This window comes from Balaenoptera acutorostrata, chromosome 2 (assembly GCF_949987535.1).
Source record: "Balaenoptera acutorostrata chromosome 2, mBalAcu1.1, whole genome shotgun sequence".
NCBI lineage: Eukaryota > Metazoa > Chordata > Mammalia > Artiodactyla > Balaenopteridae > Balaenoptera > Balaenoptera acutorostrata.
Window position 1 is genome coordinate 173,153,621 of NC_080065.1, and position 137,242 is coordinate 173,290,862.

At 56.1% G+C, this 137,242-nt stretch overlaps 6 protein-coding genes and 1 non-coding gene across 20 annotated transcripts in view; 4 read left to right on the forward strand and 3 right to left on the reverse strand.

Moving 5' to 3' along the window:
* The window catches only part of FKBP8 (FKBP prolyl isomerase 8), a 9,404-nt gene extending 8,762 nt beyond the window's left edge, over positions 1–642 (forward strand). For all 5 annotated transcript variants that reach the window (XM_057541621.1, XM_057541619.1, XM_057541620.1 and 2 more), the window contains exon 9: positions 103–642. In XM_057541621.1, the coding sequence (XP_057397604.1) occupies positions 103–189 (87 nt within the window). In that variant the 3' untranslated portion in view covers positions 190–642. The remainder of the gene's footprint in view (positions 1–102) is intronic.
* Positions 643–8,219: 7,577 nt separating this feature from the next.
* On the forward strand, positions 8,220–90,845 carry ELL (elongation factor for RNA polymerase II). Its single transcript, XM_007195460.2, has 12 exons — positions 8,220–8,392; positions 61,030–61,077; positions 67,790–67,911; positions 68,288–68,451; positions 70,597–70,871; positions 74,418–74,542; positions 80,314–80,410; positions 81,711–82,182; positions 86,321–86,387; positions 86,609–86,780; positions 87,877–87,921; positions 88,636–90,845. Exons 1-12 carry the CDS (start codon positions 8,258–8,260, stop codon positions 88,750–88,752), a joined length of 1,839 nt encoding a protein of 612 aa, XP_007195522.2. The 5' UTR covers positions 8,220–8,257; the 3' UTR covers positions 88,753–90,845.
* On the reverse strand, positions 21,221–21,293 carry TRNAG-CCC (transfer RNA glycine (anticodon CCC)). Its single transcript has one exon. It is a non-coding gene; the product is annotated as a tRNA-Gly (tRNA).
* Positions 90,846–94,138: 3,293 nt separating the features above from the next.
* ISYNA1 (inositol-3-phosphate synthase 1) lies at positions 94,139–97,542 on the forward strand. Its single transcript, XM_057540695.1, has 11 exons — positions 94,139–94,346; positions 94,453–94,581; positions 94,732–94,893; positions 95,261–95,393; positions 95,489–95,682; positions 95,879–96,028; positions 96,111–96,326; positions 96,437–96,601; positions 96,706–96,819; positions 96,893–97,110; positions 97,236–97,542. Exons 2-11 carry the CDS (start codon positions 94,462–94,464, stop codon positions 97,435–97,437), a joined length of 1,674 nt encoding a protein of 557 aa, XP_057396678.1. The 5' UTR covers positions 94,139–94,346; positions 94,453–94,461; the 3' UTR covers positions 97,438–97,542.
* A 231-nt stretch (positions 97,543–97,773) lies between these two features.
* SSBP4 (single stranded DNA binding protein 4) lies at positions 97,774–114,084 on the reverse strand. 9 transcript variants are annotated; one of them, XM_057540704.1, is made up of 17 exons: positions 113,676–114,058; positions 105,579–105,651; positions 105,153–105,214; positions 104,981–105,065; positions 101,478–101,567; positions 100,687–100,746; positions 100,533–100,602; positions 100,306–100,373; positions 100,154–100,221; positions 99,779–99,824; positions 99,646–99,681; positions 99,495–99,549; positions 99,341–99,411; positions 99,184–99,262; positions 98,777–98,805; positions 98,516–98,623; positions 97,774–98,144 (listed from the first exon to the last, which is right to left on the reverse strand). In XM_057540704.1, the coding sequence occupies exons 1-17, from the start codon at positions 113,732–113,734 to the stop codon at positions 98,115–98,117; spliced, it is 1,089 nt and encodes a 362-aa protein (XP_057396687.1). In that variant the 5' UTR covers positions 113,735–114,058; the 3' UTR covers positions 97,774–98,114. The 9 variants fall into 9 exon arrangements, with proteins under 9 accessions (XP_057396687.1, XP_057396680.1, XP_057396683.1 ...); XM_057540697.1 differs by having other exon boundaries at positions 98,400–98,623; positions 99,495–99,681; positions 113,676–114,070; XM_057540700.1 differs by having other exon boundaries at positions 99,495–99,681; positions 113,676–114,065.
* Positions 114,085–126,988: 12,904 nt separating this feature from the next.
* LRRC25 (leucine rich repeat containing 25) lies at positions 126,989–131,327 on the forward strand. 2 transcript variants are annotated; one of them, XM_057540938.1, is made up of 4 exons: positions 126,989–127,173; positions 127,696–128,495; positions 130,366–130,542; positions 130,672–131,327. In XM_057540938.1, exons 2-3 carry the CDS (start codon positions 127,705–127,707, stop codon positions 130,502–130,504), a joined length of 930 nt encoding a protein of 309 aa, XP_057396921.1. In that variant the 5' UTR covers positions 126,989–127,173; positions 127,696–127,704; the 3' UTR covers positions 130,505–130,542; positions 130,672–131,327. The 2 variants fall into 2 exon arrangements, with proteins under 2 accessions (XP_057396921.1, XP_057396922.1); XM_057540939.1 differs by having other exon boundaries at positions 126,989–127,095.
* A 1,987-nt stretch (positions 131,328–133,314) lies between these two features.
* GDF15 (growth differentiation factor 15) lies at positions 133,315–135,863 on the reverse strand. Its single transcript, XM_007195463.2, has 2 exons — positions 135,536–135,863; positions 133,315–134,227 (listed from the first exon to the last, which is right to left on the reverse strand). Exons 1-2 carry the CDS (start codon positions 135,813–135,815, stop codon positions 133,584–133,586), a joined length of 924 nt encoding a protein of 307 aa, XP_007195525.1. The 5' UTR covers positions 135,816–135,863; the 3' UTR covers positions 133,315–133,583.
* Between the last annotated feature and the right edge of the window lie 1,379 nt (positions 135,864–137,242).

A 137,242-nucleotide genomic window follows, 5' to 3' on the forward strand; every position in this document is an offset into this window, starting at 1 on the left:
GTGGTTTCCTGGGAGGCCTGTTTGGGGCCTGTTGATAGCTGAAGTGCAAGACATCTGTCTTGACCGCTGTCTAGCCTCCTCTTCCCTCTCCTTTATCCACAGTCCATCCCATGGAAGTGGCTGTTTGGGGCAACTGCTGTCGCCCTTGGGGGTGTGGCGCTCTCTGTGGTCATCGCTGCCAGGAACTGACTGCCCAGGTGGCCGCCATCCCCTCCACTCACCGTGGACCCCACCCTGCGCTCCCTAACTCCCCCAGGCTCCCTGTCCACTGCCCTAACTGGCCTAGCCCCCTCCTCTGGGGCGGGGGCAGTGAGGTTTGGGGGTCACGTGGCCCAGTGAGCAGGAGGGACTGAGCCCTATAGGAGGAAAGTGAGGCAGGGCCCGGGCCCCACGTCCAGCCCGGAGCAAGGGGGCCCTCATCCCTCCACACCCAATTCCCACCCCTAACCCCACCCCCTGGGTTAGGTCCCAACAGTGGCCAGCCTCAGCTTCTCCTTCCCAACAGGCCTGGGGGCAGCCCTTCTCCCACCCGTTCCCTGTCCAAGCGCCAACTCCTCCTGCCCCGCCTGCTGCCCTCCTTCCAGGTACCCCCCACCCCACCCCCCAACACACACACAGTGAAATAAAGCCTCCCACCCCGCACCCTGCTGGCTCTGGAGCCTTCTTCCACCATCACTTGGGGCTGAGCCAGAGACAGCCTGTGCCATGTCCAGGGTCACACAGGACCGTGGATGTGGCCGAGCTAGGACTAGAGTGGGGGTTGTCTGCTCTCAGGCCACAGCAGACCGTCTTTACCAAGGGGGAAACTGAGACCTGGAATAGCGGGGCGTTATGCTCAGGGTCCCTGGTCAGACTCTGCGGCAGTTTACAGCTAGCTATGCTCCTTACCCCACCTCTCTTGACTCTGTTGCCTCATCTGAAATTGGGGACCCTGATGGGACCTAACTGGGGACTGTGCTGAGCCCTCAATGACCACAGGAGTCTGGCTGTGCAGCAAGCGGACAGCCCCATGTCTGGGCAGCAACATAGCCAGTGCAAAGGCCTTGGAGCAGCATGGAACCTGGTCTGTTCAAAGTTGATAAAGGTGGGTGGTCAGCAGAGCTGGACCCTGCAGGGCCTTGGGGGCTATAGGGAGGGGTTGGGTTTGATTCCAGGAGCTCCATCCCATCTTTTCCCTACAACCCAGGGCTGTCGGAGCTTCTTCCCAAAATGTTGCCCACCGTCACAACCAGGACAGCCAGAGCCAGTGTTTGGGCCTGTATTAACCTGAGTTCCTCTCGCTGCTGCTGTCTCCAGGATAGACCACACAAGCGTTTGGCCTGCTCCCATCCCTTACAGTCCAGGAGTAGAAGCAACTGGCCACAGCCACCCAGCAGAAGGTGGCCATGAGGCCTTAAAACTAGATCTTTGCCCTGCCTGCTCCAGGCCGTTGCTGAGCCACCTGGATTACTCTCAGGGCACAAATCGGGGTGGCTTGGACCTGCTTCTCCTCTCCACCATTCAGCCCCCTTAGGTTTCTACCTTGTCCTCAGACAGGAAGGGGGCTCCATGGGAGGTGCTGGGGCGGGGACCATGGGTTGGCCAGGCTCGGGAGACCTGCATCTCAGGCAGGATACCCCCTCTTTCCTCAGTCTCCTTGACTTCAGGCTGGGAAGCTGGCCTGAAGTTTGGCCAGCGGGACTGTGGGGCCGGCTGGGGTGACTTCCTGGCCCGGGTGTGAGAGTCAGCACCGCTGACATTCCTGAGCACTGATTGTGCGCTGGCAATGGCGTTAGTCCACTGTTTACCCACAGCAGCCTTGTTCTGTGCCCGTTTTTCATATATTCTGGGGACAAGTCCTTTGTCGTACAGGTATATTGTGAATATAGTTCCCACTCTGTGGCTCACTTTTCATTTTCTTAATGATGTCTTTCAAAGAGCAGACATTTAAAATTTGATGCAGTCCAATTTGTCAGTTTTTTTTCTTCCATTCCATGTGCTTTTTGTCAATATTTGCTGAGCCCAGCTTGTAGAGATTTTCTAGGTTTTCTTTTAAACGTCCTGTGGCTTTAGCTTTTGCATTGAGATCTATGAGCCACTTTGAGTTAATTTTTGTATGTGGTGTGAGGTTGGGGTTGAGGTTCATTTTTTTCTTTTTTTAAAATATTAATTAATTAATTAATTTGGCTGTGCTGGGTCTTAATTGCAGCACATGGGATCTTCGTTGCCACGTGTGGGACCTTTAGTTGCAGCACGCAAACTCTTAGTTGCGGCGTGTGGGATCTAGTTCCGTGACCAGGGATCGAACCCAGGCCCCCTGCATTGGGAGCTCAGAGCCGTAGCCGCTGGAGCACCAGGGAAGTCCCCATTTTTTTTCCATGTAACCATCCAGTTGTTGCAGAAACATCTGTGGGGAAGACTTACTTTTCCCTAGTGAGTTACTGTGGCAGCTTTGTCAAAAGCAACTGACCACACATGTGTGTCTTTTCTGGACTCTGCTCCATGGTGAGGGTCTCTGTGTCCCCTTGGCAGGTTCCACACTGTCCTGAAGACTGTAGCTTTTTAGTAATGATGGAGTCAGTCTGGGTGTGCCTTCCACTTTTGCCCCTTTTCTCCATGGTTGCTTTGGTTGTGTGCCATTATTAGCTGAGCGGACCGAGGCCCAGAGAGGAGACAGCTCCTGCCCAGGGTCCCACTACCTGGAAGCAACAGGCAGGGTTTGGCCCAGGTCAGCCTGCCTCCAGAGCACATGCTCCACCCACCAGCTGGTTCTGCATCTTACTGTAAGTTAAGGCCAGGAGATGAGAAAGGCCTTGAATGCCACGGCCAGATGTGTGACTTTAATGTGTTCACCCCCTTGGTCATTCCATCCTCAGTAGTCTGAACAGGGTTGGGGTGGGGAGCCAGGGCATCCAGGACGAGGGGCATCGAAGTTGCCCTAAAGGCACAAAGAGGCCTTTGGCGGGTTGCAGACGGTGCTTGCTCCTGGTTCAGGCATAGCATGTGCAAAGGTGTGCTGGCTGGATGGTGTGTGGTATGTTCAGAGGACAACTAGGATGGATTTTTCTTTCACATCAAAACGTATACCATTGCCTTCTGTGTACCCTGTCTTGGGTGATGACTCAGCCTGAACTTGCCCTCAAGGGGCGTGACTCTCAGTGGGCTGTAAGTTGGAAGTGAACATGGTAGAATGAGCTTTGCATGTGAGAACTCATGTCTCCTGAGCACTTCAGTGGGATGACCTTTGCATACTTCCATCTCATGTCATCCTTAAAGGACAACTTCCTGGTGGTGGGTGTTGGCTGGGGTCACCCAGTGTGGAATCATCAGTGTCTCTGAATGCCTGTGCTCTATTTCTCCTCCTGGTGGAACTCACCTTTACTCCTCATCATGCAGATGGAGCGGGTTCCCCACCAGCCTTCAGGGGTGGATATGCAACCCAGGCCTGACCAATCAGAGCATTCTAGCCCCCTGGCCGCAGTGATTGGCTCCTGGGTGGTCACGTGACACACAGTGAACTATTAAAGCCTTCTGTGGTACTTCTGCTGGAGCCATGAGGGCACCTGGAGCCTCACCTGCTTTAGAGTGGTAAAGAAATAGCTCATCAGGCCTGGGTTGTCCATACCATGCACATTTAAAGGACTGGCCCTTGACTGGCACCTGGGAGGTCACCTCTAGGCTCTTGGAACGTCCTGACTAGTATAAGTGTTTACCTGAGGTCGTGGGCCACACCAGATAGTCCATGCTAACAATATGATTTAGGGTGGGGGCTTTTGGCCACATGGTATCAGTTCAACGTCTGGATGGGCTGGAGACTGAATTTCATCACATGGGTGGTCAGCCATATCTGCATGACTGACCTTTCCTCCTCAACAAAAACCCTGGACAAGGCTCAGGTGAGCTTCTCTGGATGGCAATATTCCATGTGTGTTGTCACAGTCATTGCTGGGAAAATTCAGTGCTGTCTGCAACCAGAAGCTTGTGCCTGGTTTCTCCTGGTTTCTGCCTTATGTACCCTTTTCCTTTGCCGATCCTTATCCTTTTGCTGTGATCAACCATAGTCACGAATGTAACAGCTTTTCTGAGTTCTGAGTCCTCCTAGTGAGGAGGGTGGTCTTGGGGTGGTCTTGGGGATCCCTGACAACAGATGTCTTTACCCCCATCCCGAGAAGAGCTGTGAGTGCCCCCCTACCCATTGCACAAATGAGTCCTGAGGCCCCCAAAGGTAGACTTGCTGGCTCTGAGGTGCCCAGCTAAGGGAGCACCGGAGCAGGCTGCTTGCTGGCCACCCCACCATGCAAAGGGGCCAGCTCCAAACAGTGTTCTCACGGATCATCACGTTCCCTTTGCTGCAAAACTGTTTGCTTCAAAATCCCAAAGGTCCATTTGCTCTGACCTAGCATCTCAAGTTTCAGGAAGTTCTGGGACAGATGTGCAGAGATGTGTCTCTAAGGGCTGTGTGTTGCCGAAGTTTTAAGGCGTTTCTAAGATTTCTCATCCTGTGTCATCCCAGGACTGGGAATGTGGTAGACCTCACTCCCATGATTGTGTTGTTATTGGGCACAGTTTACCTTAAGATAATCTGGGTGGGCCTGACCGTGCTGGTTGTAGAAGAGGAAGTCAGAGAGATTCAGTATGAGGGAGGTCTCTATTGCTGAGATGGAGGGGGCCATGTGGCCAGCGCCTGAGAGTGGCCCCCAGATGACAGCAAGGAAGTGGGGACCTCAGTCCTACAACCACCAAAAAATGAGTTCTGCCAACAACCTGAAGGAGTTTGAACACAGATCCTTCTCCAGTTGAGCCTCTGGATGAGGACACAGCCAAGCCAATACCTTGATTACAGCCTCATGAGACCCTGAGCAGAGAACCAGTTAAAACATACTAGACTTATGACTCACAGAAACTGTGAGATAATAAATGTTCCTTATATTGAGTCACTAAGTTTGAGATACTTTGTTACACAGCAATAGGCAGCAATAGCAAACTAATACATATATTAGCGATAGCCAACTAATGAATAGTGGGTGTTCATCCCAGTGTGGTTTAAAAACCCACAAACTGCAAACAACATAAATGTCTAACGGAAAGAGATTATGTACATAAACTCTTGTAAACCCATTAATAATAATAACAATTTCCATGATGATGCCATTTGCCTTTGGTCTAGGGCCAGGCCCTTGGGTAAATGCTGTTATTATCCCTATTTTATGGATGAGCAAAATGAGGAACAGAGAGGGTGAGACACATCCAAGGCTACAAGGGGTGAGGGTCAGGCTAGGGTCACTGTTCCCATCACAGAGCTAGACCTTTTTCAATGGGCTTGCTAGGTGGAATATATGTTGAGAGGCTACCCAAGGTGATCAACTGGCTTCCAATTTCTTGGGTGACCTAGTTCTTAAAGGCTTTTGGAGAGCATGCCAATGCCTGATGATTTCCTCCATTATCGTTTCAGGGGTCCTGTTGGGAGCTACTGGGGCATTAAGGGTAAAGTGGAGAAAAATCAATACTTGTTACCAAGCACTACAGCCCATGGTTGCAGTGTTCCTAAGTCTTTTAACTTCTCTGAGTGCTCAGTTTCCTCATCTGGCAGATGGGACCAAGCCACTGTATCCACCCCAAAAGGCAGTCGTGGGTGCCAAACACTGAGCACAGAGCCTTGTCTGTTTTAAACACTCTATGTGGGGTGACTGTTACTAGTACTGTTGTCTGTTTCTCAGATGAATCCACTTACACTCAGGGGAAGTGCCTTTCCCAATGTCACACAGCAAGCTGGTCAGCACTTAGAGCTGGCTCCTCCCACGTTCTACTCCATTCAGCAGTCTGGCTGTCTCTCCCCATCCTCTAACTCCAGACTGCCTGCTCCACAGCTACCCTTCTTGCCCTTCTGTGGCCCTTCTAGGGGCAATGCAGCCTTGGCCTGCTCCAATATTTTCCTGGCCCAGCCTCCGGATACACAGTTGGGCACAGCAGTGGGTAAATGGGTCAGCGTGTCTGAGCAAGTGCCGGCATCTTGGTGGTAGGATGGACTGATCCCAGGTGAAGGGTGGATGATTCCAGAGCTTTGGCCCTGAGCTCAGACAGGCTGGAGTTGGAATCTCTGCAGCAGTACGTAAGACCTTCCAGATTCTCCGAGCCTCGCTCTTCTCATCCCTGAAATGGGCTGATAGCTGTGTTGTGAGGATTAAATGAGATCATTTATTAATTCAACACATATTTCCTGAGCACCTACTCTGCGCTAGGCCCTGTGCTGGGGTTGTTCAATGAGGAAATACAGAAAGGGACCCAGGTACCAGAGGCAGGATGAAGGGTAATCAGGAGGGCTCTGGATCAGAAAGATCCAAGTTCAAAGTTCCAAGCGGCCCATTCACTGGTAGGGTGAATACCGTAACATGCTGCCTAACCCTTTTGAGCCTCAGTTTCTCCATTTGTAAATGGAGATATTAATGACAGGTATGGAAAAAGGTTTCACAGAATCTAGCATTGCCTTTAGGGTCAGCAGTTCATGATCGGGGGTAAAGAGATGGTAGTGCCAGCCTGGCACTGGTGGGCAGAACTAATGAGACCACCTGGGTAGAGACGTACACCTTCACCTTCCTCTCTTGCCTCAAAATATTCATTCTATGACCACCGTAAATTAGATTCAAGCGAGAAGGAAAACGACTCAGGAACTTTTTGCAGGTCAGAAGACCCAGGAGCCCAGGAGGAGCTTTCCTGGGCAAGCCAGAGCTGGTCTTCCGCTTTAGTTTCCCCATATGTAAAACAAGAAATTGATAAAATGGCGCAGTTCCTGTGAAAAGCAGTTTGGCAGTTTTTCAGAAGGTTAAACATAGAATTACCATATGATTTAGCAATTTCATTCCCAGGTATAGACCCAAGAGAAGGGAAAACATCTGTCCACACAAAACCATGTACATGAATGTTCACAGCAGCACTATTCATAATAGTGAAAAAGTGGAAACAACCCGCATGTCCATCAATGGATGAATGGATAAACAAAATGTGGTTTATCCACACAATGGAATATTATTCAGTCATAAAAAGGGATGAAGCATTGATACAGGTAACAGCATGGACTAACCTTGAAGCCATCATGCTGAGTGAAAGAAGCCAGTCACAGGAGGTCACATATTGTATGATTCCATTAATATGAAATGTCCAGAAAAAGCAAATTCATAGATAGAGAAAGTAGCTTAGTGGTTGCTAGGGGCTAGGGAGGGGGGTGAGGAATAACCTGCTTAGTGGGTATGGGGTTTCCTTTAGGGGTGATGAAAATGTTCTGGAACTAGATAGTGGTAGTGACTGCACAGCAGTGTGAAAGTACTAAATGCCACAGTATTGTACACTTTAAATGGGTTAATTTTATATGTGAAACGTTTTTTTTTAATAGGAGAACTGGACAACCACCATCTCTCAGGGCCCGTGGGGATGTAGGATTTTATTCTATTAAAAGGCTACTCTTGGGACTTCCATGGTGGTCCAGTGGGTAAGACTCCGTGCTCCCAATGCAGGGGGCCCGGGTTCGATCCCTGATGGGGGAACTAGATCCCACACGCATGCCGCAACTAAGACCCGGCGCAGCCTAAATAAATAAATAAATATTAAAAAAAGAAAAAGTCTAGTCTTATTGCGAGCAAAGTTTACCAGCCCCCACAATTCCCCAACAACCTTAGGGAAGCCCCACCAGCCCAACCCATCGTCCAACGCGCGCTCGATTTGTATAGTCACGCCCACCCAGCCTGCTGCTGGTTCCGCCCGCCCCCCACGTGCTTTGCGCCGGCCTGGCCCCCTCCGCGCCCTCGTTGGGGCTCTCAACAGAAGCCAAAGGCGGAAGACTTGGAGAGACCGCGTAAGTAATACATCAGCGGCTGGTGGGGCGGGGCTTCGACGGGCCTGGCTGTCAGCGTCATGAATAATACACATTGAGGCGGGGCCTGAAGGTGGGCGCGTGTCGGGGCGGAGTCCGGGCACGAAAGTGGACACCTCTAGAGTCTTGAGAGGTGGGGCCATCCGCGCCTTATGAATATGCAGGAAGTCGGGGCGGTGACTGTGGGCCTCACTAGGCCCGCAGGGTGGCGTGGCCAGCCGCGTCTCACGAATAATGCAGCACGTCGGCGGCGGTTGCGGCGGCGATTGTGGTTCGCGTTGGATCCAGAGGGGGCGTGGCCAGTCGCGTCTCATGAATAATGCAGCACGTCAGCGGGCGGCGGGGTGGGGCGTGGCCGGCCCGCCTCCGGCCCTGGAGCCGGGAAGGGGGAGGCGGGGGAGCGATGGTCGCAAGATGGCGGCGCTGAAGGAGGCTCGGAGCTACGGGCTGTCGTGCGGGCGAGTGAGCGACGGCAGCAAGGTGTCCGTATTCCACGTGAAGCTCACCGACAGTGCCCTGAGGGCCTTCGAGAGCTACCGCGCCAGCCAGGTGAGCGGCACGGGGCTTGGCGCGGCCGTCGGGGACGTCGGGGCGCAGGTCGGCCTCGCGCGCCCCTCTCCGTGGCGTCCTTGCCTGGGGGCTCGGGGTCCGGCGTCTGAGGTGCTGCTCGCGGGTTCCTGGGCCGGTGGGGCGCGGGGTGGGCGCCTGTTCGGCTCGGAGCGCGGGGAGCCTCGGCGCGGGGAGACGACCCTGGCGGGCGGCCCAGGGCGGCCGAGGGGCCCGAACTCGCGCGCCTGGTCCGGGGGACGTCTGTGTCGGCACCTGGAGGCGTTCGGGGCCTTTCCCGACTTACCAGGCACCTGGGCAGGAACTGGTTTTTTCACCTGACCAGGGGAGGGGGTGGAGGCAGCGCCGTCCGAGCACGGGAGGTGGGGGTTTGGGACTTCTTAGTCTGGCTCCTTGCAGGGTGGCTGGTAGGGATGGCTGACTGCACTCCTGGGGAGCAGCTTTTCCGTCTAGGACGCTGGCAGGGTGGGTCAGTGGGGCACCGCTGTCGGGGCATCTGTGGGTCCTGTTCCGTTTGTTTGCGGAGGTTGTGTCTACACTTGGGGGCTGTCTTTGATGCTTTCCATTGAGGCCCCTGGAGTTGGGTTCACCCTTGGTTCTTGTGAAGGGGAGTTTGGGCAGAACCTGACAGCTTGTCCCCAGCTCCCTAGGTGAACCTGAATCACTGGACACCTTTAGAAAGTGGGAGTGTTTTGGGGGGGGGATTGCTGGCATGGTGCCTCTCCCAAGCTGGGAGCCTGTTGTGGGCACCTGGGAAGGAGCTCTGGCCACTGCACCTGGCTGCTGACTCTCAAACTTCTCAGGGGCTGATTTGGGCCCATCTCGGGAAGTTCGAGGCGTTTCAGTTTTGCCACCTGGCCCGGGGGGTTGGGGAGAGGCGTCTTTGTACCTTCTTTCAGGCCTGACTTCGGGGCACATCTGGGGCCGTGGTCAGAAACTGCTTCTTCCCATTTCTGTTTGTGTCATGGCGCCCTCCTCCTGTGTTGGGACAGAAGTTGCAGGTGCCCAGTGGTCAGGTCCTGAGGGGAAGTGGTTTGGGAGCCCTTTTCTTCCTTTCCTGGAAAGTGGGGGCTTCATAGTCAGTGGCTCTAGGGGGAGGGGTCTGGCGTCAGGTTCAGGGAGGCCCTGCCGTGTGCGTGTGTGTGCGCGTGTGTACTGGGGATGGGGGGGCCTCGGGCGGGTGAGGAGAGAGACTAACTAGGAAGGAATGTGGCTTTCTTCCTGCCCTGGACTTGTTCGGCACCATTAGCTAAGCTGGGAATTTCTTCCCCTGTTTTGTTCCCAGTGCCCACCCTTCCCGCTCTTCTTCCCACTTTTTTGGACAATTTCCTTCCTGTCCTCGTGTCTCAGTTTCCCCTTCATAGAACCGGGATTTCATCTTTCTGGAAGAGTGAGATCTCACCTTGTCAAAAGGGATTCCCCAAGGTGAGGCTGGGGTGCCACTGCAGGTGAGGAGGAGGGGGCACGGTGGCCAGCTTGAACCTCCCTTCCTTGAGGAATTCCAGCCGGGAGTCTTTTTCCCTGGGCAATTCTGACTTGTTCCCCTGGAAGGCAGGCTTTCCTAGAAACAGCTGGGGGAGAGCTTATGCGTCATGTAAATAAGGTGAGCTTGGTACCTGGTCACTGTGAGTTCGGAGCCCCGCCTTCCCTGCCATGCTGCCCTCCCTTGATCTAGTCGTCCGGAAGGCCCGCCTGTGCGTCCACCTCATGCTGTCACGCTGCTATTTTTAATTTAGGGTGTTGGTTACATCCCCTAAGCTGGATCTTCCTCCTGTGAGGGTGAAGGTATAACTGTAGACTCAAGTTCGTCCCACGGAGAGCCCAGCTGTGTATGTCTGTGTTGATCAGCCAGAAGGGGCTCCCTCGAAGAGCTTCTCCTTCTCAAGCTACTCGTGTTAACTTGGCTGGCTGGGCTAAATTTTGGGGGTGACTCAAACTTTCATTTTTCTCAGAGGCTGACTTGTGATTTAAGTTACTTGGCAGTTTTGTATTTAATCTTATCCAGTGGGCAATGTAGGGGACCGAAATAAAATCAGGGCAGCTTGGGCACACTCAGTGTTCTTGGATGGTAGGCATGGGGACGGTGACTTGAAGAACTTGTTGTGTGACTAGTGAAGTGTATTGGTTATTAACAAAACTTCATATGTTTGACTGTTGGTAGCGTCTAGAGTTTTCTGTTCTCTAGCGCTGTGGTTATATGGTTTGCCAGTGGCAACTTGTGGGGAGGGTTTTTACTTTTACTTTTTACAGTTGCCCCTTGAACAACACAGGTTTGAACTGCCCGGGTCCACTTGTATGTGGATTTTTTTTCGCTGAACACATACTACAGTACTAGGGGACCCACGGTTGGTTGAATCTGCAGATTCAGCATTCAGGATATGGAGGGCCGACTGTAAAGTTTATAAGGGATTTTTGACTGCTCGGGGATTGGTGCCCCTAACCCCCGTGTTGTTCAAGGGGCAACTGTAATTGCAGAGAGGTTTTTACAGACTCAGATGTGGCAGGGGACTGGAGAGGAGCATCCTTCAAAACTTTCTCTGTGGCTCCTGGGAGCCTAGCTGTTGGAGTAGCCGGAGAAGTCCCTGACAGCTTCCCTCTCCAGAGAGGTCTGGAGTCTGAGCTGCCTTTGTACAGACCTAGTGACCAGCCTGGAACATGGTGGAAGGTAAAGATGTAGTCATATGTGCAGCTGCCACCGTCCAGACTTGGTCTTCACGCAGTCTTGAGTGCATCCCAAGGCACTCCCATGGATCTCCCTTTTCACTGTGATGGGTTACTTCCGGGAGAGAAGAGAGGAGAAGCATAAACACAACCCATCTTTCCAAGACAGCATCATGCGCCTGTTCAGAGAAGTGTCCCTGACAGTGATTCTACGGAAGTGACCTTCCCTGGGGGACCTCCCTCGACCACCTGAGTATTTCATCGTCGGATTTGGTGGGCTCTGTTACCGAGTGATCCTCCCCTCTCCCAGATTAAAAGGTCTTTGATGAAGAGTAGCATGTTGTTGTTCAGCAAAAATAGAGGGCCCAGGGAGGGGCCCAAGCAACCTGGGAATTGGAGCCTATCTGGGTTTGAATCTCTGAATCTCAGCTCTACCTGCATGAGGCCTTGGGTCAGTGCCTGACCCCTCCCAGTCCAGCCCCTCCTCCTCAGAGCTATGAGGATCCCAGTGGCTGCTCTGGATCCTTCTTCTCTTTAGGATTATGAGTGTCCCAGTACCTGAGCCCTCTCAGCTCCTAATCCTTCCTCTCTCAGGGTTGTGGGTGTCCCAGTGCCCAACCCTCTCTGAGCTCTGGATTCTTCTCTCAGGGCTCTGAGGGTCCCAGTACCTGACCCCTCCCAGCTCCAGATCCTTCTCTCCAGACTCTGAGGGTCCCAGGCCCTGCCCTCTCTGAGCTCTGGCTCCTTCTCTCAGGGCTGTCGGGATTCCTTCGGCACATGTGCGGCTCTCAGTGCAGCCCTGACCCCTCCCAGGTTCTCAGCACTTGGTGTCGGTACCCAGGGCTGGTTCCCACCTGGAGGTTTGAGCAGAGACTATGGGAGAGCCTGGGCTCCTACATTTTCCCAAATCTGATTGAGTGCCTGGTCTGTACAGGGACACTGCCCAGGGGCTGGACATTTATAAGTGACCAAATGGGTCCCCAGTCTCTCGAGCTGGTATTCTAGAGGCAGGAGACAGATGATGAACAGGGTGGCACAGAAATCAGCATGAAGAGCTTGTCAGCAGTCATTGTCAGGAAGGAAATAAAATGGGGCGATGTGAAAGGGCGCTGCCTAGCAGATGCCAGAGCTGGGGTCTGCTGGGCGAGGGGTCCCCTGGGGGGAAGGGGTATGGGTTCCAGGCATGGCACATGCATAGGCCTTGAGACATGAGGGGCTGGGGAGGGGTGTTTGGGCAGGGGGCAAGGCCCAGGTAAAGACGTGGAGGCAGCTGCAGGGCTGTCTCCTGGGACGGGCTTAGGAAGAGGAGGTCTGCAACAAATACTCTGTGACTGTTCTGGACCCACGCTAGGGGCTGCTTGCCTGCTGCTAAGGGGCTAGCTGCGTGGGTGTCAGCCTGGCCACCGGTGGCAGGAGGAACCTTAATTTAGCCTCTACTCCCCTCCCACTGTGAGGCCCCAGGAGGTGGGTTCGTCTCTCCTTCCTGGGGGGCCGCCCCACTCGGCCCTAGCTAGGTCGCTTCTTGCCAGCCCTGTCTGTTTTTCACGTGAGCTGTCTTTATTTTTTTAATGTTTTTGGCTGCGTTGGGTCTTCGTTGCTGCACACAGGCTTTCTCTAGTTGCGGCGAGCAGGACCTACTCTTCGTTGCGGTGCACGGGCTTCTCATTGCAGTGACTTCTCTTGTTGCCGAGCACGGTGTCTAGAGCGCAGGCTCAGTACTTGTGGCGCACGGGCTTAGTTGCTCCGCGGCATGTGGGATCTTCCCGGGCAAGGGCTCGAACCCGTGTTCCCTGCATTGGCAGGCGGATTCTTAACCACTGTGCCACCAGGGAAGTCCCCGAGCTGTCTTCAGGAATAGCCAAATTCGCTGCCCCTCCTGGCCTCTGGCCAGGCCCCTGTAAGCCCTTTGTCCAGGCACGTGTCATCTTCTTGACAGTCTTGGCAGGAAGGCTAGCTTATTGTTCCCACTGTTCATTAGGGGCAGTTGAGGCTCTGAGGGGCAGCGTTGACTGCCTGAGGTCACGCTGACTGTCCTCACTGGCCCAGGCTGCCTCTCCGGTTGGGCTGGAGTTTGAGCCACACCTATGAAAGGGAGTCCCACTGTGGTCTCAAGTCCTCATGACATGCCAGCATCCCAGGGTCCCGGGAGCATTGGTGACATGAGTGGCCATGCAAATTCCTGAAGTTGCCAGCTTTGACTGTACCGTGCCCTCTCCCCTGAGAAAGCCTGCAGGTGATAACCAGTGCCTGTGGATTGTGCCCTGCATGCCAGCGCTGGCCTGAGCTGTACATGTTACTTCATCTTGTTCCCTGGCTGTCAGCCCTGTGGTGGGGAGGGGTTCTTATTTCTCAGGTGAGGAAACAGGTAAAGTCTCTGGGAGGCCGAGTCACCAGAAGGAGTCTCCCAGCTGGGATGGGGCTGAGAACTGGGCATCTGGCTGGAATGCAGTGTGTGTGGCCTTGAGCTTTGCCTCCTCTGAAGGGTGGTGGCCGAGTGGACTGGGCTGGCCCATTGGTGTCAGGAGCATGACGTAGGGGTTCGGTTTGCCTGTGTGTTTCAAGGTGGGCACTCAGTAGGTCTGGGTGGGGTGAGTCCCTCCCAGAGGCGCGTGTCTCATAGGTACTGAGGGAAAGCAAGCAACCTGGGGTAGGGAGTAAGTGCTGGTCATTTCTGCAGATGGCCTATGAGGCTGTGTGAGGGGCCAAGCCCCGCATCTGCCACTGTGACCCTTGACTAGGCTTCCGGCAGCCATTCACCATGGTGACTGTGTGTAAACAGCCGGTGGCTCTCGGAAACCCACCCTCTGTTGACTCATCGGCAAGGCCAGAGTTCATCACCCTTGAAGTAGTTTTGACATCACACCCGGATTGTGACATCTCTGGGGAGTCCTTGAAAAACAGGACTGTTTCTCCTGTTCCGTGCATCTCTCGTCCCGGAGCAGACCGTGGTTTTGGGAAATCTGCTTCTTCATGGCAACAGCCCTGCTCAACATGCCTGGCTGGAAATCCATCCTGTGCCTTTGGGTTTTGCCCCCCCTGGGTCCTTCACTTGTAGGGCCTTGCTCCCTTGCTCTCTGCCTTTATGACTTTCTCCTTGGTCTGTGACTCGCATGGCCTGAAGTTGTCTGAGATCTCATCTCTAGCGATACGTGGCCACTCTGCAGTCACCCAGAGACCACAGGGATGCTTTCTGGAACAATCCCTGCAAACATCCTCTGATCTGCAGTGCAGTAAGTGACACAGACAGCCACCATGTGCAGTTTTATCACTTTGCTTTTTAATAAAGAAGCTGGTGTCCAAGTGAACCATTCAGAGGGAGACCTCCTGTTCCCACACTAAGTGGCTGCACTGGAGTCTGATGCTAATTATATCCTCCTAGCTGGGTCCCTCCCTGGCCACGTTGAGATGCGGCTCCTGGCTGAGTCACCAGGTCCAAGGGGTGCGTTGGTGACTCGCCACAACCCCTCCAGAGGGGAGGGGGCCTCGCATGTCTGTGAAGTTTGTGGGGTCACCGAACTCCTGTTTAAAAGCGACACATGTCAAAAGTTTCTTTCTTTTTCCCACTAAAGCTATAGAGTTCAGTGAAGAACACTAGCAATTCCCTGTTCCAGGGGCTGTTGTTGGCACCTCAGCACCTTCCTCTGTCTTGCATCCAGAGGAAATGGACATCACAGTGGTGTTCTCATATAATCTTAGGTCTTGATTCTTTTTTTTTTTTTTTTTTTTTTTTAAATTAATTTATTTTTATATTTTTATTCTTGGCTGTGTTGGGTCTTCGTTTCTGTGCGAGGGCTTTCTCTAGTTACGGCAAGCGGGGGCCACTCTTCATCACGGTGCGCGGGCCTCTCACTATCGCGGCCTCTCTTGCTGCGGAGCACAGGCTCCAGACGCGCAGGCTCAGTAACTGTGGCTCGCGGGCCTAGTTGCTCCGCGGCATGTGGGATCTTCCCAGACCAGGGCTCGAACCCGTGTCCCCTGCATTGGCAGGCAGATTCTCAACCACTGCACCACCAGGGAAGTCCTTGATTCTTTTTTATTGCAGTGCTAAACTTTGTTTTTTAGTGGCTTTAGTCCTAGTCTGCTGTCCGGTACTGAGGGCTGTGCAGAGATGCTGAATTGCAGTGAGAGGCACCCCTGGTGTACCTGTGCATTTGCGAGTGGAGCTGGAGGTTGCAGGTGCTGAACGGTACAACTGTTGTATGTTGAAATCGAGGCCCAGGAGGGATATGGTCTGGTTTGTGGTGTTGGGTGCTCAGGGAGGTCAGGCCTAGAGGTGGGGAGGCTGGGGGTGGAGACTTTGATGGCCTGAGCTGGGGTCCACTGGGGTTCGGCAAGGGGACAGATGTAGAAGTATTTGGGCTGCCACCTGTACCTGGTTGGGGGAGGTGGACATTTCTAACCTTTCCTGATTCTGGCCATAGGACGGAAGTGTCTTTGCACACTCGGCTTATTGTCATGCCTGAGCTGGGTTTGTGAGAGTCGGGTCATGCAGGGCTTGATGAGACGCTAATGGTCACCTCTGGAGTGACTCTTGGCTGGAGGAAAGGCGACTGTGGCTGATCAGAGAGCTGCTGCAGGTCTGTGGTGGGTGAACAACATCAGCATCATCGTCATTGATGTGGGGTGAGGTGGAAGACGTGCGTGTGCAGCCGTGGTGATGCTCCTTCAGGGCCCGTGTCTTTCTGGGTTGCTGCCTTTGTCTCAGGGTGTGGATGTCATGAGTTTCTTGCCAGTGTCCTAACCAGTGCAATTTGAAGGTGGTTTAGAACGGATGTGGCGGCTGTGGAAGCCAGCAGCCTTTCTTCTTCTGGTTCTTGGATTGTGTTCGTTGCTCAGGGGCAGTTGGATAGCAGGTTTCCTTTATTGTGCTGGCATTGACCAATTTCTGGACAGTGGGTGTTCTGGACACTGGGGGAGCCAAGGCTGGGCCTGGACGTAGGGGCTGCACCCTGAGACAGCATTTGGGTGTCAGTGTCAGCCCAAGTCAGCCTCATGGGCAGGCGAGCAGGTGGGCTACGCCGTCCAAGTGCAGATAACGTTGTGTCGAGGGCCCAAGGCTTGCTTAGCACTTCCCAGGGTTCCCAGGCACACTCCATAACAGGAGGTCCTGGAGAAGTTCAGCCCGCCTTGGAGTGCTCTGCTTTCAAGAAATTAATGAGCCGCCTATGATCAGGGGCTGTGGTTAATGCTCCACATCATTGCTCCATCATCAGTGTTCTCCTGGTAGACCTTCAGAAAGGGAGACTGAGGCTTGGCACAGGACACCTTTCCCGAGTACGTGCCCTTCCACCTACCCCGGTTCCTAACCCAGGCGTACTGGGAGGGTGTCAGCTCCTCACTGTTTGCCTTGCTGCCCCTGTGTCTGTCTTAGATTCTAAGGGAGGGTGTCCTAACAAGGGAGTGCCTTCCTCAAAAGATGCTACACGTTGGGGTCAGGTAGCCTGGCTCCAGCCAGGTCCTGCTGACAGCCTGGGGGCCCCGGGCTGCTGGCTCTCTCCCAAGCCTCAGTTTCCTGGGTTGAAGCAACACCTGCAGTTGTAGTGGCCTCCCAGGTCAGATGGGCGAAATGTATGGATGCTGACCACTCCTGCCCCCGTGTGTGTGTGCATGTGCGGGCATACTCTACAGATGATCTGAGAAAGTGAAGCCCTTCAGAGTTTAAAATATCCATTTCTTTACCTCTACTGTCAAGGATTTTTTTGTAAAATAAAGAATGGCTAGATTAAATGGATTTCCCCAGTCTTTTTTAGCTACTTTCCTGCCTGGAAGTCCACCACACTGTGTCGGAGGGAGCTGGGCCCTCTCATGCATCCCCCTTCTTGATCCCTCGAGTGGCCTCAGTGGGCAGTGCTGGTGGAGCAGGCAGTGAGCAGAGGCCAGATGGAGCTGAGGAGGGACAGGAGGTCGTGGCCGGGTTTCTGGAGACGTGTCCGGCTGGGCCTGGGGATGACTGCTGAGCCCGCTGGGTTGGTGGCCGCTGCCGGCAGAGTGTGAGGAATCAGCCCCAGAGCCCAGGGTGTGGTGGCTCCACCTTTGCCTTCAGGTTGTGCTCAAGCTTGTGAGTGTTGGGGAGTCACACAAGGGCAGTCTTGAGGGGCCAAACCTTCTCTCCATTCGAGAATGCTGTTCCCTAGGTATGTGAGGAGGGGTTCCTGGCCCTTCCATCATCCAGCTTGGCTGAGTGTGGCCCTGGCAAAGGTGTGCAAAAGCCGAGTAACGAGGGGCCATCCCGTCCGCCCCTTCCCTTTCCTGGGCCCCTCGGCTTCTTTTTGGACAGGAGTGGCAGGACACGGGCATGAGAGGCCTGAGGAGTCCCTGGCCTACCTCTCTCCCCATCTGGATGTGTGCCTGTGGCCTTCGTGTCCTGTTTATTAGACTGACTGACTTGGTCTCACGCTGCAGTCCCCACATCCCTATGGGGGAGGCCAGCCGAGGGCATGGTGATGATGGCTGCCAGGTGGGAGAAATGTAGCGGCGATGGGGAGGGAGGTGCCCTCGGGAAGCAGGGCAAGTGAAACCATCCGGGAAAGGCCTAGAATGTCAGCGTGAGATCTGAGAGAGCGGCTGAAGGAGGGAGGCTGGGGGGAGGCTGGGAGGGTGGAGCAGCCAGAGGAAGTTGGGGGTAAGGGGTGCCTGAGCCGGAAGTTGGGGTTAATTTCATCATCCAGGGAAGCCCTGAGTGAGTAGCTGTGGCTCCTCTGCTTTGTGTGGGTGTAGACGGCTGCAGCCCCTTCCTGGGGGCTCCCTGTGGAAGGCTCGACCCCATGGCTGATTTCACTCTCTGCATGAACATTTTCCCTTGGGGGCTTCCTCCTGTGACAGGCAGGACTGGGGGCAGGGTTGTGGTCAGGGAGGCCTTGGGAGTGCTAAGACCAGCCAACCCCAGTCTTTACCTGGGATCTCTCAGAGCCTTTTTACAAAAAATTTTTTATTATTGTTATTTTTTATCTTTTTTTTTTTTTTTAAGAGTGAAACCATATATAGCTGAGACCACTCCTATTTATTTATAGCTGTGTTGGGTCTTCATTGTTGTGCACGGGCTTTCTCTAGTTGTGTGGAGCGGGGGCTACTCTTCGTTGCAGTGTATGGGCTTCTCATTGCAGTGTCTTCTCTTGTGGAGCACGGGCTCTAGGCGTGTGGGCTTCCGTAGTTGTGGCACACGGGCTCAGTAGTTGTGGCTTGTGGGCTCTAGAGCACAGGCTCAGTAGTTGTGGCCCACGAGCTTAGTTGCTCCGCGGCACGTGGGATCTTCCCGGACCAGGGATCAAACCCGTGTCCCCTGCATTGGCAGGCGGATTCTTAACCACTGCGCCACTAGGGAAGTGCTGTTATTTTTTATCTTTAATTGTAAAATTCACATAACATACATTTGCCATCTTAACCATTGTTAAGTGCACAGTTCAGTGGCATCAAGTACATTCACATTGCTGTGCAGCCATCACCACCATCCATCTCCAGAACTTGTTCATCTTCCCAAACTGAAACTCTGTCCCCATTAAACACTAACTGCCCATTCCCCTCCCCCAGCCTCTGGCAACCGCAATTCTGTTTTCCGTCTCTATGAATTTGATGGCTCTAGGGACCTCTTAAAAGTGGAATCATACAGTATTTGTCCTTTTGTGATTGGCTTATTTCACTTAGCATAATGACCTCAGGGTTTGTCCATGGTGTAGTATGTGTCAGTATTTTCTTCCTTTTTAGGGCTGAATAACATTCCATCGTTTTGATCTACCACTTTTTGCTTATCCATTCATCTGTCATTGGCCATTTGGGTTGTTTCCACCTCTTGACTGCTGTGAATGATGCTGCTATGAACATAGGTGAACAGTTATCTGAGTCCCAGCTTGCAGTTCTTCTGGATATACACCCAGAAGTGGGATTGCTGGATCATATGGATCATATTCTATGTTTAACTTCTTTTTTTTTTTAATAAATTATTTACTTATTTATTTTTGGCTGCTTTGGGTCTTCGTTGCTGTGCGCAGGCTTTCTCTAGTTGCGGCCAGCTGGGGCTACTGTTCGTTGCAGTGCGCGGGCTTCTCGTTGCAGTGGCTTCTCTTGTTGCCAAGCACAGGCTCTAGGTGCACGGGCTTCAGTAGTTGTGATGCCAGGGCTCAGTAGTTGTGGCGCACGGGCTTAGTTGGTCTGTGGCATGTGGGATCTTCCCGGACCAGGGCTCCAACCCATGTCCCCTGCATTGGCAGGCGGATTCTTAACCACTGTGCCACCAGGGAAGTCCTATGTTTAAATTCTCGAGGAACTTCCATACTGTTTTCCATAGCGGCTGCACCATTTTGCATTCCCACCAACAGTGCACAAGGGTTCCAGTTTCTCGACATCCTCACCAACACTTGTTATTTTCTTCTTTTTTGATAGTAACCATCCTGACGGGTGAGAAGTGATCTTGGAGCCTTTAAAATGTACTAAGATGCTTGTGACTCTCTGGTGAGAGTTAAGGTCTGAAGGGCGTCTGGCACTTGTTGGACCATTGATAGGCTCAGGAGTTCCCTGTGAAGGTGACAGAGAGCCTGACCCCAGCAGAACGGAGGCATGTTGGCACCCACACTTGAGGTGGGCTTGGGCTGGCTTCAGGTCCTGCCTGAGGGAAGATTTTGAGAGGGTCACCTGGGAGCAGATACAGGAAGGGCAGGGAGAGCAGGTGTGGCCCCACCCTGAATGAGAAGCTGTGGTCCAGTGGAGATGACAGTGACAAGGGGAGGATAACAGTGATGAGTTGAGATAGCAGTGATGGTGTAGGAGCCTGGGCCCAGCCAAGACCCGCGTCTCTAAGTTGGGAGAGTTAGTACATACCTTGGGTGGTCTGGAGAACCTGTTGAGGGGGGCAAGCAGTGGGGGCTGAGGGCCAGGGAAAAGTGGGAGTGTGTGTGACATGGGGTCAGCTCAGGTAGCTCAGCTCTCTGCCACCCTCACCACTTCCTGCCCTTCCAAAGGCAAGCCTTCTGTGCTCCCCACTCCCCCTAAAACCAAACAGAGGCCCTGAGGTCATGTGACAGGGAGGGGCTGGGCTCGGGCACCTGAGGCTGCTGGGCCCTACCCTGGTCATGAGCTCCGATTGTGCAGAATCTACCCAACTTTTGTGAGTTTAGCAGTTTGTGTCCCATGTTGAATCACAAGGGGACTGTTTCGAAAAATGGGCTTTCTTCCAGGTGGGAAGCGGCCTGGAGACCCCAAGGGTCAGGCACTGCTCTATGTGGGTCACTGGGCAGGTGAAGGCTGAGCCTCAGCCTTCAAGACCACCAGTACCGTTGAGCCCGCTCCTGCCCTTGACCTGGCCTCAGGGCCTGTGTGAAGGTGCATGAGGGGGAGGAGGAGCAGTGTTTTTTTCTGGACCCTGTGGGCAAATGCAGCCCACTTGCCCTCGGGGGGGACTCCAGCAGGTGGGCTCCCTGTCCAGTCCTGCTTCTGCCTCCCCTCCTCTTGCATGGTGTGTGTGCATGTGTGCGCGCACACAGCGCGCACCCTGGCCCCCATGCTTTTGGTTCCCTCTATCCAGGGGAGGCTGATCGGAGAGGGCCCGAGGGCCCTGGTTGGGGTGACCACCCTGTTATGCTGCCCTGGGCTCAGGGTGACCTTGCCTTCTCTTACTAACCTGAAGAGAGTAAGTGGGCCGGGAGGTTCCTTTTTCCTTTTAAAGTTTTATTTATTTATGTATTTATGTATTTATTTAGGCTGCACCAGGTCTTAGTTGCAGCATGTTTTCGTTGCGGCATGCAGGATCTTTTCTTTTTTTTTTTTTTTTTTGGCTGTGTTGGGTCATCGTTACTGTGCGCGGGCTTTCTCCAATTGCGGTGAGCGGGGGCTACTCTTCGTTGAGGTGCTCAGGCTTCTCATTACGGTGGTTTCTCTTGTTGCGGAACACGGGCTCTAGGCGCGCAGGCTTCAGTAGTTGTGGCACATGGGCTCAGTAGTTGTGGCTCATAGGCTCTAGAGTGAAGGCTCAGTAGTTGTGGTGCATGGGCTTAGTTGCTCCGTGGCATGTGGGATCTTCCCGGACCAGGGCTCAAACCCGTGTCTCCTGCATTGGCAGGCGGATTCTTAACCACTGCGCCACCAGGGAAGCCCATGCAGGATCTTTTTTGTTTTTAGTTGTGGCGGGCGGGCTTCTTAGTTGTGGCATGTGGGATCTAGTTCCCTGACCAGGGATCGAACCTGGGTCCCCTGCATTGGGAGTGCAGAGTCTTACCCACTGGACCACCAGGGAAGTCCCCTTCTTTTTTTTTTTTTTTTTACATGGTGACTTTTTGGGGAAATTCAGCTTCCTGCTGTGGACCTTGTGGTTCTCCCCACATCTGGAGGGAGTGATTTAACGGTCCCAGTGCAACACTTCCAACAAGGGGAAAACCCACTGAATTGAGTCAGGACAGCCTAGCTCACAGGGGCTAGAGTGGGGGCAAGCTCAGCTTGGCCTCGCCCTTGATGGTGGGTCCCTCCCTGCCACATTCTCAAGGTCCTGACGGTGAGCCAGTGCCACATCGCCCTTCTGACTGCTCCCTTTACGTGTGGGATTAGTGCTGGAACTGATGGGCCCTCTTTCTGGCCCTGAAGAATCCGAGGTCTCTTGTGCCCAGTGCTGCTGCTGTAGCTGTTGACCCCCAAGACCAGGCCTCGGTAGTTTGCCACCATGTTAGGTGAACAGAATCGGATAAGGACGCTGATGAAGTGCACTGTTACGGCGTGTTCCTTTTTTCAGTGTCAGCCTTAGAGTCTAAAATGAGGGCCAAATCTGGCCCCCACCTGTGTTTGTAAATAAAGTTTTATTGGGACACAGTGGTGTTGTCTGTGGCTGCTTTCGCACTGCAACGGTGGCAGAGTTTTTGCAACAGGGACTATTTGGCCCTCAAAGCCTGAGACATTAACTCTCTGGCTCTTTACAGAAGAAGCCTGCAGTTGCTGGTCGGGAGTGTTGGAATGGGTGTGTTTAGCAGACTGTTGCTGTCCTGGGGGAAAGCTCAGGCCTCGGACCCTTGGTCCCTGGGCTGTTGCCTGCAGCCTTGTGAGCCCTGGCAGACAGCTTGCCATTGCATCTCAGGGCTAGACCGATGCTTCAGAGGGTCATTTTTGTCCAGCCTCTTCATTTCATGGATGGGATATCTAGAGAATGGTGGTTGGCCCACGGTCACATCAGCATAGATTAAATCGAGCCTCAAACCCAAGGGTGTCCACTCTGGTACTGCCTGCCCTCCCAATTTCATGGAGACTCCGAGTGCTTCCTGCCCCTCTTGTGAGTCACTGGGTTTCCTGGGAACAGCTTTTCTCAGGCACAGTGACAGGCTTGGCACAGCTTTCAGTGGGCCTGGCCTTTTTATTTGTGACCTTCTGGTGAACTCTGGAAACATAACTGTGCAGCCTGGGTGGGAAGGGCTGTGTGCGCGTCCCTGGTCGAGCTGGGAGGGTGGGCGTCTGCCTCTGATTCCAGTCAGGCTCTGGCTGAAGTCCTCCTCGTCCCACAGCCTCAGCTCCATGGGTGTACAGTGGGGCTGGTGTCACCTTCCGAGGGGGAATTGTGCCCAGTAAGGGGTCAGTTCCCACGGTGTTTTCGAATGTGTGTTTCATAACATGAGGAACAGTCAGATGACGGTGGTTTCAGATGGGTCCCTTGTGTGGAGACGGCGGGCAGCAGGCCTCTCCTGCTCCCCAGGAGTGAGCTGTCCTCGGGGGGCCCGGGGGTTGGCGTTTGGTGAACCTTTGGAGCTTTCTCAGCTCTGGACGAGTGCCACCTGTGGTTAGATTCTGACAAGTGCCATCTGTAGATGATTCTGAGTTGGACACTAGAGAAGGCCTTCTTGGGCAGGCCTCTGCCAAGGGTCTGCGGTTTCTGGGTTCTGTTCGCAGAAATGGCATGATTTTGCTGTTATCTGGTGTCGTTTCTCCCTTTGTAGAATCGGATGGGACTGTTGAGCTGTGGCAGGGTGGGCAGGGGGACCGTGTAGGGGGAAGTTTGAGGGAAGGGGGAGGTCCAAAGGGGGATCATACTGGGGACGTCCCAGGGTGGAGAGACTGCTGGGAGATGTCTGGGGCAGGGGCAGGCCACAGCTAGAAAAACGTGTTCCTTCCTCCTCTGGTTGTACTATTTTTGGTATTGGATGCTCACAGATGTCTGCTGGTTCCAGCAAAATATGCTCAGCTCACAGTGGATCTGGCTAGTGGGACGAGGACAACCAGCTCTGGTTGCCTATGTCCAGCTTGTCTCCTGCCTGCTCTGGGGAGGGCACCAGGCCCATGCTTGCTCCCTTACCTGTGCACAGGGTCCCACTAGTCGAGAGCCTTGTTTGTAGAGCCACATGACATGGTGATCCGTGCCAGCTTCCCCTGACAGGAAGCGGAGCTGTGTTAAGAAGGATTCTGAGGTGGTGTTTGGCCTGGAGTGTAGGATTAATGGTATGTGGCCCCTGGCCCTCCCTGGTCTTAGCCCTGCCATCTAGCATCTCTGTGGGGAGGGTCCCTTCTTGTCATTGAGCAGGTGAGGTTAGTGACCCCCCAGGTGAGCCTGGGCTGTGAGAGTGGGGCCAGTGAATGGGGTCTGCCAGTGAATGGGTGTACAGGGCGAGGCTCACAGGTTGTCAGTGGAAGGTGGACTGATGCCATGCCACAAATGCACAAGGCTTTGGACCTCTTTTCCCGCAGGGCTTGAAGGTGACTCACCAGGGTCTGTGCCCCAGAACTGTGGCTCTGATTGCACTTTGTCCTGGGATCTTCACACACATCCTGCCACCTGCCTCTCCTCCTCCTGGATTTGGTCTCTCATGTAAGAATTCACTGAGGCCTGGATGCTTTCGTGTGACAGGAATTGCCAAGTGTGTGATCTGCTGGGCACAGCTTAGCTTTGGTGAGTGGCTGGTCTGAGCGGATGTGGCTTCTGCCTCCACGCCCTCTTCTTGGAGCTCCTGGTGCTGTTCCTGGGGCTCAGCCATTCAAGAGCGAGCACACAGAGTGGGTGTTCCCCTGCTGTTGCTTAGCTCAGGGGGCGGGCGAACTTGGAGGTGTTGAAGCAGGTCACTGGAGGACACAGGGCCCAGGCCTGGGGCAGTGAAGCAGGATACCTCGAATTGGCTGAGCTGGGGCTGGTTTTGAGCCAGCCTGCAGACCTGGGGAGGCTGCCCACTGCCCCGTGTTCATGTGGGCACCCAGCAGGCCTAGGTACAGAGGTTCCGGGTGTCTGAGCTCTGTCCCTCAGGCAGCTGAGGGCTGGGGTAGGGAGGCAGGCCGTATTGTTTCTGAACTCTCACTGGTATTGGCCATGCACGGGCTGGGTGGCTGCAGAGTGCAGCGCAGGACACGGGTTGGGGAGAGGGGACTGGCTGGACAGTGGCACCACCCTCTGGACCGCAGTTTACCCCCCTGCGGGATGGGGGTCATTTGTGGGGTCTGTGCCTTCCTTCCATGCTGCAGCCCTAGCTGTCTAGCAGAAGAGTCAAGGCCTGGGGTGTCTCTGAAAGGTAGGCATTTGCTCCTCTGTTGGAGCCATAGGCCAGGGATCTCCTGGGTGCAGGCATCATAGACCTCAGGCTAGCCAGCTCCTCTGCTGCTCAAGGTTACGGGGTCTTTGCAGGCCCTCAGAGCCTGTTGCCTGGACAGGTTGGTGGCCGGACTCGGTGGTGGCTGTACAGGGCTTAGCAGAGTGGGCATGTTCCATTGTAAATAGCATTTCCCATGACAGCCCTTAGAGCACGTTAGAGGTGGTGAGTGGGGACACAGCTCATGCACAGACGCTGCCAGGTCTTAGGCAGGATGCAGGCTGGGGAGCTCTGTTTGTTTAAAGTTGGGCCTTGTGTTCTTTGTTGTTACTTATTAAGCCATTGATTAACCTTGTGGGTGGTACTGAGCTGGCCTTAGGCCTGGCAGGTGGGGTCTGAGCTCTGCAAGCTGGCCAATTCTGGACGGAAGAGCATTGTTGCTTTGAAAACCGGGTCCTGGGATTGAGGATTCTGGAGCCTGTAGTTGCTTCCCCTTCTGGCCCAGCCATAGATGAACGTGACTGAAATCAGATGTGCACGGCAGTTTCACATAGGCGTCCAGGAGAAATCCTGAAGTCTGCGGAAAATTTAGGGGAAATTTAGAACAGTGATCCCCACGTCATCGTTTTCACTCAGGATGTGCATTGAGATTTTGGTAACTCAGAGAGTCACACGACTGCATTTAAAAAACAGAACAAGAGTGGCGTTAGTCAGCCCACGCGGGCAGATCCCTCAACAGGGTGGCTGGCCTCCTGCCTCTCTTCAGTCCCCTCCACCGCCCCAGCCTGTCTGCATAGTGGCTGAGCACCCGTTGCCCAGAGCCTGAAATGAAGCAATGTTTGTGTGTGTCCTCTGCACACTGCAGCCACCTGGTGAGTCCTCCCCAGGCTGTGAGGCCCAAGCGAGGCCCTGGCTGCAGGGAGTAAGCAAGTGGGATGCTGACATGTGGGGTCCTGGTCAGCCCCAGGCATCTGGCCCAGAGCACCTGTCCTTAGGTGGACAGCCCGGGCTGCAGCCAGGCCCCAGCTGTGACATCCCAGTTTTGGAGTGCCTGGCCCAGTGCCGGGCGGTGTGGGTCCTGAGTGAAGAGCGACAGTCCCCTGGGCTCTAATTCCACCTACAGGTCAGGAGGGCTTGCTGGAGAAGGAACATTTGCTGAGACCTGTTGGAAAAGTGGAGTTCCTGGGGCCAGAGCCGGTGGTGGGGAAGAGCCTACACCCCAGGAGGCCCAGGAGGCCCAGGAGGCTGTGCTGAGGAAGAAGCCCGGCCCTCTCCCAAGAGTGCCGAGATTAGACAAACAGGTCAGAGTGCTGGGGAGGATGGCCAGCACACGGCACCGCAGGGCACAAGCTTCAGGAAACAGCGTGTGTGCCTGTGCCTCAAACACTTTTCCTCTAGGTCTCTGTGGGCCTCTCCCTCCCCCATCTTTGTAGTCTCTGCTCAGAGGGCTCCTCCGTGTGCCCCCCGCACTCGGCGTGTCCCCTGAGGTGTGTGTGCTCCTGTCCCAGCGTCTGGAGCCACGTCGGCACGCTGCAGCAGCAGGGTGAACCCTACCTTACGAACGTGTGGTGGGACCGTGTCCAGGAGGGGCGCAGGCCCTGTGTAGTTGCCTTGTCCAGCTCACTCTGCCAGCTCACTGTTGCCTTGTCCTGTCACTCCAAGGGCCAGCATCCTGCTCCAGATTCAGGATGCCGTCAGCTCAGCTCCCTCAGCAGACCCCTGCCCTGGAGGCCGTGACTGTTCTCAGTGGGGGGACTCTCCTCAGTCACATGTGTCTGATTCTCTTCCTTCCTCATTCTCCAGCTCTGCCAGATTGCTTTTCCAAAAATAAAAGCTCTGCCACCTCCTTCTCACCAGCTTTATCTCAGTTCTCACCCCAGGGTGGTGGTATTCCCTCCCAGAGCACGACAAAATCCCCTCTGGAGTTGCTTGGGGCAGCAGCGCAGGCCCCAGGGTGGACAGTGCCGCCAGAGCGCTCTCCAGACCAGCGGTTCACAGCACCTCCTCTGCGGCGGGCCTGGGCCTGGTGTGTTATGCTAATTTTAACATTTTTCTTTTTGAGCGGGGTTCCCTTTTTACCAAGTAAAACCAGCTTTAAAGGCCACTTTATAAAGCAGGTGACAGGGGTGACTCCGGTGGGGGCCGGGGAGTCCTACTGGGTGGCCCATGCCATGGGGGTTGGGCCCCGGCTCTGCCCAGGAACCCTTGGTGAGATTCTGGCCTCATCCCGGGCAGTGTCCTCCCACTCCCAGGGTGTTCCGAGCCTCCACGAGCCTCCACAGCCTGCCTGGGTTGGGGGCACCCCAGATGGCAGCATTGGGGCATTTGCTTGGAGCCCCGTATTGTTACCAGTGACCAGACTCCTTCCTGGGCATTGGCAAACCTTGCTAGGCTGCTGAATGCTTTCCTCAGGTAGGGGCTTTTGGATTCTGCATTTATGGGCCCAGAACTTCTTCCCTAAGTTGGCTCAGAAGCAAAAAGAGGAAGGTCACTGAGTTTCCTCGCAGAACACTCATGCTGTACGCCCGCGTTCCTGCTCCTCTGTCCTGGAGATCTGGGCTGCGGCAGGTGGTGTTGCGGCTGTTTGTCTTCTTTCATGGATAGGGTTTTGGGAAACCTAAAAAGCCGCTGTTTGGGGTCCTGGAATGTCCTTGGTGGGATATTTGACCTTTTGACTCTAAAGGTTTCCTCCTAATTTGGCTGGTTGCAGGGTTTTCTGTGGTGGTGTGGTCCCCATTTGCAGAATTGACAAAGGCCAGCTCACCCTGGGTTCTGGCTGCCCCAGCGGTCTGCAGCACCTGGAGCAGTTGGTGCAGGCCTGCACCCCTCCCTCCCTAGGGGTCTGTGCCCCTTGCCCCCCTCACCTGGGATGCCCTCTGTCCCCTCCTGACTCACTCCTGTCACACCCACGACTCACGGAAAGCACTCTGTCAGCATAGATAGCTCTGTGGTCATGGCTCCCGGAAGCCTCTCTGTACCCACAGACACGAGGCCTGCCGTGTGTTCTTGTGCCGTCACCCCAGGGTCGCCGTGTCCCTTCTCTGGGTCCACTGCTTTCCTGGAGCCCTCATTCATCTCTGGCTGGGAGTGTGGGTCCTTAACGGGATATCCAGCCACAGTGATAGGGGCCACTCCTGTCCTACAGAACTCTGGGACATTTGGTGGCCTAACATGGAGTTTCTGCCACCTGTTACAAACCCCTCATTTGTAACAGCCGGGTGGTGTTGCCACTCACTGCTGCTGGGGGCCACCTGTGGGTGGCGATGTGTGATTCACAGGGCTCCCAGGGACCCCGCTGCCCAGGCCCCAGCGTTCTCTCCTTGCCAGCCAAAGGCCTTTCTTTGAAAGTCTCCTCGGGAATTCCCCGGTGGTCCAGTGGTTAGGACTCCTCGCTCTCACTGCCTAGGGTCCAGGTTTGATCCCTGGTCGGGGAAATAAGATCCCACAAGCCGTGCAGCGTGGCCAAAAAAAGAAAGGTCTCCTCTTTAGGGTCGGTGCTCTTGCTACCTCCCCTCCTTCCTGCCCACCAAGAAGCACACTCCTGGAGTCCAGAATGCTCCCCAAGGACAGAGTGTGCATGAGAGGGCCTGCCACACACCAGGCCTTTGCTGTGAGCCTGTGAATTTGATTGGGCCTTCTTTTTCTGGATCAGTGGTTTCCGACTTTGTTTTGCTCTTACGTGGTGCAGCCAGCTCTTAGGCACTAGCCAGGTGTGTCAGACAGACCAGTGGGAAGTGCCTCACTCCCGCAGAGCACACCCTGCTGAATGCTGAGGCCCCTCAGGTCCTGCCCCGTGACTCCAGTGCATCCTCATCTGCTCCCCTGAGCAACTGGCACCTGGCTCAAGATACTTGGCCAGCCCGACCGCAGACTCGAGGGAGGGCCAGGCTCTGCTGTCCTGTGGGTTGTGCCTTGTTCCCCACTGCCCCCAACAGCTGACCTTTCATGCCACCTCTGCGAGCGTGTCCCAGGACGTTTCCCACTTCTTTTTGCATACCAGATTGTCTCATTCTTCCTAATTTTGTGGTAGTGCTGGGCAAAAATGGTATCTCTCATTTGTGTTTTCTTGGTGGCTTCTCATGTATTTTAGCCACTTGTACCGTCTTCTCAGTCTGTGCCACTCATCACCTTTTCCTCTTGGTGTGTGTGTGTCTTTGAATGGGGCTCACTCCCGTGCCAGTTAACCCCCTCAGCTCTCTCACTGGGTGCCACCTGAGTGCTGTCTGCTTTCCAGAACGGCATTGCGGCGTGGTCATTTCTTCTCCCAGGTGTGACCCACCACACACTTCTTTTTAAAATAAATTTATTCATTTATTTATTTATTTTTGGTTGTGTTGGGTCTTCATTGCTGCGCATGGGCTTTCTCTAGTTATGGCGAGCGGGGGCTACTCTTCATTGTGGTGCGTGGGCTTCTCACTCCGGTGGCTTCTCTTGTTGCGGAGCACGGGCTCTAGGCGTGCGAGCTTCAGTAGTTGTGGCGCACGGGCTCAGTATTTGTGGCTCGTGGGCTTAGTTGCTCCAGGGCATGTGGGATCTTCCCAGACCAGGGCTCGAACCCATGTCCCCTGCATTGGCAGGTGGATTCTTGACCAGTACACCACCAGGGAAGTCCGTGACCCACCACACTCTTTTTTTTTTTTTTTTTTAAAGGATTTTCTTATTTATTTATTTATTTATTTATTTATTTTTTGGCTGTGTTGGGTCTTCGGTTCGTGCGAGGGCTTTCTCCAGTTGCGGCAAGCGGGGGCCACTCTTCATCGCGGTGCGGGGACCGCTCTTCATCGCGGTGCGCGGGCCTTTCTCTATCGCGGCCCCTCCCGTCGCGGGGCACAGGCTCCAGACGCGCAGGCTCAGCAATTGTGGCTCACGGGCCCAGCTGCTCCGTGGCATGTGGGATCTTCCCAGACCAGGGCTCGAACCCGTGTCCCCTGCATTAGCAGGCAGATTCTCAACCACTGCGCCACCAGGGAAGCCCCCACCACACTCTTGACCAAACAAGATCACCTCGGTTTTGGCCTGGCTGTCCCTGTGAGTGACACTTACTCATAGGCTCTTCTCTGGCAAGTCAGGTGTGTAAAGTTGGCAACCAGCTGGCCACTTGTCACTTGCTTGAGTGTGACTGTGGACCCAGCTGGCCAATGACTTTGAAGCACTTAGACTGTGTTGTTAGACTATTTTCCAGGGTCTTGGGTTTGCTTCCATTTACCTCAGTGACATATTAGTGGAAAAAACGTGCTTGTGGATTGGAAAATACTACAGTCTGTATAGCCCCTGTTGGTTCCCAAAGTTATTCCATATATGTATAGTGTTTGAGCCCATGCCAACTTCAGGAAGCAGGGGTGGTCAGTTAGGGCCACTGTGCCAGGCCATGGGAGGCACTGCTTGTCCCTGGGGCAGAGTGAGGGCTCACTGAGAGGTCCGGGCCCCTGTGCCATGCTGGCCTTGGCTGGGATGAGGATGTGCCGTCCATCAGGCCCAACACACCTGCTTCCCTGAAGGAAGCCATAATTCCCCTATCATCCCTCCATCCTGCAAGGGTGGTTCCTATTTCTACCTTTGACAGAGTCAATTCCTTGAGGAGGAATCTGCTGACAGGTCCTGCTTGGAGAAAACTGGATTTGACCTGCAGGATTTCAAATGTCATGACCAGAGGGTTGATGGGGCTGCTGTTAAAGGAATACACGACAGATGTCTGCGTGGTGAGTGCTTGGTGAGCACCATCTAAGGGGGTTCAATCAAATGCTGAACATGCACCGGGGTCCTTACGGAGATACCCACCACGTACATGGCAGATGTGGAAACATGAGTGTGGCTAGTAGTCATGTTTTACTTAAATGAGCACTTATTATTCTTACTTTTATTATTATTGACTTCTTATCACTTTGTTGAATATTATTTGAGGTCATCAATATGGTTTTGGGAAAGGATCCGTGGCTCTGATGGTTCCCTTGGTTTGGGGGGCGGGGCGCTCCCTTTGTCTGGGTCTGGCCTGTCAGCCGTCCCTGGTGGGGACGAAAAAGGCAGGAACAAGGTCATTCCCATTTCTCAGATGAGAAAACTGACCACACAGCTGATTAGAGGGTGGTTTCCCTCACTCTGGAGGTCCTCGGAGGTCTCTTGGCCTTGCCTTCTTCCTTGTGTCAGGGTTGGTGTTTGTTTTTTTTTTTAAAGAGTGTTGCAATGCTTTATTTTCCAGCGTTCAAAAACTGAGAGGCAGGAAGGAGCTGGAGGTCACGTGTGTGGCAGAGCCGGTTTGTGCTGTTCTGTACGTTGTTTCAGCACAGCCCCGTGTGACCGAGCCAGAGAGATTAAGTGTCTTACTTAGGTCACACAGCTCTTAAGTGACAGATCCTGAAGTGGAAGCGAATCCTCTGATCTTAGTTCTGGGCCCTGAGACAGAAGTTTTGCTTTTGAGTCCCAGCAGCTGCTGAAAGCCCCAGTGTATCATTCCTGTTCTTAAGCCTTTGGTTCCCTGTCTCTGCTGGTACCGGTTGATTGATGTGGAAGCCTGGCAGGTGCACTGCTCCGATCTCCTATAAGGAAAGGACAGGACACCTCCAGGTGCTGCCTCAGCTTTCAAGCAATGCCCAGCCCTTCCCCCCCAGCTATGGGTTGGGTTTGAATGGCTTGGAGTGGTGTGGAGGAGGGGACCCTGGACCTTGGAGGGGGTTAGAACCTTTTGGCTTATCTTTCCTGCATAAGGCTGTGAGTTTCATGTTGCAGTTCTCCTTAACCCAGCCCCCGGGGCAGCGTGGTGGTGATGTGAGGCTGGACCAGCCGAGGGCCCCCAAGTTCACCTGACCTCTCACCCTGGTTGATTCTGGGTTCCTAGTCTAGAAATCCAGAAAGCGTTTGGACTGTACTGTGCAGTTTCACTGCCGATGCACGCGACTGTCAGTGCCAGCGAGACACTTCCGTCTTCCTTTCCTAAATAGACCTTCTGGTCCTCCTTCCGCTGAGGCGGCTGGCCTGGAGTCCTGCCAAGTTCTCCTTCTGTGATGGCGCAGATTGTAAGCTGCTCCCGAAATCTAATTTCAAGCCTGAGATAAAATGGTTTTGTTGACCTGAGGTTGTTGAGTAGGAAGGCGGGAGGCTTGAGTTTTCGTTCTAGGGGTTTCGTGTTGCTGGAGTGATGTTTGCTTGCTTAGAAGACTCGGTATTCCGGCCATTGTGAGAGTCCACTCTGCTCCTCCCGTCGCTGAGGCTGGCCTCACTGTGTCTCCTACACAGACTACCCTTCTAGAAACTTTAAAAAAAGTTGTTTCTTGCACCTGACCTGGTTTTATTTATTTTCGAGCCCAGGAAGACGTGTTCTGTCACTCACAGGTGTGGCACGTGGCTGGGTCTCCTCAGGTTTGGCCTGTTGAGCAGCCGAGTGGTGGAGGCAGTACTTTCCTGGGTCACCCCTCGGGAGACTCTAATGCTTCCTGAGCCTGGAGGTTGCTCTGGCTCCGTTGTCTCCGATATTACAGAATGCTCGCTGCAGGAGGCTCCTGCCTCTTTTGGAATCTCAGCCAGTGTCCGCGCTTGAGGTCCTCCTGCGGGAGGCAGGGGCTGCACCACCCCTGGGCTCACGCATGGCTCTCCTTTGCTCCAACATGCCACGTGGCACACACTCAGGCACGGCTGTCGCAGCTCGAGGTTGTCGAGATCTGAAGTTTGGCTTGGTGATGCCGAAAGGCACCTGCGTGGGGACCTGGACGGTCTGGGTTGAGTCCTCCTTCCCTCGTCGTGGGGCTCACACATGGCCCGAGCCTCAGTTTCTCCCTCTGTGAGGCGGGAGCAGTTGCCCCTTCCCTGGAGGTTGCGAGGGACTGAGTGGAGTGTCAGATGAAGGGCCACGTGAAGGGGTGTCCTCTGCTCATTGCTGTCACGCTGAGGAGAGGATGCACTCGGCCACTCCTCCACGCCTGTCCAAACCCTGGACATCGTCTTTTGGGGCGTGCAAATCCCCGCCGTCAGGGCAGGGAGCAGGTGTGCCAAGGAGAGGCCCCTTCTGGAGAGTGCAGGGGACTCTGCTTGGCCCTCCTCCCTGAGCCCTGTCACCCCAGGCTCAGGTCAGAAGGTCAGCAGAGGCACTGGCCGCTGCCAGATCTTTCCCACAGCCCAGGCTGAGGTACTCGGGGCCAGCCCACCCATCCCCTACCCTAGTGCAGACTCCCCGGAAGTGGCTGTGCAGGGGACCTGGCTTCTGCCAGCTCTGCCTAGCGCTGGGGGCCCCTCTTCCCTCCCCGTCACTCTGCTCTGCCCGGCTCAGCATCCTTAAGACTGGTCTCTCTGTTTGGACCCCCCCCCCCAGCTTTCCTCCCTCAGCTGCAGTGGGGAGCTAATGGGGACACGAGTGAGGAGGAACGGCAGAGGCCAGCATCTCCCATCTGGGGTCTCTTGCTGCTCCTTACTGGCTCCTGTTCTGTGCCCCAGCTGCCCAGAGCAGTGGTTGACAGGCGCATGGGACCAAGCAACACCCCTTTGGGTGCTCAGGCCCTTCTCTCCCTGCTCCGTTTCCCTGGTCTGGCCTCCCTTGAGGTCTGTCACCTCCCATCCTTCTGGTCTCGGCTCAGCGCCCCCTCTCATCCCATCAGAACAGCCTCTCCCAGTGTCACTCTATTGTCCACTCTTAAACTGTGCCAAGGGGCCCTGAGTGGACAGGGCAACGTCTGTCTTATTGGTTGCTGGGTCCCCGCCTCCTGCCTCCATCCTTCCGGCTTGCTGTAGTGCTTCTGCTGCCTTCTCCAGCTATTAAGTCCTAGGCGAGATGGTTCTGAGATTGCACCTGCCAAAGGTGCCAGGTGTCCAGGTGTTGCCAGCTCAGGAAGTGGAGGGAGAGGATTCCAGTCTGGCATGGACAGAGCTGATGCAGCTCTGAAGGCAAAGAAGATGCTGGAAGATGCAGTTACCTGGTCTGGCGCCCAGAATGCTGGCAAGTGAGTGCAGGGTGGTGGGAGGGGTCAAGCTGAGCAGAGGTAGGGAGTTGGAAATTTTCGTTTGTGGTCTTTAGTGCCAGGTAGCAGAGAGGAGGGACCTGGGGGGTAGAAAGACCTGGGGGGATTTCAGGGGGGGGGGTCTTTGGTCCTTGGGGATCCTCATGCCCTGGGATAGATTTCTAGTATTGATTTTTGTTTCTGATTACCTGCCTGGTGAGAGAGACCTTACTGTGCCCTTGTAGGACAGGTCACCTCTTGGGGGTCTCTGGGACTGTCCTCTCTGGAGGACACCCGTGTGCTGGAACCAGAGCAGACAACACTGGGAAAAGTGATCAGTGACCCAGCAGGCCTTTCCCAGGCTGCAGGGTAAAGGATGGCGTTTCCCAGGGACCAGGTGGCTGGTGGGCCCTCTCCCTTTGTCTGTGGGGCTGTCTAGGTATGGATGTCCTGCCTGCCCTACCCGTTGGGTCACCTGGGTGGGTTAGAGAGGGAAAAATATGCCACGTTCTTATCATTTCATCCTCCTGAGTGGGGCGTCTCGCTCCCATTTAATGGTCTCTGGTTTTTGCCCAAGATGAAGCCCCACACCCTGCGTTCAGGGGAGCCCAGCCCTCTCTGCCCTGGCTAGCAGCCTCACAGGGGACAGAGGTGTCATTACGCTGCCTAGAGCCCAGGCAGGCTCTGCAGTGCCGCAGTACAGAGAGGGTGTTTTTTGGTAGGTGCTGGGTAGAGCTTCCCAGCAGGGCCTGGTGGGCAGCTCTGGTGACAGTGGCCCCTTCTCACCACCCTGGGGTCTGAGCTGCCTGTGATGGTGTCCTTCTTTCCTTTTTAGGTTCTCATACAAATCCCTGGGCTTGTAGAAATGGTTTGTCTTTGGTACATCCCCCGCTTTCCTTCTTAGTTACCCTCCTGGTCTGGTCTTGGTGCAGAAGACGAAGGCAGCCTGCCCTCGCCTCTGCTTGTCCAAGTTGGCTTTAGAAACCACACCAGATCAGGAGCAGCAGTTTGGCCCAGCCTGCTCTGTGAGGTGTTCAGAGCTGCTCTTTTCATTTTGGAGGTGGGAGGGGGTCTTAGGAGGAATTGCTGGGTGTAGGGGGAACATGTTCTTATTCTAGCCTTTCCTGGTGTCATCTCAGCCCAGCTGATGGAGGCCCGGCTGAGGCCAGCACACAGGCTCTTCCTGCCAGGGGATTTGGGGAGATGGGGCAGGAGGGACAGCCGCTCCAGGGAGTAGGCAGCCTGACGCTGCGGAAGGGCAACCTGAGTGAGAAGGCGAGGCTTTAGAGAGGGGCCTGCTCAGGGGGAGGTATTCCAGACAGGTGGGGAGGGGGGGGTCATTCATTTCCAAATGTCCTCTCAGTTGTGTGACATCTTGTGGCGCCTGCATGCACCTGTGTCCATGATGTAATAATGGCATTTTAAATAACTGGAACCAGATGCTCTAGGACTCAGCTATGTGTTCCCCACTGCATGGAGGACCCCCCGCCATGGGCATCAGCAGCACTGGTGTGGAGGCCGGGGTGCTGACATTCCATGCCCGAGTTAGCACTTTACGTGGCTTAGCTGGTGATTCCTCACCCCCAACTTTCTGAGGCCAGGTCTAAAATACTGTTTTAGAGACAGTGGATTAGTGGGGGTAATTTTTTTTTGAACTACAGCCTACTGTATAAGCACCTTCCCAGTCAGGCTGTCATGGCCGCGCCCTATTTGGGGCAGCTTCTGGTAAGCCACTGAATCACAGACAGGGGCCTCGGCCCTTTCTGGGCATGATCCCTCTCAGATGCCTAAAATATGTAGAATTACCAAGGAAATGCGCTACACAGAGAGTGAATAAAGTATTAAAAAGGAATGTGTGACCTAGTAACAAATTTATTATGTTAATGTGTTAAGTGATGAGATCTAGCAGTGGATCTAGTTGCTGTAATTTTGAAATCGTGGTGAGCAAAAATGGTGTTTGAAGACAGCAACAAACCATCATTTGATGCACTAAAGCACATCAGAGTTGATACTGCTCATAACTGCTGTAGTTTGTTGCCTACCTTTGTAACTGAAGGAAATGCTAAGTTACAGTTAGTGGAAATAGATGTGTTTTTTCTTCCCACCCAAATTCAAGGACGCCCCAAATGTGAGCCCTGTTCTGTACACTTCTTCCGATGTCAGGCCCTCAGCAGCTGTCTCGGGCATGGACCTCTGTAATCTGCTGTGAGTAATGAGGAAGCTTCCTAGTCTCAGTCTCGGAACCGGGGCTCCATTGAGAGCTGGGCAACCCCACAGCTCTGGCCAGAACCTCTTGTGGTGCTAGGACGTCAGAGAGGGCTCAGAGGAGGGCAGGGATGAGTTGGGAGCCAGCACCAAGGACCCCAGGGCCAGTCTGAGACAATCTGAGTATCAGGATAAGTAAGGACTGGAATGCACTTGAGACCATTGCAAAAGGCAGTCCACAAGTCTGTCCATATCAGGGTTTTCCAGAGAAACAGAACCAATAGGAGTGAAGGAGTGAGAAGAGACGTGTGTGTGTGTGTGTGTGTGTGTGTGTGTGTGTGTGTATGTGTGTGTGTGTGTGTGTGTGTGTGTGTGTGTGTGTGGCTGAGCCTCACGGTTTGTGGGATCTTAGTTCCCCGACCAGGGATCGAATCCAGGCCACGGCAGTGTAAGTGCCGAGTCCTAACCACTGGACCGACAGGGAATTCCTTTGTGTGTGTTAAAAAAAATTTTTTTTTTATTGAAGTACAGTTGATTTACAATGTTGTGTTAACTTCTGCTGTACAGCAAAGTGATTCAGTTATACATATATATACATTCTTTTTAAAAAATATTTTCCATTATGGTTTATCATAGGTATTGAATATAGTTGTGCTATAGAGTAGGACCTTGTTGTTTATCCATTCTATGTATAATAGCTTACATCTGCTAACCCCAGTCTCCCACTCCATCCCTGCCCCACCCCTGTCCCCCTTGGCAACCACAAGTCTGTTCTCTATGTCTGTGGGTCTGTTTCTGTTTCATAGATAGGTTCATTTGTGTCATATTTTAGATTCCACATATAAGTGATATCATATGGTATTTGTCTTTCTCTTTGACTTACTTCACTTAGTGTGGTAATCTCTAGTTGCATCCATGTTGCTGCAAATGGCATTATCTCATTCCTTTTTATGGCTGAGTAGTATTCCATTGTATATATGTACCACAACTTCTTTATCCATTCATCTGTCCATGGACATTTAGGTTGTTTCCATGTCTTGGCTATTGTGAATAGTGCTGCTATGAACATAGGGGTGCATGTATCTTTTTAAAAATTATTTATTTATTTGGCTGCTCTGGGTCTTAGTTGCGACATGTGAGATCTAGTTCCTCGACCAGGGATCAAACCTGGGCCCCCTGCATTGGGAGTGCTGAGTCTTAGCACTGGACCACCAGGGAAGTCCCATATGTATCGTTTTGAATTAGAGTTTTGTCTGATATATGCCCAAGAGTGGGATTGCTGAATGATATGGTAATTCTATTTCTATTTTTAGTTTTCTGAGGAACCTCTATACTGTTTTCCATATTGGCTGTACCAACTTACATTCCCACCAGCAGTGTAGGAGGGTTCCCCTTTTCCCACATCCTCTCCAGCATTTGTTATTCATAGAGTTTTTTAAAATTTATTTATTTTATTTATATTTATTTTTGGTTGTGTTGGGTCTTCGTTGCTGTGCGTGGGCTTTCTCTAGTTGTGGTGAGCAGGGGCTACTCTTTGTTGTGGTGCACATGGGCTTCTCATTGTGGTGGCTTCTCTTTTTACGGAGCACGGGATCTAGGCGTGCGGGCTTCAGTAGTTGTGGCACACGGGCTCAGTAGCTGTGGCTCACGGGCTCTAGAGCACAGGCTCAGTAGTTGCGGTGCACGGGCCTAGTTGCTCCACGGCGTGTGGTATCTTCCTGGACCACGGCTTGAACCCGTGTCCCCTGCATTGGCAGGCGGATTCTTAGCCACTGCTCGCCACCAGGGAAGTCCTCTTAGAGTTTTTAATGATGGCCCTTCTGACCAGTGTGAGGTGATACCTCACTGTAGTTTTGATTTGCGTTTCTCTTAATAATTAACGATGTTGAGCATCTTTTCATGTGTCTGCTGGCCATTTGCGTTTGAGAAGAGACTTCTTTTAAAGAATTGGGTCATGCAGTCATGGGGGCTGGCAAGTCCAAAACCTGTAGGGCAGGCTGGCAGGCTGGAGACCCGGGGAAGAGCTGATGTTGTATCTTGAGTTCAAAGGCTGTGCGGGGGCAGAAGTCCTCCTTTTTCCAGAGGATCTTGGTCCTTTTTTCTCTTACAGCCTTCAACTGATTGGGAGGGCTGTGGAGGGTAATCTACTTTACTCAGTATCTGTTGATTTAAATGTTAATCACATCTAAAAAATGCCTTCACTGCAACTGGTATTTGACCAAGCAATTGGGTTCCGTGGCCTAGCCAAGTTGACACATAAAATTCACCATACTGCTCATGGTAGCATGTAAATAAATTAGTGGGGAAAAGGGAGGGCTCCTGCTTATGGTGGGATGCCGAGGCTACCAGAGACAGGGATTGAGTTTTACAGCCACCACCGCGAAGCTGTGGAGAGTGGGGCTGGCTGAACCCGGGCTGTGGGTGGAGAGCAAGCGTCTGTTGTGACCTGCATGGGGAGAAGGCAGACTGAACAGGGTGGCCCTGCCTGGGTGATCAGAGTTAACCGTCCCAGAAGGGCAGACAGACCCCTCTGCGAGTGCCTCTGGGTGGGGTGCCGTGGAGGACGATGGTCACCTCCAGTCATGCGGATGGAGCACAGTGCAGTTCATCACAGTCACACTAGGTAGACCCAAAATGTAGCATGCTCTAGTAAAGAAAAGGCAGGGGCACCTGTATCCTCCAAAAATGTCAATGTCCTAAACGTCAAAGAACAGCCAAGAGGGCTTCCCTGGTGATGCAGTGGTTAAGAATCCGCCTGCCAGCGCAGGGGACAAAGGTTGGAGCCGTGGTCCGGGAAGATCCCACATGCCGCAGAGCAACTAAGCCCGTGCGCCACAACTACTGAGCCTGCGCTCTAGAGCCCGCGAGGCACAACTACTGAGCCCATGTGCCACAGCTACTGAAGCCCGCGAGCCTAGAGCCCGTGCTCCGCAACAGGAGAAGCCACTGCAATGAGAAGCCCGTGCACCGCGACGAAGAGTAGCCCCCGCTCGCCACAACTAGAGAAAATCCACACACAGCAACAAAGACCCAATGCAGCCAAAAATAAATAAATAAACAAACAAACAAACAGCCAAGAAACCTCCAGATTAAAGGTGGCTGATGAGACGGGGTGGCTCAGTGCTGTGTGCTGTTCTCCTCACTGGAGGGAGGGCAGTGGGAGGACACCACCGAGCCAGGTGGCAACGTGGAAGGTAGACAGTGGTGCACAGTGTCCCGTCAGTAACGAACATGGTGAAGCTGGCGGCTGTCATGTGGTTTACTCCTGGGAGATGCACTGAGTGTTTAGGGGTGAAGCGCAGTGGTGTATGCAGCTCACTCTCAGTTGGTTTGGGAAAGCAAGTGTGCGCACCCAAATCTATATGTTATGGTGTGCATGTGTGCATAGGGGCAGAGAGCTTGTGGGCAGGTGGGGAAGAGTTAGCGGCAGGTCAGTGTGGGGTTTAAAGGTATTTGGGTGTTCTTTGTGCTCTTGCAGCTTTTCTGTGAGCTTGGGATTATTTCCAGATCATATTTAGGAGAGATAGCCAGGCAGGGGCGTTTGTTCCCTGCTCCCGGAAGCAGCGTCTCACCTGCCACACGTCTCTACTCTGCATGTGGCTGAGCCCTGACTTGGGTGACCTGGTGCCAGACCATCTGCCCTGGAGACCAGCAGTGATAGGACATCCTCCCTCCTGGGACTCATCTTCAGACCAGCCCAGCATGTCTGTCAGGGAGATGTCCTCACCCGGTGGCAGGAGTCCGAGTGAGCGATCCCCACTGGGAGCATTTCTGAGGAAGCCTCAGTTGAGGAGTCAACCAGGTGGATCCAGGGAAGAATGCCTCGGACAGTGGCTTGGGGGGGTGTCACACAAGTGCTGGGTTTGAGTATCGTAAAGGGGGTCACCGTGAGCCCCCAGGGCTGCAGGATGTGATTTGATGAGTGCTTATAAGAGTCCTGGAAGGACTCCTTCTCATTTACATCTACACTCTGTTCTTACTCAGATCCGCAGTTTGCTCAGCAGAACTCCAGCTGCCTCCTGGCTTCTGGGGTGCATCAGCTTTACACAAATACACAGTGCTTAATCTTGTCACTTTGAGCCGAGATCAGTCACTTTTGTTTTTAGGCAGGTGACAAGATGTTCTGTAAAAAGGTGGCTGACGGTTTCAGACTTCTGGCTCATTTGTGCTTTCAGGGCAAGGCTGTCCTCCAGCAGGCTGATGAATGAAAATGGATCTGCAGAAACAGGAGTGCCCCGTGCAGCTCCGGCGAGGACGCTGGTCAGACAGTTGAGGAGGGTGACAGGAGCATCCAAAGCAGCATGACCCCATTGATGCTGAAGGAAAGGCAGTCAGGGGAAAAGATCTGTCCTAAAGTAGTAGAGGGCCCTCCGCCTCCTGGTTTGGGGGGCAGTCCTGGGTTTGAATGTGTGCTCTGCTGCTTCCTGAGCTGGTGACCTTGAGCAAAGCTGCTGGCTTCCTTGAAGGCCTCAGTTTCCTCATCCACCCAGAGCTGATTGTGGAAACACGTGACCTTGTCCACGGGAGGTCCCCACAGTCAGGCTGTTGAGGGCCAGTGGGTGCAAGCTGCTGGCAGAACGCATGCTGCTCCCACCCCAGAAGAGACCAGCATTGCTGCCCCACCCGCTCTGCAGGATGGGCCCAGTTTGGTGACATTTCTCGTTGGGCTGTTTGCTCTGGGGGCAGGTCATGTTTCTGGGGGGGCAGTCAGTTGGTGGACCTTGGTGGACACCTGTGCACAACTTAACCCAAGAACAGGGCTGATCCTTCTGTTTATGGGAGCCAGGTGGCAGCTGATGTGTTTGGAGAGGCGGCCTGGGCCAAGCGTCACTCGCTGCTCACCTGCCGGGGGCCCGTGGGCACATTTCTCAGAACTCCAGGTCAGGAGGAGTGTGGTGGAGGCACCCCGCCCCGCAGACTTCCCAGTCAGCCCGTCCGTGCTCAGAGACGGCTGTACTCACCACCCGGCAGCGGCAGCTGGCAGAGAGCCCTTTGAGGGGTTGGTCTGAAGCCAATGGCTGGGATGACAGCTGGATGGGCAGCTGGGCCCCGTCTCCCTGGGCTCCAGCAGCTCCTGAGTGTCCAGAGTCTGAAAGTTCAGGTTGTTCCAGGAAGGTCTGTTCTGTCTGTCAGGGTGATAGAGGATCCTGTTGTTCCCAGAGACTGACACCTGGGTCTGTTGGAGGCCAAGCAAGGGTCGGAAGGGACTGATCCGTTCTGGGCTCTGATAGTGATGAGACCTGAGTGCCCGACAGCCACACGGGTCCTCACTGTGGAGATGCTCTGAGGGTGCAGGACTCACGGTGGTTTGGGTCCCAGGGCCTCCCCGAGGGTCCAGCACAGCCCGGCCTTGGCCAGGTCAGGTTAGGTTCTGTTTCTCAAAGACAAGTTTAAAAATGTACCGATTTCATACAGCCTGCTCCATGTCAGACCCTGTGAGGTTGAAGACTTTCTTGGGACATGTAGCTGGTAACTAGAGGCCCATATCTGAGCCAGCCACCTGGCTGCTCAAAGCCCTATCTCCAAACTGCAGGCTGCACCCAAGCCCAGCTCCGTGCATGGCGCCCTGGTGCTCCTCCAGGAGAAGGAAGATCGTGGGCTGAATTCAGCGGTGTTAGCTTTCTGAGGCCTTGCTGCCCAGAACAACACACACCTCACACGTGTTTGTCACGTTTGTTCTGCTCTCTCCTGCCCCACACATTTGAGGGCAGGCCAGGCCGAGTCCTGGGCCCAGTCAGTGCCCACCCCTTGGTGCCACAAGAGCATGCCAATGACCAAGGGACCTGTGGGCGGGTCCCAAGCCCTAGGCCATCTTTTCTCCCGGATTTTTTTTTAAACAAATTCTTGTTTTATTTTTTTTGGCCCTGCCATGCAGCTTGTGGGATCTTAGTTCCTGACCAGGGATTGAACCTACACCTTTGGCAGTGAAAACGTGGAGTCCTAACCACTGCATGCCAGGGAATTCCCTTCTCCCAGATTTTGATGGCTCTTTGAGACTTTTGGAGTTTTCTGGCTCAAAATATCAGAGTTGGGCTTCCTTTGTGGCGCAGTGGTTAAGAATCCGCCTACCGAGGCAGGGGACACGGGTTCGAGCCCTGGTCCGGGAAGATCCCACATGCCGCGGAGCATCTAAGCCTGTGCACCACAACTACTGAGGCTGCGCTCTAGAGCCCGTGAGCCACAACTACTGAGCCCGTGTGCCACAGCTACTGAAACCCGCGCACCTAGAGCCCGTGCTCCGCAACAAGAGAAGCCACCGTAATGAGAAGCCTGCGCACTGCAACGAAGAGTAGCCCCCGCTCGCCGCAACTAGAGAAAGCGCGTGTGCAGCAACGAAGACCCAACGCAGCCATAAGTAAATAAATAAAATTAATAAAAAATATATATATATATATCAGAGTTGCTAGAAAGAGAGCGGTTACTCAGCTCTCTGGGGAGGTTGGCTTGTCCAGACATTTCTCCAAGCCTCCAGAATGTCTCTGGAACCCTCGGGAACAGTATCCCAGCCTGTGCTCCAAGGCCATGTCTCTGACCTAACCTTGTGGTGGAGGCAGCCTTTACTGCCCAGCTGCTCGAGAATCGGCTCTGCTCAAAGGCAGTCCCCCTTCCCGGGGTCCCCAGCTGGTGAGTGGTGGTGTGTTCAAGGCAGGGTCTGCATGGTGAGGCCTTTTCTGTGGTTCTGAGCAATTAGGATTTACTCCTTTGCAGTGGTAGAAGTGGCGGAGGGTGTTGAACATGGCCTGGAGCTGATGCCTGAAGCTGGTCAGAGGCTGGTGGGGTGGAGAGGTAACATGGACTGGGAGCATGTGTCCGAGGTGACACGGTGGGACCAGTGCTGAGTGAGCTCCTAGGCTGGGAGGGCAGGTCCCTGACCTGGCAGCTCCCAGATCCAGATTGCAGGTCATTTGTGTGTGTGAGAGGGAGATACAAGAGAGTGACCCTGCTGTGGGCACCAGCTGGAGGCCATGGGGTGGGGTGGGGGATCGCATCTCAAAGGGGAGAGGAGGCCGAGTTCTCAGCCATGGCATTTATTTGTCTGTGATTTGTGCCTGCATCTCCTGGGACAGGTTTGGGGTGCTTTGCAGGTGATGAGAAGGGAGCAACTCGAGCTGAGCCCCGTGCCGAGATGCAGAGCAGCCTCCTGGGCTGCGCCCCAGAGGACCCGGGCCATCTAGGTGAAGCCCTCAGCTTCCTCCGCTGTAAGATTCCAGTCTGAGAGAGAGAGAGAGAGAGAAGTGTGTGTGGTGTGTGTGTGTGTGTGTGTGTGTGTGTGTGTGTGTGTGTGTGTGTGTGTGTGTGTGTGTGTGTGGTGTGTGTGTGTGTGTGTGTGTGTGTGGTGTGTGTGTGTGTGTGTGTGTGTGTGTGTTGTCATGTTGCCCCCAGGCCATGGGCAGAGGACAGGTTTGGGCAGAGTGAAGTTTGATGCTGAGTTCAGTGCCTGTTGATGAGTTTCAGTGAGCATTTAAAAAGGAAAAACAGGGACTTCCCTGGCAGTCCAGTGGTTAAGACTTCGCCTTCCAATGCAGGGGGTGTGCGGGTTCGATCCCTGGCCGGGGAGATAAGATCCCATATGCCTTGTGGCCAAAAACCAAAACATACAACATAAAACATAAGCAGTATTGTAACAAACTCAGTAAAGACTTTAGAAGCGGTCCACATCAAAAAAAATTCTTTTTTAAATATTAAAAAAAATAAATAAATAAAAAATAAGAAGGAAAAACAAGCCCACCCAACATTCAGGCTCCTGGCGAGGCACGTCAGAAGCGCAGTGGTGCAGAGTGCCCCAGGTATCTTCCTGCCTATTTGTCTGCATTTCCGGAGTGCTTCCATCAGCCTTGTCAAGGGCTCCCTGAAAGTAAGATGAGGCCAAGGACACAACTCCCTGAGGTGGGCTCCTGCTCAGAGGGAGGAGGCCTCAGATCCCCGGAGCAGAGCAAGGGGCCTGGGCTGCAAACTCCAAGACACGGTGCTGTGGTTCTTTGCGCAAGCTTGCTCTGTTCCCACAGGGCAGCGGTAACACAGACAAGATGAGATCCGAGGTTCGGCCATCTGGGGACAGGGAGCTGAGTCCAGCGTGTGGACCTGGCTCCTCCACAGGCTGTGCTCAGTGCTGCAGGCTGCGTGTGCCGGGGGCGTGCAGCAGGTACTGACGTGGGGCGGCTTCTTAATTTTTCTATTTGAGGAAAGGCAGATGGGAAAGATGAAATAATAATGAGGCAAAGGTGTTGAAAAGAGGGCCTGGCACAGGCGTGGGTTGCAGAGCTCAGAGAGGTGGCAGGGTTGGTGGCTCATGAGAGCGCACTCCCCTGGAGGCAGGCCTGGGATGTGCTGCGGGCAGCTGTGGATGGAACAGGGCTCAGTGGAATAGAAGCACTTTAATGTGAAGAATTGTTTAGCAAATGTTTGTCTCATCCCATTACCACGGGGTCACGTGCGTTTCACAAAGAGTTTGGATAAATTGTGAAGTTGGGATACAGTCTAATGGGGCGGTGACCGAGCGTGAGCCATGTGAGGGCCCCAGGACTGGCCTTCCTGTGAGGTTGGTATCAGCTCTGCTGGTGGAGTGGGGCCCCCAGCCCTGCCCTGTGACCTCCAGCAGCCCTGTCCCCCCTCTGTACCTTATTTTCCTCAGTCGTAACAGCAGGAACATATCCTGCATATCTGAGTAGTCGAAGATGGGAGTGAGTTTCTTGATGGAGGCCTGCTGTCCTTGATACCACAAGTCATCATGTTCAGTTTGGCTGTGATTTCCATGGAGAGCCTGTGCCCAGCGAGTCCGTGCAGCTCCCCTCCAGTCAGGGCTCAGATGCCGCCCACCCACCAACATTTAAGTAGAGCACACACCAGACCCTGCCCTGCGGGTCCTTTTGCCCTTCCTGTGTACCGACGTCCCCTGTGCTCTGATTTGTCTAGTGCCCCTCTGTAGAGTCACTGCTTTGGACACCTGGGGCAGTCGTGTCGGCTGGCACACGAGGGACACGGGACCCGGCAGGGGAGTGGTCTTGGTTCCACACGGCCTAGGCCCGACTTGTTGGCTTTATCGGTGTGTGAGCAGTGGAGCAGCATGTGCTGCCGCTCAGGGTGAGGCAGGGGTGTCAGGGGCAGGGAGGACACCACCTACCCCACCCCACCCCACGGGTGTTGTGAGGCTGAAACCAGATGATGTCCTCAAACCTTGCACCATCTGGGTGGTCAGCACCCAGGGAGTGTCTGGGGTCATGATGCAGAGAGCATGCAGACATGGAAATCTGAAAGAGACCCTGCAGTGGGATCTGGGGTGGGGGTGGTGTTGGACTCAGCAGTTCTCTGGAACTTCTTTTTGGGGAGAGGAGAGGGAAGTTGGTAAGAATTTAGAAGATTTTAATAAAATGGAGCCATTTAAAAAAAAGAAAGGAGCGGGACTTCCCTGGTAGAGCAGTGGTTAAGAATCCGCCTGCCAATGCAGGGGACACGGGTTTGATCCCTGGTCCGGGAAGATCCCACATGCCGCGGAGCAGCTAAGCCTGTGCCGCACAACTACTGAGCCTGTGCTCTAGAGACAGCAAGCCACAACTACTGAGCTCGCGCGCCACAACTACTGAAGCCCATGCGCCTAGAGCCTGTGCTCTGCAACAAGAGAAGCCACCGTGATAAGAAGTCCGCACACCACAACGACAAGTAGCCCCCGCTTGCCGCAACCAGAGAAAGCCTGCGCACAGCAACGAAGACCCAACACAGCCAAAAATTAATTAATTAATTAATTTTAAAAAATAGAATTAAGGACTGCTTTTTGAAGGACATTGTTAAGAGAATAAAAAGACAAGCCACAGACTGGGAGAAAAATCTTTGTAAAACTCATCTGCTAAAGCTCTGGTATCTAGGATATAAGAACTCTCAAAACGCAATAATAAGATGACCCAGTTTTAAAAAATGCGTTGGAGATTTGTATAGCTTCACCATAAAGATACAAGAATGGCAGATTAGTCCATGAGAACATTCCACGTCATTAGGGAAGTGCAAGTTGAAACCACGAGATACCACTTCACACCTACGAGAATGGCTAAAATAGAAAACCTGACAACATTAAATCCTGACATGGATGGGGAGCAAGTGGAATTCTCCTTCCTTGCTGATGGGACTGCAGAATGCACAGCCACCCTGGAAGCCAGTGTGGCCATTTCTCATGAAGTTAAACATACACTTACCATTCGGACCCAGCCGTCACGCTTCTGGCTGTTCATCAGGTGAAATGAAAACTCATGTCTGCACAAAAACCTGCATGTGAATGTTTATAGCAGTTTATTCATTAGTTTCCCAAACTGGAAATGACCCCAGTGTCCTAACTTAGTCTGCAGATGGATGAACAGACTGTAGTATAATATGGTGGGTTAATACTAAGCAGTATAAAGGAATGAACTTCTGGTGACAGCAGTGTGGTTGAATCTCCAAGGTATTATGCTAAGTATTGTGTGGTCAGCCGGATAAGGGCTCCCTTATCTGTTGATGTCCAGGTCTTAATCTCTGGAACCTGTGAATGTGACCTTATGTGAAAAAAATGACTTTGCTGATGGGAGTAAGTTAAGGATTCTAAAGCAGATTCACAGATACAGAGAACAAACTAGTGGTTACCAGTGGGGAGAGGGAAGCAGGGAGGGACAGTATAGGAGTAGGAGATATTTTTAAAAAGGGTTATTATGGGATTATTTGAAATCATGTGGGTGAAACTTCTGAAAATTGTAAAGCACTGTAGAATTTAAAGAATCTCTCATTCAATAAAAAAAGTTTTAAAAAGTTTAAAAAAATAGTAAAATATGATAAATGTAAATCTATGTTTAGATCAAAAAAAAAAGCCAAGAAAAAATTATTTTAAAGAGTTAAGAATTCTGAGATGGGATTATCCTGGGTTTATGGGCGCTAAATGTGATCACAAGTGACGTTTTAAGAGAGAGCAGAGAGAGATTTGATGCAGAGGAAGAGAAGGTGATGTGACTACAGAGGCAGAGACTGGAGTGATGCAGCCACAAGCCAAGGAATGCCTGGAGCCTCCAGAAGCTGGAAGAAGCTAGGAAGGATCCTCCCCTAGAGCCTTCGGAGGGAAGTCAGCCCTGCCAGTGACGCTTTGATTTCAGCCCAAGGGTACTGATTTCTGGCCTCCAGGACTGAGAGAATAAACTTCTGTTGTTTTACACCACCAAGTTAGTGGTGACTTGTTACATAGCCACAGGAAACTAATACAGTATGATTCCATTTATATGACCTTCTAGAAAAGATGCAACCATAGGGACAGAACACAGATTGGAGGTCTCTGGGGATGAGGGGAGAGTTGGAGTACAGGTGGGCATGTGGGAATTGCAGCAGAAAGGAAGGTGGCCCGTCTGGTGCTGACCGTGTTTATTTGCTGACCCAAGAAGAGCAAACAGAAATGCATGGGAAGGTGTCAGGGCCAGTTGCAGGTGATTTACATCTGTTTTTCTAATCCTCAGGATGTCTTAAAATTTTTTCCCTAAGCTTTCTGTGCACTTCTGTGACTTCAGATAGAAATATTTGCTGTGCTGGCCACCATGTGGATCCTGATTTACACCTGGCTTATGGCCACTTGGAATCCCTTTTCTTGCCTTTACATGTCCCTTCACATAATGATGAATGTTGTGCCGTCCTCCCGGCCAAGGGGAGGAGCTGCTCTGGGCCCCTGTGCTGGCCTGCCATGCCCTTGCTCTGCTGTGACCTCATCAAGTAAGGGTAGAATCTTACCACTGTGTCCGCCCAGGTTTCCCAGCTTGGCCCTGAGCTGGCCACGCCCACAGGACTGATCTGGGGATGCATCCCAGGCCTTTCTACCCGCCTGTGGTTCACACAGTTGGCCCCTCTTGGTCCCAGACACTGTCTAAACTCTCTATGGTCTCAGCATCCCACTCGGAACCTGCCAGGAAGTCGCAGGGAGGATTCCTGAAAGGCGTTTCCCAATCGTCTCTGCTTTACTGGAAATTGGGGGACAGTTGCCAGGAGGTCGGCTGACAGGCCTTTTCTCAGGACCTAACCTCCCCCTTTGCTGGCCACGCACTGCTCAAGAGAGGTTGGATCCCAGCTCTGCAGAATCAGCTCATGGGCTTCGTTTGTGCTTTGTAGAATCAGAAAGACAGACTGTTTAAGGAGGAACAGAAGCCTTCCCTCCCATCACTTTCCACAGGCAGCTGTGAGTTACGGGGGCTTCAGGCCACAGGGAGCATGCTGCCTGGGCACAGTTGCCACTGTCCCCAGTGGGCACTTCAGGACCGAGAGGGGCAGTGTTGGGTACTGATGCTCCCCACGTTCAGCCAGTGGTGGGCATCCTGGGACTGTGTCCAGATCTGCCCCGTCCTTGATGGTCCTTCCACTTCCACTGGCTCCATCCCTTTCCCCCACGTGAAGCACCAGCTCTGTGCTCACCATCCTCACACCCTCCCACACCATCCATTCTGTGTGCCTTGGGTGGGGGGTCTTGTACACGTACACTTTTTTAAAAAAAATTATTTATTTATTTATTTATTTATTTATTTTTGGCTGCATTGGGTCTTTGTTGCCGCATGCGGGCTTTCTCTAGTTGTGGTGAGCAGGGGCTACTCTTTGCTGCGGTGCGCGGGCTTCTCATTGCGGTGGCTTCTCGTTGCAGAGCATGGGCTCTAGGTGCGCAGGCTTCAGTAGTTGTGGCATGCGGGCTCAGTAGTTGTGGCTCACGGGCTTAGTTGCTCCGCAGCATGTGGGATCTTCCCGGACCAGGGCTCAAACCCGTGTCCCCTGCATTGGTAGGCGGACTCCTAACCACTGCGCCACCAGGGAAGTCCCGCACTTTTTAATTTTTTTTAATTTTTTTATTCAGCAGGTTCTTATTAGTCATCAGTTTTATACACATCACTGTATACATGTCAATCCCAATCGCCCAATTCATCACACCCCCGCCCCCACCCCCCTGTGGCTTTCCCCCCTTGGTGTCCATACGTTTGTTCTCTACATCTGTGTCTCAATTGCTGCCCGGCAAACCGGTTCATCGGTACCATTTTTCTAGGTTCCACATATATGCATAAATATACAATATTTATTTTTCTCTTTCTGACTTACTTCACTACTTCACTCTGTATGACAGTCTCTAGATCCATCCACGTCTCAACAAATGACCCAATTTCGTTCCTTTTTATGGCTGAGTAATATTCCATTGTATATATGTACCATATCTTCTTTATCCATTCGTCTGTCGATGGGCATTTAAGTTGCTTCCATGTCCTGGCTATTGTAAATAGTGCTGCAGTGAACATTGGGGTGCGTGTGTCTTTTTGAATTGTGGTTTTCTCTGGGTATATGCCCAGTAGTGGGATTGCTGGATCATATGGTAATTCTATTTTTAGTTTTTTAAGGAACCTCCATATTGTTCTCCATAGTGGCTGTATCAGTTTACATTCCCACCAACAGTGCAGGAGGGTTCCCTTTTCTCCACACCCTCTCCAGCATTTGTTGTTTGTAGATTTTCTGATGAAGCCCATTCTAACTGGTGTGAGGTGATACCTCTTTGTAGTTTTGATTTTCATTTCTCTAATAATTAGTGATGTTGAGCAGCTTTTCATGTGCTTCTTGGCCATCTGTATGTCTTCTTTGGAGAAATGTCTATTTAGGACTTATGCCCATTTTTGGACTGGGTTGTTTGTTTTTTTAATATTGAGCTGCATGAGCTGTTTATATATTTTGGAGATTAGTCCTTTGTCTGTTGATTCGTTTGCAAATATTTTGTCCCATTCTGAGGGTTGTCTTTTCGTCTTGTTTATGGTTTCCTTTGCTGTGCAAAAGCTTTTAAGTTTCATTAGGTCCCATTTGTTTATTTTTGTTTTTATTTCCATTTCTCTAGGAGGTGGATCAAAAAAGATCTTGCTGTGATTTATGTCTATAAGAGTGTTCTTCCTATGTTTTCCTCTAAGAGTTTTATAGTGTCCGGTCTTAAATTTAGGTCTCTAATCCATTTTGAGTTTATTTTTGTGTATGGTGTTAGGGAGTGTTCTAATTTCATTCTTTTACATGTAGCTGTCCAGTTTTCCCAGCACCACTTGTTGAAGAGACTGTCTTTTCTCCACTGTATATTCTTGCCTCCTTTGTCATAGATTAGTTGACCATAGGTGCGTGGGTTTACCTCTGGGCTTTCTATCTTGTTCCACTTTTTATTTTAAATCTTTTCACATGGGACTGTGCATGGGTTGCTGGGACAGAGGTGAGAATAACGATTGCCCCCTGGCTGTCAGTCTCACCCTCTGAACTTTTACCCATCTTGTCTCAACTTTTCCCTGTGCCCTCCTCATCCCCCCGTTTTTGGTTTGTTTGGTTTTGCTAGAGCATCTTTAAAACGATCCCAGGTATCTTCATTTCATCCATGGCTATTTCAGTCACTGTGTTGACTGTCAACAGATGCAGACTTGTGTTTTTTAGACATGGCCTCCGCGCAGCTCCCTGAGAGCACCCTTGCTGGCCCTCCGCAGGCTCCTCACTGAGGCTAGTTCAGGTAGGGTCCACACAGAGCCACACGCGACATTCGTGTTAGGTCTGTGGTAATTTATAGCACTCCATTCTTCTCCTCGAGCCATTCATCTGTTGAAGAAACCAGTTCATCGGCCGCAAGGAATTTCCCACATTCTGCTCTGGCAGTCACTGTCCTCGTTGCCTTCCGCGTGGCAGCAGCTAGCTCAGGGCTTCTCGGCCTCGGCTTCACTCACATCTGGGGCTGGGTCACTCTGTGGTGGGGCCATCCTGTACACCGTAGTCTGTCAGGCAGAGTCTCTGGCCTCCATCCGTCAGATGTCAGGAGCAGCCCCCCACAACCAAGTCACGACGTCCTAAAATGTCTCTGTGCGTCGCCAGTGTCCCCTGGGGCAGAGTCACCCAGTGGAGAACTGCAGGTGTAACTTGTTGCCTTACCCACTGCGCTTCCTACAAACTGGTCGCTAGACCTGGAGGTGGATTTCATAAGCCACTTCCTGTTGCTTCACCCTCGAAGTGTTCTTCTCCATGGGGAGAGAGAAGAGGATCCTGGCCGTAAGCTTCCTTCTCGCCCTCGCCCCATCTTAGGGAAGAGGAGTTTCAGGCCAGGATTCACACCTTCTCCCACAGGCCTGCCTGTTCCCCTGACCGTCACTGCCCTGTGCCCACCCTGTTTTTTCTTACATGCATCAACATCTTTATTAAACAGGTTTCTTCACCCAAGTTGCGCCCCCTGCATTGGGGAGCTGCCTGGGGGCTGAGTGACCTCAGGGCATGGACGCCCCTGCCCTGCTGTGTTGAGGCCTCCCCACTGCCCACCACTGCCAGGCCTCCCAACTCAGCCCTGGGCTCTTAGTCAAAGCATGGTACTAGCAGTGACACTTGTCCGAGCAGCTCCTGGTTTCATCCTCCCTGCACTGCTAATGCGGGATGGTGTTCTGCTACTCGGGGTGCTGACAGGGCTGGTGTGGGGGTCGGTGCCTGCTGCTTGGGAGGTGCCACACTGGGCAGCTTGGCCCCGGGGGAGGGCGTGACCTGTGAGCCTGCGATGTGAGTGACACAAGACCTCAGAGGGTCTGAAGAGACTAAGTGTGTCGTGTGTAATGCTGCCAGCCTGAGGCGTAGCCCATGCATGTACCAAGTGTGACAAGCATGGAGATGGGCGGTGTTGTGCCTGGGAGGGGTGTCATGGGAAGTTACATTACCTGGTGGCTTGTTAATCACCGTATGAGGGCTGACCCAAAAGCTGCTGAGGAGACAGGGACTTGGGCATTGCCCGGGCTAGTCCGTCAGTCCCTCTTGGTCCCTAAACACGTAGAGGAGGTAACAGGGTGGCAGGTACCCCTAACAAGAGGTGCGTCCCTGATCCTGTGAGCTGTCAGCCCCTGCAGGGAACAGCCAGCCAGAAGTCAAGGAAGGACCACGTTTGCACGTTCAGCCCATGCACCACCAGGGGCGTCCTAGCTGCTGGGGTCCAGGGCAGGCTGGGTGGGTCTGGAGGGTGACGCTGGTCCTACTATAAAGACACCTCTGCCTGTTTGCTCAGAAGACACTGTTGGTACCACATCTACTTTCTGAGAGGGCCCACGAACCCAGGGGGACCCCTGTCTCCCTCATACCATGGCTGCCCTCAAACCTTGCCTTCTCGGGCTTCCCTGGTGGCACAGTGGTTGAGAGTCCGCCTACCAATGCAGGGGACATGGGTTCGAGCCCTGGTCCGGGAAGATCCCACACGCCGCGGAGCAACTAAGCCCCTGCGCCACAACTACTGAGCCTGAGCTCTAGGGCCCGTAAGCCACAACTACTGAGCCCACATGCCACAGCTACTGAATCCTGCGCGCCTAGAGCCCATGTTCCGCAACGAGAAGCCACGACAATGAGAAACCCGTGCACTGCAACAAAGGGTGGCCCCCACTCACCACAACTAGAGAAAGCTCGCACGCAGCAACGAAGACCCAACACAGCCAATCAATCAATCAGTCAATAAAACAAAAAAACAAAAACCTTGCCTTCTCACCCATGGCTGCTGTCTCTGCCACCCTTGCTGCCTGCAGTCCAGCTCAGTGTCTGTGCTTCATCTCCTTACGCTATGTGCACTGTGCCCCTTACTTCTTCCTTCCATGTGCAGTCACGGCCATGTGGTGTCCTCTCTGTGTCCAGCTGTCCCACTCTGTGAGGCATGGCCTGGGACCCTCAAGGCTCGGGAAGTACCCCTTGAGGGCAAGAACGGGTAAATGGTCCGACCAGGCCAGAGGTGCACGTTCAGCGTGTCCAGAGGCAAATATGCGGGTCCATCTGCTTCACGTCCCCAGAGCTGAGGTGCAGGGAGGCCCGGGTCAGCTCTGGCACTGGGAGACCACGCCCTCCCAGTTAATCTCCTGCAGTGGGTCAGATGGTGTCAGGACCCTGGGACAGTCTGCTCCCATCTCCCCCTCCTCCTCCTTGCCCCTGGTTGCCACCCATTTAGTGTTGCACATCCAAATCCCGCACTTCATTATTGTTATTTTTGCCTTCAACTATCAATTATCTTTTACAGAAACATAATGAGAAAAAAGTCTTTCATGTTCATAAATGTTCACCATAACCTGACAGTCTTCATCCTCTGTGCAGATCTGCATGTCCATCTGGTGTCACTCTCCTTTCCTCCTAAAGAACTTCCAGAACCTTCCTTGTAATGCAGATCTGCTGCAAACAGACTCTCTCAGCCTTTGTCTGAACAAGTCTTTATGTCACCTTCTCTTTTCACTGTATATGGAATTCTGGGTTGGCAGTGTTCTTTCCTCAGTATTTTGAAGATGTCCTGCTGTGGTCTCTGAGCTTGTTTCTGACATTTGGCCTCGTGAGTGCTTCTCCGTTTGTGGTGCATCAGTCAGCCCGCTGCACTTGTTTGCTTATGGTGTGTTGCCATGTGGTTCTTTGTTTTCTGCTGGAGCTTCTTAGATCTGTGGATTTATAGTATTTGTCACATTTGGGCGTTTGAGGCCATTATTTCTTTGGATATCATGCCCTTGGGATTCCAGTTACATGTATAATGGATTTCTTAGTACTGTCCCACAGTTCACCACGGCTTTTTTTTTTTTTTTTTTTTTAGTAATCTTTTTATTTTCCCATATGCACGCACACACGCATATCTACAGAGTTCTTGTCGGAGTGTGCAAGCGGCGTGGGAAGACAGTTTTCACCTAACATAGGTTTCTGGGCCATGGCCCCACACCGCCATCTACGCAGCACTCCATGGCGAGGTTCCAGAACGTCCCACGCAGCCTCGCGACGCTCATTGTCGCGGTGAGACATCTGGACGTCTTCCTCATGTCCGGGCACTACTTCGGCTTTTCCGTGTTCCTACTCCCACAGACTGGCCTTGGGGCGCCCGTGGTAATACTCCTCCCCTCACGCTTCCCACGCCTGGATTTCCCACCGTCTAGGGCCACGGGCTGGCCTTCCTCACCTCCCACAGTCTTCAGACACGCAGCCGGGCTCACCAAGGCTTTGTTCATTTTCCTGTAGATTTTTTTCTGTGTGATTCATTTTGGGTAAATTGACATTACTTTGTCATCAGATTCACTAACCTTTTCTTCCACAGTGTTTAACGTTAATCCCACCCAGTAAGTATTTCATCAAGATACTGCATTTCTTAACAAAATTACGCACTGAAAACTCTTGCCTGAGGCGATTTTGTACTTCTTAACAATTCCCCAAAGCAGCTGAACAGGAATATTAAGATAAATATAAATCTGTGATGGTTTAAAGGAGTTGTGAGCTTTTTTATTCATGATAATACTTGGTAAGAGTGTTAGAAGATCCCTATGGAAAGCCACTGGTACAGTGGCTAGTACTGGGTGATACAGATTCTGGTAAAAACACAAATGTATTATTCCATCTCCATGTAGTAAAGAGTATACTTGTACAATGTTTTGTACTTGTATTTCATGATATTAAAACAGTGAAGTTTAAAAAAAAAAAAAAGATACAGCATTTCTCAGTTCAAGAAGTTCCATGTGACTCTCCTCTGGTACTTCATATTCCTCTTCTCACCAGTTCAAGGTTCTCTTTAAGCCCTTGAGCATTTTAAATTTAGAATAGTTGCTCTAAAGTGAAACCCTTGTCTGATAATTCCATCTTCTCTGTCCTTTCTGGGTCTGTTTCCATTGACTGATTTTTCTCTTGGGTTAGGGTTCACATTTTTCTATAGCTTCACATGTCTGGAGAGTTTTGGTTTTTGGATACTGTGTGTTGTAGATTCCATGGGATTGTCTGCTGGATTTTTTTTTTTTTTTTTTTAATTTTTTTTTTTTTTTTGAAATTCACGGTCTTTTATTTATTTATTTATTTATTTATGACTGTGTTGGGTCTTCGTTTCTGTGCGAGGGCTTTCTCTAGTTGTGGCAAGTGGGGACCACTCTTCATCGCGGTGCGCGGGCCTCTCACCATCGCGGCCTCTCTTGTTGTGGAGCACAGGCTCCAGACGCGCAGGCTCAGTAACTGTGGCTCACGGGCCCAGTTGCTCCGTGGCATGTGGGATCTTCCCAGACCAGGGCTCGAACCCGTGTCCCCTGCATTGGCAGGCAGATTCTCAACCACTGCGCCACCAGGGAAGCCCTGTCTGCTGGATTTTATTGTCTTAAAGCATGTCAGTTCTGCTGGCTGCTGACAGGCAGTTTGGTTAGCAGTGGATCAGCTGATCTTGGGGAAGCTTGTTTTTGAAATTTCTTAGTAAGCGGAATAAGAGAACCCCTTAAATGAGGGCTGGTTTAGCTCCACTGCCGAGTGGTGCAGTGTGGACTCCTCTGGGCTGGCTGCCTATGGCGTCTCCTGGCCCATATCCCTGGGCTTGGGGACCCACCTCAGGGAGAGACCTGAAGCCTTCCTGGGCAGCAGCTCAAGGTCCCGTGCAGGTGCCAGGAGCTGTCCCTCTGCACTGTCCCTGCCTTCATGGGCCTCTGCCCGCACATGCAGTTCCTTCAGCCTCCCTGGCCCGTGGTCCAGAGGTTCCTGGAGGCAGTGAGCTGAGCAGTCAGAGGCTCCCTTGGCCGTTTCCCTTCTTTTACATCTCTGGCTAGTGCTGCCTGCATTCACTTTGAAAGCATTGTTGTGTGTTTTGTCCAGCACCCTAGTTGTTGCCAGTGGATGGCTTGTCTGGTCCCAGGTGGTCTGTCTGGCCCTGACATGGGTGCCTGCTTGTGAAGAAACTGAGAAGGTTCAACGGGACAGCTATCTGTCCATTCACCCCTCCATCCATCCAGTGAATATTTCCTGGGCTTGGGTGGCCCACCATGGCCTTCCAGTGGTGGAAAGGCCTGCCCCCCTCTAAGTGGAGTGCAGGGCATGAGTCACCGGCCTAATCACCAAAATCTCCAGACAGAAGGTTGGAGGTGACTGCAGCAGACGTGGCTGTGTCCTCCTGGGGTCAGCCTACAAGTCCCTGAAGGGCTCAGAGAAAAGGAGGCTGCAAATGTGTGTACCACCCAGCACAGAGAACCTTGGAGGTGGCAAGTGGAGTTGGATCCTGGCCCCGTGTGGGTTTGGGCGAGTCATTTGACCCTCTCTGATACTTGAGGTTTGTGGTGGAGTTTAGCGATAACAAGCCTAAAATGCAGCTCTTAGCCTGCGGCCTGCAGGATGTGTTCCTGGGTGCCATGTGCCCTGGTCCCGTGGTGCCCCCCCTGCTCAGGATGGCTCTGGGTCCCGAGCCTTCACCAGGCTGTTAAGTCAAGGGAAGTGCAGGCGGGCTGTTCCTCAGGGATCCCGGATCTTTGGCTTTCAGTGTGGCCTGCCTACAAGAGGTTGTAAGTTGCCGGCCTGGGGCCTTGAGGCTGCTCTGCCCAGGTTTCCCCGGAGCCTTCGGGAACAGCCAGCATCAGACCTGCACAGTGTGCAGCGCTGCTGGTAGACCACAGCCACTCCTACTCCCACCAGCCCAGTGGCCACCCACTGGAGTCAGGCACAGGCCTTTGATGGGTGGGGCTTGTGTCCTGAGCGCACCCAGTGGACACCCAGCAACCTCCAAGTGAGGGTCCCCGTTGGCGTCCACTGCAGCTTGCTGGTTGGAGCGGGAATTAGCCCAGATGGTCCTGTCCTGCCTTGTTTAACAGCAGAGGGTGGAAGTGGGGCCATGGCCCCAGGTACTGGGAGGCACCTCTGTCATTGTGAGCGACCCATATGGCAGGGTTTCCAGAGGGGCCCACGGCACTTGGGGTTACCCTCAGACTACCTGCCCCACTTTGAACCTGACTCAGAAGGAAGGGAGAGAGCCGATGAGTTACCACGTGACCAGCTTCCTTCCGGTAGTTTCTTGGAGGTGACAGGGCTGGATGCACTTTGAGTAATTCAAATAAAGTGTATTTGCTTCACAGTAAGCACCTGAAAACTTCTGTTTAAGAAGATAGAAACCTTACTTTGATCTAAAACAGATCTCCATTTCAAGTAGCCCCTGCGCCACAACAAAACAGTATGTGCCAAAGGCCACTTTGGTGGATGTTGAAGACGCACAAGTAGTTTTTAAATACATTTTAGAACGCTTTAGAAAATTCTCTTTTCTTAAACCTTCTTGTAACAATTTTAATTTTGTTGTGCTTCATTAAAATGTTATTGGGCCTCCAAGCTGGGAGTCTGTGACAGGTGGGATTGTCACGTGCCAGTGTGCAGGACACTCCAAAATCAGAGACTCCTGCAGCCCTTGGAGAGGTGCCCTGGCCAGTGCCTGTGTTTCCTCCTGGAAACCAGATGGGGGGGACGCAGGGGTAAGCAGGCAGCTTACCTACAGGCACCCCATGTGGAAAGGTCTGCAGAAAGGGTCAAGGCTGTCGCCCCCAGGACAGAGGAGAACTGATGGGCGAGAGCCACAGCCAGCTTAGGCAGCTGCATTAACCCAGGTCACTGAGGGTGGGCCCTCTGGTGCCAGCAGATGTGCTTTTGACTGCTCTTGGTCGCCAGCTGTTAGGCGGCATGGGCTGAGTGCCATTAGAATACACCTCAGGGGAGGGACTTCCCTGGCGGTCCAGTGGTTTGGACTCTGTGCTTTCACTGCTGAGGGCCCGGGGTCAATCCCTGGTCAGGGAACTAAGATCCCACAAGCTGCGAGGTGCAGCCAGTCAGTCAGTCAGTAAACAAACAGCCGTGGAGCAACTAAGCCCGTGCGCCACAACTACTGAGCCTGTGCTCTAGAGCCCGTGAGCCACAACTACTGAGCCCACGTGCCACAACTACTGAAGCCTGCGCGCCTGGAGCCCGTGCTCTGCAACAAGAGAAGCCACTGCAATGAGAAGCCCATGCACCTCAACGAAGAGTAGCCCCTGCTCACCACAACTAGAGAAAGCCCACACACAGCAACGAAGATCCGACGCAGCCAGAAATAAGTAAATAAATAAGTAAATTTATAGAACAAACAAATGAACGTACCTCAGGGGAAGTCCCTGGCGGTCCAGTGGTTAGGACTCTGTGCTTTCACTACTGAGGGTGCGGGTTCCATCTTTGGTCAGGGAACTAAGATCCCATAAGCCGTGGAGCGCGACCCAAAAAAATGGAAAAGAAGAAAAAAGAATACACCTCAGTCATTGACCAAGTGTCATTGACTCCTCTTTTTGTTCTGAAGTCTTCCAAATGGGGCTCTTGTCCCCTCTGCCGGCACAGAGGCTGGTGGAATTTAGACAGGTCTTGGCTTGGTGTCTTTTTTGCTAATGGCGAGAGACAGGTGGCCCATCACCTACGTGTGTGTGTGCGTGCGTGCGTGTGCACACACACGTGCACAGTGGTGTGAGTGAATTGCTCTGTTGTTGACAAGAAGGACCTGGCCTGATCCTCCTACTGGAGGGAGGAGACACCACAAGAACCCATGTGGCCCGGACCCTGGTTCTATGATGAAAGTCAGGCGGCATGGGGACACGCACTTGAAGCCAGCCCTCCTGGCATAGTGGAGGAAGCTTGAGCTTTTAGGCCTCTTGGCTAACTTCTATACAGTATAAAGTCTTATTCTCAGTGCCCTTGGGGATTGAATGACTTTGTGAGAAAGCAGTCTCCCAAATAACTTGCTTGACAACTAGGCCAGTTAAATGCTTCACTAGATGGCCCACAGGGAGCGTGTGATCCAGGGGGAGGATGGCCCACCACACCATCGAGTCAGCCAGGCACCAGGGGGGCTGCCCTGGTGGAGTCTCTTCTGGGAAGGTGCACCCTTCTTAGTTCCTCTCCTTCGCTACCTACATCCGGGCTCGCATCATTGCTGACGTCATGGCCCCTGTCCCCCAAGCCCCTGGAACACAGAGGCCTTGCTGTGTGTGGATGGCAGACACACATGGTGCTATGGTTAGCCCCGAGCTGAGTCTTGCATGGAGGTCTGGACTGAGAGACCTGGGGGCACGAGAACCAGGTCCTGCATGCTGTCTACTACCATGGTGTCCCACGTCTGTGCTCCGGGCTTTGCACTTGCTGTTCCCTGGCCAAGAACACCCTGACTTCCTGCCTTTCATGATCAGGTGATGTCAGTAGAGAGCTCCGTAATGACAACAGACAGGGTGGCTTTACCTTGACGCTGTCTTTGCTGTGTGCTTGTGTGTTCTGCTGTTTCCCTTCCACCCACTTTACATCACTCTTGCACTGAAAATGGTTAACGGACGGGAGTCTCTCCCCATGTTCAGGTGGTGTTCCTCAAAGCCCACACGAGCCTTCAGAGAAAGACCCTCTGTATGCCCTAGGGCAGGTCACAGCATTATGGAGGCGTCATTTATAACCCATAGAACTTCCCCATTTTAGGTGTATAGTCAGTGAGTGTTAATGTTCCACCCAAGAAGTTCCCTCCAGCCTGTCTGCAGCCACTCCCCACTTACAGGCACTCACTGATCTTTAGTTTTGCCTTTTCTGGAACTTTATATAGATGGAATCATCCATCGTGTGGTGTTATATGTTGGGCTACTCTCACTTAGCTGGTGGCTTTGAGTTTCGTCCATGTTGTGTCCATCAGGAGTTCGTTTCTTTTTATTTCTGGGTATTATTCTGTTGTTTCTCTGTCCACCAACTGATGGACATTTGGGTTGTTGGCTATTTTTTTAATAGTAAGAGTAATTCTGCTGTGCACATTTATGTATGTTTTTGTGCAGACATATATTTTCATTTCTGTTGGGTATATCCCTAGGAATGGAATTGCTGGGTCATGTGGTAACTCTGTGTTTAACCTTTTAAGAAACTGCCAGACTTTTCTACAGGACCTTGTATGTTCCCACCAGTAAGGGACGAGGGTTCTGGGGTGTCGTCTTCTTTCTTTTAGCTATCCCAGTAGGTGCCTGTGCCGTCTCTTCCTCACTGATGAGTAAGGGCTTCTCCTGTGCTTATTGGCCACTTGCAGGTCTTCTTCTTGATCTCTGTCTTTAACCCATTTCCAAGCAAAGGCCACTGAAATGTTGCATCTCCAGGGGCCCAGCTAGGCGGGGCCCCCACTGGTGCTGCTCCTCTAGGACTCTGAACAGCAGCCCAGGCAGTGGTCTGGTTGTGGTTTGTGGGACGGGTCATCTGGTCCTGAGCCTGCTTTGGAGGGAGCCTGGCCCCTGTCTCAGCAGCACAGTGGCCCTTGTGCCTGCAGGGGCTGGAGCAGCACAAGGGGCTGGAGGACCTCCCATATCTTCCGGCCTGGTGGTGAGGGGTGTTGTGCTTTAGAAGTGTGGGGTGGTTTCTGGGGTGTCAGATCCCATGGAGATAAGTGCTGGAGCTCCGTGTGACCTCTCAGGTCTGCTCTAAATGGCAGAGTCCTTGGAGATTCTTGGCAAAAGGGGAGGCTCCTGGTAAGCAAAGTGGGGTGAGTGTGTGGCCCACAGGGTCCAAGCTGGCTGAGCCCTGTCTCCCTCACATGCCTACAGCCCTCAGCCCAGTGGCTGACCGGGTCACAGGCACCGAGAGGCCAGTCTGCCCATTGGTTGGTTCTCCCCACGTGTATGTAGCTCCTCTACCCACCCAGGGCTTGCGGTGGGCCTGACATTCTGGGTGGGGAGCAGACAGGTAGCCACTCCAGACGCTCTGAGAGAGGCGTGGGGGCCCAGGTGGGAGAGCCTCCCCTCCCTCTAGGGGGCGCTAGGGTGGAGACCTGAGAGGTGGTCTCTGATGGAGGTGGGAGAGCCCAAGACTTCGGCACCCTGTGGAGGAACTGGGGAGGACAGTGGGCACAGAGGCCAATTTGGGCCCTGTGGGTTTGGAGGTAGAGGGAAGGGGTTGTGGTGACAAACCAGCACCACCCTGTGGGGTGATGTCTGCTACACAGAAGGTGGGTGCTGAGGGCCCCAAGATAGATGAGAAAGAGAGGTGCGACCCTCCATCTGGATCCGTGTTCTTTCTAAAATTCCACCAGAAGGCTGATCTCTGAATAGCTAAAGCTTAAATTATTTTGAGTTTTTTGGTGTATTTTTTCTTGTGACATTTGGAAATTCCGCCACTCCAAGTGCAGTGACAAGCTGCTCTGAAGCTGTGACGTGGGAGCTGGGCAGGCGTTGGGCTCTGTCCTGCCAGGGTGTTGGGGGGCAGGGTGTCACCTCATCAGCCTGCCTCCTGGCTGGTGGTGCTCACCCATCCCGATTCCTTTCCAGCGGGGTGTCTCTGAGGCAGGATGACCTGGGCTGTTGTTGGTTTTGGGAGAATGGTGAAGGGGGGCTGCCCATTGCCTGTATCTTCACTCTTGCCTCTCATGTGTACCTTCAGCCCTGGACCCTGTGCCATCTGAGGAACTCCTACTGATCCTTCAAAACCCTGCTCCGGTAACCTTTCCTGTAATTTTCAACATGTGTGGGGTTTTTTTTTCACCCCTCCTGAAAACACTGTCCTTATCTGGCTCCTTGTATGACTGGGAAGTGAGTCTTTGGATTTCCAGATATCTTTATTGACATTTTTCCATCTTGCTTTTTTGCAGGATTCTGTTTCACTGAGACCTTCGATCCGATTTCAAGGAAGTCAGGGGGTGAGTCTTTTTTTGGTCTTAATCATATTTAGAATTGTGGAACTGGTGTGCTCCCTGCCCTGTTAGGGCTTGCTGGGCACAGCAGCCGGCTGAGAGCAGTGTTTTGGCCCCATCCACCTCTGTGCCAGGCTGGGCCCTATACTGAGTCAGGGTCTGCCTCTGGTTACCTCCAGGCTGGTCCTGTGGCTGGGGCCACACCAGCAGGCCATCTGTGGCCTGACGGCAGCTCTCCTGTCCAGTGGCTCCTCAGTCTCTCCCCCTTCCTTCCTGTAGCTGCCAAACCCCTGTTCTGACTTGATCTCTGTGCTGATTCAAAACTATGGCCCCAGAGCCCAAGCAAGCCTGGAACTGTGCCCCCCCAGGGTGGGACACTTGTCTCTGTCGGCGGACCTGGGACCATGGGTGTTTGTCTGGCTTTTGGTACTGGGCAGGGGGGTTATAGAAACTCAACATTCCCATTTTTTCGTGAAAGGTATTTGATTCTCAATAACCATCTTACAGAAAAATTGGGGAATGGAAGAAAGGGTGGGTTGTCCATAATCCTTACCCTCCCAGGTCTTAGGACCCCCATATTGTCCACCCACCAAAGGTGCTTTCGAACACTTTAGATTTTCTTCTAGTCTTCATTGCAAGTCTTTTTTTTTTTTTTAATCTGAAAAGTTGCCACATGTGTCTAAGTCAGTTTCCACCTGACAGCCTGCTGGCTTCTTACAGGGTTCTGTGGGTTTTGCCCCAACCAGCATGCTCCAGAGAGATGGAGCCTTGAGGAGATATGTGTCTGCATGTGCAGATACATCGATACCAAGAGATTTATTGCAAGACATTGACTCATGTGGTAGTGAGGCTGATGAGTCTGAATTCCATGGGGCAGGTAGGAGCTGGCACTGGGGTTCATAGGCGAGCTTCTTCCTCCTCAGGGAAGCCTTAGTTTCCTTCTTAAGGCCTTCAGCTGATTGGATGAGGCCCACCCAGACCATGGAGGGTCATCTCCTTAAAGTCAGCTGGTCGTGGGTGTCACTGCTTCTACAGAATACCTCCACAGCACACCCAGATTACCATTCATAGAGTCATTGGGAGCTGTGGCCTGGCCAGGGGGACACACGAACTGACCATCACACCAAGACCAGTCAAGGGTCGGTGAGACGCCCTTAAAGGCCCCAGGGCCCTCCCCCTGCCCGCCCCCCCCCCCCCCGACCCGTGCCGCCTCTGGGGCTTCCTCCGCACCTTCATTGGCCCCATCAGTCTTCTGCCGGTCACCCTTTTGCAGCCTCCACTTTATCTTCCCTGAGACATTTCCCCAGGGGTTAGAGGTCAATGCTGGGCTTGCTGCCAGACTGGCCCAGTGGCACCCTCTTGTGGCCCATGATCACTCTGTGCCCTCAGCAGTCGTGGGAAGATGAGGAAGCCAGTGCACGGATTGGTGTTCATTTATCCAGTGAGCGATGCTTTCTAGTCAGCAAGGCACCACTTGGCTGCTCATAGAAGCGCTGTGAGGTTCTCCTGGGTTGTACCCTGTGTCGCCCAAATTCCTGTGCAAAACCTAAGAGCCACATCCATTCAAGTTAGGGGTCCCAACATCTTAGTTTTAGACTTATGCTTTGCCCACATTTCCTTCCTTCTGGGCATTCTCATGTGTAATGGAGTTCCTAGAAGGTTCTGAGGGTGTGGAGGCCCTGCGCTGCAGCTTGGGGCAAGCCAGGCCATGAGTCTCCACTAAGAGACTCTGTATGAGACCATGTGAGGGCTGGAGGGGGCTGTGTGATGAGGGGGGTGCTTTCCCAGCTTGCTGTGAAGGATCAGGTGCTAAGTCTGCCCCTTATGACCTCTGGACCTTGTCCTTCTCCTCCTGGGCATTGATGGAATGTGACCATTCCTCCCTGCCAGGTGTGAGAGGCCTGGCCTGGTGCCAGGCACACAGCAGACTCTGTCCTGGCCAGGCCACATCTGCATGGTCACTCAGAGCGGAGGAGGGGAGGAGGCAGGGTGCCTCACTCTCCACTCCCACTTCTCCTGGTCGCTCTGTACACTCCACCTGTGGGGTTGGAAATAGAGTGGGAGGCTGGCGGGTGGAGTTGGGCAGGCTCATTCAATGTTCCTGATGCTTGGGCTGACTCGATGTTCTGGACCCCATGTAGGCTGACAGGGCCCGCTTCCCAGAGGCCCATGAAGCTGGCAGACTGAAGATTGAGACCCTGTTTGCTCCTTAGCTCAGGGACCTTGGCCAGATCTTCTCCCTCTGTCCCTTGGCCTCGCTGCCCAGGAGATGGGCCACCCACCTCAAGGGTTGTATGCAGGTTAACATGGCCTTAGGAGAACCAGAGTCCTTCCTGCAGTCCAGAACCCGCTCACTCAGTTCCTGGTGCTAAACCCCACCTGATGTGAATGCAGTACAGCTGGTGTAGGGTCTCGGTGTCACTCAACTCCTGGGTTGGGAGTCACATCCAGTCCAGCCACATCCCCGCCTGTGCTGTGAGTGCCACAAGGGCTGGGTGCTGTGTGGCTGGGCCCCCGTGTTGGCTGGTTCCTTGGGGCGACTGTATGGCATTTGCCAGGTTCCCCGGAGAGCCTGGCCCCACCTGTAGCACGTCCATGATCTAGGGCATCGTCTTCAGAGCAAAATGCTCACCTTTGTTTCATTTGCCGTGTACATGTGTGTTCTCTGCCCTCTCACAGACACTGAGCTGGCTGACCTGGGCCCCTCTGCCATCAGGGGTCACTTCTAAGGTGTCAGCCCCTGACAGCTGGTGAAGCGTCAGGCTGCAGAGGGGAAAAGAAAACCCCACTTGGCCGGCCGCAGTCCAGCACTCTTCAGTTGATGAAAAAAGAAAGAAAGGGAAGTAGGGTTGGCATCCAGGGCTGTTGAAGGCATTTCCACGTGCTGCAGCAGGAACCCAAATGGCAGTTTACAGAATGAGGTTTGGTGGCACTTGTCAAGGGCCTTTGACCAGTGTCTCTGTGATCTAGGAGCCAACTCTGCGGGAATCATTAGGGATGTGCACAAGATTGAGCCACAGGGGTGCTTGTCGCTGTGTCACGGGGATAACTTGGAAAGCCCGGGAAGGGGCGGGCAGGCGGGCGGGCATTGTGCACTCCCGCTTCCCAGGGCCCACAGAGTGTGGGAGTGGCTCTCGAGAAGGAAATAGGTGCTTAGAAAGCGCTCTGGGTTTGGGGTTGAGGAAGCTAGGGCCTCCCAGTGGACGGAAGAGGCCACTACAACTCTTAGGAGTTGTATTCAGCTGCGCAGTAGTAACTCTTTACCCAAAATATATTTTATTCTGAGGGTTCCCTGGAAAAGAAAAATAATGAAAACGAATGTTCTCTGAAAACCCCTCTAGCTAGAGAGAGGCTGGCTAGTCAGTCTTTGGTTCCTGTGTGTGCCTGTTTTGTCTTGTTCTTACCTGACTGGAATACCAAGTGCTCCCCACCATTTATCCCCAACCCAGCTCGGGACTTGATTTGTCTCATTGAAGCTCCCACCTGCACCGCAGACAGACCAGGCCCCGCAGGTCTGGGGGAGGGCTGCCGGCCTGACTTGGGACAGATTTCACAGGGGGTTGATTTAAGGGCTCTGGCAGGGACTCGACCTACTCGCAGCGGAACCAACAGCCCCTCTTGGGCCTCAGGCGGATGTCAGTCCCTCAGGTGCCCAGGACCATCTGGGTTGGGACAAGGCTGTTTGTTGCTCCAGATGCACCTGTGTGTCTGTGCACACAGACACATGCTTAAGTTTATGGCGACTGCCTCTGCCTCCCCATAACCAGGAGTTGGGGCTAACATCAGATGCACCCAAACCTGCCGTGCTCGGGCCAGCTGAGGGCCACGTGGTGGTCCCCATGGGACAGCCGAGACTTGGTCCAGAAGGCACACGTACTGCTAAGCGGGGGCCAAGTTTCGGAACGTGTCGAGCTCTCTGCTGTCACAGAGAAAGCCGCGCATTCCTGAACCATTCATGCCCAGCTGGCTGGTTTCCCTGCTGGTTTCCAGTGACTGGTAGCCATTAACCAGCAGCAAAACAGCCTGTTAACCAGAGGATTCCGTAGGCGGTGGTGCCACAGAGCTGGGGAGGGCCTGGGGCTTCAAGACCCTCCAGTGCCAGGCTCCAAGCAAGCCTCCCCTTCCCACCGTCCTGCAGCCCCAGTAGCTGCACAGACCCTCCTCTGGGCTCTGTGCTGTGCCCCCGCCTCCAGGATTTTGGAAGTGGCCATACATACCCATGTGGGAAAGGTTCTCACAGGGTAAAAGGATCACACTGAAGGTTCCACCACACCCCTGCCCAGAGAGAAGCACGGTTGTATCAGGACTCATGCTGTACGTACCCTCACCTTTCCTCTTAGGGGCGATAGCCTGATGGGGACTGTGGCAGTCATGGCAGCCACTGCCCTTTGAGCAGCCTGAGATGGAAAAATGCCCCCTGGGGAGGCCTGGTCTCTGCTAGAGCCAGGATGTGGTGAGGGAGAGGATCAAGGTCAGGATGGAGGAAGAGCCACCCGTGCTGGGGTTCAGGCTCCATCGGAAGTGCCTTTTGATTTTTCTGACTTTGTGGTGCGCAGTCTTCCTGCCGCATTCTGGGCAACTGCATCAGTGTGTACCTGGCTGCGGGTGCATCTCACAGTGACCCTCAGAAGCACCTGAGTGCTGGGTTTTCAGTTACTTATGTGATGGAGAACAAAAGTCACATCTGCAAAGGAATGTGCAGACAACACAGGGTGGCTACTAGTGCTGGACGAGATGCTGCACACGCACTGGAGCGTGTGTGTGTGTGTGTGTATACATGTGTGTTTTCCTGCCTGAGGTGAGTGATAGCAGGCAGCCTGGGTTTGATTTTTTTAGATGCTGAGTGTGAGTTGCTCCATCTCTTTTTGACCCTCATAAAGAAACAGGTGTTTGTGTTGAGATTAGGGCCTGTGTGGCTGGCCAGGGCCAACCTGGCATTGCCACCCTGCTGATCTCCTCCATGGACTTTGGCCTCACCTGCCACTGGGTGTGTGTCCTGGGTGGGCCCTGCCCCCGAACTGCATTGACAGGAACATGCCGGAGGGCCAGGAGGGAGTGCTGGACAGACCCCAGCTGGGTGGCTGGGTGGAGCTGGGCCAACGGGGCAGCCTTTCTCCTGGGCAGCATTCATTCTGGGGCGGGGAGGTGGGGGACAGGGATGATCATCCGCCCAAGGTCATTTGCAGTCCTTGGACGGCTGGTGCAGACTGTCCCTCTCCCCCAGGCCAGGCTCTTCCTACCCTGAGCGGCTGTGCCTGGGAGCCACTCTGTGACGCCTTGGCTCTCAGTGTGCACGGCGGAGGCCTCTCTTTGGAACAGGGGCTGGCTGTGCATTGAGGGAGTCCTGCAGCATTTTGAGCCAGCCCTGGGTTGTGTGACCTCCCAGCTTCCCTCATGGGTCTGCACACCACCCTGAGGGCTGGGGCGGGGGAGCCGCATCCCTCCCTGTGGCCCACGCTGCCGCGTCCTTGCTCTCACGGACAAGGCTCAGACAGGCTGAGCCGCCTGCAGTCACGTGTGACAGCTGGGCACAGGGCAGGGGCGATTCAGCCCTGAGCCGCATTCTGTCCAGCGCTGATGAGGCGTGTTAGTGTCCTCACACCACCAAAGAGGAGACGTGCTCACCTTGGCCTGCTGAGCCGGTGCGACAGCCCAGGAACGAGGCCTGCTGCCCCCTAACCCCCAGTGCTGCCCCTTCTTGTTGACCACTTGAGACTCTACCTTGTGTGTCTGCCTAGCTGTGATGAGCTCCTGTGCTCAAGCCCAGGGATTACTATAAGGCTGGTCACCTCTGGTGACAGGGTTCTGGAGGCCCTTCCACTGCCTGCACAGGGGCTGGCGGCTGGAATGTGAGGTTTTCCTGTCTGTGTTTTTCAGCAGCTGCTGGCCTTCACCCAGTGTGGGCAGGGGGCCAGAGGGTCGGCCTGGAATTAAGTGGCCTCTGGATGGCCTGCCTACGCTGAGCCCTGCACTTTGGCCAGGACTAGTGCTGTCTGTCTGTCTGTCTGTCAGCCAGGCCATCTGTCTGTTCTCTCTGGCGGCTGTGGTTTTGCCTCGCTAGGCTACACTGGTGATCTCTGAAGTTGGGGTTACATAAACCATGGCACACACATCCCCTGTCATGGTTGATTGGGGGGCAAGTGCTGCCCATCTGTGAGCCCCTTGGGGCCCGTGCCTGCCTTATTCACAGCCACACAGGTGGAGTCAGTGTTTGGCCTGGAGGAGGTGGAGGGGGCGTTGCTAAGTGGGAGTGCGGGTCAGGGCATCTCGACCTCTCAGCATGCCCTGCCCGCTGCTGACGCCCACCCGTCTTGTCTCATCTTTACGGTTGTCCTGAACCAGATCAGCCCTGTTTGGTGGGGAAACTGAGTCATGGCCCAGCTTGGGGTGGGGTCCCTGCCTCTGGTTGTGTGCTGAGTGCTCTGTGCTCCTCAGACTGAGTTGCCATTGCTGCTTAGAAACCAGACACAGGACCCCACCCCCCCACCCCCACCCCCCGCCACTGCATGAGAACCCAGGACCCACCAGCAGCCTGTCCATGGTGACACGCTGGTCCTGTCACTGTCAGGAAAACAAAGGTGCGTTTCAAAGGAATGTGGTTTTACATTCCCACTGTAAGGGGCATGCTTCAGGGATGGGCCTGGGTCCTGTGCTGGCCCATCCTGTGGTCCCCTCTGTGCTGTGGACCTACCGGTGATGTCCCCCCCTCTCCACGCAGCACATCTCCATCCCCCAGCCTGACTGCCCCACGGAGCCGCGGACGTTCTCCTTCTACCTCTCCAACATCGGCCGTGACAGCCCGCAGGGCAGCTTTGACTGCATCCAGCAGTATGTGTCCAGGTGAGCCTTGCCCAGACTGCCCCAGGTCTCCCAGTGGGCAGACCCGCCTCCCCCGACTTCCACTGTGGCGTTCCCCCGCCCCAGCCTGCTGTGCAGATGTTTGCCCACCACCTCCAGCCCCAGCGCCCCTTCTTCCTCTTCTCAAGTGAGCTACCCTGGCTCCTTACAGTGTGTCCAGGGCACAGGTCTAGGTCCTGGCGTGCCACCCGTGGCCCAGGGACCTGGGTTCCCTTGTTTCTTTTGGGTCAAGATGTGCCGTGAAGAAACCCTGTTGCCCAAGTCAGCACCGAACCCCATTTCTTGGGCATGGGGGTGGTGACCATCTCTCCTGGTCATCCCAGGTGCTCATCTCGGCTTCTGGCCCCTTGTCTTGCAGCCATGGGGATGTCCACCTGGACTGCCTGGGCAGCGTCCAGGACAAAATCACAGTGTGTGCCACCGACGACTCCTACCAGAAAGCGCGGCAGAGCCTGGCGCAGGCTGAGGAGGAGACACGGAGTCGAGGCGCCATCGTCATCAAGCCCGGAGGCCGTTACCTGGGTGAGGATCAGGGGCCTGGGGCTCCACCTGTGGGGGTCTTGTACCTGCTGGGCAGCTGTCGGGGGAGCAGGAGAGACTCAGGGCCCATCCAGACCAGGAGCGGGAGTGATGGGTTGACAGAGGTAGGATGAGCTGGGTCAGTGTTGGGTCAGGACAGAAGGTCCTTCCTGGGTGGCATCTGCTGCCTTCTGAACCCAAGATGGGCTAAGGGGCCTGAGAATTCCAGGCATTCTGAATCTCAGGGCTCCTCTCCCAGGCTGTAGCCTCTGCCCATCATTGAGACTCACCCTACATGAAGCCAGAGCTTCGGTCTGTCCTTCAGCTGCCACCCCTGCCCTCACCTGCCCAGATGTCTCCTTCCCAAGACCGACGTGGCTGGGGCAAGGTGCAGATGATGAGATGCACCCTATGGCGGGCGGCCTGCTGCTGTGTTGGGGCCAGCGAGGGACCGTAGGGTGGAGACCAGGAAGGAAACGCATTGATCCCTGTTCACTGGGAAGGCTCCGGCCCCTCAGCATCTGCTTGGAAACAATTTCAGTGAAGTCGAGACACTGACAACATTAAAAGTAGAGAGAAAAGTACTATCTATTTAGAAAGCTCCATCATCTTGCTGTAGTCTTCCTACCTCCTGGATGCAGATGGAGTTAAAGAGTCATTGGAATTCGTTGCCAGGCAAGAAAGGCCTGAGAGAGGTGTGAAACGGCTTACAGCAAGGGAGAACCTTGATGGCTTTTGGGGCTTTTTTCTTCTTTAAGAAAAAGCAAGAGCGTTTCACATTGCTCCAAAGAGCATGCGATTTCCCTTGCTTGGCAGTGGGGTTGGCTCTGAATGAAACTGCAGATGGTGCAGGAATCCGTCCTGCCTGTCAGCGCTGGGCCCCAGTGGATGTAGCTGTGAGTGACCAGGGAGCCTGGGCCCTGGGCTGTAAGCTGCCCAAGAGGTGCCAGCCAGAATCTAAAAGGGCTTCAGAGCCTGCTTTTGCCTCAAGATGCAAATGTGGACATTTGTACACATTTTAATAAAGTTTGGGTTGGGTCTTTCAACCAAAAACTTGGTCCAAAATTCATCTTACGGTGCCATTTTGGGTACAGTGAAGGTTTTTGCAGTAGTTTACGTTCTGGTGGAAACGCTCGTGTCCTGGCCTCTTAAGCCACCGACGTGCACGTCCTGGGTGTGTCAGGCCTCTCCCCCCACCCCATGTCGGCCCGTCAGATGGGTCCTCTGGGGACGAAGTCTGGCCCTGAGGATTCTAAAAGCAATTCTTCCCTGTGTTCATTTGACAAATCAGATTTGAGGGATACATGCAAAAGGAAGTCGTCGTGGAGAGGTTTCTGGCCCAAGGATTCAAGATGTGCGCTGACTTTGCTCAGCGGTCCTCGTTCCTGCAGTGGCGGGGGCGCCGTCCAAGGTGGAGTTAATGACTTAGGAGTGGAAGCACCCTCCCTTGAGAGCAATGCTGGAGGCTCCATGGAGGATCCCCTCGTACGTCTCTGTTTGCACCAAGAGGGTGGGGGATCGGCCTGCTGCCCCCGGGCCTCCGAGCACAGCCAGGTCTGCCCAGGGAGCACTTGCCAGGGCCACCACTGGGGAGCTGCTCACACCCTGGGGTCTCCAGAGCAGCTGCCCAAGTGGCCCTGATGCCTTTATTTTCTTCTCCTTCTTCATAAAAGAGAATGGCGGATCCTATGGGACCAGTGTAGTGCTGTGAAGTTCAGGCTCTGGGTGCCTGCCTCTGGCAGTCTGGGACTCCCTTGTTACCATCAGCCCCCTCTCCCCATATGGGTCAGGTGTTTCGGGTCCCCAGGATGTAGGCTGCCCATGATGAAGTCACTTAAGGCTCTAAGCCCGCTTCTATTTCCTATAGCTCCCGCTTCTGAGACTGTGGGGCCCTGCAAGTGCCCACTGAGCTGTTTGTGGTCAGCAGGTGGCAGTCTCGGCCGCCCAAGGACCCCACTGAGCAGGTGGGGCTGGACGAGGCTTGAATTGCCTTCCTCTTGGGCTTAGTGAGAGCTTGGGGCTGTCGGCCATCGGCCATCCACGGGTGTCCACGAGCTCGCTCAGGAACTTGACGTCGGCCCCAGGCAGTGGGACGCGGTGGCCACTCCCTCACCCCTTGTAATCCCTAATGCCTGTCTCTTATTGCAGGCAAAAAGGTTCAGTTTCGGAAACCGGCCCCGGGGGCAGTGGATGCTGTGCCCTCCCGGAAGCGGGCGACCCCCATCAACCTGGCAAGCGCCATCAAGAAGACCAGCGCTGGCAGCGTTAGCGGGGGCAGCGGGGTGTCTCAGAGGCCCTTCCGTGACCGGGTGCTGCACCTCCTGGCGCTGAGGCCCTACCGGAAGGCTGAGCTGCTGCTGAGGCTGCAGAAGGACGGCCTGGCCCAGGCAGACAAGGACGCACTGGACGGCCTCCTACAGCAGGTGCGTGCTTGCCCTGGGCTGGCCTGGGCTGCGCATGTGGCACTCACTGCCCAGGGCCCTCCTCCTTACCAGCTGCGGACACACAGGCAGTGGGCGTAGCACAGGGGATCCAAGACTTCAGTTGCACAAGGTTTTTAGAATTGAACGAAGCCTGAGGAACCCACAAGCATGAGTTAGCAAGAGCTCGGGCTTCACAGTCAGACAGCAGGGGCCTCCTTGCTGCTCATCAGTTGTGGCTCCAGGCAAGGGGCTTCATGTCCGGACCCTCAGGCTTCCATCTGCGGCTGGGGCATGACCACAGCACCTCTCTTGGGGTCAAGAGCTAAGCGGGGAGGAACGTGGTGCCCGCAGGTGGAGCCTGCTATTAAGCAGCCGGGGCTTTGGAGCAAGGGTGGTGGCCCCAGCACCTTCCTGAGGCCCTACCCTAGCGGAGGCAACTCGAGGACCCCTGGGAAGGTGAGTGGCTCACTCCGGCTTCACCACATCAGCTGGGCCATGTGGATACCACTTTGCCATGAAGTGGGGATGGGCCACCTCAGAGCGCTGTGAGGATGGCACAGCCAGCAGCAGTCACGCCAGCATCCTGAGGAGGAGGCGTGGCCCTGCCTCAGATACTCTGGGCACTTGGATGGTGCCTCCTATAGCAGAAAGTACACGCTGTGACCATCAGTAGCTATGTCTGAGGATGAGTTTCAGATTTACCGAGTTCTTCAGCAGGCCTCCTGGCACTACTCTTCCCCATACCCAGTGCAGTCCAAGGCTGGTGTGACCACGCAGCACATTTGTTGGGAGGATGTCGGCATGGCTCTCGTCCCCCCGTGCTCTGGCTGGGGTCCCTGTGTTACCCATTACCCCCAGAGAGTTCAGGGCAAAGGGAACGGATGAAGAGGGAAGAGAGACCTCTGTGACATTCCCCTGCATTCCGAGCACAGATTCAGGTCTGGGCAGGGGCTGGGCCCCATCCACAGAGCAGGTGAAGTGTGCCTCCCCCATCCTTCACCCGAGGAGAATCCTCTTGTGTCCTGAGGGCTGAGGTGCTCACCGGAGACTCACGTTACTGTCAGGAGCGCCCATGTCCACTCACTGGGTGCCTTTGTGCGGATTTGGCCTCCTGAGCCACTGTCCCCCACGTGGAGGTCATGCTGGCAAGGACTGAGTAGCACTGTTTCTCCCTGCAAGCTTAGGAGTTGGCTTGGGGCCTATTAGAAGATAGATGCATGGCTCTGTAGCCCAGAAGTTTTCTTTGGCAAAGGGGCTTGCCAAAGCACCCAGAAAGCTCCAGAACCAGGAACAACATTCCCAGGGCGCTCGTTTCCTTGGAAAGTCGCGTGCCGACCTTGTCCCTGGGAAATTGGGGGAAGTACGTGGGAGGCCCTTTCCCTGGGCTGGGGGCCACCCAGAGCTGCCTCCTGCAGCATGGGGTGACCGCAGCAGGGCTGAAGGGAGCTGGACAGAGTCATCAGACATGAGCCAGGACTGGAGACAAGTGTGGCAGCCACGCCCGCCCCTGGATGTGCCCGTAGCTTGCATTGCCATCCAGCCGGGCCCTCAGCCCTTGGTGTAGCGTTCTTAGAAATGCCCTTGCTCCCGCTCTCTAATCTCGTTCTGTTTGTGCCCAGAATAAAAAAGCACAATGCAGAATGTGACCCTTAGCTGACCGAGCACTTGATTACACCTGAGATTTACCCACTGAGCAGCCCTCAGATGCGGCAGGGATGCCAGGCTTAGTTCTCTGGAGAGAGAGGGGTCTGGTGGTGCTGACTTAGGTCTGCCTGGGGCACTGCTCCATTTTTAACCCCTGTGACATTCTCATTGCTCCTGGTCCTTTCCTGGGATCAGAGAGGCACCGTACTGGGCTCCAGCTTCTCCAGTGGACTTGGGTTTGGCAGCTCCTAGGGGGTGGCCCAGCCAGTGTCTTGGGGTAGAGTCTCCTCCTCGTGCCCGCTCTGATTTCTCCTAAACTGTCCCATCTGCCTTGTGCTTCTGTGTTTACTACCCAACTTGTTCTCCACAGCGGTGTGGGGGGCAGGAGGACCCCCGCCAGCTTGGGGATGGGAAGGTGTCAGGGGCTGTGCTTCACCCAGGATGCTCATTTTCCGCCCCCGCAAGTGACCAGGGACTCTGATGAACAGCACTAACAAAACCACACTGCTCCAAGGCGCCTTCTCTATTCCTTCTGTGAAAACATCCACAGAAAAGATTTAAGTCGTTCCATCTTCCTGGTGGGAGTGTTGATGGGTGGGTGGCTCTTCTGGAGAGCATTTTAGCAAAACCAAGAGCCATAAAAATGTTCAGAGTCTTTGACCCACTAATCCCACTTCCGGGAAGCTGGCTGAAGAAAACCATCACCAGCATGGAAAAACCTGCACAAGTGACATCTGTTTATGCTACAGAGAAACTGGAAACGGCGTCAGCATCCAACAAAGGAGAAACGTTTGAGTAGATCACAGTGTAGCCACTTGGTGGAATGTTACTCAACCATTAAAAAATGCTCCTTGTGGAAACTGCTGTGATGTGGAGAACTTGTAGTCTCAGTGATAGCGAAAAACAGCGTGCCAGCCACACGGCTACACACGCGTGTTCTGGAGACCATGGTGCCCAAGCGAGACACTCAGGGAAGTGCCTGCTTTGGGTCAGGGGCCTGAATTCCATCAAGCATCTTACGCAAACGTTTTAAATCCATCTTCGCAAAGAGTCTTGGAGACAAGCTCAGCTTTTGTTAACCAGCAGCAGCAGGGCTGGCTGGTTGCAAGGAAGGTGGGCTCAGCCTGTCCCCTGGAGGCACCCCTCACCCAGCACTCCAGTCTCGGCCGACTCTGCCACAGGAGCTCTGAATCCGAGAGCGGGTATCTTAGTCCATCGGGCTGCTGTAACAGAATACCATAGACTGGGTGGCTTATACACCACAGACATTTACTTCTCACAGCTTTGGAGTCTGGGAAGTCCAAGATCAAGGCGCCGGCAGATTGGGTGTCTGGTGAGGGCATGCGTCCTGGTTTATAGACAGCTGCCTTCTTACTGTCGTCACAGGGTAGAAGGGGTGAGGAAGCTCTCTGGGTTCTGCTTTATAAAGACACTAACCCCATCATGGGGGCTCCACCCTCATGACCTAATCACCTCCCAAAGGCCCCACCTCCGAATACCATCACCTTAGATTAAGGGGGTTAAGATTTAACGTGGATTTTGGGAGGACAAAAATGGTTCAGTCCATAGCAGGGGGATGGGCTGGTGATGCAGTTTTGGGAGTATAGATGGCAGCCTCCCCTTTTTGGAGCCAACCTGGCCTTCAGCAGCTATAAGACATGTGTATCTGGACCTGCTGCCCTGACCCTTCTGCACCCCAAGGGTTGCTGCGCTGGCACGCAGGGGAGCTGTGGGGTGAGGTGTTGGCTCGGGGAGGGAGTGTGCTGTCCTCTTTCCCCTTTCATGTCTGTCTCCGCCTCTCCCTGCCCGCCCGCGCGCCCCCCCTCCCCCCCCCGCAAATGCTTTCAGGAATATCTGTCTCTCTTGGGCTTCACACAAGGTGACACCAGCTCTGTCTTGCAGGTAGCCAACGTGAATGCGAAGGATGGCACGTGCACGCTGAAGGACTGTGTGTACAAGGATGTGCAGAAGGACTGGCCCGGCTACTCGGAGGGGGACCAGAAGTTGCTGAAGCGGATGCTCATCCGGTAACGCTGCCTCCCTACCCCTGAGCGAGTTCCCAGCCCCTGGACCTGGGGCAGATCTCATCCCAAGGATGCTGGGGGGGCCTCATCTGGCCCCAAAGGCTGCAGGGCCCGCAAGCAGGATAGAGGGGTCTGTGGAGACTGCCTGGGTGGCCCACCGTGTCCTCCTGTAGGGAAAAGGCCAGCCCTCACCGAGTGGGGTGGAGGGCGTGAGTCACCGTCTTGAACACCAGAATGCTCGGACAGAAGGCCCCAGACCGTTCCTTCTGCCCCCTCTTTCCCTTCCTGTCAAGCTTGCTTGCAAAACCTGCACATCCCGACAGGCGTCTGCTGCAGGCCCTCTTTCTTAAAAAGAACCTCTCAAGAACGAGAAGCAGAGAGAAACAAAACAAAACAAAACTCCCCACAGACATGATTAAGCAGCATTAATTAAATGCATCCCCTCTCTGGTTAATTGGGACCCAAAGTCAGGAGTGGCCACGGTAGCTCTAGGGAGAAATGGGTAAGTAGGCCCCCGTCTGAGGCAAGCAATTAATGATTTCCTTCTCAATTGATGCCTGGCTCTGGAGCCCGGGCTGTGAAGTGAAGTGCTGTTCAGAACAGCCTGATATGCTAATTAGTCCTTAAGTGATTTCTCAGGGACTTGGAGCTATTTATGAAGGTTTTTTTGTTTGTTTGTTTTTTAAAGTTTAGCTGTTTAAAGCAGTAATTGCATCTGGAAAGCAGAGCTGAGTCGGGGCCAGTCTAGGTGAACCCTGAGTTCCTCCTTGGTCCTGTGGGACACTCACCTGCTGTCCTGGGGTCACTGCTCTGGCTGTCTGGAGGTCTCTGGGTGCTCAGGGAGGCTGAGAGGAGACGGTCTCGGCAGAAGGTGCCCCCCGGCCCCCAGCGCCCTCTCTGGGGGTCCTCTGTTGTCCCAGCAAAGCACATCTTGGATAGGCAGTCACCTCCTGCAGGTGTTCACATCTATCACGTTTTTTGGCAAAGGGTTGAAATAGTCACTTACACCCACCCTAGTGCTTTGAGGTGGCCAGGGGCACATGGGGGGCACCTTGAGGCTGCTTCCACTCTTCCTTCCTTCAGAGCCTCTCACTGGGTGCCTCTCGCTGATCTCAGACCCCAAGGGTCTTGGCCTCCCAGAGCTCCCGGGAAGGGGTGTGGCCGAGAGCAAGCAGCCTGTCTGTGTGTTGGTGGGTGTGGTTTGTAGGAAACAGCGCCTGGGCTGAATCTTGAGGGGTGTTAGGTGGGAGGTTCCTAGGGATGCAGACTCTGGAGCTCAGTGTAATGCCAAGCTCATGCTTCCTCCCTTGTTTTCGCTCTGGGCTGTCTTGATGCTCTTCTCTCCGTCTGCGTGGGCCAGCTGGGAGGGCAGCCTTGCCGCCGGAAGCCTCTTGGGAAGCTGACAGCTCCTACTGCCCTTGGAAGCTTGAACTGATTGGCGTGCAGAGGTCAGGGTCAACATCCCTGATGCCCACAGCCACACAGAAGGTTACTCCAGGCATCCGTCTGCACAACTTTTTTTTTCTTGTTTAGGTTGCTCCCTCCCTGAAGAAAGCCCCAATTATTAGCAGGTCTTGATGCTGTGGTCTCACGGCAAGAAGGAAAAAAATAGGATCTTGGGGTGTTTCTGTTGTTACAGGCAGGGTGTGGGGACTTGTGTCACCCCAGGGGCTATAACACCTCCTTTTCCTACAGCTTGTTCTAAACTCGTACCTGAGATAAACATGCTCATGCTTCCAGGGTCTGCCTGGGCCCCCGTGGCTTTGCTCTGCACGGACATGCACTCCCAGCATCTCTGCTGTTTATTTGGATGCTTCCTCTGTGCTTTTAGTCCCCATGTGTGTAGCTGCTTGGGCCTGGCCTGTCCCAGGAGGAGTCTGTGGACGTCCCAGTGCAGGATGAGGCCTCAACTCCACCTGGCCCTGAAATCAGTCACCCCGACCTGCCCGTGTCCTGGCCTCACCTCCCCCAGGGCACAGCCTAGACAACCCGAGCCTCAGTCCGTCTCACACGCATCATGCTTTCCCTGGAGTTGGTAACCTGCTTGGCCGAGTTGTTACTTTCTCTGCTCAGCGTTCTGTGTCCTTCATGTCCAACCCCAAGCTCCCCGTGGTTGTCCCATGGCCTTTTATCACTTTCAGGGGATCAGGGGTTCCCCCGGGAGCTGCCCCCAGCCCTTGCGGGTCCTTCTGTTCCTGGGTCTGTGGTTCTGCCCTGGGGTTGAAGGGACGCAGCTCTTGGAGCATCTCTCAGAGGAGAGGGCTTTGGGAGGTCCATCTGTCATATCTTCACACCTGGGTGGCTGTCACACTGAAGTGGCAGTTGGCGAAGTCTAGTCTTCCAGATTGGAAAGAACTTTCCCTCCACGTTGAAGACCCGGCCCCCGGAAAGCCGCGGAGGTTCCTTCCTGGCGCTGTGTGCATCTGCATGGTCACAGGACGGCCTGTCGGGTGCTCTGGGCCCGGCGCCCCAGCCCTTGCAGTCTGAAAACTTGCCTCGTCCTTCTTCCCGTCCTGGGCGTGGTTGTGAGAGGCCTCACTGTCCTCCCTCGCCCTTCCTCTCATTCTGCCGTTGGGGGCTGTGCTCCTGCACCATTCGCCATTGTCTTCCCTGTTGTTTCTTTTCATTTCTTCTACTTTTGGAAGATTTCTTCAGCTTCTCCCTCTGTCTCTTTCTTTTGCCATTGTTGCTAGTTCCCAAGGTGCAGCTACCACTTTTCTCTAGTTCCAAAGCAGTCACCCCAAAACGAAACCCCACGTTAACAGTCACTCCCCGTTCCCCCTCTCCCAGCCTCTGGCGACCACTAATCTGCTTCTTGTCTTGATGGATTTGCCTGTTCTGGATATTTCATATAAATGGGATTATGTACTGTAGCCTTTTGTGTCTGGCTTCTTTCACTTGGATTAGGTTTTTGAGTTTCATCCACACTGTAGCATGTGTCAGAGCTTCACTCTTTTTTTATGGCCAGGTAGTATTCTATTGTGTGTGGGTATTTTTTTTATTCATTTATATGTCCATGGACACTTGGATTGTTTCCACCTTTTCCTGATTATGAATAGTGCTGCCATGAGCATTCATGTACCAGGACACGAATATAGCTGACATAGATTTTCAGTTCTCTCAAATATACACTGAGGAGTGGAATTGCTGGGCCATATGGTAATCCTGTGTTTAACTTTCTGAAGAACTGCCAGACTTTTTCTCAGTGGCCATGGCGTTTTACATTCCCACCAGCAGTACACAGTTGCAGTTTTTCTACATCCTCGCCAACACTTGTTATTTTCCATTTTTTTGATTCTAGCCATCCTAGCAGGTGTGAAGTGGTATCTTATCATGGTTTTGATTTGTGTTTCCCTGGATGAATAATGATGTTGAGCATCTTTTCTTTTTTTCTTTTTTTTTTTTTTTTTAATTTTTATTTATTTATTTATTTATTTATGGCTGTGCTGGGTCTTCGTTTCTGTGCGAGGGCTTTCTCTAGTTGCAGCAAGTGGGGGCCACTCTTCATCGCGGCGCGCGGGCCTCTCACTGTCGCGGCCTCTCTCGTTGCGGAGCACAGGCTCCAGACGCGCAGGCTCAGTAGTTGTGGCTCACGGGCCTAGTTGCTCCGCGGCATGTGGGATCTTCCCAGACCAGGGCTCGAACCCGTGTTCCCTACATTGGCAGGCAGATTCTCAACCACTGCGCCACCAAGGAAGCCCCGAGCATCTTTTCATGTGCTTATTGGCCATTCGTATGTCTTCTTTGGAGAAACGTGTATTTAAGTTCTATGTCTTTCTAAGGCTATTAAGGATGGTGTTTTTCTCGTGGGTTTAAAGTTTTCACCCCCTTACAGAGTCTCTCTTTCTTCTCAAATGCATTTTCCTGTCTGTTCTGGGGTCTGACATTTGTTGCCTGGAAGCCCGGGTGCAGCCTCTTCAGGACTTTCCCATAGGCAACTCAGCCTCCTCAGGAGCACTGCTGAGGCGTTTCTGAATCCCCCACAGGCCCCTCTGTTTCCTCTTCTCCCAAGGCCACGTCTCTCTCCATCCTGTGTGGCCCGAGCATCCTGGAGGAGGCCTGGGCTCCTTCACTCCTGAACGTGCTGTGGGCTCCCCTGCTGCCCCACAGCAGGCCGGGACCCAGAGCAGGGCTCTGGGGGGACAGCCTGGCAGGGCCCCTCTGCTGAGGTCTCTGAGGCACCCACCCTGGGCCTGTGGGGTTCTGTGGCCTGGGACTCTGTTTTCTTGGATCCTGTAGGACAGTCACCACTTGTGCTTCTGCATTGAATATCATTGCTCATTTCTCTCTCTTTTTTTTTTTAAATAAATGTATTTTATTTATTTTTGGTTGCGTTGGGTCTTTGTTGCTGCGCGCGTGCTTTCTCTAGTTGTGGCGAGTGGGGGCTGCTCTTCGTTGCGGTGCGCGGGCTTCTCACTGCGGTGGCTTCTCTTGTTGCGGAGCACAGGCTCTAGGCATGTGGGCTTCAGTAGTTGTGGCTCGCGGGCTCAGTAGTTGTGGTGCACGGGCTTAGTTGCTCTGCGGCATGTGGGATCCTCCCAGACCAGGGCTCGAACCCATGTCCCCTGCATTGGCAGGCGGATTCTTAACCACTGCGCCACCAGGGAAGCCCCCTCATTGCTCTCTTTTTCCCTTTCTCTTTTATGCCTTTTTAGTGGGGGCTTGAAAGAGAGTGGATGTAAATACCTGGTTCTCTGTCTTGAACCGAAAGCTCTGGTTGCTTTCATGTGGCTGGAGCAGCAGACTTGCCCTGGCTGCCCTCAGCCTCGTGGATTGTGTTGCCCCAAGTGCCTGCATGTTTCGTGCCCTTTTCTTGTGGCTCTGCTTGCATTTCAGGCCACCGTGGAGGGGACAGCAGCAGTTGTCTAGAGTGTGGCTGTTGGTCAGGGGCTGGGCTCTGTTTGTCACTGGTTAGAGCAGCGCAGACATGGCCCTGGACCTCAGCTCAGCTTCCCTGCAGGGCGTGGAGGGCCCTCAGCACCACTCCCAGCACCGGGCCAGCTGCCTGGGCTCCCACGAAATGCACAGTCTCTGGGAGTGCAAGAGGCTAAGCGGAGACCCCCTCCCCACAGCCGAGCCGGGGTGACTGTCGGGGCCTCCATTTGTGTGTCAAGCATTGGGGTGTTTCTTCTCTCTTCCCTGGCTACACTGTTGTGCTCGCGTCCCGCTGGACTGGTGGCCACCCCTGCCATCCCTGGAGGTGCTGTGGCCTGGGCTCCCAGGACGATGGGAGCTGAATCTGGGAGGCCGTCCCACCACAGGCCAGGGCATCTCAGTCCTCTTCTGTGTTGTCTGTTTCTGCAGTGAGTGTTGTTTATTAGGATGACAGTTGTTTTTAAAAGTGAGGACCAGCACCCCAGTGACAGCAGCTCCCCTGGGGACACAGCATGGATCTTGAGTGTCTGGTCAGTTTTATATGGGTCCTTGGTCTCCATGGTAATGGGAGTCTAGATGAGTGGGTGGTCATCTGACCCTTCTCTGGGCGCAGAACACCCAATGGGACAGTCCTCCTGGCAGTGAGGCTGAGACCTTGGCCACAGGGCAGCTGTGGATAAACCCAGGGCGGAATGTGCTCAGGCTGCTCTCTGCCTGCCGGGCCCTGGTGTACCCATCACACTCAGCCCTGCTCTGGTTCTGCTCTGGAGTCAGGCCCTCCCCAAATCACTGGGCGTGAGTGGGACAACGTGGTGTCAATGCAGAGACAGGTGGGCGTGTGTGTGCCCCACAGGGCACTGCTGAGGATCCCTCCAACCCACCCTGCTTCTCCTTTGCAGGAAGCTGTGCCAGCCACAGAGCACAGGCGGCCTCCCTGGGGACCTTGCGGCCAACAGTCCTCCAGGCGAGCATGGGAGCTCGGCCTCACCCCCTCAGGTAGGAGCGTGGTGGGGAGGGAGGGTGGGTCTCACCGGAGCCAGTGGACCTGACCTGACCTTGGTTCCTTAGGGAGCCTGTTGGGCCTTTGGCTCAGGGCTGGCAAGCTTTCTTGAATGAGTGAGCAGCTGGCTGGGGGTTGGGTGTCCTGGGCCTGGGACTTGGATGTGGTTCCTTGGTTTACCTGTGGGTATGTAGCCGAGGGAGGGCAGGCTGCTGAACCACACTGAGCCTCCTGCTGTCTCTGTATGGTGGGCGCTCTTGCCTCCCAGGGCTGTTGGAAAATCAAGCGTATGGCTGCAGCCCAGCCAGGGCCCAGTGGGGTCCTATGAGCAGTGGCCACTGCCATGTTAGTCAGTAGTCGGGAAGGGCATTTGGGGGGGGCCTTGCTGTTGGGGGCTTGATCTTCAGCAATACCTGTCTCACCGTTGCTTGAGCTGTTTGGTGAAAGCTCTCCCCACCCACCTGCATGCTCTGATTTATGAGTCCCACGTCTCTATCCCCTGCTTGGCCAGCCCCTCTTCTCCCTCTTCTCCCTCTTCTCCCTCTTCTCCCTCTTCTCCCTCTTCTCCCTCTTCTCCCTCTTCCTCCTCTGCCCTGGAGGCACCCAGCCTAGGCCCCTGACTCTAAAGCTTCCCTGTGGCTGTAGGGCCGTTGTGGAGGACAGAGGGCCTCATTTCACTTGCGTCCCCACTGCTTCCCTCTGATCCTGGGTTGCCCATCTGCCATCTTTCACCCTACAGCTGCTTCCCTGGGCCTGGGCCACCTGGTCTGATCCTGGCTCCATTCCTGTGGTCTGGTCTTGCCTCACAGGCCTCAGTATTCTTGTCTGTGAAATGGGGATGAAGCCTGCACCATGTCACAGGGTTGCCATGGGGATCCAAGTAGTCAGGGGCCTGGAGGTGTTGGTCCTGGCCTGTGGGGCTGCCCTGTGTCACTCAGATTTGGCTCTGTCACTCTTCCCATCGTCCAGGGAAGATGCTGAGCACAGTGATGATTTAGACCAGTTCCCAGAGGTGGCCCTTATGGGCTGCAGCCAGGTCCACTAATGACCCAGCGCCCTTCCTCTGCTCTGGTGGCCTCTGGGCCCAGCTGAGAGCTGAGCCCCTGGGCAAGCAGCCCCTGCTGAGCTCTGGGCATCCTGGGCCTGGCTAGTGTTCGCGCGCCCCCATGTGGTCAGCGCGGGCCTTGCGTGTGGGCACTGGGTTTCCTCAGGGCCTGCGGTGCCCAGCCTCTCCCCAGGGGACACAGTAACTCCAGGCACAGGCTCCCCTCTGAAATTGTCTCCTTTCCTTCCCAGAAACGGCCACAGCCTCCTGATTTCATCGACCCTCTGGCCAACAAGAAACCCAGGATATCGCACTTCACCCAGAGAGCTCAGCCTGCAGTCAACGGGAAACTGAGTGTGCCCCACGGCCGTGAGGCCCTGCTTCCCACCCCGGGCCCACTGGCTGGTACAGACGCCCACCTGCCCCTGCGGCTGGAGCCACCACGGGCCCACGACCCCCTGGCCGATGTCAGCAACGACCTGGGCCACAGCGGCCGGGATTGCGAGCGTGGGGAAGTGGCCGCCCTGGCACCTGAGTGCCTCAGCCTGCCCCTGCTGACGGACTGTGCCCAGCCCAGCAGGCCCCATGGCAGCTCCTTGCACGGCAAGTCCAAGAAGAAATCCAAGAAGCACAAAGACAAGGAGAGGGCGGCTGAGGACAGGCACCGGCCCCGGCCACCAGACCAGATGCCAGGGCCCCTTGGAGCCCCACCAGTCGCCCCGGGTAAGTGCCAAGAGGCAGGCCTAGGGGCAGGGGCTCTGCAGGAGGGTGTCGCCAGGAGCCTGAGCGCCGGCCCCACGCCCACCACCCTCACTCCACAGAGTGCTGAGAGGGCTGCCCACGAGCCGCCACTTCGGCTCAGCCTGCACATTAGGCCTCTTTGCCTCCTGTGTCCTCGCATCGGCTCGTCTCTGACTGCCCTGGCAGTGTTGTTCTGAGAGCCTCTTGCAGTCCTGTGTGTGCCAGGCCAGCTCTGGGGGCCAGGGGCTTGGAGCCTGACGGAGCTGAGGCTCACGGGAGGAGACATCACACAGGGAGAGCAACAGTTCCAGGGCCCAGCTCTGGCTGCAGGGAGGTCCCAGACAGAGAGAACAGGGTGGGGCTGGGGCTCAGGGAAGGCAGTGGGGGGCAGGGCCTGGTGGAGAGGGAGGTGGGCAGTCCCTGGATCACCAGGGACCCGGTGTGGCCTGCTAGGCGAACATTTCAGCCTGTGGAGAAAGGTTTGGGAGGTGGGCCCAGAAGGAGGTGGGAGACCGTCCATAGAACGACAGACGGTAAGAGCCGGAACACAGTCTTGCAGTTGCAGCCTATGGGGAAGTTGCCAGTCGAGAGACCCTCAGCAGGATGAGGAGTGCAAGGCTGGCCAGGGCCGTGTGCTGAGCAGGGAAACCTTCTCAGGCCCGGGGCACTGGGGAGGCGCATGGATGGGCTAGGATAGCGGTGGGGCTGGGGTCATCTCCCCCAGAGCCTCCCCCGCCTCCAGTTATAGCCCTAGGCACCTGAGCCGAGCACCCCTTGTGGCTGCTGTCAACCCCAAGAATAATTCAGGAGGCTGCAAATAAGAAAATCGTGTATTTGAGGTCTTAAGAATTACAGTTCGGGAGACATAGATTCAGATGAGTGCGAAAGAGTGTTCTGAGGAGGAGAAAGAGTCGGGCTTATAAAGACAAAAAGCCACGAGTTTGTTAAAGGTTGCCTGGTGAGGATGGTTTAACTCTGATGCAAGTCAGAAAATATTTGTTTGAGGTTAGGGGTCCAGTAGGTAGACAGAGTGTCACGAGTGTTTTTAGGGTAGGGGGTCTGATGAGTAGATAGGCTGTCACAAGTTTCTGGCAGATGACTTCATCGGGTCAGAAGGTCAGATTCCATCTAGGCTGAGACGTGTACAAGTCACACTTCCTTAATGGCCTCTTGGTTCCATTTTTAGAGAGCTCTCTTAGCAATACTGACTCCATTGTGAATTTCCTTTCATGTAATTTAACCTTATCAGCATGTCGTGGCAACAGAGGCTCAGTCATGTGGGCCACGTCACCTGCTGCAGCTTTCTGATTATTTCCTCAGGAGGGTCCCCAGCAGGGGGCATTCTTGGATCGGGTGGAGCCACTTCTCCTTAAGGCTTTTAAATTTGTCCTCACCTATCCTTCACGGTCGTGCCAGCCCCCTCCCTCTGTGGCTGGAGGGCAGGTCCTGGAAGAGCAGGGTTGGTCCGGTGAAGACGGACACTGCAGTTCCGTCAGTCCCCTGGTATTCCTCAACCCTGTTGCGCGCTAGGCTTCCTAGCACCTGTGGGTGGGCCGCAGGGGAGAAGGCGCCTGGTTCCCTGAGCACGCGCCATCTGATTCGGCTCCTCAGGGAGACAGGCCCTGAGCAGCCGGGCAGCGCATTCTGTCCCAGATGGCGGAAGCGGATGCCGTGTGCTTCTGGCAGGGCCCTGGGCAGGAGGACTGTGGGGCTGGGCATCAGATGGGGCCAGGAAGATGCTGCCCAGGCTGGCCCACACGCAGGGCTCAGATGGCTTTGGGTTCTGCCCGGTGTGCGTCAGCTCCAGGCAGCTCCTCCCCAAGCCGAGGTGAGAAAGTGACGTTTGGGATCAGGCAACCCAGGGAGTAGAGACCCCAAGGAAAAGGAAAAGGGTAACAGGCACCAGAAGCTGGGTCTGGCGCCAAGTGATCCACCTTAAGCGGTCTCTCAGGCAGCTCAAATGATAATGATAATAGGTGGGTGCAAAGCCCCCCCCCCCAAGCTCCCAACACACACACACACACACACACAGGCAGCTCAAATGATAATGGTAATAGGTGGGTGCAAAGCCCCCCCAAGCTCCCAACACACACACACACACACACACACAGGCAGCTCAAATGATAATGGTAATAGGTGGGTGCAAAGCCCCCCCAAGCTCCCAACACACACACACACACACACACACACACACACACACACACACCACCCCCCCCCCCCCCCCCACTGTAACATCTGTTGTGACGCCTTCCTGGGTTGGGGGCATGTGCAGGCGGGAGCTACCCACCCACCGTTAACAATAGCATTGTTCTCTGAATGCTCCCCCAGCCTTGCTGGAGAGGGCTCCAGGTCAGCCCCTGAGGAAGCTTCCTCACCCTTATGTCCTATGGGGCAGAGGGATGGGCATCTGTTTAGCCCACCCTTCTGCGTGACACTGTTCCCCTAGTCTGGCCCTGCTGTCCCAGCCCTGCCCTGTGATCGCCTCTGACCCTGACAGGTGTGGCGGCCTCCACCTGTCAGGCAGGTGGTTCAGCTCAGCCTCCCTGTGGCCCCCACTCTCGAGGCCCCCCCGGCCATCTTCATCCCCCTATGCCGCAGGCCCACTCCTGGGTCCTACACCCACCCTCGTGCCTGCCCCCGACTCTTGCTCAGGCTGTGGATCCCTCCTGTGGCCAGAGGGTGCCTTCCTGGGCAGGCTGGCATGCTGGGTGGAGGGCTTGGGCTCAGCCAGGCCAAGCTCAGGCCCACTGACCCCTGTGTGGAAACGGGGGCACCCTCTCTCGTTGGCACCCAGACCTGGGTCCTGCAGGGTGAACTCACAGACATGTCCCTGCACCCCCTGCCCTGGGGAGGCACAGGAGAAGCTAGTGGAGGGGACACATGGGTGTGGGAACCAGCTCGGCTGGTTCAGGGGCAGCCAAGTGACAGCCTCACGCAGCCAGTGCCGGAGCAGGAGTGGGGACCACAAAGGTTTGCCACAGGCTGGACCCCAACGGTGTCTTGGGTGCCAGGTCAGTCTGACCCTAAGCCTCAAGGCGGAACACCCCAGGAGGCCTGTCTTGGGTGGGATGTGGGTGGTGGGAGTGTAGACTAAACCCTCATGTATGTGCCTGTTGGGCTGCATTCTGGGGGGGCCACAGCCTCTTCAAAGATGACACCCGGGTGGGGGTGGGCTCCATCCATTGGTGGGAATTGCACCTCGCGCTGGAGTATAAAACCACAGAAGGGCTCAGCAAACTGCTGATCCACTGGGTGGGCTGCTTTCCTCTGAGAGAGGCACAAAAATAAGCACTCAGGATATGCTTCAAAGCGATAAAATTGCTTCTAAGTTAGGGGGAGGGGGAGGCCAGCTGGAAGAATTTCCCAGGGGAAAAGGACCGGACTGTAGCTTTGGTTGACTGCAGCCCAGGCAGGCCTCGAGCCCTGTGGACAGTCTTGTGTCACAGTCCCTGGCCTCTCAAGCCACCAGCCCAGCCCTGTTCCGGGGCTGCCCCTCTGATCCTGCAGTCCCATCTCTGGTGTGGAGAACAGGAGGATGGGGAGGGGGGGTGGCTCAGACCAGGGACCGGAGCCTGCAGAGCCTGCGACTCCATCCACAGGGAGAGGCGTGGACAGGAGCCAGGGCTTTCCCTGCTGGCTGTCTGTCTTTGTCCTGTAGGGCCGGAGACCGGGATACCCCCGGGACTCGATTATCCAGGGGTCACCGGTTTTCAGCTTAGTGATCTTTTACACGAGGTCAGTGGAGGCGGCAGAGGCTCTGGACGAGTTGCCCAGGCTTTGCCCTGCAATGAATCCGTCCTTTGGGGTGCTTGCTGAAAACATACCCACGATGCCATCTCTGCACGGCTGTGCTTTGGGGACACACACCATGCTGCCTCGCCACTTCTCCCGTGGGCCGAGGGCACTCCTGGCTCCAGCTGGACCCCCGAGGTAGCCAGACAGCCCTTGCCCAGTGCTCATGCCTCCTTTGCGGGTCCTGGCTCCCGCTACGTGGCCTCAGCAATCCTCTCCACGCAGCGTCCCCTCCAGGGCCTTCAGACAACAAGGCATCAACCTTCTGAGGATCTCACTGTGGACACACGAGCTGTGGACTCAGGAATTATGCGTTTGCTCTTTGTAGGTTTAAATGGGACCTGCAGCAGCTCAAGTGTTCCCACGTCGACCTCGGAGACGCCCGACTACTTGCTGTGAGTACTTCCCTTGCCGGCTGCACCTCTCCCCTCCCGGCCCCTGCCCTGCAGGTTAGCAGAGGCAGAGCTGACCCCAGGCCGTGTGTGTGAATTCCTGGCTCAGTCGGCTCGAGGTCAGGGCTGCTTCCTGGGTGGGACCGGCCGCAAGGCTGTGGGCACTTCCAGGCTCTCTCCTGCCGCCCCCTGAGCCCCTCCTGCCCTCTCTCTGGTCTCCCCAGGAAATACGCCACTATCTCCTCCTCGGAGCAGCGCCAGAGCTACAAAAACGACTTCAATGCTGAGTATAGCGAGTACCGAGACCTGCACGCCCGCATCGAGCAGATCACACGGCGCTTCACGCAGCTCGATGCCCAGCTCCGGCAGCTCTCCCAGGGCTCCGAGGAGTACGAGGTAGAGCCCTGCCTACACACATCCAACGGCTCTGCCCGGTGCTGGCATCCTTGGGCATGTATTGTATTCTGGGCTGAGGTCCCTGCTCACCCCTCTTTCCCACTCCCCAAGTGGTTTAGGCCTGTCCCTGGAGCTCAACGTCCTCAGCAGTGGGGCCGGTTGTGACTGACTCCACAGGTGGGAGATGACCCGCGGGGGCGGGGGCGGTGTTCCGAGCAGTGGAGACAGCGGGCTAGGGTGCCTGTGTCTCCACCTCTGAGAGCGTCTGGGGTCCTCTCTGCAGCCCACTACCCACGTCACACGAGAATTCTCAGTCCCCCAGCCAGGAGGGGCTGGGCCAGGCCACACCCCACGGCCCATCAGAGCTGTCACAGACACGGTGGGAGGGGATGGAGGGTCTTTGGGGTCCCCCCACCACAACCCTCTTCCTCTGGCCAAGGGCACCTGGGTTCCCCAAGCCATCCCATGTGGGAGCTCACTGCAGGGGGCTTGGTCACCAGCCCTGGGACGCCACCCCACCCCCTGTGCCACCTTTCAGAGCTGGTTACCTGACTGCAGGGCCAGCCCTGATTAATCATGGTGTTGGGGTCCATCTCCCCTGGTGGAGGCCACTTTGGTTTCCAGAGGAGATGACTTGTGATTGGGGCAGAGCAATGGGGCCTCAGAGGGTCTAGGACAGAAAATCCCCAGGGTATCCCCGTCCTCTCTCCTCCCTGCATGCCCCACAGGGACACTCCCCAGGTGGTCAAGGGGCCTCTGTGCTTGGCCTTGAACGGTGCACAGGCCAGCTGGGTGTGAGGGAAGGAGGCCGTCCCATCTGCTCTTTGCCTCCTCCCGCGGCTCTGGCCAGCCTGCTCCTCCTACCGCGTGGCCTCGTGCTTGTCCCTGAGGCTGGGCCCCTGCCCCTCCTGCCCATCCCCCAGCCTGTCCCCTGCCCCTCCTCTGTGCTCCCTCACGCCATCACGCCATGCTGAGGCCATTGTCCCCCAGCATGCGGTGACCTTACAGGTCGCAGGTTATCAGGGAGAAGGGGCCACTCAGTTGGGGTGTCCTGCAGGTAGTGCATTGTTCGCTTTCTCTTTTGTTTTTCCTCCAGACTACTCGTGGGCAGATTTTACAGGAGTATCGAAAAATCAAAAAGGTGAGTCTCCATCCCATTGTGGGGGGTAGCTGGGGTGGGCTCAGAAGAAGCTGTTTCAAGATGAGTGGCGCCAGAGTCTGGGAGAGGAGGGAGGGAGGAAGGGCCTCGCTGGGCTGGTCTCAGGCCCTCGGAGTAGCCCCTGCCCCTGGTCACAGCTGAGGAGTTGAACCTGTCCTATGAGCTTGGGTGCAGCCCCTCCCCGGGCACCCCTGCAGCCCCCACCCCCGCTCTCCCAATGTTTGATGGGCACAGCCCCAGGTCCTTTCCGCCTCCCTCAAAGGTCCAGGGGAGGAGCCGTAGTTCCCTGCCCCCATCCTGGCCCCATCTGAGTCCTTAGCTGCTAGAGTCTGGGAGGAACGCCCAGCCTCCTGGGCTCAGGCCGTCTCCTTGGGAGCACCAAGCCCCCAGCCCGGGCTCCCTGAGAGTCTCCTGCGGTGTGGTTCCGCAACAGCAGCTCTCGTTCCCGAGGGCCACGTGTGCCAGGGCGGCTCTCTGCCAGCCAGGCCCGGGCCCAGCGTGGAAGCTCCATGACCCATCTTGCCTCAGCCTCTCACCCTGGCTGTGACCGTTTCCCAGGGTGGAGCCGAGGGACAGAGCAGGGGTCCCCGGCACGGCATGGAGAGCTCAGGCTGCAAGCAGGGCGAGTGGGAACCTGGGGCAGCCAAGCGGGGCAGCTCGAGTTGGGGGAGTCTCAGCCTGGCCGCTCTCTTACAGACCAACACCAACTACAGCCAGGAGAAGCACCGCTGCGAGTACCTGCACAGCAAGCTGGCCCACATCAAGAGGCTCATCGCTGAGTATGACCAGCGGCAGCTGCAGGCCTGGCCTTAGCCCAAGGCCACAGGGCAGGAGGTCCCACCCAGCCAGCCAGGCCAGCTCACCTCACCGGGCTGACCGTTCTGGATGGTGGGGGAGCTGGGGGCGAGGGGGAGCTGGACGAGGAAAAAAGAGATTTATTTGAAAAAATAAACGTGAGGAAGACGCATTCATCTGAGCCAGGAACGCCGGCTTTCAGGGGAATCCCTGCAGCCCTGGCACCCACAGGTCACACAGACCCAGGTGGGGTGTCCAGCTCCCCCGGGGCCCCACACACCTCCTGAGCAGCCTCCCCACCCAGGATGGGCTCCCCAAGAAGCCCACCTCCTCGCCATTCACCCCCCACCCCCCAGGGGCTTCAGCTTCCTGTCAGTGAAAGACTCCAAGGCTGGCCTGCCTGCCCGCCTTTTCTAGTTTTATACAAAGACAGCCACTTTTAGCTACTGCTTATGAGACTTGAGTCTATTTTTATACGAAAGAGAAAGCATCTTTTTTCTAAACCTGTGCCTCCCCTCCTTGGACGCCCAGGGTCTAGGCGCTGCCCTGTGTCCTTTCTACAGTATTACAGATGCTCGGGAAGTTCGGCGTTGTTTCTGCGAGCTCCAGGGCTCCCAGGAGAGAACCCGTGGGGGGCGGGCAGGGGTGCCTCTCCCACGCTGGTCTCCCTCACACACAGCCTCTCCCTCGCTCTAAGGGGGCGGGCAGGGCAATGCGACCCCCGCAGCTCTATTTGGAAAACTCCAGCTGGTCCAGGAGCAGCTGCTGGGAGCCACCGGGCCCACCCTGCTATTCCAGGCCCTCAGCTGTCAGGGGTCACTGGGAGTTTCTGTGCTTGTAGCCCGCGCTCTGCGGCAACAGTGTCGGATTTTATTTTACTGTCTTCTCAATTCTCCCCTTTGCTGCTGCTCTTCATTTCGCACTGTTGAGACCAAGTGGTCTCCATGCTGTTGACCTCGCTCCGCCCCTCAGCCCACTTGTGGGTCCTGGGGTCGTCTTTGCAGAGCCACCACGGGGTTTGCACTCAGGGAGGGGCTGGGGGGTCGATAGAGCCGGGGGTGGGGGGGCGGGGGCAAGAGTGAGCTCGGAAAAGGCGCTGGATCCACCCATTTTGGGGGTGCTGGCCCGAGGACACCCCAATTGCTGCTTAGTCACTGTGCCTAGTCTAATGCCCCCAAGGGCGTCAGGGGGCGTGCGTGTTTGTGTGTGAGGGACCCCCGGGCGCGGTGGGGTCTAAAGCGAGCGTTCACATGAATTTGGAGCCTTTGGAGCCGCATTCAGCGAAGCCACAACTGGGGAAGGTCATGGGGGTGGTTGCAGCCCACAGCCCAGGGGTCACGGGGGGGCGGAGGTGCTGCCAGGAGCAGTAGCGAGGGAGAGCGGAAATGCTCACGTAGACACGTCTAGTTTTCTGAGCTGTGGCGGTGTCTCCTAATGGCTTCCCAAAGAGCAGGCACGCCTGTAGTGTGCCCACCCCACCCCAGAGTCTCTGTGGGACCCCTGGGGTGCCTGGAGTGCCGAGGATGCTGATCCTTTCTGTTTCAACAGCTGTTGTTTTGTTTCTCATTTGGGATGGAGAGGGGGAAGGGCTGAGCAGACCCTGGGACCCCAGGTTCCCCCGACAGCCATCTTGTACTCAGCCTGGACTGCAGACTCAGGTGAAATGGGATCACTCAAGGAGGCCCCACCCTGGAGGGCCGAGCCGCCCTCTGCCCTGGGATCCAGTTCAAGGGACTCTCAGTTGAATTTCCTCCTTCTCGTTGTTTTTTGTTGTTGTTGTTTATTTTCTCCTTTTAAGGAATCATGAAGCTAAGAAAAGTTTTGTGCTTTGGGGGTTGATGGACAAAAGTTCTAGCTGATTAAATATGGTCTAACTTATTGATACTGTGTTTTTTTTTTTTTTCCTTTTAATATTGTACTGTGGAGAAAAACTTTTGAGCCATGGAGTTGGTGTTTACAAGAACTTTTCACTTTTGCCAAAATGTTACAATTGAAAGGCATCTGCATCTTTAGTTTCCTAATATTTTCTTAAAAGATCTAGTGTCCTTTTTGTACACTAAACAGGTGAATGCTGATTTTTTTCAACCTACAATAAATTTCACTGAACTGAACCTGTCGGCCCAAGCTGGGAGTGTATGTGTCATTCCCCGGGGGTGGGCGGCTGGTTCCGTGTTGGGGGTGGGCTGGGGTGAGGAGGCAACCTGGCCATGGGGCGGCCATGGTGATGGGCAGGGCACAGGCTAGTACTGGGCAGAGAAAGCGTCCTGGGCAGCCTGCCAGAGCCACTGCCCAGGAATGAGGCCGGCAGGTGGAGGGCTGAGCTGAGGCGGAGGGCCCTGCAGGTGCCAGAGCAGGAGGCCAGACAGCCTGGTCATGGGTGAGAAATGTCAAGAGATGGGAGGTGGAAGCAGCGGGGAGCCATGGCCGGTGTATGAGCAGGGCAGTACCCCCATGGAGTGCGCAGGGTGGGCTTAGCCAAGCAGGGGGGTCCCCAGGGCTCCCACAGGGCCAAAGCCCCCAGTAGAGGGGCCACATGGGGCAAAGGGAGTGCCCTTATTTGGGGTAACAAGCTGTGACTGACGAAACGGCGATGAGTAACGGCACTGCTTGATTATTCCTCCCGGGCCACACGCTGGGGTGGGGGGGTCCCCTTGCCCCCCCCATGGGGACAGGGACACCAAGGCCCAGTGGAGCCCTACAGGCTCAGGACACCAGCCGGATGGCCATCCTTGCCCCTTGTTCTAGGTGAGGAGCGGAAGGCAGGGGGCAGGTTCTACCCTCCAAGGACACAGTGTGGGGGGAATGTTTGTTTTAGGAAGGAAAAACAGACAAAGAATAAGACCAGGATTAAAGGGGTCCAGGGGTCAGGGACTGTGGGTCTTAGCCTCTCTGGTGGCTCTGCTGGCCAGTGGCCTTGGCCTGAGTTCTGAGGCAGCCCAGGAATCTGAGGGGCACGGGAGGGGAGGTCAGGCAGGCCCTGCGGGGCAGAATGTACCCTGCTACCCAGGCGGCCTGGCCGTGCTGTTCTAAGGAGTAAGAACGTCCCTGCCGCCACGGCCCAGGGCCGACACCTGCCTCCTTCGGCCTCCCACGCCTCAGCCTCACATTGCCCACCCGCCTCCCCCAGCCTCCCCCACGGCCCCCACGCTGCCCCATGGCACCATGGCCACAGGCGGTTCCCTGACCATCCTTCCCAGAGCCGACGGCACCTGAGTCCAGTCCCTCAGGGGCCCAGAAGGGTCTTCCCACCCTCACGACCTGCACCGTGGCCAAGGGGCTTGGGGTCGTCCACCGGCCCCTGCCACTTGCCGGACAACATCCTGCACCCAGATCCTGCGGCCCCTCCTGTGCACCGGGCTCCATCCGGGCGCTGGCACTCAGCAGTGACCTCGACAGCTCTGCCCTTGCCCTCGGAAGCCTGCGGTCTGGTGGGATCGGGGGTCTCCAGTCGCTCACTGCTCACCCCCAGGCAGCACACTCACCCCGTGTCACACACCTAGGCGGTCCCCACAATGGCCTTACAGCACCAACTGACGGCTTGGAATCAAAGCAGCCACGTCCCTCCCAGCTGCCCCAACACTGACCCTCCAGGGATCCTGCCCGGGTCCGTTCTGCCCCCACCACCCTCCTGCCAGCACCTCCCACAGGTTGTCCTGTGAGTGCTGGGGTTTCCCAGGGCTGGGTCTTTGGGGACCTTTCTGTACCCATTACTGTCACACATGGCCTGAAGGCGCAGCCTCGCAGATTCTCCGACACCAACTGGAGGTCCAACAGTTCCATTACCAGGTCTGGCATCAGACGCCACAGGTGAAGGGGCTCAGGCCCCCACTTCGGACACCTGCCACAAGTCCCTGGCCACCCAGACTTCTGACCAACCCGCTATAAATCAGGGGTTCCCTCCCGCCCCCTCAGAGGTTTGGTGAGTTGCTAGAATGGCTCACAGTGCTGAGGAAAACACTTCAACAGCTGAATGGAGGAGAAGCCAAGAGCAGGGTGTGGGGAATGGTACAGGGCTGCCATGACCTCCAGGTGTGCCACCCTCCCAGCACCTCCATGTGTTCCCCCGAATCCTGTTGTTTAGGGGTTTTTTTAACAGAGGTTCCATTACATAGGCATGATTGAGTAAATCGCTGGCCGTCGGTGATTTTTTTTTTTTTCTTCTAATTTTTGGCCGCACCGCGCAGCATGTGGGATCTTAGTTCCGCGACCAGGGATCTAACCCTTGTCCCCTGCAGTGGAAGGGTGGAGTCCTAACCACTGGACCACCAGGGAAGCCCTTGGCAATTGGTGACTGAACTCAATCTCCAGCCAGGAACCGGGGACAAAACCCAAATATTTATTGTAAGGAATTCCCTATCCCCAGCCCTGAGGGTCTGCCCTGGTCCCCAAACTGCCTCCCTCTCCCTCACACCCAGCCCCTTTTCATCTGCCCCTGAAACCAGTCCCCCAGGTTTTTGCCTGGGCAGCTGCTCTTCAAATCGTTGATAGGAGATGTCTGAGTATCTCAAGACCCCTTCCAGCAGCCACCTCCTCCAAGCAGTCTGCCCTGCCCACCCCTGCCTCTTAGGTCCCTCTGGCTGGGAGTGCCCCAAGTCCACTTCTGAATCCCCTACACTGGGTCCCCTTGACGGCAAAGCCTGGACCAGAGTCTTAGAGCCCCCACTCCCCAAGGCCAGGCTCTGACCGTTTCCTGCAAACGTTCCCAACGATCCACCTTTTGGGCCAGCTCCAGTGGTGGAAACTTTCCAGCCGGAGGAGGCCGCTTGTTTTGGAAAGTTCCTGGGGGAGCCGCCCCCGCCCGCCTGCCGAGTTCCCACGCTCCTTTATCACTGGGCGCTTAGAGGGGCTCAGTGCTGTGCAGGCCTAGCTCCTCCCAGCTGGCCGCCTCTGCCCTGCCCATCCCCTTCCCTCCCTTCCCCACAGAACAGTCTCTCCCCCTGCCCCCACTCCAGCCCGGCCCTATCAAGCCCTCCTGCTATAGGTGAGGACACCGAGGACTCGAGGACTCGCAGCCACCCCCGCTCCATGCGAGCCCTGTGGGGGTGGAGTGCCTGGTGGGTGCTGCTGCTCAGGAAGTGGGAGGAGGAGGCAGCCTGGACTGGAGGAGCGTCTCGCTTTGAAATCCGAATCCTGACTTGGTCTTCTGCCTCAGTGTCCCGTGCCTCAGTTTCTCCAGAGACGCCCCCCGCCGGTCCCCCCGACGCAAAGAATGAGCTTCCTAGCCTAGCTCCCCCTCCTGCCTGCCTTGTGGTTGGGGCCTGGCGCTCACTTACAGCCTTAAAGTCCTCTTTTGTAAAATGGGGATAAGCGGCCGCGGGCCCTAAGTGAATCACACGCGCCAAGCTAGGGCCGGGGCGGGGGGGCGGGGAGGGGCTGCGGCCCACGTGATTGCACGGCCGGGGACCAGATAGCCGCGGAAGCTCCGGGCAGAAGGGCCTCGAACCCGAGCCCCACGGCCGGTGCGCGCCCTCCCCCCCACCCCGCGAGCGCCCCTCCTCCCCTGCGCGGGCGGAGCGAGGGGCGGGGCGGGGGTGGGGCCGCGGCTCTTTTCTCTGGAGTTCGCGCGCCCGGAGCCCTAGCTGTCCCCCGCTGTGCCAGCCGACTCCGCGCCGGTGAGTGCCGCCCCAGGAGGGGTGCAGGCTCCCCGGGGACCGAAGTCGGCTTGGCCCGGCCGGTTCTCGGGTCCCCTCTGACCTCCTGCCAACCCCGCGCCCCCAGCTCGTCGCGATGGAGGCCGCAACCGAGTTCGTGGTCGAGAGCCCCGACGTGGTCTACAGCCCCGAGGCCATCGAGGCGCACTACGAGTACCGGACGACGTGCGTCAGCCGCGAGGGCGGCGTCCTCAAGGTAAGCGAGGGACCGACTGGGCGGGCCATGGGGCTGGGGGAACCAGGGAGCCGGGAGGGAGCGGGAATTGCCCAACGTCTGCGACTCCCGCCCTGCAGTGAGGCGGGAGAGGCCTGCGGCCCCGCGGCTCACCGAGCTGCCCGCCCTCAGGTGCACCCCACGTCCACGCGCTTCACCTTCCGGACCGCCCGGCAGGTGCCCCGGCTCGGGGTCATGCTCGTCGGCTGGGGCGGGAACAACGGCTCCACGCTGACCGCTGCCGTGCTGGCCAACCGACTGCGCCTGTCCTGGCCCACGCGCACCGGCCGCAAGGTGGGGGGTCGGGCGAGGCTCGGTCGGAGAGAAGGCTTCGCAGGAATCCATGCGGAGGGGGAGGGGCTCTACGGAGGAGTGGGCCCGCAGTGGGCGGGGTTTCTGGCTGCGGGCGGACTCCGGGGAGGGGCTTCCGCGGGGGGGAGGGAACTCCTCAGGGGTCTTGCGGGGGCGGAGCCTAAGGTGTGGGAGGGCTTCGGGGTGGGACCTCCGGAGCGGAGTGGCTTCCGCCCAGGCTTGGAGCGCCGAGGGGAGGTGCCCAAAAGTAGGGCGGGGCTTGAGGGTGCCGAGAGGGGTCCTGGCCAGCTCGTGGCCCACGCCACGCCCACCCTTCACTCAGCCCCGTCTGCCCACCCCCCCAACCTAGGAGGCCAACTACTACGGCTCGCTGACGCAGGCGGGCACTGTTAGCCTGGGTCTGGACGCCGAGGGCCAGGAGGTGTTCGTGCCCTTCAGCTCGCTGCTGCCCATGGTGGCACCCGACGACCTCGTGTTCGACGGTGGGCGGGGCCCTGGGTCGGGGGTGGGGTGGGAGGCGGGGCCTAGAGGGGCCCAGGATTGGGGCCGGGCCGAGCTTGAGGGTCCCCCCCCCCAGGCTGGGACATATCGTCGCTGAACCTGGCAGAGGCGATGCGGCGCGCACAGGTACTGGATTGGGGGCTGCAGGAGCAACTGTGGCCGCACATGGAGGCCCTGCGCCCGCGGCCCTCCGTCTACATCCCCGAGTTCATCGCAGCTAACCAGAGCGCGCGCGCCGACAACGTAATCCCGGGCACGCGCGCGCAGCAGGTGCAGCCCCTCCCCGCGTCCGTTACCCCTGCCACTTGTCCTCCCTCCCCACCACCTGTTACCCCTCTTTTGTCCCCATGCTCCCATCCCGAGGGTCCAGGTCCCACTTTGCACTTGGGGAACTGAGTGGCCCAGGCCTCCAGAGGTCGGGGGAGCCTGTACAACCTCCCCCCCCTCCATCCCCTCCCCCCCGCAGCTGGAGCAGATCCGTAGGGACATCCGCGACTTCCGGTCCAGCGCCGGGCTGGACAAAGTCATCGTGCTGTGGACAGCGAACACGGAGCGCTTCTGCGAAGTGGTCCCGGGCCTCAATGACACCGCTGAGAACCTGCTGCGCACCATCCAGGTGGGCGCGCCCAAGGGGTGGAGTAGGCTCAGGGCCAGCCCCCAAGGACTCTTCTGTGCTGACTGCTCGCCTTTGCCCGCAGCTGGGCCTGGAAGTGTCGCCCTCCACCCTCTTTGCCGTGGCCAGCATCTTGGAGGGCTGCGCCTTCCTCAATGGGTCCCCACAGAACACCCTGGTGCCTGGTGCCCTCGAGCTTGCATGGCAGCGCCGTGTCTTTGTGGGTGGAGACGACTTCAAGTCGGGGCAGACCAAGGTCAAGTCCGTGCTCGTGGACTTCCTTATCGGCTCTGGCCTCAAGGTGTGTGGGCCTGGGGGGCTGCTCAGCTCAGTATGGGGGGCGTGGACCCCGAGGTGTGGGCTTGTGTGCTGCGGGGCCTGCAGCTGCCGCGGGTCTCCTTGCCCCCGCAGACCATGTCCATCGTGAGCTACAACCACCTGGGCAACAACGACGGGCAGAACCTGTCGGCGCCGCCACAGTTCCGCTCCAAGGAGGTGTCCAAGAGCAGCGTGGTGGACGACATGGTGCACAGCAACCCAGTGCTATACTCGCCGGGCGAAGAGCCCGACCACTGCGTGCGTGGGGCGCAGGCGTGGCAAGGGGCGGGGGTGGGGTGGGGTGGGGCGGTGCTCCCCACAGAGAAGGGCAGGGACCCGTGTGACCTCGTGCCGCCCCCCAGGTGGTCATCAAGTACGTGCCATACGTGGGCGACAGCAAGCGTGCCCTGGATGAGTACACATCGGAGCTGATGCTGGGCGGTACCAACACGCTGGTGCTGCACAACACATGCGAGGTGCGGGGCACGAGGGGGCAGGAGTGGGGCTGCCCACCAGCCCGGCCCACCTCCTGACCCGCTGGCCCCGCAGGACTCGCTCCTGGCCGCGCCCATCATGCTGGATCTGGCCCTGCTGACTGAACTGTGCCAGCGTGTGAGCTTCTGCACCGACATCGACCCGGAGCCGCAGAGCTTCCACCCGGTTCTGTCGCTGCTTGGCTTCCTCTTCAAGGCGCCGCTTGCGCCACCGGGCAGCCCAGTGGTCAACGCGCTCTTCCGCCAGCGCAGCTGCATCGAGAATATCCTCAGGTGTGCCCCGACCTTGGGGATCCCCATCTACGGCCCAGATGTCCACTGGCGGGGCTGTGCACAGGGCCTAGGGACTGCAGGGCAGTCTTGGGGTCTGGCCCCGCTGAGCCGTGACCATCTCCCAGGGCCTGCGTGGGGCTCCCGCCGCAGAACCACATGCTTCTGGAGCACAAGATGGAGCGCCCTGGCCTCAAGCAAGTTGGGCATGTGGCCACCGCCTGCCCCGTGCCTTGCAAGAAAGGATCAGCGCCAACTGCCCCCAATGGCTGTACTGGTGACGCCTATGGGCACTCACAGGCTGAGGCACCCCAGATGCCCACCACCTAAGGCCATGGCCATACAGCTCCCCTGTAATTCCTGCCCCCATTGCTCCTCAGCACCCGACCCTTCCAGGCCCCCTTAAGACAGACAATAAAGCCAGTGCCACTATGAGCCACACCTGTGGATTCTTGGTGCCTGCGACCTAACCCTAACGGCCCCCAATACCAGCCACATCTCCCTTTTCCAGCAGGTGGACTTCTACCTACCCTTCCAAACTCTGCTGCCCCAACTCTCAGGGGCTTTCCAGAACCCCCGGGGGGAGGGGGGCTCTGCCTAACCACAACCCTTGAAGGTTAGGCTAAGCAGGCTGTGGCTGTAAGCCAAAGTGAAGAAACCCAAGTCCAGATGCCAAAAACCAAAATCGAGTTATGTTTATTGATGGGGCCCACCCCTGCTCTCCAGGGGAAAGGAAGTCCCCCAAGGAGCCCCCTGGACAAAACAGAAATGGCGGGAAGGGCCCATACAGGAAAGAACGTCTCTGAGGTCCTTGTGTTTTTTTATAAAATGAATGAGTCCTTTGCGCGGGGCTCCCCAGCCATCCAAGCCTTGACCGGGAGTCCAGTTGCCCGCGGTGTGACCTCAGACCCTCACCCTGCAGACCACCCGAGCCCCTGGACCTTGGCCCCGGGCAGGGGCGCTGGGCAGAAACCGAGGTCGGCAGTGGGCAAGGGGCTGCGGCCCCATCACACGCTCATGGTCATCCCGGGGGAGTACTGCGGAAAGACGAGGGGGTGGCGCGCGGGGGCCGGCTCAGTTCCGGCCTAGGCTGGGACCCGCCCCCGAGGGGAAGGGGGGACAGGGCAGTGTGGACGTGGGATGGAAAGGGACCAGGTGGCGATGCGTGAGGAGGCCGCCCTGGGCCGCGGGTCCCAGGGTTGGGGTGGGATGTGGGCGGAGCGGGGCGATAGGGCGGGCCTCGGGAGGGGGAAGGCGGGAGGAAGGGAAGGATGCCGCGGCCGCCCCCCCACCTGGCCCGCCGCGGTCACGGTCTTGCTCTGGCCCCCCGGCCGCCCCGCCGGGGTCTGCCCGCCAGGCCCCTCCGGCCCGACGCCGCCGCGGGGGGGGAGTCGACGCAGTCGCTTACGCTTTCGCTCGGGAACGGGTGCAGGAAGGTCCCGGCGGCCGCCATCTCGCCGTCGTCCCGCGGGGTGCCCGGGGTGTTGCTCAGGCCGGCCACGGCGCCGGGGGAGCTCTGGGGGCGGCCGCGGTCAGAGCGGAACACCCCGCCCCGCGGGCCAGGCCCCGACCGCCGCGCGGCCCAACCAGGACTAGGCCTCTCCACGCGGGCCGACCCCGCAGCCCCGCCCCCCGCCCCCCGCCCCCCGCAGGAGCGCGGCCCCCTCACCTTCGGCAACCCGTCCAGATCGCCCGAGCCTGTGGACCGACAGACGGCGGTGACGCGGCTCAGACGCGCCTGCGCCGCCAAGCCGGCTCCACCGACCCCTTCCCGAACTTCCCTGGCGGCCGCGCCCCCTCCCTCAGCCCAGCCCACTGGGGCACCACCGGGGGTCCCGGGCGGAGGGCCCAGATCGGGGGTGGTGGGTCAGTGCCGGCGGCCGGTTTAGTTACTGGACCCTCCCCGCAGCGCAGCCCCAGTCACTGAGCCCAGAGAAGCTCGGGGCGCGCCCCCAACGCCGGCCGAGCACAGAGGCGGAGAGACTGAAGGGGGCCGCCAGGGGGCGCACGAGGCTCGCGAAGCAGCGGGGCGGAGGCGTGTGTGTGGGTGTGTGTCCCGGGACTCCGCCCACTCACCCAGGGATCCGTTTACATGGTGAGGTTCCATCGCACTCATGGCGGCCATGGGGGCCTCCGGACCAGGGCCAAGCGGGAACTGCAGGCAGAGGAGCAGCTTGGGCCTCGGGCCACCACCTCTCCGCCCCCACCCCGACCCCCACAAGCCCCAGCTCACATTAGTCCTGCCGGCGCCTGGCCCGATGGGGTTCATGATGGTGTACATGTTCTCACTGGAGTTGGTGGAGTCTGAAGCAGCACGTGAGGGGGTGGGGTGTGAGAGGGCCTCACCCAAACACACCCCTCCCTATGCCCCGCCCAGGCTGTAGTACCTCCAGGACTGGGCATGATGGGTGTTCCAGGGGGCCCACCTCCTCCTGGGGGTCCCTGCACACAGAGACACAGAAGGTGAGAAAAGCCCTCCAACTGCCACCCCACAACCCCTGCCCCCAGGTCGGGTGTCCCAGCTTCGGCATCACTCACCGTGTAGCTGCCAGGGGAGGAGGAGGAATAGGGGATCTGGGGAGATGGGCAGCTGTGAGCAGTCCGCCCACTCTACCAACTCGCACACTCCTAATCCCCGCCCCCCGCCCCCGCACGCCGTCCCGACACTCACCGAGTTGCCACTGGGGCTGGCCCATGGGCCACGCACTCCGGGTCCCCTAGAACAGACAGTGATGGACCCTGGGTCTAAGCCAGGCGGTACACAGCCCCCCAGCACACAATCCCTGACACCCCCAGCCTGCCCCACGTGCCCTCAGAGCAGCAGACGTTGGCGGAGAAGTAACCAAGCACAGATGCCAGGCCAGCCTTCAAATCCCAACCCCATCCATCACTCACTGGTCTTTGAGCCTGTTTCCCCACCCAGCAGTGGCATAAAAACAGTATCAGGGCTGTTGTGCGGCTTCGGGGTCTGCCCCAGCATACCCAGCCCATGAAGGTGGGTGGTGGCCCGCATGGGCACACTCCCGGGGGTTCCTGAGGGCCTTACATGTTCATGGTGGGCAAACCCGGGCCAGCAAGAGAGTTGGGTGGGGGCCGCATGCCACTTCCGTAGCTCTGTGAAGGTAAAGGGGCCGTGAGAGGGCAAGCCGAGAGAGGGCAGCCCCTGAAGCTCCCCTGTCGCCTGGGCCCAGGCCTTACCTGGGGCCCAACGCTGGTCATGCCCCGTGGAGGCGTCACCCTCTGCATCGGGCCCATGCTCGAATGCCCTGGGGGCAGAAGGAAGAGGGCTCAGGCCGCGGCCGTTCCCCGGTGTGGACAGGCGCTGTGCTGGGGGTTGGGGGTGTTCCTGCACGGTGGGCGGCGGGGAACTGGCTCTGGGATCCTGACGGGGGGCGGGGGACAGCAGCGGGAGCTTCCCTACTCACCCTGAGCACGTGGGGAGGGGTCCATGGCACCAGGGAGGAGGGGCTGGGAGCCGGGTAGGCCCACGGGAGGCTGCGGAGGGGGAGTGGCAGCACTGTGTGGGTGCCCCCACCCCGGCCCAATTCCTGCCCCCCCCTCCCCTCATCCCTCTCTCACCTGACTCGGCATCCGCAGGGTGGGCCGGGGGCCCCCTGGGAACCGCGGTGACATGAAGGGCTGGAAGAGGTGGGCCGGGGATCAGCACCTCCGCCCACCTACTCAGCCCCCAAAGCTACCCGCTTCCTGCCGCACCCGGGCCCCCAGCCTGGATACTCCCCCTCCTCCAAGACCAGCCGGCAGACCTCAGCCAGCCGCTCCGGGGGCGTGGGAGTGCAGTGGGACGGGCCCAAGGGCCAGGGGGAGGGGTGTGCGTGCTCGAGGGGGCAGGGCACCACAGGTCCTTACCGGAACCTGAGGCCCCATCATGGGGGCGTTCGGGTTGTGGGGGTAGGCTGGGAGCCGGGGGGGCCCTAGGAGGACAGAACCAGGTGGGTTGCGAGGAGCGAGGTCACCCGAAGTTCCACGGTTTCCTGTGGCTCTGCGGAGCCTGGCCAGGGAGGGGAGGGGAGGGGACACCGTGGAGGCAGGAGAGTGGGCCAACTAGCCCCATCTGCGGGACGTGGCGGGGGTGGCATGGACCCTAAGGGGAAGGTCATGGGCAGGACCTGTGGTTCAGCGAGCCAAGCTGTGCGGCCCCAGGCGCCCCGACACACACAGGTGCAGGCCTAGTGCAGAGACCCCGCCCCCTCCCGCAGCGGGGGGGGGGGGGCCAGGCCAGATGGCCCCTCCCTCACCGGCACTACCGAGTCCCGCAGGGGCATACCCACCCCCTCATTGCCCCTGCCTGTCACCCTCCCACACAAGCCCACCCAGGGTCAGGAGACAGGGAGCCCCAGCCCTGGCTATACCTGGAAGAAGCCGGGTGCCATGGGGCCTGATGCCATTGCATCATTGGGAGCCATGCTCCCCATCACCGGGCTGGGGGCCGCTGCAGCGCTCTGCAGGGGTGGGGGAGATGGCAAGAGCCAAGTCAGGTCACTTCCTGTCCAAGTGTTTCCTTCTCTCCTCAAGCAGCTGGCCCCACGGAACAAGGAACCCAAGCCATCCAACTACTCAGGCACGGGAGGATTTGCGGGGGGGGGGGGTGTGGGGGGAGGGGAGGAGGCGGCTCTAGGTGAGGGAAGAGCTGCGGCCCCTGTCCCCACCCTGGCTTAGCAACCAGATGTGCTGGGTGGCCCTCGGCAAGGGCTCTGCCTCCTTGCTGAACCCGTGACCCTGGAGGTGATCAGGGCCCAGCCTGGCTGAGCCCACAGCCCAGGTGATCAAGGACCTCAGCTCCCAATGTCCCCACCCTGAGGATTCTGAGGGTCTGAAAATGCCATCCACCCAGGACTCCAGTGTGTGCCGCATCCTTCTAGCACAGGCTTATTTTTTGGTCTGAATCTAACTTCAGATGGGTGGGGGCACAGTCCCCCACTCCCAGCCCAAGCCAACCAGCCCTGATTCCTCCTGCCTGGGAAGGCAGCTTAGCTGGGCCCCCAAGACACCTCAAATCAACAGACAAAAAAAATCAATAGACAGTTTCAAGATGAACCTCCCTCCCAGAGGGCTCCTCCCTGCAGCTACTGTACAGACCACTCCCCCTCCTCCTCCTCCAGGAAGGAGGGGAAGGAAGAGCAGAACTCTGCAGTGGGGTCTCCAGGCCCCCAACCTCTCTTCAGATGGAGGAGGGGAGAAGACCGGGTGCCTGAGAGGGGAGTTCCCATGTCTGCCAAGGGTGGAGATGCTGGTGGCAGGCCCAGAGTTGGCAGGGGGACAGGCTGACAGGCCACTTCCTCTGGTCGGTTCCAAGTCCCAGGCTTGTCTGCCTTTGGGGCCCACAGAGCAGGGGGAAAGGGGGAGATAGAGGCCTAGTCTTTAGGGCTGAGGAGACACATCAAAAGGATAGGGAAGGGGGAAGACACTGCAGGCACTGAGTAGAGCACTTCTCTTAAGGCCCCTTGACTCTTGTCTCTGCATCATCTGCCCTTCCCCCTCTGCCTCCAGGCCCCAAAAGGAAGAGGCTGGTCTGTCTGGGTCACTGCTGTCCCTGCAGCTGGCACAAGCCAGCACACAGGGACACTCAGGAATTTGTGGAACTGCAGCCACTTGGGTTCCGAAGAGTTAAGCACTTAGCCCATGGTCACACAGCGCATCCTGCCCTACAGCAGTGGGGAAAGGGGCCCCTTGTCTGGGTCGGAGCAGGGCCCCTGGAGTCACACCCTTCCCTTTGGGGACTGACACCTGCCCCCTTCTTGCTCCTTCTCAAAGGTCAGCCTCTAATGGATTTCTACCCAGGCCCAAGCTGGGAGGATACCAGTGGGAGCACTCCCAGGGCCCAGCACAAATCTTTGAAAACCCAAGCGACCCCGGGGGTGCGGGGGGGGGGACGAAGCTCTCAGCCCCTCTCCAAAATGCTGGGTCACCCCTGCCCTCCACCTCACCCTCTCCCACAAACACAACACGATGGCTTAGAGCAGCTACTCTCGCTGGCGCCGGCCTCAGTGGCTGGAGGGAAACAGCTCTGAGCCCTGGGTCTGTCCACTCCTCCCCAACTCTTACAGAGGGCAGGAGGGCAGCCCCCCTTTTGAGCCGCAGCAGGCGCCAGAGCATTTCCTGGTTGGGGAGGGTGGTGGTGCGGGTGGCTGCTGCTCCAGACCGTGAGGTGTGGGGGCGGGGAGAAGATGGGGCTCCCCAACTCTAGGCCTTGAAGGGTTAATCCAGGTTCGGGGGGGTGGGGGGTAGGGCCCACCCTCCCGGTCGGGTGACCTGAGCTGGACCCCCCAAGTCAATCAACCACCCCCGGAGGCGCCAGCCTGGCCTGCGTTGCCATAACAACAGGCTGGGCGCGCTTGCGTTTCCTGGAGATGCTGAGGTTGGCCCCCAGCCGGGAGGCTCTGACTGAGCCCCCTCAGAGGGCGGAGGGCGGGAGGAGGGAGCCCCGACTGCGAGGGAGAGGCGGCAGGACGCCCCTTCACCCCACCCCCAGTAAGTGCGGAGGTGGGGCAGAACGTGTAGCTGGCTTCAGTCTGCTGACACAGGAACCCTGTCACCCCAGGGACGGGGCGCCACCCCCCTCCCCTGACGCGCCCCGCTGCCATGGTAACCAGCAGCGCGCCCCAGGAAGCGCGCTCATTCCGCTGGGAGACCGCGCTCTCCCCTCCCCTCTCCCCTCCCCGGAGGCGCCAGGCTCGGGGGCGGGGACGAAGCCAGGCGCGGAGAGGGGAGGGCTGCGCAGCCCGGGAGGGGAAACAGCTCTAGGGGCCCGCGAGAGGCAACGGGAGGAGCTGGGGGCTACACTGGGGAGAGAGAGACGGGCCCACGCGGAGTCACGCACGCACACAGCTCCACACACTTCTGTTACCCCAGTTCTGGCGGGACCACAACATGAATAGTGGGACCTGATGGGGGTGAACAGCAGCGACCTAGGCTCCCATAAATGCGCATACAGCGTGCATGGGGCGTCTTCAGGGACATGGTGAACCCCAGCCTTCTCGGGCTGCACCCTGGCCCTGCAGAGGCCTGCACGCCTCCACAGGGGGGCCTCTCTGTTGCGAGGCGGTGCGTGGTGTGCGACCCAGACTAACCGCTGAGGGCGGGGAACAGCCAGGCCCTGAGGGGCACAGCAGAGCAGAGGGCTCAGGATGTGAAGGCGCCCGCTGCAGGAAGAGTGGTTGCGAGGGAGGGGGGAGGGCAGGGGGAACCTCTCTCAGGGGCCAGGTGGCCAATCCCCACGGGCCAGGGTGAAGAAGTTAAAGGCAGGGGGCTGCCATCTCCCCAAGACAACAAGGTGCCTCCCGCCCCCTCATGTTACCCACCCTCCTCTCGGGACAGTCCTCTGACTCCCACTCAACTTGTACGAAACTGAGGCCAAAGACGTGAAGTCAGCAGCCCCAGTCGCAGAGCAAGGTTGGGAGATCTGCCAAGTGCTCGGCCTCTCCTGCTCCAGGGTGCACGGGCAGTTAGCCTTCCCCCAGCACCCCTGCCTGGGCCCCCACCCCAGAAGGCTTGGAAAGGCTGGGGTGGGAGGGGACAAGCAGTGGTGGCTGCCCCGTCCCGCCCCGCATACACGGAGCTGGGCAGCCAGGCAGGCAGGAGCTGTGGTTCTGTCTACCTGGTTCCACATGGGGTTCACGTGAGGGGGAGCAAAGGAGGGGCTGGCCTCGGGAGGGTATGGGGCTCATGGGGACCTTCAGGAGTTGGGTGCAGTGGGGGGCAGAGGGACCCCACAGAAGCCATGATCTCAGGTCAAACCCCACAGTCTGGCCCACTAGCCCACCTGAGCCAGATTCGGGCCGTGCAGCCCCCCAAGACCACAGGCCCTTGCCCACACCCGTGAGCCCTGGTCCCAGCCCCCGGGGCGGGGACTCACGTAGTCCTGGAAGGCCTTGGCTTCACTCGAGTGCTCGCACGCCTCTCTGCGGTCGGGCGCTGCACAGTACAAGTCCCAGAACACGCTGTGGGCGGCAGGGGGGGACGATGGTTTCCCCACGCACCCCCCCAGCCCCCCCCCCATGTCCCACCCACACCAGCCTTGCGCGCACCACCACCAGGAATGCAGGAAGCCCGGGGGCTCCCCCAGCGTAATGTTCTTCTCCCATCGGATCTGCGGGGGAGAGGGAAGGAAGGTGAGGGCTAACGGCCTGGTCCTGTCTGACCCCTTCCCCTCCCAAAAGGCAGGCCCAACCTAACCCTGGGGCCCAGGAAACACCGGGGCAGGAAACCAGCAGATCAGAGCAAGGGAGCCAGGAGGGGGACAGCTTGGTGAGGAGAGGGACAGAGGAGCGGAAGGCAGATCCTCAGATGGATGGACAGACACCAGGATGCCAGCCCCGCCGCTCCGCAGCCCTCAGTTCCCAGGGCACAACCCAACCCCACCACGGAGACCTGATAAAAAAGGGGGGACCCCAGGGTGTGGGTGCCAGGGAAGGGGCTGGCTGTGGGGGCCCTGCCTGGCCAGGCCAGCTTACCTCGGACAGAAAGGTCTGGGCTGACTTCTGGGCACCAACGTGCAGCAGGTACTCATACACGTACAGCGCCAACCTGCAGGGAGGGGTGGGGGCCGGCTCAGGCTCTCAGGAGGCCCGGGCCAGACCCAAAGCTCCGCCCCGAGGGTCCCTGGGAGGGGCTTTAAGGCGAGGCACCTGCCCTCTGGTGGGAAGGTGGAGAAGGGCAGGGGCCCACAGTGAGCCCCTCATTGTACCTACCACCTACTGCCAGCCTCACTCACTTCCCTCTGCTGGTCCCCCCCTTGCCCCACCTCCCCCACCCCTCAGAAGAGATGGCCTCCTCACCAGTTGCTCAGCCTGGCCAACTCCTACACATCCATCAACACACAGCCTGCAGGCTCCTCCTCTAGGCAGCACTCCTAGCAGTCCCCAGCCCCCACCTCCAGGCCAAATTCTGCTCAGTTCAACACCCCCTGATGGACCAAGTCCTGGCCCCAGCCTGCCAATGCTGAGACCTTATAGCAGCCTTGGCCCCAGGGAGTTCCTCTCCTTGGAGAAAGGGCTCCTGGGCTTCACTCTAGATTGTGCTCTGGGTGGGGTCTCCCAGCAGGCACCCTAGGCCATATGGCCAGGGCCCAGCGCCTAACTCACTCCCAGCCTCGCCTGCCAAGGAAGAAAAGGGGCTCTCTGACCCGAGGTCTTCCCCCTCCAGGTTTCCCTAGACCCCATCCTTTTCCTCAGGATCAGTTCCCATCCACCAGTGGTGGCTATGACATATCCATACCAGCCCCCCAGGGGGGAGTCTGGGGAAATGGGAGGTAGGGCCAGCAGTGCCACTCAGCTGCCACGGCACGACCCTGTCCAAATGCCCACAGTGCCCAGTACCCCTGGACACACCAACTCGGCCACTGCCCACCCCAAGAGCACAGGCCACGCTCCAACCAGCAACACCATCTGTGGGCCCACACAGGGAGGCCGGACCATCCACATTGCCTTCCAGGCCTTTCCATTCTTGGCCTCCACCATCCCCCAATCTGTCTTCCACACCTGCCAGCAGAGGGACAATTCCCCACCCGCTAGGGTCACCCATTCCCCAGCCCCCACTCTACCAGTACCGGCCCCTCCGGGCACCTCCAGGGTCTTCCTACTCCCCAGCCAGGCCCCAGGTGGACCGAGGGGAGTCTGGATCTAAGACCGGGGGCTCCCCAAGAGCCGGCCTGAGGCTGCTCCGGTGAAAGCTGTAGGCCCTTCCAGATGCCTCCCCGCTCAGCTGGCCTCCCTCCCCTGGCTGATGGCCCCATCCTGAAATAACCTTGCTTTGACTCATGCTCCTGCTTTCTCTCACCCTTCCCAGCCAGGCTGCTCAATCCTCACATCCCAGCCCCCTCTGCAGAGCACCCCCGCCCCCAGCTCCAGCTCAAACCTCACCAAGGCAGTTCTAGTCCTTCTGTCCCAGGCCCCACCCCACGGCTTCTGCCCTTGCCCTGGACCCTCTTCCTTCCTTCATCTATCTATCCGTTCTTTCAGTCATTCATTCAACAAACATTCACCTCCTTGAGCAGTGAACACAACAGACCCCTGTCTCCCTGGAGGCTACCTGCTCACAGGGAGAGACGGAGGAGCAAAAATATAAAGGAGGAGGTAAGTCATCTGGTGGGGTAGAAGGTAGTGTGTGCTACAGAAGTACAAGGGGGGACATTAGGGAGTCCGGGTGGGCAGCTGAACCAGGGCAAGGTATGTCCACAGCTCACATTACACCACGCGAGCTGTGACAGCCACCGGAGAAACAGAAACAGGGCACAGAGGGGTAGGATTTGTGGGGCTCACATAGTTCTGAGCATGGGTCTCCCCCAAGACTGGCCAAGGTTCCTGCCTCGTCATCACACCCCTCTCAGCAGCGCCTCCAGCCCAGGCGCCCCCAGGTTCCAACATCACACCCCGGCAGTATCCAGCATCCACCCTTCTCCAGCCCAGTGGTCTTCCTCATCCCCCAGCCTCCAGGCTCACCTGTCCAACTCACTCCTGGGATCCCCCTCCCTTTCTAGAGGCTTCCTGAGCCTTCACGAGTGGCCTGCATCTACCAGGCCCGAGTCCATCAGTGAAGAAATGAACATGAAAAGTCAGTGGGGCCGGAGGAGACCTGAGCAGCCCCAGCCTGCTCACCAACCAACCCTCCAGGCAAATAGAGAGGTTTGAAGAGATCCAGCTGGCCCCGGCCACCTTGGGGAACAGTGCAGGGAATGAGGTGCCCAGAGACAGGGAGCAAGACGGAGTGGGGGGATCCAGGTAGGCTGCCCAGAAGGGAGCCTCCTGAAGAACATGTTGGCTCCCACTAAGGCCACCAAGGGCTCTATGCTGCCAGCACATCGGGTCCCTCTCCATCACCTCTCACCCTCCACTGTCCAGGGGTGGCATCGGACCCAGGATGCAGGTCCCGGAGCCCACCACTGCCCGCTCTCCTCCCTCCTCCCGCCCTGCCCCAGCTCTCCTCTCTTCTCCCTGGGTGGCCTCCCCTCCTGCTTTGATGTTGATGACTGACATGGTGCAGCTGCCCACAGGGTTGCTCCAACCTGGCCTCCCCCAAAACTCAGGGTCTGCCGTCCACTTGACATCTTAAAGGCCCAGCCCCACCCCATCTTCTTCCTCTCCTTCCCCTCCTGTTCCCTGACCTGGGTGGTCTTGACTCACATAGGTGCGGCGCAAGTGTGAAGATCCACCTAGCTGTTCCCCAGAGATCACTACATTTATTGAATTTAGGGGAAAAACTTAAGGAAAAAGCACTCTCTCTCCTGATTCTGAGCCTTCTCCCTTCCTTCCTCAGCACACACTTGGTCCAAGCCACCACTATCACTTACCTGGATTTCAACAGGGCCCCTCCTGGGGCTGCTTCCTCCCCTCCCCACCAGCACTCCTCACTCAGACCCTCCAGTGCCTCCCACACACATTGGCCACTCTCTACCTCTCCACCCCAGGGCCTTTGCACAAGCCATTTCCCTGCCTGAGACACTTCTGCTAGAGACCCTCATGGCTCCAAAGTCACGGGGCAGAGGCTTCCCTATCACTTCTAACGGCAGCCCTGCTCCATTCTCCACTTGCCCCCCATCATATTTATCTCCATTTGACACAAGGCCCTCTGCTTACTGCCTGCAGCCCCCACTGGATGTAGCTTTGGGAGGGCGGGGACTTCGTCTCACTACTGAGCTTACACAGCGCTGGGCATCCTGGGCCCCCAGCCACCCCAGTGAATGAACAAACCAACCCTGAACCCCCTCGCTCCCGGAATGTCCAGTAGGCACTTATGAAGGTCAGCATTTACTTACTATTCTGATGTTAAGGATTTGGGGTTTTATCCCAAGAGCAAAGAGAAGCCAGAGAAGGTTTTCAGTTTTGCTTGATTTCTCTTATATGCTGGTACTTTAATTTTTATCAAGATCAAGTCTCAGAGAACTGTGAGCAGCTTTGTTTGTTTGTTTTCAGTGAAAACTTTTGAAGCCTGGACATCTGGTCAGGTTGTTTCGGGACCTCCAGGGCCCGCCACTCAGGGAGGGCTTCTGGCTTGCAGGTCACTGTCTAGGCCCTGAGCTGGGTTGTGGGAAAGGGCCTGGGCTCTAGATCCAAATCCTGGTCCCACCCCAGCCCTGGTCAGCAAATGACCTGCAGAATGAAGAGCGCATCCATCAGAGGGGCTCCCGCTGCAAGATGGCAGGAGATGGGAGGGAGTGTGGGGTGCACCGGGGGCCCTCCCTCCAGAAGGAACGGTGACCTGGAGGATACAGGGTGCCCGGACCTGGAGTGCTCATGGGGAGAAGCTGCAGCTGCACAGGGAAGTGGTGACAGAATGGGGTACTGGAGCCTCCTGGACTAAAACGCAGCAGTACTACCTTCATCATCAAGAATTACCATAATAACCAAGAATTAAGGTAAGAGGTGCTCCCTTCCCGGCTCCCCCTCCCCCTTAAAGCCCCTGGAGGCACATGCTGCTGGGGGCTGGGAGAAGCCCTCTCTACTCAAGGCCGTGTGTCACCCCCTCACCCCCATCTAATCCATCACAAGGTCCCACCGATGCCCCTAAGGGACTCTCCTGCCCACACATTCCCTCCCTCCCCTCTGCCACCCTCATGGCCAGGGCCTTCAGCTCTTAAGAGCCAGGGTGGTGGCCACCCTCCTCACCAGCCTCCTGGAAGCCTCCACATTTGCCCCTTGCAGCCTTTCTCCTACCCAGCAGCCCCCACTAACAAATTCCATCCCAGCATTTGCCCCTCAGATACTGCCTCAAGACCTTCCCAGTAAGCTCCCCTGTGTCCACCGGCTCTGCTCAGCCTCCAGGACTCAGTTCGGGGGCTCCTTTCTCAAGAACCTCTTACCCATGCACGCACCTCCAACAAGGATGCCCACGGGCACGGGCACCTGGAAGCCCAGCTAGGGATGGGACAGACACATGGTGAGTCCCTTGCCTGCTGGGATAATGAACAAACTACCTGAGGCCATGTGTCCATATCAGAACTAACCCTGGGGACTTTCCTGGTGGTCCAGTGATAGAGAATATGCCTTCCAATGCAGGGGACGCGGGTTCCGTCCCTGGTCAGGGAACTAAGATCCCACATGCCGCTGGGCAACTAGGCACGCGTGCCACAACTACTGAGCTCATGCACCTCAACGAGAGAGCCTGCGTGCTGCAACCTACAGAGCCCACACGCCCTGGAGCCCACATGCCACAACTACAGAGAGAAAACCCGCTGCCACAACTAAAGAGAAGCCCGCGTGCCGCAACGAAAGAATCTGCATGCCTCAACGAAGATCCCGTGTGCCACAACTAAGACCCGACGCAGCCAAAAAAAAAAAAAAAAAAGTACTAAATAAATCTGAAAAAAAAAACAAAAACAAAACTAATCCTGGGAGAAAAACACAAGACGCCCAGTGACACTGACAGTGACCATCACTTACGGAACTATTCTAAACCCACGTGGCGGCACTTAGTGTTCAAGGATATACACACACGATGCAAACATTTAGATCTCTCCCCTCAACTTAGGACAGCACAGCCTCTGGGGCTGGAAGGGGGAAGGGATGCAAAGGGGACACAGGGGCCTTCAACTGTCCCTGTCACCTTCATCTTATTTAAAGAGACCTGAAACCAGTGACCGAATGCAAGCGCTAGTTAGTTCTGGGTGGGAAGTGATCTCGGGGTCTCCCTGTAGGTTGGAGTGTTCATCATTTACACAAGGAGAGGCTGTGTCTTCCTGCAGGCAGCCCACTCAGACCCCAGCCTCCTTCTCGCCCACCCTGCCATCCCTTCCCTGTATTCCCTGGACCCAGCAGTCACCACGGTTTGCTGTGAGCCCCCAAGAGGAGGGACCCACCATCTGTGTACCCAGCAGGCGCTAAGTCCATTTCTGGGACAGGCTAGCCCAGACCTAGTGCTGAGATGGGGAGCCAGAGGGGGCTCAGGACAGGGGCCCAGGAAGGAAAAAGAGGAAGGGCAGGAGGAGTCAGGAGAGTGAGATTAGGGAGGAAAAAACAGTCCTGGAGAGTCGAGCAGTGGAACCCCCTTCACCCCATTTCACGGAAGAGGAAACCAAGGCCCAGAGACAGGAAGTGGCATGATCGGTGGCTGCCTGTGAGGGGTGCTCTATCTGCAGCCTCTCCCCCAGTCCTCGTGAGAATCCTGCAAGGCCGGCTGTCCGCGTTTCAGAGGGGAAACTGAGGCTCAGAGCAACTAGCCCGCCTCTCTAGTGTATCAGCCCCAAGCGTCTGAGAGCTCTCCTGTGCCCCAGAACCTGAGTCTTCAGCAGGGTCCTTCCTCTCCAGGGCCTGGCATCCCCGTCAGTGAAGTGGATGCCACCATCTGGTGTTTTCCAAACTTTCTTTAGCGGCAGAACCTCGTCTCCAAGCCAACGCTGCTACAGGACCCTCTCGACAAGAAATGGATGAGCGCAGGATGGCTCTGGCCAAGAATTCAGATAACCCCCTCTTCCACCCCTAGCCAAGAGCCGAGGCCGGGTTCAAAGAATCAAAATCTCTCCTGGACTGTCTAGTGGGATTGAAACGCAACTCCAAACACCACCACCCCAGCTCAAACCTATTTCCTCCCTTCTCTTATCTCCATGGCCACCCCCTAAGCTGCCACCATTAGCTGTCTCCCAGATAACTGTGCCTGCCTCCCCCAGGTCTCCTGGCCCTCTACCTTCACCCGACCCCCAATAAGCCCCACTCCACAAAGGAGCTGGATTGTACTTTCGAACACAAGCCTCTCTGGCCCCCACAGCACATCCCCGCCCTGGGCACCAGCTCCAGCTCTTTGGCCTGGCCTCACCCTAGGGCCTTTGCACTTGCTGTGCCCTCAGCCATCGGCTCTTCCTCCAGGTCTCTGCACACCTGACACACCTCCTCCCACTTCACTACCGCCCACTTTCCCATTTTGCTTTTTTCAGAGCATAGCTCCAGATCCTTCCATCGGCTTGCTGAGTAACTCACTTGCCTCCTAGCTAGGATGTGGGCTTCTTCAGGGCCAGGGCCTGGCTTCCCAACCACTACATCCCAACACCCAGCCCAGCACATGTCTTAACAAGTGAACGATTCCCACTGGGGGAGTGGTAGCCCCCAGAGCCCAGAAGCCAGGGTACAAGGATGGCTGGAGATGTGCCAAGATCCCCAGGAGTGGGGTGGCTACACACCCCCTGCTTCCAACCTGGGCAGGAGCCAGGTGCCAGTTTCAAAAAGTCTTCCTGCTTAATGGTGCTTGGAAATGGACCCCAACCTCATAACTGTGCAGATAGACAAGAGAGGTCTGGAAGGGCAGTCATCTGTCTAGCATCTTGTGGCCAGAAGAATCTCTTCTCCAAAATGACCCCGAGGCTGGGTACAGAATGGACACTCATCCTTGGGTTGGGGGGAGAGGTGGTGTCCCAATGTCAGTCCAGGCAGAAAAGACAGGAGAGAGCCCATAGTCAGGGCTCCTTTTCACTGCCCAGACGTTCAAGTCCTCACTCCTGCTCTGGCCCTCAAAGAGAGTCATCATGGGACCTCTCCCCAGTAACCCAGCCTCCTAACTGCTCCAGCAGCTGGTTTCCCGCCCTAGGTGGCTTGACTTCTAGGATCCTGCAAATCAGCCATTAGCCATCAGACATCAGAAGCCTTCTCTTTTCCCTGGCACTTTAACAACATCGCAAACTGCTGGGTGCCCTTGCTGTGAGACAGTCACACGTCCTAGCACCTTTCAAACGCTCCCCAAACCTAAGAGATGGCACTGTTATTATGTCTGCATTTCTCAGGATAGGAAAGTAAGCCTAAGACGGAGTGCTCCCTCACCCAAAGCCACAGGGCAGGTAAGTGGCAGGGCCAGGAGGCAAGCGCAAGAGCTCAGCTGCCTCCCCACCCCAAGAAGCTCTGAGCGCCCCCCGCCCCTCACTGCAGAGTCTGGGAGTTAGGAACCTGTCCCTCTACCAGCCTGAGACCATCTGCTACCCACGACCCAGCGCCATGCCCAGGACAAGTGGGGGCCCCAGGACTGTGAGCCTGCGGCTTCCCCAAGGGCCCCACCCAGCTGCCCCAGGCCCGGCTGGACAGGTGGCCTTTCAGGGGTGGGGCCAGCGCCCCTTAAGTCCTTCTCGCGTCTCTCAAGCTTTCAGTAAGGAGCGGGGGAGGGGGGAGGGGGGAGGCGCCCAGAGCGGCCAGTCTTGCCTGTCCGGGAAACTTCCCCAGAGGATGGGGGAAGCGGCACGAATGGCGACTCTGCGCGCACACGCGTTCGCAACCTCCCACACCCAAGGCTCAACCGTCGGGAAGGTCTCGCGACCCTCTAGTCCCGCTCGAATCTCGTGCGCCCCCGCAATCTCGCCCCCCTCGGGTCTCCGGGGGCCCTTCTACTCTCACGACCTCTCGAATCTCGCGCGTCCCCTCAAATCTCGCGACCCCTTAAGCCCCTCACGCCCCTTGGGTCTAGCGAGCTACCCCGTAGCTCGCGACCCTCCAGCCCCTCTGGTCTCGCGCGCCCCTCAAATCTCGCTCCTGCCCCTCACCCACGTGCCCCACGCGATGCCCGCCGGCGTTAGGGCCACGGAAGCGGCGCGGCCACTGAGCCCCGCCCCCGTCTCCCACAGTCCCGGACCACCGACTCACTTCTCTCGTGCCTGGCTGTCGGAGGGCACGGCCGAGCCCTTGCCCCCCTTGGCGTACATACTGCTCCGTGCCGCCGCCGCCGCCGCCGGGGCCCCACACCTGTCAGGCGGCGCCGCGGGCCGCGCTCCCGGTCGCCATAGCTACCCCGCGCCCCGGGCCTCACCGCCCCGAGCCCCGCGCGGGCATCGCGGGCATCGTCCGCGCGGGGGAGCTCCAGACGGCCGAGACGGCGGCGGCGGCAGCTCCAGCTTTGGCTCCGGCCGCGGGTTTTATTTTCTTCCTCTCTTCCCTCAGCGCGGGCTGTTCCGGGAAGCGCGCGCCCCCTCCTCCCGCCGCGCGCGCCCCCGCCCGCCGCCTCCCCGTCGCCCGCGGGCGCCGCTCTTAAAGGGGCGATGGCGTGAGCGCGGGTGGGTCCCGCCGCCGGGACCGTGGGCCGGGCGCGCACGCGCAGTGCCCGCCGCGGGGGGAGGGGGCGCGGGCATACACATACTCGGTGCGACTGGGGACAGCCATCCGGGGGCACACAGCTGATCACGCCTACACACACACTTTCCAGATACACCCAAATTGTACACCCAAAACCACAGCCACACACTTAGTTGCGGCTACACTCTCCGACACAGGACTCTGCACACATAAGTCTGCATAGCTACTGGAACAACTACTGATAGCCCCGTAAAGCTACAGGCAGTTATACTGGGTGTATCGCCCCGCAGAGCTACCCACGCCCAGCACGGGTGGGAACCGCCACACACACAGTCTGCCCAGGGATATACTGTCATACACGCAGGTATACACAGCTCAAATAGTGGCTGTTACAGAACATTGAAACACACTCGACGCTCACATACGCACACAGCCGCACAGAGACACGCATCGGCACCGCTATGCCACAGCTTCCAACAGCTGTGGAAAGAGCCCACGCAGCTACTTGCTGCCACCCTGGGGCACATCGTCGCAGCCTCCCGAGGGCTCCACACAGGGACCTAGGGTCTCACCGAACCACAGATGGCTCAGTCACATGCAACATACAGTCACACAAGACAGATACATGCAACACAAAGACACCACACAGACAAGAAGCTCCTGGGGTACCCAAGCCACACCCTGGGAGCTATCCTGCACTGCCCCACAGTCACACTTCCGTGTCAATTGTAGGTGCTGGGTGACTTGACTGACTGGGTCATTCCCGCTGGCTCCGCCTCTCAGCCTGTGCTGCCAGCTGTAAATATTCCAACTTTAATAGCACCTTTGCAGGAGTCAGGGGTGCAGGCAGTGGGCACCCCATTCTCCCTCCTGGGGCCCTTCTTCTCTCCCCAGGAGGTGTGCAGAGGAGGTGGAGGCCGACACTGAGGCAAGGACACCCGCAGGGCAGAGGTGTCTGGGGTGGGGGTGGAGGCCTGTGTGCCAGGGTACCTGTGGGCAGTGTGCGCCGGACGTGCGTGGGCTAGGTGGCGGGAGGCCGTCCAGTTGTGACTCGGTCTAGATGCTTCTGTGAATGTTTGCCATAGGTTTTTTTTTTTCTTTTTACGATCACAAGTGTGTGTGTAAACACGCGGTTCCTGTGTGAGTGCACGTGTGCGTCGTTGTGCGTGGGGGGTTGGCAGGCACCCAGTCGCTGTCTGGGCAACTCTCCCTGGCTCTGCGACGGTGGTTATGTGTCCGCGGCGGCCGTGCGGGGCCGAGTGACGCCGCGTCAGGTTTTGTGCACTAGTGTGTGTGCCTCCCCGAATGGGTGGATTGCTGGCCCCCTGGGACGTGTGTTGTGTGGTTGTGCGCTCACATTTCCTGTGTTGTGTGTTGATCGGAGTGCCCCTCCCGCTGCCGGCCGACCCCCCGTTATGCCTCCCTCTTAGAAGTCCCCCAACGGCCCCCCACCCCCAGGTCTTCTGCCGGGCGGGAAGTCTTGAACCGCTGCGGTTCCAGACAGGCGAAGAGGAAGGGAAGGGCCAGGCCGGCCCCAGCCCCGCCTCCATCCCGAGGGGCCACGGCCGGGGGGAGGGGGGGACACGCCAACCCTTCCCACTTCCTGTCCAGCCGGTCGTCCCCTCCCCCAACTTCCTCTCCCGCGGACCTCCCGGGCCCCGGGCCGGCGCGGAGGAGGGGCCCGCGCTGCGCACTAATGGGGCCGCGGCAGGCCAGCTTCAGTCGGACGTCGAGATGGGGACTGCCCAATGCCCCGGGGGCCACCTGTGAACGTGGGCGTCAAGGACACCCTCATCGTAATACCCGTTCCCATCACCGCTCTCCAAAAACTACTCCAGGCCAGGCACAGAGAGGGTGTGACTCACCCAAACCACACAGTGTATTGGTGACAGCTGTGATTCCCACGGACTCTCCCACCACCACCCCAGGCGCCTCCATTTATCTCCTAATACTCTGTTGCTCCCCAGGATTCTGTGTGCCCTGGGCGGGTCCATGGCCCTCTCTGAGCTCCGGTTCCTTGAGTCGATGTGAGTCTTCATCCTCCCCACAAACATTTATTGAGTGCCTCCTGTGTGCCGGGCTCTGTGGACCCAGTCGGGGCACGTTGCTACTGCTTGTGGAGCAGAGGGTCTAATGGGAAAGGCGGACAGTCAAAAGCTGGCGAACAGTAGGATAATTTCAGGGAGTGCCACGTGATGGGCAGAGGGAGGGGACCCCGGTGAAGAGGACGGGGCGACCGCAGGGGCGGAAGGCGGAGGGAGAGAGGCTGGGAGGTGGAGGCGCCCATGGCGGGGCTAGCTGCAGAGGGGGAGGCGCGGCCGGCGGGAGAGACTAGCGCGGTTCTCATGGCAACAGGGACGGATCTCCAAAACACTGCCTCGGCGCCGGCGGAAAAGTCGGAGAAGAGCAAGCTCTGGCCCCCATGCGGCGTCCGGGGAGCTGAGCCGTGTGCACAAGCAACCAGAACGCACGCCTTGCCAAAACATATATATATATATATATATTTTTTTTTTTTTTTTAAATAAGGGGAGGGGGTGGATCCGAAAGATCTGGAAGAAGAATGTTCAGATTGTAGTCACGGCAAGTGCAAAGGCCCTGAGGTGGGCACACGGTTAAAGTGTTGGAGGCAGAGCGAGGAGGGCGGGGGGGGGGGGGGGGGGGAAGGAGGAAACGGGTCGGGCCATTCCTGGCGGGGACGGGTTGGGCTTTGTTTTAAAAGGAATAGGGAGCCGCAGGAAGGTGTGTAGCCGCGAGGGGCGGGATCTGCATCAGGATTTTAAGAAGCTCCATGGGGCTGCCAGGTAGATCGGGATGGCGTGGAGGAGGCAGGGAGGTTGACCCGGTAAGAGGCCCAGGAGGACCTGGCAGGCCCGGGAATTGATTTAGGAGCCGGTGTGGGGGCAGGGGACGGTAAGCAAGGAGCGCTAAGGGTTAAGGCTGGGCCCCAGACCTGCGGCTCCTTTGCCGGCTCCCGGTCGCCCCGTGTGGCTGCCGGGGACTGCAGCCCTGAGCAGGGTCTCTGACTCTTGGGACCACCGACGCCCCCAAACCCCAGCCCGTTAAGGTCAGAGTCGGTGCCTGGGAGAGCCCGAAGTCGGCTCTGCTTGTAGGGCAGGGGGATTGCCTGGAGGAGGAGCCATCCCTCCCCTCACTTACTCCCTTCCAACCCTTCCATTCTTCAGACCCACCTCTCGGCCTTTGCACTGGCCGTTCCTGCCGCCTGGAGCTCTCTTTTCTCTGGCTCTTGGCCTGGCCCGTTCTGGCCTCCTTCGACCTTTGGCCGCATTATTCCTTCTTCTCCCCCACTCGCCCTTCTCTTTCTCCTTCTCTCCCTCTTTTCCCTTCTCCTCCCTCCTCCTCCACTTCTCCTTCTCCTCCATCTCTCCCTCCCCCTAACTCCTTGCCTTCCGTGGCCATCTCCTCCAGATTACTGGTTCTGCACTAGCCTTGGTTGGACTTGTCACTGTTACGATAAAATAATGCCTAAGTCATCTGTTGGCAGCCTCCGCCTCCCTCTGGATCTGCTCTCCCTGCAGACACAGCGGTAGGGGTCCATGAATATGTTGCTTGAGTCGTTGGGAAGGCTAGTTTGGGTTTTCCCGATGATGGTTTTTCCTCTCCACAGGAGGTGGAAGCAGCCCGTTAATGGGGAGGGGGGACGGGGGGACGGAGGGATTCGGGGAGGGGCTAGGATCCAGGCTGGAGACCCCTGCAGCCCCTCCTCAGCCGTGAGTGGGAGGCGGCCACAGCTGGGAGCAGGGTCTGCGCCGTGAGACGTTTCCTTTCAGAAGCTGTAATTATGGGTAATTTTCTAACTGCAACACAAAAATTAAAACCCAAACAACACCGGGAGGGAAGAAGCCACAGCAGCTGGTGAGCACCGGCGCGGGCTGGGCTGCGGGTTCCAGCCTAGACCTGGTGGGAGGAGCAAGTACGGGGGGAGGGGGTTGTGAAGGGACACAGGGCGGAGGGTCATTAAGACTGGCTGGACTCTTTGGACAGCCAGCAAACCCTTGTAGTCTCGGGTTTGCGAAATGGGGGTTATACCCCAAGGCTGATCACCTGGAGGCGGAACTCCCCGCATGGAGGATCTGGACCTGGGTTTGAACCCTGGCGCTGTCGGTCCAGCTGTGTGGCCTTGAACCTCAGCCCCTAGGCTCTCAGGGTCTTGAGGAACTCAGGCGAGAGAGGGGACACAGGAGGACTGAGTGGAGGAGCCGCAGTCGAACCTACAGCTCACTCCCCCATTCATCCTCCGCGAAGCTCAGCCTGAGCCAGTACACTGCCAGGCTTCCAGCACCTTCCGTGGCTCCACAGCTCACAAATCAAGACTCCGCCCCTCTGCCCTGCACTTTCCAGAGTCAAACTAATCAGTAGGAATTGGTACGCCCAGCTCTGATCATCCCTTAAAATCCTCCCAGCAGCCTCCTGAGAGAGGCAGCATTTTTTTCTCCCCATGTTACAGAATGGGGAAACTGAGGCGCAGAGAAGCCTGAATGAATGAAGCTTGAATGAAGGGAGATACATGGGCGACCCAGAGGCAGCACCCCGCTCACTGGAGTGCCCCCAGCTCCCTGTGTGGGTCTGGGATACTCTGGGAGATTGGAGGCATTTTGTGGAAGAGCAGGGAAGGGAGAAATGGGGGAGGGAGAAACCTATAGCAGCTACAGAGAAAGTTCTGCAGATAAATCTGAGGCTCAAAGCCGGGGAGCCACTCGCCCGAGGACACACATTAGAGAGTGGAGGCACCGGGTCCCACTTTGGGGTGCCCTGGCAACGCCCCTCCCTCACCACCTCTCTCTGGAGCTCCGCCTCTCTTCCTGTGGTGGAGTTTCCATGGCAACCTAAAGTCCTAAGATCCCCGGTACAGGGGGAGGGGTCTTTTCTTCCCTTTTGGTGGGGGGGTTCCTCTGCTGAATACCAGCAGTGGGGAGTGGGTGCTCACTAAGCACCAGAAACTGGGCACTTTTGTCCATGATCCTGTTGCCTGCACCCAGCTCATTCCCACCCCAAAGCCTCTGCACAGGCTGTCCTCCCGGCCTCGGACACCCTTTCCCAGCCCTTCCCCATAGCCCGCCTCCCTTTGTCCTTCAGGCCTCAGAGAGGCCCTCCAACCATCTGGATCACATTGCCCTGTTGGGTTTTCCCGCAAATCTTATTTTTGCACGTTGATTGCCAATGTCCCCGGTAACCCATGAGTTCTGTGAGGGCAGGGAATTCGATTATTTTGTTCAGTGCTGTGTCCCTAGCACTTACAAGTCTTGACACACAGGCGCTTAATAAATACCTGTTGCCGACCGAATGAGTTAAAAATTAACAACGTCCCCTCTGTTCTGAGGTCTGAGGCCTCCAGTGCCCTCCTTCAGGAGTCTCAGCCTGAGAGCGACACAGACCGTCTTGAACTCCCCCCATCCTCCCCGTGTTGGTCGGGATGGAGTTTGGGAGTCAGAAGTGGGAGGGACCAATTCTCTGCCTCTGCCAAAGCCACCAGAACCTGCAATCCCGAGCCTGGCCACACGAGGGCAGCAGAGACTCGCAAGTACAACTCCGTAGGGTCCCAGCGAGCCCCGCCTTAGCACGCCTTTGGAGTGGCTCTTGAGACCCGAAGTTTCAGGCTTGGAATCTGGTACACCTCTGTTGACCTTGTCCATGCCCCCAAGTAGGCTTACAAACATATATTTACATATTTATGTACTGAATTATTTCATGGCAAAAAAGAAGAAAAATCACCCAGTTCTCCCATCCCCCCCAAAGTGTTCTCATTTTGAGCTCTTACCTGCACATTTTTTTTCCTTTTTTGTCTGTTTTCTTTTTTTTTTCCCCTCGAGAGGTTTTCTTTGACGAACCCTCTTCAAAACTGCAAACCGCCCTGTTTTTCTCTCCAAATCCCCCAAATTCTTTTTAACTTTTCCTCTCCCCAGCCCTATTATTTCCTAACCTCCTTTAAATTTGCTGATTTACGGTTCATCGGATCTCCCCCAACCTCCCACCCCTCCCCCAATTCACCTTTCTAAGAGTGAGAGTTTTGCTGCATCTGGTAGGTGCTCAGTAAATATTTCTGGAAGGAAGGAAATCTTACCAAAAGTAAAAAATAAATTAAATAAAACCTAGCAAATAAGCTAAATAGCCTTCTTAGCCCCACCACCCCCAGGCAGCCACTACCATGAGGTCAAGTCTAAACCTGCGCATCCAGGAGCGGCAGATTGTCATCGTGTGCCGTGCAATGGCTCTGCACATGCTTCTACGTAGATGCAGACAAATGAATCTTGTCTGAGCACAGTGTAGCCTAATGGTTAACCACATGGTTTGAGGGCTCACCCTCGGTTACTGTAGAGCCTTGGGCAAGCTACTCAAACACACTGTGGCTCAGTTTCCCCGTCTGTGAAATGGGGGGTAATGACAGTTCCTAGCTCAAGAAGCTATAGTGAAGATGACATTGCTGAATGCTACTTAAATAGCCAGTGCTTGGCTGCTGCTATTTATAATTACTTAAAATGTTAAAAAAATCTGACGGCTTATAATGTTTCTTTATATTCCTCCACCTATCTTAATTTGGGGCCCCCTGGAAGTAGACCGGAGATCGGAATTCAAGACAGTAATTATTTGGGAGGAAGCCCTGGTCCGGGTGAGAAGAGAGACGGGGACCTGCAGGGGGCGCCAACGAGCAGGCTCCACAAGGCTGGGTTCCCAGTGGGCCCTCAAGAAACCCGCCAAGAGCAATTGTCTCAGAGACGTCCTACCCGAGGGAGGAGGGAGGAGGAAGCCGAAGCGTTTCTCATCAACTCTCCTTCCGTGTGTGGTCAGGGCTGCTCCCAGGAGAGCCGTGTGGGCCAACAACGTGGCCTCCTGTGACCAGAGCAGCCTCAGCAAAGAAATGCCGGTCTCGCAGGTGGAGGGTGCTTGCCGACCGCAGCTGCCCTGGTGCCACATTGTGTTTGCCCACCCCTCTCCTAAAGGCATTCTTTGGCTTCTAAAACTTTACTATAACCAACGAAGCCATGTGACCTCAAATAAGGTCTTTCCATTACATTAAAAATCAAGCTTTAGGGGCTTCCCTGGTGGCGCAGTGGTTGAGAATCTGCCTGCTAATGCAGGGGACACGGGTTCGAGCCCTGGTCTGGGAAGATCCCACATGCCACGGAGCAGCTGGGCCCGTGAGCCACAACTACTGAGCCTGCGCGTCTGGAGCCTGTGCCCCGCAACGGGAGGGGCCGCGATAGTGAAAGGCCCGCGCACCGCGATGAAGAGCGGTCCCCGCACCGCGATGAAGAGTGGCCCCCACTTGCCGTAACCAGAGAAAGCCCTCGCACGAACCGAAGACCCAACACAGCCAAAAATAAATAAATAAATAAATAAATAAAGTAGCTATAAAAAAAAAAAAAATCAAGCTTTACCTTCTGAATTCGATTTTTGTGCATGATGGACCATTTACACCTCCCCCACCCTTGGGACACTCAGCTGGTGTATTAGTCACACACGGCCTGGTACCAGGCACATGGCTAACGTTCACATCCGTCTCCCAGCCCTTCACGGCCACCTTGCACGGTGGTTTTTACTGTCCTCGTTTCACAAAGGAGGAAGCAGAGGGATGTCCCTGGTGATCCAGTGGTTAAGACTTCGCCTTCCAATGCAGGGGGTGAGGGTTTGATCCCTGGCGGGAGAGCTAAGATCCCACATGCCTCTCAGCCAAAAAACCAAAACATAAAACAGAAGCAATATTGTAACAAATTCAATAAAGACTTTAAAAATTGTCCACATCAACAAAAAAAAAAACTTAAAAAAAAAATTGGGGCTTCCCTGGTGGCGCAGTGGTTAAGAATCCACCTGCTAATGCAGGGGACATGGGTTTGAGCCCTGGTCCAGGAAGATCCCACATGCTGCGGAGCAACTAAGCCCGTGAGCCACAACTACTGAGCCTGCGCTCTAGAGTCCGCGAGCCACAACTATGGAGCCTGCGGGCCACAATTACTGAAGCCCGGGCACCTAGAGCCCATGCTCGGCAACAAGAGAAGCCACCACAATGAGAAGCCCACGCACCACAAGGAAGAGTAGCCTCCACTCGCCACAACTAGAGAAAACCCGCCAATCGCAGCCAAAAATAAATACATACATAAATAAATAAATTTATTTTAAAAATTACAAAGGAAGACGTGGAGGAACAGAGAGTTTAAGGTACTGGCCCCAGGTCACACAGCAATGATGTGGCTCAGTGCACTGTTTGCTGAATTAACGCATGGAGGTCTGTAGTTGCTGGAGTCTGCTCACATTCCAGGTTTGCCCCTAAGTTGGCTTGGCCACCTTAGCCCAGCCCTTGGGCATCATAACTGCCTGTGGTCCTGACCAGCCAGCTCCAGAGCTCCTCCGATGCCTCAAGGTTCCCAGGCCTTGTAAAGGGCTTCTACTGTGGCTTGGGCTGCCTAGCAACCTGCCCTCCACCCTCCCTCAGGTGAGACTGGACTCAAAGAGTAGCTAGACCAGGGCCAGGGGATGCGGGTGTCGGTAGTTCAAAGGTTGTCACAGGGAGAATGGAGACGGCAGGAAGGGGCTGAGGCCGGAGATTTAGAGACCTCGCCCTGGGGAAGCTCGGAGGTGGAGAGGGGTTGATTCCAGATAAGTGTGAGAGCCTCGGGACAGGACTGGAGGTGGATGTGGGGAGGGGAAGCCCTTGGCCCCTCTCCAGCTCCCCAGACTAGGGGCTCCTGGGGACACACCGAGGCCTCACCCAGCACAGAGTACGTACAGGGGATCAGAGGGTGTTGGGCAAATGTGGCAAAATTGTGGGACCACAAGTTGGTGGCCCTGAGGCTGGGTTACCCCAGGGTACTCCCTGCATCTCTGTCTTTGTCTTTGGGAGTGGTCTCTGAATTTCTTCTATGTATCGCTGGGGTCTTGGGGATGTCTGAGTTTTTCTGGGTTTCTCTGGGGTTTCTGAATATCTCTAGGTGTTGCTGAGGCTCTACAGAGGTCTCTGTGCTGACAGGTTGGCCCTGCCTGGGACTCATATGGGCAGCAGGGGGAGTATGAAGATGAGCCCTCTGGAAGCTTCTGGTTCCTCTCAGCCAGGTTGAGGGCCAGTGTAGCCCCTCTTCCCACAGCCTAGCCATGGCCTGCCGGGGCTGCAGCAGGAAGGCCCAGGCCCCAGGCTCCCCCAGACCCACCTCCAGAACCCACTGTCTCAGGCCCCAAGCCAGCCTGTCCCACGCCCACACAGCCCACCCCAAGCCTGAGTGTCTGGCCCTTTAGTTCCTCATTTCCTTCACTTAATTTCCTCATTTCCTCCTATTCTAAGAGGCCTCAGTGTTGGAATCCACCCACACCCAGGCCCGCCAGCTGGCGCCCCTCTGTCCCTCTCATCCTAAAAGCCTGAGTTCTTGTGTGTGCTTGTTGGCTGATTTCAATGTTTGGATTGAACGTGTTGACTGTGATTTGTATTCACATGATATGATAGGATTCTAAAGGAAAAAAGATAAAAACATACATGGGGAGCTTCTCCCTCCCATCCATCTGCCACTAAGAGGTAACCCCAGGGTATTTGTTTTTCCTGTTTCATCAAAAGTGTCTATAAGGGGGCTTCCCTGGTGGCGCAGTGGTTAAGAATCCACCTGCCAACGCAGGGGACACAGGTTCGAGCCCTGGTCCGGGAAGATCCCACATACCATGGAACAAGTAAGTCTGTGTGCCACAACTACTGAAGCCCGTGCACCTAGAGCCAGTGCTCTGCAACAAGAGAAGTCCGCGCACCGCAACGAGAAGTAGCCCCCGCTCACCGCAACTTGAGAAAGCCAGGACGCAGCAATGAAGACCCAACGCAGTCAAAAATAAATAAATTTTTAAAAAAAGTTTCTGTAGGAAGCTGCTTTTTTTCCCCTCCAGTTAACATATTCATTTGAAGACATCTGCTCTCACCCAGGCCCACTCTCGCCCCAGGGCCTTTACACAGGCTGTTCTACTCCCTGCATGCCCTTCCCACACCTCCTTACTCAATAAGCCCCCTTATCCTTTGCAATAAACCCTCCTTTGATCATCCCATTAAAAAGTTGCCACCCTCCCTGCTTGCTTCCCAACTTTACTTTCTCTGCCACCTGTTACATATTTTTTAATTAATTAACTAATTAATTTTTGGCTGCGTTGGGTCTTCGTTGCTGCGCGCGGGCTTTCTCTAGTTGCGGCGAGAGGGGCTACTCTTCATTGCGGTACACAGGCTTCTCATTGCGGTGGCTTCTCTTGTTGCAGAGCAGGGGCTCTAGGGGCTCTAGGGGCTCAGTAGCTGTGGCATGCGGGCTCAGTAGTTGCGGCTCGCGGGCTCTCGAGTGCAGGCTCAGTAGTTGTGACGCATGGGCTTAGTTGCTCCGCGGCATGTGGGATCTTCCCAGAGCAGGGATCGAACCTGTGTACCCTGCATTGGCAGGCGGATTCTTAACCACTGCGCCACCAGGGAAGTCCCATATTTTCTTGATAGGTTCCGCATGTTGCCAGCCTCCCCGACTGCTACAAGAACTCCACGGGGATTGGGAGTTTGTCTGTTTTGTTCATGGCTGTATCTGCAGCTCCTAGACCAGTGCCTGTCACACAGTAGGAGCTTAATAATGGTTTGTGGAGGAAATGAATGAGTCTTTCCTTATTGTTTCATAGAGGTCTATAATTTCATTTTCATGACTCTGTAGCACCTCCCAGGATAGGTGAACTGTTATCGATCTAACCAATCCCTTAGGTGGTTTCCAATTTTTGTTTTCATAAAACAAACAATGCTGCAATGAATCATCCTGTAGCTCTGTCATCTTTTTGCCTTAAAAAAATTTTTTTTAATTGAAGTATAGTTGATTTACAATATCTTGTAAGTTTCAGGTGCCTTTTTTCTTTTTAATTGTGCAAAGTACACTTAACACAAAATTTACCACTTTAGCCATTTTAAAGTGAACAATTCAGTGATTTTTAGTACATTCACAGTGTGTGCAACCATCACCACTATCTAGTTCCAGAACATTTTTATTACCCCAAAAGGAAACCCCGTCCCATTAGCAGTCACTCTCCATATCCCCCTCCCCAGCCCCTGACAATCACTAATCTACTATCTGTCTCTGTGGATTTGCCTGTTCTGGACGCTTTATATTAATGAAATGATACACTATGTAGTCTTTTGTGTCTGGCTTTGTTCACTCAGCATAATGTTTTTGAGGTTCATCCACATGTAGCGTGTATCAGAGCTTCATTCCTTTTTATGGCCAAATAATATTCACTGTATGGATGGACCACATTTAGTTTATCCACTCATCAGTTCCTGCCCCTGTCATTTTGTAAACATGAAAATATTCAGGAGTCCCAGGATTGGGATGCTGGATCAGTGGGTATGTGCATTCATAATTCCCATGACAGGATGCCTTCCATCGGGCTGCACTACAGATGCTCCCCCAGCAATGTGTGGGGTTGCCTGATTCCCCACAGCCTGGCCAGCACAGGGTGTCATCACACTTTTGAATTTTTGCCCAGCTGATAGATGGAATCAAACAGTATCTCAGAGTTGCTGTGATCTGCTGTTTTTTTACTAGGAGTGAGTATCTTTGGGTTGTTGAAGAACAAATTGCAGCCCTTCCCCAAAGTCTCAGTTCAAGACCTTTGACCATTTGTCTGAGTTTGGAGATGGAAAAGGGGCAGAGTCTGAGGAGAGGGGAAAGCGTGGGGGAGTAGACTTCAGCCTCCCAGAGTCCAGGAAAGACTCTTGACATTTATCCCATTTTACAGATGTGGAAACTGGGTACAGAACAGTTAAGGTCAAGCAGTGAGCCAGGGGCTGGAAAGGATTTGAACCTGATCTGCCTGAAGCCCGGACCCCAGTGAGGCTGAGACTCTCTGCCAGCCTACCTGTACCCATTCCCTCCTCAATCTCTCTTGTGTCACTATCCCTCAGGTCTGACTCAGCTCCCCCTCTCCCTCTGGGACTCTGGGCTCCTCAAAAAGTTTCCCACCTCCAGACCCCAGACTCACTCCAGAAGAATCTTTTGACACAGTGCCCCTCCCCTGCTCACACACCTGCATGGCCCTGGGAATAAAGCCCCACTCCTCCGCCTGGCTTTGGAGGCCTGTGCTGCCTCCCCACCCTGCCCATGTCACCAGTTCCTCCATTTAGTCTGTCCCCTCCAGCCACTCCACTCCTAACTACGCTGTCCCAGCCGGCCATGCTTTCTCAAGCTGCAGGACCTTTACTCCTGCTGTACCTTCTGCCTGGAATCTGCAATGGATTCGTTTCTGCCTGCCACTGCAACTCATCCTCCAAGCCCCAGACTCAACATCCCCTCCCCCAGGGAGCCCTCCTCACATCCCCCTGCAGCATAGAGGCATGGTTTGTACGTGAGGAGAGCTCTGAGCTTGTGGGAGAGGCTAGGAGCTTGGAAAGTCAAAGGCAGTTTGCCAAGGAATCCTTGGCAAACTCCTACTCATGTGTTGAAGCCCCAATTCTAATGTCTCCTCTCCAGGAAAGCTTCCGGTACCCTGTCCCTCACTCTGGCCTTGACCTGACTCCATCAGACTCGGGGTGCCTGTGTCCTGTTCTGTCTTTTTCCGAGACTGGTTGCTCCTGAAGAAACTGGACAGGGCTGAAGTCTCTTGGGGGCTCAGCATGGATGATGTTTGTTGAACAAATAAATGAATGCATGGGTTGGGAGTCAACTGAGCTGAGACCAGGAAGTGAGTTGATGAGGTAGCAGTTAGTTGGGGTGTTATTGGGGGACATGTAGTCATTGGGTTCCAGCAAGAAGGAAGCAGGCTGCCCTTGCCCTTCCCCTAAGAATCCTGGTCCTTGAGGCCTTTCGGCGGTGGCGGGGGGGGGGGGGGGGGGGGGGGGGGCGGGTCTCTGTGTCTTCTTCATTCTTCCCCTCTGCACTTCAGCGGACACCAGTTTCTCTTCCCCTGAGTCGCTGGCTACAGAGCCTGAGGAGCGCCAGGCACCACAGTGGATCCGGATCCGCGGAGGGTCAGACCCTCTGACCCCCGCGTCCAGGTGAGCCAGGACGCAGCCCCTCCGCGCCGGAGACTTCTAGCACGACCGAGGCCAAGGCGTGGCAGGGGGACCAGAAAGGTAGGATGAAGACACTAGAACTTGGGTCTGTGCAAACCAGAGCTGGTGGGACCCCGTCAGCAGCCCCCCCACCCCCACCCCCACCGCCAGCCCAAGACCCAACAGCCTGCAGTTCGGAAAAGAAAGGCAGAGGGGCGGGGTCGTTTCCGGGGCAACGGCTCATTTGCATATAGTCCCGACTTGGCCAAAGAGGGCTCCCGGAATGTTCGGGGAAATTGGGCAACTTAGCCCGAAGGGGCTGATCTGAGAGAAGGGGAAGGGGCTGTCTGGGTCAGGTCTCCTCCTCGCCTTCCAAGCCCCTGAGGCATCCGGGTTAGGTACCCATTCCCCGGAAGGGGAGACTGAGGCAGGGGGCCAGAGCCAATCAAAGAGGAGCCACCAGCGGAAGGGCTAAGTTTTAACACTTCAGAAGTGGCCTGAGCTGCTCTCAGCTATTAAGAAAATATATAACAAACATAGGTGGCGAGGGGGAGGGTGACCCCAGACTGAGGTTGGGGCTTGGATTCTGGTGTCTCTGCCTAGGTTGCCTGCATGGGGGGCGCCCTGGTATGGGTGCTGTTGTTGCCGCTGCTGCTGCTGCTGCATCCAGGCAGCCAGGAATTGTCGTGCCCCGTGTCCTCGGGGGATGTGGACTGGACCAGGGAGTTCTCGGACACATGCCTGAACTTCAGTGGCCAAAGCCTGAGCCTGCTGCCTCAGAACCAGTCTCTGCAGGCCAGCAGTGTGCTTCTTCTCGACCTGTCTGGGAATGGCCTTCAAGAGCTCCCACCGCTTTTTTTTGCTCACCTGGGAAAGCTGCAGGTCCTGGATGTGACCAACAACCCCCTGGACCCCGTGGGTAGGGCACTGGCCGAACGCTGTGACCTTGACCTGAGGGCTGACTGCAGCTGTGTCCTATTACCCTGGCACAAGGTCCGGCGGGACAACTGCTCTGGCTCACTGCCCCTGCGGTGCCTGGATGTGTCCACCAGTGCCTGGCACAACGTCTCTGCCTTCTTGGAAGTGGGCTGCGCCCCTCGCCTGACCATGACAACCATAGGAGCGCTGGTGGCCAGTGGAAGCCTGTTGCTCGTGCTTGCCATTGCTGGCCCAGCGCTGGCGTGGAGACTCTGTAGACATCGGGTAGGCAGTAGCCGGGGCATGAGCAAAACGTGGGCTGCTCAGTGTGGTCCCAGGTCTGGCTCGGGCCAGCAGCCACGGTACAGTAGCCGGGGCCTCAGCCCTAAGCTCCCAGCAGCCACCCGGCCCGGATCTTCCACTTCTGACTATGAGAACATGTTTGTGGGCCAACCAGCTGCCAGGCACCAGTGGGCTGAACACAGGTGAGTGACCCACACACATCTGCCTGCAAGACTCTGGAGCCAGATGGCCAGGGTTCAATTCCCAGCTCTGCCTCTTACAGGCTGTGTGATCTTGGGCAAGTAGTTTCCACCTCTCTGGGTCACCGTTTCTTCACCGATAAAATGGGGACGGTAACAGCCCTCCGCCTCATGGAGTTGGGATAAGAATTGAGTTCTTGTGTATGAGACAAGCGTCCCTCTCACGACCTGCAAACCCAGCTTCTGGCTGCCAAGGATTGGGAGAGAGGAGGCAGGTGTTCAAGGCAGAGTTGGGGCTCTGCCGTAGCGGTCAGTGGCCTGGGCTCAGATGTCGTGTGACCCCGGGCTGTCTCTGAACTTCTGTTTCGGTCTCCGTAAAATGGGACAGCACTCCGGTCTCCTTCTGACACATAGGAGATGCTAAGAAAGCCATCTGTGTCTCTCTCTACCCCACAAAGCCCTGCCTCCAAAGTTGCCTGGGCTTAGATAGATGGGTTCAACTTTTCCAGGTTGGATGAGGGAGTGGAGGGGATTTCAGGGGGGCAGGCACAAGGAAGGGCAAAAGCCTGGAGGTGGGAGAGAACAGAGAATCTGCTGTGGATGTGTTTTGAGAAGGCAAGACATCAGGGCTGAAGTTGGAGGGGGCTGGGAGGATCCAAGCAGGAAGGGAAGAGGGTCATGGTTGGGTTTTGGGGCAGCAGAATCCAAAAGGTGGGGAGGCCTGTGGGAGGCTGTTGGTGAGAAATAAGAGAATATGCAAAGCAGATGCAAATATGGCTCAAAAGCAGAAGTGGGCTGAGGTAAGGAGTTGAAGGCACCACACTCCCTAAGGCAGCTTGTGTTCTGATGCTTGCCTCTGCCTCGCTGTCACCAAGACCTCAGGACCAGTCTCTTCTAAAAACAGTTTAGAATTGGATGTGTCAATCCCAACCTACATTTTACAGTTGCAGAAATGGAGGTTCTGGAAATTCCCTGGTGGTCCACTGGTTAGGACGCTGTGCTTTCACTGGTGAGGGCGCGGGTTCAATCCCTGGTTGGGGAACTAAGGTCCCACGAGTCGTGCGGTGTGGCTGAAAAAAGAAAAAGAAAGAAAGAAAGAAAGAAATGGAGGTTCTGGAAGACAGGGGAATGACATGCCCAAGGTCAGAAGCAGAAGCAAGAAACAAACCCTGACTTCCATCCCCATACAACCATTTATGTATTTGGAGTAATTTATACTAAAGTACAAATGACTGATAGACACCACTTACCCAAAGTGGCCTTTTTTACAAGAGGAGCGGGGGTGGGGGTGTTAGGATGTTCTGGAGGCAGGAAAGTTCTTCTCTGGGTGTCTTGCCCACCATAGCAAGACATTCCTAAGAAGCTACCTCCTCCCTGATCCATTTTGTGGATGGGGAAACTGAGGCTCAGAGATTTATTTTTGTATCAAGACCACAAATTCAGTTGCTTCTGGGGACCTGGTGAAAACATTTCCCATCTGAAGGGGCACTGGTTCAGCTCCAGCAACTTGTGTTCATGTGGCTGGTGTGACTAGAGCTTCCAGTTTTTTAAGAGGAAAACAAAATCTAGAATTTAATGTAAAAAATGGGCAACCATCTCAACTTTAAGGAAGGAAAAAACCCTACAATGACTCAAGGTCCTTGGACCACAGTGTTACAATGCTGAATCCACAGAATCTTCCCTGAATCACTGCACCTTACTTGCTTTCCTCACAGAAAGTTGGGCCAGGCTGGGAGAACACTGCCCCATGACTCACTTTTCTCATATGTAAATATTAGGAGTGGACTCAACTGCCCTGAACTACTTTGCCTCTCAAAGCTGATGTGCCTGCTCCCTGAATCCTACCTGCCCTCCCATCTGTCTGTCCCCACAGGCCTCACCCTTCAGAGGACAGCGACTTCTACATGAACTATAAGAGCCTCCACCATGATTCCCAGCCTGTCTACTGCAACTTGCAGTCGCTGGGCCAGGCCCCATTGGATGAAGAGGAGTATGTGATCCCTGGACGCTGAGCCTTCAACATCTCAAACTCCAGCCTACCCCCTTCCAGGTGACTTGGGGCACCCTGGATCTTCCCTGGCCTCAGTCTTCCCATCTGAGGAATGGGACCAGGGAAGGATCATCCTTGAGGCCCCAGGGAGGCTCTGCAGCCCCCTCTCTAGACCACTCTGCTCCTTAGGCCACTCGGCTGCTAGAAGTGGAGAAGGAGAGACCCCAACACAGGGATGGGAGGGTCAACATGTGAACTCTGTCGTCACCCTCCTGTTGGTGTGCAAGTATTGCCCAATAAATTCTGCGGGACAGATGAGGCTGCTGGGCTCCCAAGACAAGAGCTCTGGGACTCCCAGATTGCTCCCAACCCCCAGTCTCTCCCCTCTGTCACTCTCAGGCCCCCTTCTCAGGTGCCTGGTATCCAGACTTGGCCCCCCAGGGCAGCCCACACTAGCCTCAAAGGGATCCTTATAACTCATGAATGGGACTGCGCCCCTCCCCTGCTCACGCACACTCTATGGCTCCCCACTGCCCCCAGATTCTCAGCCTGGTGGTTGAGACCTGCGTGACCCAGCCCTGCCCAACCCACTGCCCTCTCCCATTCCTCTGCCTTTCTGGTCTGGGCCTCCTCTCCATCAAGCTCACTTCCCTCCTGAAGCTTTCATTTTCTCATGCCATTTACCCATGCCTTTCCTTTTGCCCAAATTGCCATCCCCTTCCACGTTTTCTCACTCTTAAGCATCTGAATACAGATGCAGAACTCTGGTCTGGGCATCAGGAGGCATGGGTCCACTTCCTGACTCTGCCATTAACCCTCTGGGCTTCAGTTCCCCCATCTGTAAAACAAGGTGATTAAAATTGGCCTCTAAGGCTGTTTTAGCTCTAATATCCTGAGATACCTTAACTCATCCTTCAAGGCCCAGGTGCAATGCCAATGCCACTCCGAGAACCCTTCCCTGGTTCCTCCTCAGGCAGAGTTCATCACTCCCAGAGCTCAGTGTATTTCAAGAGTTGGTTCAAGCTCATGCCTCAGCTGGGTTTCCTGTCAGCTGCTCCCAGCCCGACTCCTGCCAAGCCCCCAAACTAGGGGAGACAGAGCTGGACACAGACACCCCCAGTCCTGGGAGGTCAAGCCTGGGCCAGAAGGAGAGATGGAACGACGGTCCGCAGAGGGAGATGAATGAAGGAGTTTAAAAAGGGCTGTATGTAAGAGGGGAATCCGAAGTGGGTTTTGAAGGATGCATAGGTTTTCGAGAAGTAGAAAGGACAAGGCACACTGGGCAGGGGGACCAGCCTGGAGGTGTGAAAAGGCACACGGGCAGCAGTGTCCGGCAAAGGCAACAGTAGATGTTTGGGGAGAGACTCAGTATGGCAGCTGCTACCTTTGGGTGATCCTGACATTGAGTTTAATTTTGAGGCTCCCTTGGCTTCCCCAACACCTGGGAGTGACCCAGGGTGGGAGAGGCAACCTATGAGGGTCTTCAGCTTCCTTGCATCCCTACATCCCTGCCCTAGACACTACTCGAGCCCCCACTCCTGCTGCCAAAAATCTGTCTTCCTCTGCTCACTAATGCATTGCCTGGGTTGACCTCTTTGCACGATTCTTACTACAATCAGCCACTTATGATCTATCTTATACTCATTTGTCCCTGCACTCAACTGAGCTTGAATGGAGTGGTTTTTGCCTGCGTTGTTCCTTCGTGTCCTCAGTGCCCAGCCATGGCCTGGCACAAAGTGGGTACTCACTGAATACATTCAGGGGCACCTGCAGTCATTCAGATCTGCCTCTGGATGGTGGGGTTCACAGGGGACACATCTCACTCACTGCTGAAGCTGGGTGCTCTGTCCTCCAGACTCCCATGACAGTTCCTCAGGGTGAACAGGCAAGTGGGTGTGGGGAAGGGGCTGGGCTTAGTACATCTCAGCAATTCCAAGATCCTAAGTAGGAAAAGATATAACCTGGGAGACGTGGTGTGCATGAAAACGTTCTTCACAACTTACTTCTCCCTGCTCTTTTTTTTTTTTAATTAGTTAATTTCTTTTTGGCTGCGTTGCTGTGCACGGGCTTTTCTCTAGTTGTGGCGAGTGGGGGCTACTCTTCGTTGCGGTGCTCAGGCTTCTCATTGCGGTGGATTCCTTCGTTGCAGAGCATGGGCTCTAGGCATGCGGGCTTCAGTAGTTGTGGCCCGCGGGCTCAGTAGTTGTGGCGCACGGGCTTAGTTGCTCCATGGCACGTGGGATCTTCCCAGACCAGGGCTCGAACCCACGTCCCCTGCTTTGGCAGGTGGATTCTTAACCACTGTGCCACCAGGAAGTCCCTCTCCCTGCTCTTTTTATATGAAAGGATAGAGGCATCATTAAAATGAAGGGAGGTGCCACAAACAGGAGAGGTAATGGGACTCTTCCAGGTCGGGGGCAGATTCACACACAATGCACTTGACTCTGGGCTGCCTGTGTTTGGAAAGGTGACCCCCATGGAGGGAGAGAGAGCAGGATAGTGATAGAGACAGGGCCAGATAATTACAGAAACAGGAGTACTGAGAGATCAGAAGAGATGGAGGGAGACTGAGACCCAAAAGGGTCTCAGAAACCAAAGCAGAGGAATAGGGAGGTAGAGAAGCACAGAAACAGAGAGAGGGGTGTCTCCGGCTGTGCTTGAGGACCATTGGCATCATGACCACCGTCCAATTTCTTGGAATCCCCAAGAACATCCTGCCACCCATTCCCCGGACTGTTCCAATCATCTCATAACAGCTCCCCTGAGGGAACTGAGGCCAGCGGGGGTGGGCTCTTCCCAAGGTCACCAGCTCCATCCTGGACACCACAGGGGTCAGGTCAGACAGCTTCATTTTTATTACCAGAGTTTTCCATAAACAACACCCTGTCAGACCACCCCTCCCCAGCCCTCCAGTACCCAGGCAGATCACCCCAATAAATTAATAATAAATACATACATAAATACATAGGTTTGGGCCAGGAGGGAGCAGATAGCAATGGTTAGGAATCGGGTATTTCAGGTTCCACGAGCCCATTAGACAGACAAGGACAACTGAAGTCATTTCCATTGCATTTGTGCCATAAGTGAAGGACCAGGGCCGCTCACACGCAGTGGCAGTCCTTGGCCACGAGGTCGTCGAAGGGCGTGAGTGACACGCGGCCGTCGCTGTCTTGGTGCATGAGCACCACCGGATCGTAGCTGGCTGGCACGCAGCATGGGGCAGGCGCAGCATCAGGGTTCAGGCCATGCAGGCGCGCTTGCATCTGCGCGTGCGTGTTAGCCGATCGGAAGTGGCTCGGGCACGCGCCGATGCACATGCGCACGTCCAGCTCGCGTGGCGCCAACACCCAGTCAGCCCAGCCCAGGTCCTCGAGCGACGCGCGCAGGCTCTGCAGGCGACAGCAGCGCCCCTCCCCGAGCGGGCAACCGTCCCGGGTGCGAGCATGCGCGTGGCGTCGCCCCCTGGTGGCGCTTGTCCGCCAGTGCAGCTCAAGCTGGGGCTGTGCAGAAGACAACGCCTCCAGCAACTGGTCCGTTCGCCGCAACGGTCGCAGGCGTATTGCGGGAGACCGGGAGCTTCCGAGGCTGAGCTGACGCTGTAGTGGCCGCGTCACATCCCACGAGCTCCGCGCCTTCGGGGACAGCTGGAGAAGGGCCCTATGCAGGCGGGAAGCTGCAGGGAGCCCCTCAGTTAAGTCGACCCGGGGGATGCGCAGGTGCAGGTGGCCACCTGGCCCAAGTCGCACTATGGGAGAGAGGAAAACCCGTCACTCATGGGCCTACTGTGTGCCGGGCGCGGGGTGGTGGTGGTGTGTGTGTGCCCATTTTCTCCAACACCCCAAGCTGGATCCTACCTCAGGGCCTTTGCACAAGCTACTTCCTCTACCGGCTACACTCCTACCCTGAATCTCAACATGGCTGGTTACATACCACTCCAGCCTGCCTAAAATTGGCACCGACCTATTTTATTTGGTTGTCTATTATTTGCCTCCCCCACCAGAATCTCAGTGGGGATTTCTGTCTGCTTCGTCACCACTGTGCCTGGCACATAGTAGGTGCTTAGTTAATACTTGCAAGAATGAATGTATATCTGATCTTTTAGAGAGACTGAGATTCCATTGCTGGCTCTGCCTCCTTCTGGCTGCCAAAATCATTTTTACTGAAGTTCTACTAAGTGCCCGGGGCTGGGGATACAGCAACGAGCTACTGTGTTTTCAACTCTCTGGTTTCCTCCATATCTGAGAAATGAAGGGTGTCTGGCTCCCCAGGATTCTCAGACCTCCAGGCTGGTACATATGTTGGGGACACTGGGGAGACTGAGGTTTGAGGGCTCGCAACCCAGTCTATAGGCTCAGAGAGAAAGAAGTTTTCCTGGAGTCCCACAGCACAAGTGGGATTAGGGCGGGGTAAGAGCTCTCCCTTCTGGCCTGACACCCTCCCCTCAACTCCTCCCAGTTCCTAGCGCAGCCCACATCTCCTTGCACCCCCTCCGCCCGCTGGAGGCTAGGTGGAGGGCGTGAAAATACTCCACTCCCTCCCTAAGGCACCAGTCACGTGCAACTTTAGCGGTGCCTCGGCGCGCGATTGCATCAGATTGGGAACCAGCCCAAGCAGGTTCTGCGCATCTCTGCGCACCGCTCTGTCCCCTCCCCCGCCCCTCCCTTCCGCCGGACCCCTGGATCCTTCCCACTGGAAATCCCCCTCCAACCCTTTCCTCACATCCAAGGGCAGGGACCACGTCCCCTCGCCCGACCTTGTCTCTCTGGGTTCTCCAGGCTCTTTGAGTCTTCAGTAGAGTCTCTGGATTCTGTGGCCTTAGTTTCCCCATCTGCCACCCGGGGAGGTGTTGTAACATCTCAGGTTGGCTAAGCCTCGCCTGGTCCTGATGCAAACCCAGCCTTTAGTTCCCCCATCAGCCTCGAAGGGTGACTTTCTTGCCGGGTTCACGGATGGGGAAACTGAGGCTCGGCGTTAGGTCTAGGCCTCTATGTCTAAGAACCACTGGTTAAATGATGGGAGCTGCCCAGGGTGGGGTCTCCGAGATTTTACTCACGCTTTGGAGTGACTATCCGGACTTCAGGGGGAATGAGGTCCGGGTTCGAGTCTTCCCGGGTCTGGTTCGCTCGAAGCCGGGTCAGCAAATCTTCGTAGCGTTTCCGCAACTCCCGGAATCTGGAGACATCAGGACTGGAGTGCACGTTTGCGGGTCCCGGGAAAGCGGAGAGGTGCTCCTGGGCCAGAGATAGGGCGCCTCCCGAGGGCAGCCAGGAGAACATCAGCAGCATCAGCAGCATCGGAGAGCGGTGTGGTGGTGTCGGTCGCTGCCCTGGCATGACTGTGTTAGTTAAGCTCTAAGCTGTGACTGACCGGACGCTGCTGGACTAGCCTTTATAGTCCCCGGACTTTGTCCGCCCCCGCCTGCCTGGTCCCGCCCACCGTGGGTGCAGAGTAAACACTCCAGGGACCACAACTGGGCGGGGTCTTCGGCTGCTTTTCAGGGGGCAGTGCTTTTTGATGGGTGGGGGGGGGCTCCTAGGTATGCTGGGGAACCCCCTTCAGGAGCCTCTCTGAGCTTCAGTATCTTCTTCTGTGAAGTGGGGACATCATCCCAGCTTGGTGGACTGGAGGGAAGAATAATTTTCTCAAAAAAGATTTATTATTATGTGCTAAACTCCACAGCAGGAGCTTAAGAGGTGAGGTGGCTTTCTTCCCTGATGAGATTCCTGCTCTCCCCTCTTTGCTTAGGGTCAAAGGCTGAAGATAGTGAAAAACAAAGGAAGCAGAGGAAAAAAAGGGCCAGAAAAAGCCAGATAGTGCAACCTGAGGCAAATCATTCCTCTCCATCACACCTCTATTTCTTCATCTGGAAAATAAGGAAGGATTGAGACTTTCACTGGAGAGAAGGTCAAATGAGGTGTAAAGGACAGAACCAGGCACATAGCAGGTGCCTGATAAACTGGGTGTTTTTGCAGTTACTCATCTTCAGCTGGGGAACTCCTATCCAATCCTCAAAACCCTACTCAGAAAGCTCCTCCTCCAGGAAGCCTTCTCTGACATTTCCTTTCCAGGCTCAGCAGGGTGCTTCCAACCCCATCCCTTCCTCCAGCCCAGCCCTGACCCCACAGCGCTGGGAGTGTGTGTGCTTGGCTCTGTCTGCCCCCAGACTGGGGTCTTCTTGAAGGCTTGGGCAGGGATGAAGCTACTCTGGGCCCCCATCCTTTGGCTGGGCCTGAAGAAGAGGTGGCAGAGAATTGGGGTGCTGGGGCCTGGGGCAGTGAAGGCTGGTATCAGGTCCAGCCACCAGAGGATAGAGGAATAGAGGGTGCCCCAGGAACATCCTTTCTCCTGGGGTACCCAGCCCTTGCTCTACTGCTCAGGACTCCTGGCACCAGGCATCCATCCCTGTGCCTACTCCCAGCTTCCTGGCCTCAGAGAGGGTGGGCTGCTGTGCAAAGCAGATCGTGGGGGTGTGTAAAGTGTGACGGGGTGTGTGCAGGCAACAGATACAAGGGGGGGTGTCACACAGCAAGGCTCCTACTGGAGAAATGGAGTCCAGGCCCTCCCCACCTCCAGCTGTGTGAGCCCCACCAAGCCTCTGGCTCCATTGGGTCTCAGCCTCAGCTTCTGTGCAGTGGGATTATCTCCCAGCTATCGGGGTGGAGGGCTGAGGCTCTCGATGTGATGCCCCGGGAACTCAGCAGGTGCTTAGTAGAGACGTCTCTCTGCTCACGTCACCATCATGTCCATCTGACTGCAGCTG

Bases quoted from the DNA above. Each gene is read 5' to 3' on its own strand.
- ISYNA1 (XM_057540695.1), top strand. From the start codon at position 94,462: ATGGAGGCCGCAACCGAGTTCGTGGTCGAGAGCCCCGACGTGGTCTAC. The intron at 94,582-94,731 runs GTAAGCGAGGGA...GCCCGCCCTCAG, and splicing joins GCGAGGGCGGCGTCCTCAAG to GTGCACCCCACGTCCACGCG. The intron at 94,894-95,260 runs GTGGGGGGTCGG...CCCCCAACCTAG, and splicing joins CCACGCGCACCGGCCGCAAG to GAGGCCAACTACTACGGCTC.
- GDF15 (XM_007195463.2), bottom strand. From the start codon at position 135,815: ATGCCAGGGCAGCGACCGACACCACCACACCGCTCTCCGATGCTGCTG. The intron at 134,228-135,535 runs GTGAGTAAAATC...TCTCTCCCATAG, and splicing joins CCGGATAGTCACTCCAAAGC to TGCGACTTGGGCCAGGTGGC.
- ELL (XM_007195460.2), top strand. From the start codon at position 8,258: ATGGCGGCGCTGAAGGAGGCTCGGAGCTACGGGCTGTCGTGCGGGCGA. The intron at 80,411-81,710 runs GTAGGAGCGTGG...TTTCCTTCCCAG, and splicing joins GCTCGGCCTCACCCCCTCAG to AAACGGCCACAGCCTCCTGA. The intron at 87,922-88,635 runs GTGAGTCTCCAT...GCTCTCTTACAG, and splicing joins AGTATCGAAAAATCAAAAAG to ACCAACACCAACTACAGCCA.
- SSBP4 (XM_057540697.1), bottom strand. From the start codon at position 113,734: ATGTACGCCAAGGGGGGCAAGGGCTCGGCCGTGCCCTCCGACAGCCAG. The intron at 105,215-105,578 runs GTAAGCTGGCCT...TCTCCCCCGCAG, and splicing joins CCCAGACCTTTCTGTCCGAG to ATCCGATGGGAGAAGAACAT. The intron at 99,825-100,153 runs GTAAGGCCCTCA...TGTCTGTTCTAG, and splicing joins GGTTTGCCCACCATGAACAT to GGGACCCGGAGTGCGTGGCC.
- LRRC25 (XM_057540938.1), top strand. From the start codon at position 127,705: ATGGGGGGCGCCCTGGTATGGGTGCTGTTGTTGCCGCTGCTGCTGCTG. The intron at 128,496-130,365 runs GTGAGTGACCCA...CTGTCCCCACAG, and splicing joins CACCAGTGGGCTGAACACAG to GCCTCACCCTTCAGAGGACA.